The sequence below is a fragment of the Talpa europaea genome, assembly GCF_964194135.1.
Source record: "Talpa europaea genome assembly, chromosome: 12".
Taxonomy (NCBI): domain Eukaryota; kingdom Metazoa; phylum Chordata; class Mammalia; order Eulipotyphla; family Talpidae; genus Talpa; species Talpa europaea.
Genome location: NC_140079.1, coordinates 85,656,731 through 85,774,100, shown reverse-complemented (window position 1 = coordinate 85,774,100; position 117,370 = coordinate 85,656,731). Strand labels below are relative to the sequence as shown.

Genomic DNA, 117,370 nt, shown 5'->3' with positions numbered 1-117,370 from the left:
GTTGGCCCACCCAGGCAACTCCATGGGCTCTGGAGGGCAGTATGCAGGCGCCTAGAAGGTGGAGCTATTGACAGGTGCAAGGGTCCATTCAGACCCACGGTCCCTGCTCTATAGAGATGTCTTGTGGGCTGTTCGTTGTTAAGAATAAATACCCATCTGTCAGCCTCTGGTTTGGGTAGCCCTGCTTCCTGCCCAAAGTGTGGTTCTGGGTTTTTGCTGCCTCACAACCCAGCCCTTCCCTGTTGGAAATGCTTGTGCACTAGGGAGATGCCCTCCGGGCCACCCCCAACACACCTAAGTTATGCTTCGGCTGCTGGGGATTCAGGACTAGGCCGCGGAAGTAGCTATCTGTAGGGCTAAAGTGTGCTGCTTAGCCCGGTGAAGCCGCAGGACGTCCAGCGCCCACAAGAATGGCTGACCCTCCTGCAACCCACCGCCCTGCTGCCGGCTCGTCCTGCCCCCGGCAGCCATTGGCCGCTGGGAAGCTGAGCTGCATTTTGGGAAATGTGGTCCCTTCTTCCACCTGGTGCCCAAGTCCTCCGGGGAGGAGAGAACCAATTTCCTGGTTGTGCTGCCCAAAGGCGGCCTGGACCCAGTGCTGCAGCTCCCCCCAGCACACACACCCTTTCTCCAGCGGCTCCACGCGGCCCTCCCCGCCGGACCCACAGATTGGGACACTTCAGCGGGTGACTCCTTCATTGCAACTCGCGCTGGCAGCCGGCGTGTCCACAGGAGCCTTGTGCCGTGCGTCGCGCGGCCCCGCGGGTCAGCGCGCCGTCGGGTCCTCGGGCGCGGCCATCACTGGGGCTGTGCTGGCACTCGCGATGGGGCCGGCGCTGACCTGGGCTGGCGCTGGGGTCGGGGCCGTGGCCACTGCGGGGGCCGCGGGCTTGTCGGCCGTCTCTCCAACGCGCTGCTCGGCCGCCTTGTCGGTCGTCACACCTTCGCGTGGGCTCGCGGCTTTGTCCGCCTTCGGGCCCCACCTGGCCCCCAGGGTTTCGGTGGGGCCGCCGGGGCCGGGCCAGGTCGGACTGGAGACGGAGGCGCGGGCGGCCGTGACTTCCGCCGCGGGACTGGCGGCCGTGGGCGCGCTCGCAGAGGCCCGGGCCGCGGTGGGGGACGGCATCTGGCGGCAGAGGAAGTGCCCGCCCCGGCGCTGGGCTGGGCGGGGAGTGCGCGGCACGGCACGTTGCATCACAGAGCCTCTGCCGGCTCTGAGCAGCGCCGCGCCAGGGAGCAGGTCGAGGTCAGCCAATCCTCAAGCCTCCACCCTTCCCAGGAGTCACCTCCACGTGGGCTCTGAGTAAATGCAAGTGACTACACCTCACCTCCCCAGATCTCTCCCCGGCCTGTGGCCAATAAAGTAGGCATAAAGCCAGTTTCTCAAGTTGGAGTCCCTGGGACTGGGACACAGATCCCAGGATTTCCAGGAGCGAGCACTGATGGCTGTGGGAGAACAGTCTCCAGAAAGGTAGAACCTTTATGCTGAACCTGCCCAGGGCTTGGAGATCTGCCTCAGGAGCTGCTCTGCCCCCTTACTAGCCTGGTAGCCCCAGTGCCTCAGTACCCTGCACCCAAAACTCCCCCTTCCCCCATGGCAAAGCTGCTGGACCACAAGACCCTCGCTAGCCTCTTGGGTGTGAACATGAGCAGATGCTGCCCTCAGTGGCAAAGAATCTGTTGCAGTAGAGCGAGCGTCACTACGAGACTAGCCACGGGGCCCAGTGGAACATTTGGCAGCCACCACTGTCCGAAACCTCCTTTGGGTGCTGTGGTGCTACACTTTGCTGGTTCCCGGACTCACTGTCTGCTGGTCCTCCTCCTCCACCCCTAACGAGACCTTTCTGCTCTGCCACTCCCCTTGGGTGTGTTTATCCAGGGCCATGGCTCCTGCCAAGGTCAAACTCCTTATCAGTCCAGTTCTCTTTCCTGAGCCCCAGACCTGGAAAATCACCACCATTCATGGGAGGGCAGGGGTAAGGTCATGTCACACTCCTTAGAAATTCCCCAGTGGTGCCTCTCTCCAAGTTCCTTGAACAAAATGCTCCTCAGTCTGGCCCTGCTCCCTACCTTCTCTTCATCCTCACCCCTCTAAGCATTAATCCCACGCCTCTCTGTTATGCACATCTGTCCCCCACCCCCCAGGGCCCCTAAACACTATTTGCTGTTCCTGCAATCCAGGTCACTTCTCCAGCCAGCTTCCTGACCTCTGCTGTGGCAGGCACCATGTCAGTCCACAAACCCCTCTGCTGAGCATCTGAACCAATTGCTGTGCTCCAGTGCCTGTTTTTCCTGCAGGCCCTCACTTTGCAAGAGGACTTTTCCCGCGCTGGGACAAGTTTTGACGTACCTCAGTACTCCCAGGGCTGGAACACGGGGCATGTGGAACAGAATTCATTACTCATCTGTCTGTGAAAGGCAAGTCCCTCCACCCTACCGCTGACCTCATCCCTTGCTTCCCAGATGGCGAGGGGAGGGAGAGGCAGGGACACCACCTTGGGAGTCTGGGTCAGAGGCCCAGGGAAGGTGGGGAGACAACTTCCCGGCTGAAGCAGGGGATCCCCCAGCCAACTGGGGCAGAGGCAGCTTACAGGTCAGAGCAAGTGTTGACCTCAGGTGACCACTCAAGGGCTATGGCCCAGGAGCTAGCACAGAGGCAAGCCTGGCATTAAAGATTCATGGGAGCAGCCCCGCCAGGCCCAGACAATGTAGAGCCCAGGCCAGGCCTGGGCAGGCCCAGCGATGGGGGAGGAGAGGTTTGGTTGGGTGCAGAGCCTGCTCCTAGCCATTCTGGTTCCTTCACTGCCTTGCTGTGGAACATGGACAAGTGGTTGTCCTCTGAGCTGCAGCCTCTCCCCACCGTGAGAGCTCATGGCTGTTCCTGAGAGCAAGGTGACAAGCCAGGTCTCCACCCATCTCTCCTCAGGGTCTAGAAGCATCCAGTTCAGGGGCAGAGGCCGGGCAGCTTCTAGAACTAGATCTTAGACACTTGTGACAGTCTGGGGAACATGCAGGTGTGATCAGAGGGGCCTCCCTGGTGCTGCCCTGCAGGGCCTGAGCCGGCCAGAAAGAGCTGCTTGGCTCTGTCACCATCTCAGTACATTTCTACCCCTTCTCCCAAGGGTGTGGATTTTTAAAAATCCATAAACCCTCAGGCTCCCACCTGCAAGCACTGCATGGGGATTTTAGGACTTCTGAGAAAGGGCTCATGGGTGACCTGGGGCTGTACTGAGCTTTTGAGGTTACACATGGGTCCCTGGGTCTGAGAGCGGACAGGCTCTCTCAGCTACTCAGGGCTTGAAAGAGAAGAAAGAAAACACCTGGGAAATCTTATTCCCTTTATTCTCTTCAACTAATCAACATGACCACCGGTGACACAACACTGTTATCGATACACAACACTCAAAAGTGGGGCCTCTCTTCACTCCAGCGGGACAAGTCAGGTGAGTGGGGCTTCCCTAATGGAGGCAAAGGAGCCTGGGAGCTGCTCACCTCAGGGACAGGTATCCTGGAACCCTACCTCGCAGTTGTGATGGTTTCAGGTTCCCCCCCATTCAGGCTTCATGCCCAGTTCTTGTGAGTTCTGATCTGACCTCCATATCCACAGCAGTGTCAAGCTTCACCCTTTGCTCAGATCAGTCCTGCTCTCCCCTCTGCTTTCACCAATGACTCTGTGACCCTGTATATTGGGTGCCTCCACCGGGCACTTCTGGAGTCTGGGGCTTGCCTGGAGTTGGACAAGAGAATTTGGCTACACTACACTTCAAGACTCAGTTTGGGTAGGCAAGTGCCGTGACCCCAGGACCTTTGCCTGAGCATTATCAAAGGGATTCTGGGTACTGCCATCTCTCCGAGCCAGCTCCTTGCTAGATTCCCTCCCCTACACATGCACAGATACAGCTCCCTCTGGGGAGGAAGCATCTAGCTAAGAAAGTTCAGGGTAGTGGCCACAGAGAACAGGTCACACCCCAAAGCCAGGTCATACCCCAAAGCTCTTCAAATCTACCCCTTTCTTGTCATGAAACTCCAGACCCCAACTAAATTGTGTCCACATCATCCATTCAGTACCAGAGCCCACAGCCCTGGTGCTCACGCATCCCTACAACATGCGAGCATCCATCTACGTACGCTACACCTAGTCCTCAAGAGGCCTACACCCGGCCTTCGACCACGCCAATAACCCCTCCACAGGCCTGAGCCCCAGGAATCTTTTGGAAACAGATTCCTCAGGCCTGTTTCTGAGGGGACCTGCTTCTAGCTTTACAAGGGGTTTGTCTCTACAACTGAAATTTCTTCTGCTACCATCTTAGTGGGAAAAAAATCTGCTTTGACTTGGAGGACTGTCTCTTCCTCAGTCTCATCGGGACTCCCCTTTATTGACGCTTCTGCCAGTCGGAATGCGGCCGGCAGGTTCCCACTCCCCTCAGCAGTGCTTTCAGACCGGGCCCTTTGTTGGGGTGGGGCAGGGCTTCATGTAGATGTTAACAAGGGTCTCCCCACAATCCTCTGAGGCCTGCCTTTTCTCCCAGGCAGGCCTCCATTTTCCCCCCCTACAGTGTTCTGGATTTTGATCCTTTGAATTTAAGGGTCATACCTCTGGGGCAGAATAGATGAAGGACTTTCATCTTTTGAACCTTCAGGCAATGGAATCAGAGGTCCCTTTCCACAGCTTTGTAGGAATCCGGGTCAGTCCAGGGAAGCAACTCCTGAAGGACCACCTCGCCGGGCATCTCAGTTCTCTTACCCCAGCATGGGGTCACTTCCTTTTGGACCCAGCCCTGGACGGAGTCCTCTCCTTCCTTAAGGGTCTCCGGGGTTAAGGGATGGAGTTCTTGTTACAGCTGTTTCGAGAGTTTTCTCTCTCCAATCATTTTATAGGGCAAGTCTCTTTCCCCCACCACAGGCACCCAGTCATGTTAGCAGGTTTGACTGGGTTAATGAAAATGTGTAACGGTGTGTGTGGTGCATGAGGACAGGAGATGGGCCTGGCAGGGGAGTGTGCTTCTCATCCTCCAGTTTCCCTCTGAAGAGGGAGAGCTGCTGAGGAGAGCAGCCAGTGGGTAGAATCTCTCCCCAGACCATGACCAGGTTGGGTCATCACCTCAGAGGGCCCAAGCACCCAGGTAAGGAAGTGGTCAGGCCTCGATGCACTCTTCTGGGACCCACGGTCCAGTCTGCAGGGCATTCGGACACCCACCCTACATGCAGGCCGCACATCCGGCAGCAGCCTTGCTAAAAAGGTGCTCAGTGAGTGAGGCATAAGAGAGGTTGTTGCTAATTGGAACTGTCCGCCTGCGGCCTCGTTGCCAGGGAATCCACACGTGGCTTTCGTCGACTGGAGGAGTCTTGGGAGGCACTACTGACACGCAGGCCTTGAGTCTCTGAAGGGCTTTATTCTTTGGAGGTTGACTAGCAGCGGTTTTCTCCTTCCATGGAGGACAGAAGTCGAGGAAACAGGCTGCCATTGCAGCAAGGCTGGTGGCAGTTAGATTTCAGGAGAAACCTCCTGACAGTGAGACCTGAGAACATGGCTGGGGGGACCCTCCATCCCAAGAGGCCTCTGAGTTGAAGTGTCCGGCTGGGCTGGAGAAGGGTCGCCCTGCCTAGCTGGGGTGGGGGTTGGGGGGGCAGGGGGTGGGGGAACCCTGGTGGCCTGAGCCGGGTCTGCTTGCACTCGCAGTTTAAGAAGCTCCTGAAAACAGGGAAGACTGGGCAACCCCAGGGTTTGCTGGGTCCCATCTGAACAGTCTGTTCACCTTGGTTTGCTTCCCTCAAAGCACTCTAGCAGAAGTCCTCCCACGCTTCCCCCGAATTTTTTGTAGTGGCTTCCCAGTGTTCTTACACTTGAAGCTTTTATGCACCTCAAATTTCAGTCTTTAAAAAGCCTGGATGTCATTTTTTTCCTTCCCCATGTTTGGGTTCTTCCTGGTACAGAATTCCATACACAATTTAAGATGGGCCCCGTACCCCACGGAACCCCCAGCTCAATGAGCTGGACTTGCTCTTCCCAGTTCCTGGGTTGTTTGTGGGTCTGAGGACTCTTCGCCACTGATTTTTCTCCTTTGTTTTCTTTTCCAGTCCAACCAGCAACCACCCTACCCCCTAGCTGAGCCTTTTCCTCAGCGTAATTGTCCAAGGTTTCCAGGAGAGACATGCCCCCCCCCAACTCCAGCAGGAGAGGACACCGTGGAACCAGTTCACGAGCGGTCTGCTCCCCCTTCTGAGGGCTGCCCCTCCCAGGTCAACGCCATCGCCGTACGCCCCGCACTCCCTGACTCGACTGCTTCACAAGGACTCTGAGAGGGTTTTAGAGGGCTGTCTAGAGACATATTGGGACCTCTTCCTACAATTAATAGGGCTTTTATCCACTATGGTTTATAGGGTTTTTCGGCTACAGACTTAAAGGACTTTTTTTCCTACATATTTATAGGGTTTCTAACCCAACAGTTTTTCTCTACTGCCTTGCAAGTGGTTCCCACCAACAATTTTATAGGATTTTTCATCACGGATGTAAAAGCACTATGTTTTACCCCAGGGTTTTTATCCTCCACTTCTCTACAATCTCATAGGGTTTTTCTCCTTTCCCCACGTAACTTCTGGGGTGATCCAGTGTTCCTCTCAGGAGAGAGAGGCCCCTGCTCTGCAGACCCGTTTCACAGGGAGACCCCGGGGTGGCAGCTCCTGTGGAGGAGAAGGGCCGCGACCTCTGCGAAGCCATCGCCACACTCAGGGCACAAATAGGGCTTTTCTTCCAACAGGGTTTTGGGGGGTTCCCCTTCCCCCTGGCTGCTGCTCCCTGTGGAGGTGGGGGCTTCTCCCTCTTCTTCCTGGCTTGTGGACTGGGTGGCTGGCTCTGGAGGGGGGTCCTCGGGTCTGGGGGACTTTTCTTGCGCGTGGGTCTCCTGATGCCGGAGGAGGGCCACGCGATCGGGGAAGGAGGCCCCACAATCTGAGCAGCTGTAGGGTCGGGCCCCCAGCGGGCTCCTGAGGTGCTCCAGGAGGACAGAAGAGCTCTTCCCCAGCTCCGCGCCCTTCTGGCCTTTCCCGCCTGCATGGACTTTCTGGTGCAGCAGCAGCTCCGAGCTGAGGCCAAAGCTCTTTTTGCATTCAGGGCATTTAAAGGGCTTTCCACTTAGGAAGGGACTGGGCCCGGCCCCTTCCCCAGTCCTGTGGTCAGGGAAGAGAAAGGGCTTCTCGCTGCCGTGGGTGAGCTGATGTTGGAGGAGCACAGCGCGATCCTGGAAGCTTTCTCCACAGTGCGAACAAATGTAGGACTTGGAAGAGAGCAGCCCCAGCCTCTGGCTGAAGCTCTCCTGCCCATCGGGCATTTTTAAGGGCTGCCCTGGGGGGTCAGCTTTGCCCTCTGAAGCACCTGGATGGGAATTCCCTCCAAAAGGGAGCCTGGGGGAGCGGAACTGAGGTGGTTTGGGGGCCGGGTGTGCAATGAGGCCATCTGCGTTTTTGTAAGGGTTTTCTCCGATGTGGATCCTCTGGTGCTGCATGAAGATGCCCTCATCGTTGAACCCCTTTCCGCAGACCAGACACTTGTGTGGTTTGGCTCCGGGGGGCGGGGTCATCAGGGCGGGGTCCCCGAGCCCCAGCAGGGTGTCACCCTGAGCCCTTCGGGCGGGGGTCTTCCCCCGTTCATGGATCACCCTATGCTGCTCCAGCTCGTGGGCCTCCAGGAAGGCCTTCCCGCAGTCGGAGCACACGAAGAGGTTCTCGTCCATGTGGGTGCGCACGTGGGTGATGAGGTTGGAGCTCTGGCTGAAGCTCTTGCCGCACTCGGGGCACTTGTACGGCTTCTCGCCCGTGTGCGTGCGCCGGTGCTGGATGAGGTGCGAGCTGCGGATGAAGCTCTTGCCGCAGTCCGAGCACTTGTAGGGCTTCTCGCCCGTGTGGATGCGCTGGTGGCGGATGAGGGTGGAGCTCATGATGAAGCTCTTGCCGCAGTCGGCGCAGATGTACGGCCGCTCCCCGCGGTGGATGCGCTGGTGGTTGATGAGGTTGGAGCTGACGCTGAAGCTCTTGCCGCACTCGGGGCACTTGTAGGGCCGCTCGCCCGTGTGTGTGCGCTGGTGCCGCAGCAGCGTGGCGCTCAGCGTGAAGGTCTTGCCGCACACCGGGCACTTGAAGGGGTCCTCGCGCAAGTGAGTCCGCTGGTGCTTGATGAGGGTGGAGCTGTGGCCGAAGCTCTTGCCGCACTCCAGGCACTCGTAGGGCTTCTCGCCCGTGTGCGTGCGCTGGTGCTGGGTCAGCTCCGAGCTCTGGATGAAACTCTTGCCGCACTCGGTGCAGCGGTAGGGCTTCTCGCCCGCGTGGATCTTCTGGTGCTTGAGAAGGTTGTGGTTCTGGCCGAAGCGCTTGCCGCACTCGGGGCACTTGTAGGGCTTCTCGCCCGTGTGCGTGGCCTGGTGCTGGATGAGGTCGGAGCTGCGGTAGAAGGCCCGCCGGCACTCGCCGCACTTGTAGGGCTTCTCGCCGGTGTGCGAGCGCTGGTGCTTGATGAGGTTGGTGCTCTGGGTGAAGGCCTTCTCGCACTCGGTGCACTTGTAGGGCTTCTCGCCCGTGTGCGTGCGCTGGTGCTGCACCAGGTTGGAGCTCCAGCTGAAGCACTTGCCGCAGTCGGGGCACTTGTAGGGCTTCTCGCCGGTGTGCGTGCGCTGGTGCTGCACCAGGTGCGAACTCTGCGTGAAGCTCTTGCCGCACTCGGAGCAGGTGTTGGGCCGCTCGCCCGTGTGGATGCGCTGGTGCCGCAGCAGCTTGGACCACTGGCTGAAGCTCTTCCCGCACTCGTTGCAGATGTAGGGCTTCTCCGCCCCCGAAGGGCGACCTTGCACCAGCTCGCGCAGGCTGGGCTCGCTGGCGGGGACCACAGCGGGGCTGTTCCACGTGGTCAGGGTCCCCCACTGCCAGTTGGCCGCACAGGCCTTGGTCCAGTCAGATGGGGTAGGGACTGCCTCCGGGTTTGGGGGTTCCAAGGAGTCACTGGGGTGACCCACTGGGGCTGGAGCGTCCTGGGAGACGGAGGGATCCTGGGAGGGTCTCTCCAGGGGCATCTCTGGTGTGTCCTTGAATTCTGGACTCTGAGCTGGATCTCCCAAGATGACCTCCTCCCCTGAACTTTCCTGCTGAGGGCTCTCCTCTTCGTTCCCACTCTCGGCACCTACAGAGAGAAAGGGAGTCTCCAGCCCCCATCGCCTTTAGAATATGGGGTCGGGTCTCTTCCCTCCCATGGGTTTCCCCCAGAGTCTGGGCCCCTCCCTGAACTGTGGCCACTGTCTTGTCAGGCCCGCAGGCCCTTCTTGTGCCCCTCACCTGTGTGAGCAGCATTTGGGCTCTCTTCAGGACCCTGCAGATCTGGGCCCCACAGGGCGGTCTCGGGCTCCATCCCAGAGCTCAGGACTGTCAGTTCCAGGGACCCTGAGAAGAGAGATGAGCACACAATGGGAGCCCCTCTCCCACCAGCCTGGGCTCCGGGGAGACCCCTCCCGCGTGGCCACTCCCAGTCCCCACTCCTGTGAGCCTCCGGTTCCCTGTTTTAGGCTTGGGTTCTCACCATCGCCCCCCTGCAGGCCTGATTCCTGCTCCAGATCTTAAGATCACAAGGAAGCAAGTAGGTGAATTTAAGAATGTAATTAAAAGCTCGTCAGTCATAACCCTTTGAACCCAGACTGGGGGCTGGAGAGGTACCTGACACCCACAGGGGAAGGAGCTCTCACCCCACACCTCTGATGCCCAGAGGCTGGGAAACCTGTTATTTTCCTAATCAGAGGAAGCTCATTAAGACTCTAATTTTCCTCCTTAATGGGGCTGCTAATTGGGACCAATAAACTTTCCTTATGAGCCCCACAGAGAACTGAGACTGCCTGGTACACTTAAAGAGTTAAAAAAAAAAAAATGGGAAAACAACCACCCCAATTTCCCTGAGGGGACAGGGGCCCTCTCCGTTATCCAAGCACAGAAAGTTCAGGCGGGAGGGGGGAGGGGTGGTTTAAAGCTAACAGGGGTTTCTGCAGAAGTTCCCTGGAGAGGTAACTGGAAAGGAACAGAGAGAAGGGATACAGGGCCTGCTGTGATGTCATCATGAGCTCACCCAGTCCTGCCCACAGTCTGGGGAGCAGACCCAGAAATCATGTTGTCCGTTTTACAGATCAGGAAGTCAGTGCCCAGGGAGATTTCTCCAAGGTCATGATCTGGGAAGTGGTAGAGCAAAGCCCAGAAATGCCAAGCTCTGTGTCTGGCTGGCCCCTGCCTCTCAGAGAGGGCGATGACCTTGGGACTTGCATGAAGCTCGTAAATGCAGGCTGCTGGCAACTGACAGGTGAGGAGGAAAGCTCAAGCGGCCGGTGGTCACGAGGAAGGGATGGGGAAATTCCTGGGAGCGAGAGGTCTCCTGAGCTGTAAAAGGAGGGGTGGGACCCAGTGACTCGGCCCGGCAATCTGTGTCCGGGAACCCACGAGCGCCTTCCACCACCGGCCCATCCTGGCCCTTTCTTCTACTCCATTTGTTGTTTCGTTGCTGCTGTATCCCGTGCTGAGGACAGAGCCTCACACATGCCAGGTGCTCAATAAATTTTGCTGAGTGATCAAAAGATGAAGGCATGAGATGCTCCCTGCTCCTGGAAGACCGCTCTGATCCAGTGCCTTTAAAGGTCTGGTTGCAAGGGGGTGGCAGCAAAGAAACAGGCGCTAGAGCAGCCTCCTGGTCAAACCCGGCCAGCGGTCACTCCCTGGTCTGATTCCAGAATGAGGCAATAGGGCCACAGAGCTCAGGGCTAGGAGGGGAACTTCCCACAGTGGTTGGAAGCCCGAGGGGCCCTGGGCTTGGGTGGGACGGGCACTGTGTGTATGGGGACACTGGTGCAAGGAGACATGCCAAGCGCTGTGCGGAGGCAGCAGAGGTGAGGCCGCTGGAGCAGGCGCTAGCTGAACCTGCCGAACAGCAGGAGAGGGGAGTTAGCTTTTAGGAAGTAGATTAATTTCATCTCTGCGGCTCCTCTGACTTGAGAACCCCCCTCCCCCACCTCTGTCCAGGGGACGGTGGAAGCAGGGGCCTCCCCTAAGCTGGGGTGGGCTTGACTGCTCCCCGCGGGCCTGGGAGGGCGCCTGGCTGGCTGCTGAGGACAGGTACGCGCTCAAGCACCTTGGTTGTCTGGAGAAAGTCACGCCCAGCGGCCCAGAGAAGGGAAGGGGTTAATGAGAGGCCGACATGGGGTATGAAAGTGGGGAGACCAGCGAGGCAAGAAGTGTTTGGAGCTGACCCCGGCCCAAGCCCCTGAACCGCGGCCTCGGCCCTCGCGCCAGCCCCCCGCGGAGGGAGGGCGGGGAGAGGCGAGGTGCGAGCGCGCCCAGGGTGACCCTGACGCGGCGGCGGCGCGGGCGGGCGGCCACCCGCCCCGGCCCCCCCACGCCGCGCCGGCCGAGACCCCGGGCGAGAGCTGCAGCCGCTCCCCGCGACCCTCTCCTCGGCTCCCCCCGCAGACCCCGGCATCCTCGCCCTCATCCGCCCCCGGGGCACCCCGGATTCCCGGCCCTCCCGCGGCCCCCCGGGCCCCCCGGCCCGCCGGGCCGAATTCCCTCTTCCCAGAATGCCCACGCCGCCCCTCCCCCACAGCCAGACCCTCGCGCGCTTCCCAGAATCCTCGGCCCCCGCGGCCCCGGCCCGGCCCCCACCCGGCCCGGCCGGCCCGCGGGGAGGGGGCGCAGGCCCGGGCCCGGCCCCCGCCGCCTGCGCCCCATTGTTCCCCCGCGGCCGTCCCGGGCCCTCCAGGCCACCCCCCTGGAACCCAGGCGTCCCCAACTCACGGCTCTGGGGTCTGGGAAAAGCCGGAAGGCAGAATCCAGCCCCAGGGGACTTAACCCCTTCAACGCCCTGCCTCGGGGGGCGGGCTGGAGGCCGAGGACTCCGGGGTCCTTCTCCAGGGGTGATCCCAGGCTGAGGACCCGGGGACCAGTTCAGGGTGACTGGGACGGAGCAGGAAGTGACCCCAGCTTCCCGGGCCCCTCTAGCCTGGAGTCAGAGCATCAGCTCTATGGGATTTAACCCTTTGCCTCCCACAGCCTGGGAAAAAAAGAGGGCGGGGGAGCAGGGAGGTGGCAGAGACGACACCCCTCGGCCTGTCTCCGGCGGGAGCCGGTTCTTAGGGGAGCCCAGATGCCAGCGAGGGTCTCCGGATTTCTGGCTACTCTCCACCTCACCCGGTCGCCCGCAGCAGCTCCAGGAATGCCCTGTCTCCGGTTTGGTGGCTGCTGGTCCCCCGCGGCCTGCCTTTGTTGGGGCTCTGACTGGGTTGTGGGGCGGAGAAGGGGCTGGCAGGGCAGGTAGACAGACGGCTTTAACGAAATAATAAATTGTGGCAAGGGGAGTTTGGACTGAGGGAAAAACCCAGCTGAGCAGGATTTGTGGGATCCTATGTTCTGGGCCCCGACTTCCCCGGGGCTGTGTGTGCTGGCCCCTCTTTCCCTGATAACTCCCCTCAGAAAAAAGGAAACTGAGGCCCAGGAGAGAAGTCAGTGGGGCTCCCTGACAGAGAAGGGCAAGAGCCTCTCCCAGTAGCTCACGGGACACCCGGCTCCGAGCAGGAGAAAACTTTAAAAACCCAGAGACGTGAGTGGCCTCCTGCAGCCCAACTTATCTGGGCCTCCAGTTCTCGCCGCCCTTTACTTTGTTTGTAAAGGGCAGGTTTATTAGGAAAAAGAGAGGCCTGCATAGACACAGGAGGGCACTCTTAGGGCAGGATCTACCCAGTTCTCACAGCCTTTATCTCATTTCCTCCTTACCACAGTCTCCTAAGGCGGGACCTGTATATTAGGCCCATCTTCCAGGAGAAGAAACCAAGTTGTGAGAAATGAGGTTACGTGCTTAAGGCCACATCGTTATTTCAATTGAACACTTTTATATAGTGAAGTTGTGGTTCCTGGGCGTGTGGGGACACTCAGCATTCAATTGGACTTTTTGCTCTCAAGAAGTTTGGTGTGGGGGTGACAGACACAAATTACAGGACAACGTGAAAGGGCTGTCCAGAAATGTGAGGGAGTGTGGGGAGGAACAAATCACACATCAGAAATTGCTAAAGAAGATGCAGTTCCCTGGGTCCACATCGAGGTTCAGTGTGGGCCCCAGAGAAAGAAAGCCCCTGGACCTGCTCACTTCTCAGCACTGTCCCCTTTTACTGCCTTCCTATTTCGGCACATCTCCATCTTACCCCTGATTCCCCTCTCTCTCACCTTTGACCCCTCACTCTTACCCCAACTCTAACCTTTTGCCCCAACTCTAACCATCCTGAGGGAATATCTTCCTGATCACACTTATCCCTGCCCAGCTCTCCAGTGCACACACGTTCCATCAACTCCACCAGGGAGGGGCTTGGTCTCTTGTTCTCACTGCTGTTTCCCCAGTGTCTAGAACAATAACAGGCACATAGTAGGTGCTCAATTTGCACAGTGCATGGATGTAGGCCTGATCCTGCCTCATCCATCTCTTTCTGGAACAATTCCCAGACTGGACAGATGGGGCCCAGTTAGGTAGCGCTTCCACTGCTGGGCTGCACGGTCACGTGTTCAGATACCTCTACTCTCCCAACCCTAATGGAAGGAGAAAATTGTAGAAGAGGGATTGGAGAGGCTTGGGGGCCAGAACCAACCCTTGCTATCCTCTCCTCCTGGGGCTGCAAAAGTCTGCCCAGACCCAGGGCCAGGAGTCTCCAGCAAAGCTGCACCCTTGAGGCTCAGCACACAAGCTTGATTTTTTTTTTAGATGAATCAGTTAACACATTAAAAAATCAGTATGTTTCACACAAAAATCCAAATTTCCTGCTTCTTTAGAAAATCCAAAGATGTGGCAACATGACCCAAGTTTTCACGTGCCAACAACTGGCGGGGCAGTACCCTCCTTCTTGAGGAGCACAGACTTTGCAGTTTGTCAGCAGGCCCTGGCACTCCTCGTGCCCAGCCATGAGGCTGGGAGGTAGTCTCGGGATATCAGTGATCCCTCACTGTCAACATTGAACTGCAAGTACTGAAGCTACGCCCGTTAGTCCATGTTCCCCAGGTTCAGACAGTAAATACAAGGATGGCATCTTCAGACAGTTACATTTTCCTTTCTTTTTTTTTTTTTTAAGATTTATTTATGCAGAGCCTCCCTGGAGGCACAGCGGTTGAGCACTGGGTTGCAAAGCTGCCCGCAGTTTCTGTAGCGCCTGTTCGATCCCCGGCTGCTCCCCGGCCACCGGAGGAGGGTCCCACATGGCGCACAGACCTCTCCTGCCGCCCGCTACTCCCCTCAGCAGTGTACTTTGGTCTTCTGCCTGCTCTGCTCCCCACTCTGGCTCTGGTGAATTCTCTCAACCTCCCGCGCTTCTGACTGTACCCAGTGCTTGTATAAATAAATGAATAAATCTTAAAAAAAAAATAAAAAGACTAAATTCCATTTAAAAAAAAGATTTATTTATGCATGCAAGAACTGGGGTACAAGCCAGAGGTGTGGAGGGTGAGAGGATTCACCAGAGACAGAGTGGGGAACAGAACAGGCTGATTGACTGAAATACACTGCTGAGAGGAGTAGTGGACGAGTCAGGAGAGGTCTGCTGCGCCATGTGGGTATTTCCCTGGCCGGGGCTCGAACTCATGCTGCTGTGGCTGCAGATAGCTTCATAAGTTGCATCTTAACCCCTTGTATCAACAGGAAGACCCCGACCGTTACCTTTTCTATTCTCCATGTGCAGGCTCCAGAGGTCTGCACATAGCAACTACGTGACCCCACGGCACATGCCATCGGTATTAGCATTATCGGCAGGACAGAGAAAGTCACTCAGACACAGCTTAGGAGTGACGCTGGGTTCAAACCCAGGCAGGCTGACTTGGGAGCCACGATGGCCATGACACTAGGCCTGACTCAAGCGTTTCTGGTTCCAAGGGTAAGTCGGCCTCTCAGGCCTCAGCAGGACCAGTTTGCATATCCGGCTGTTAGGGAGGCAGAGGGTGTGGTCCTGTTGCCTGCAGTCAACTGGCACAGGGGTCTGAAGGAAACCCTCTTGGCAGGGGAATTCCTGGGAGGATGAGGATGACTACCCCATGCCTTTCATGGTACAACCCACCGCCATGCTCTTCCAGGCCCCAAGTGGCCCTGTGATAAGGCCCTTGTGCCCCGAGGCTCAGGTTGCTGAGAGAAAAGTGAGGTCCCGGAGGTGGACGCTGGTCCAAATCCAGCTTCATCCTCATCGCCAGAGTGATCTTGGGCAACTCACTCCATCTCTTGAAGATTATTCGGCTTCCTCTTCTTTGAAAAGGGAATGAGCCTTGGATCTCAAGGGAGAAGAGGGTTTTTGTTTTTGTTTTTTGTTTTTAAGATTTATTTATTTATACAAGAACTGGGGTACAGGCCTGAGGTGCGGGAGGGTGAGAGGATTCCCCAGAGACAGAGTGGGGAACAGAACAGGCAGACTGACGGAAATACACTGCTAAAGAGAGCAGCAGGCAAGGCAGGAGAGGTCTGCTTTGCCATGTGGGATTCTCGCTGGCCGGCTGGGGTCAAACCCACTCTGCAGAGGCTGCAGACAGCTTCACAGTGCTGCACTCAACTGCCTGCGCCACCAGGGAGGCCCCGGAGGATTAAGTGAGATAATTCAAGAACTTTGGGGGGAAATGTTTGGAGCTGAGGGCACACAACCCTCAGCCTGGTGTCAGAAGTGAGGAGACCCGAGACCCAGGGAGTGTGACATTCGGGAGGGCTTCCTGTGGCCACACTCCAGTTCTCTGCAAAGGCCAGGAAGGTGAAGCCAAGGAAGTCTGCACGCCTCACCACCGGAGGCACTTTCCTGTCAGCACAGCCGACTAATCACAGGCAGGGAGGTTGCCAGAAAAGGATGGGCCTGCTTTCCTGGAGCGGTGCACCACCACAGTGTGTCTGGGGGCTGCTTCTTGGGAATTGGGTCCTCAAATGTGAGACAAGAGCTACTGATCAATCTGAGGACCTGTTAGGTCTCTTCTGCCTCAGAGCACCTGGGTCCCAGGACCAGGCACTGCTTTGCTCACAGGAGCTTCCAGAGGCCCGGTCAAGTTCAACTCTCCTGCTGCCTTCTAACTGCCACCTTCCCTAAAGTCAGAACCAAGTCCTACCTTTGCTTTCTCCCTCAAAACCTCCAGCTCCATGTGGTCAATTCCAAAATCCTCTGTGCCCAGCCTTGCCCCTCACCTGAGCCCTTGTTCTTTCTCCTCATTTGCCTAACAGGCTTTTCACTCATAGTCATTGAGTTCACAGGCTCCACTTGCCTAAGGGATACCTAGTCATCCTGCTCCTCAAGGCTAGGTTGCCCTTCTGTGCTCCCCCTTAGCCAGTAGGTCCTTAAGTCTATGGCACCCCAGCTGAGCCTGCCCACCTCTCTGATTTTCATTGCTGAATTGCCTCCAGGGCCCTCATTACCAACATAGAGGTTTTTTTTGTTTTGTTTTGTTTTTTTTTAATAATATTGGGGGGTGGTGGAAATATAGAACTTTTACTTTTAAAAAGTCAAAATAACGGCCTCCCTGGTGGCACAGGGGTTAAGTCTCAGCTCCATGAAGCTATCGGCAGCCACTGCAGCATGAGTTCAATCCCCAGCCAGGTAGGTGAACCACGTGGTGCAGCAGATCTCTCCTGTCTCACCCACTGCTCCCCTCAGCAGTGTGTTTCAGTCAATCCGCCTGTTCTGTTCCCCACTCTGTCTCTGGTGAATCCTCTCACCCCACCCCACCCCCTCACACACACACCTCTGGCCTACACCCCAGCTCTTGTATGCATAAAAAAAATTTCAAAAAGTAAAAATAACTTTGCTCTAACTGTAGAAAATTACATAAGCTGGGATAAGTAAAACAAATGTTTATATTATGTAAATGTATAAATGTATATATGTTAAAATGAATAGAAACAAAGTATGTGTATATTGTTGGTAATGTATATTTGCATCAAGGTATGATCTGAGATAACCCCAGTCACTAACCTTTCTAGGCCTCAATTTCCTTATCTGCAAAATGAGAGCTATGGGATGCTCTCCCCTGTCAGGGTCTGACTGTTGCAGATGTCTTCACTATCTTGGGGAGGCTGCTTCAGTGCCTGGAAACAATAATTGCCTCTGGGGAGGGCTGAGGGTCTGGGATAAATGAAAGACTTAATTTCTTTTTTTTTTTTATAGAGGCATGCTTTATTTATTTGTTTGCTGGTTTGTTTGTTTTGTTTATACAAGCACTGGGTACAGTCAGAAGTGCGGGAGGGTGAGAGAATTCACCAGAGCCAGAGCGGGGAGCAGAGCAGGCAGAAGGACCGAAGTACACTGCTGAGGGGAGCAGCGGGCGGCAGGAGAGGTCTGCACGCCATGTGGGACCCTCCTCCCGTGGCCGGGGAGCAGCCGGGGATCGAACCGGCGCCGCAGAGGCCGCGGGCAGCTTCGCAACCCAGCGCTCAACCGCTGCGCCACCGGGGAGGCCCGAAAGACTTAATTTCATTAACCTTCCACTTGATGATTTCCAATTTAAAAAAAAACACTTTTTAGATGGTAAATATTGACAGCATAAGGCTGGGAATGGAGGTTGTGGGATTAAAACAACACATTCATTTCCTTTTTAGGTGCGTACTAGTCCAAATCCCATTAAGTCAAATTCAACTGATTTCCTACCCATATGGAACACTCCTGGAGCCATCCCCAAAGCCCCTGGGAACTGATGCTCTGCTGCAATGTAAGGACTGGAAGGGAGGCTGAATGGAGGAGAGGATTATACTGTCACATGCACTAAAATGCTTTAAAAATCAGTAAACTCTCAAAACCCTGAAGCCTGATTCCCCCACTGGCACCCCAGGGACAGGACGGTGAAATCTGATTCCCAGAGGGCCTGGCCCATCTGAAACCAGCCACCTGGCCTCCCTGCATAGTGCTGTCCTGGGTGAGCCCCAGGCTTACAGCCTCACACCCCTTCCTCTCTCCCTCCATTCCCCTCCCCCCACACGAAGTAGGGTGTGTCTTACTTCTGGGCCTTTCACTGAACTGTGCCTCCTGCCACCTCCTCTCAAAGGCCCCCTCTCCACTTAGGGCCAGTCTTGCCTGTCTCCATGATGTTATGGTCATCATAGGAAAGACCAGACATAACACATAACTCTAGAAACCAGAGCTAACTCCAGAGAGAACCCTGGAGAAAATGCGATCCTTGCACACTGTAGAGGATTTGGGCATCGTAACTTGGTACAGCCACCGAAGAAACAGTATGGAGCTTCCTCAAAAAAATAAAAATAGAACTACCATAGCAATGCCACTTCTGGGACCCTATCCAAAGGAAACGAAAGCACTAATTCCAAAAGATATCTGCACCCCCATGTGCATGGTGGTGTTAATGACAATAGCTAAGATGTGGAAACAATCTAAGTGCCCACTGGTGTATGAATGGAAAGATTGTGGAATATAATGGAATTCCATTATATTCCAATCATATGATGGAACATGATTTGTCCACAAAAATGAGGAAATCCTACCACTTGCCGTAACATATGTGGACCTGGAAGGCATTATGCTAAGTGAAATGTGGAAAAGACAAATTTTGTATGATCTCGCTTATCATGGAATCTGAAAAAAAAAAAGTCAAAACTAAGAAACTCATAGAAAAGGAGAGTAAACTTGGGCCTCCCTGGTGGCATAAGAGTTAAATCTCAGCACTATGAAGCTATCCACAGCACCTGCAGCATGAGTTTGATCCCTGGCCAGGGAGTTGAACTACATGGCGCAGCAGATCTCTCCTGTCTCACCTGCTCCCCTCAGCAGTGTATCTCAGTCAATCTGCCTGTTCTGCTCCCTATTCTGTCTCTGGTGAATCCTCTCACCACCCCCCACACACCTCTGGCCTCTACCCCAGTTCTTGTATGCATAAATAAATAAATTTTTTAAAAATCTTAAAGAATTAAACATAGAATTACCACACAACACAGCAATTCCAGATACGTGGTGAAGAGAAATGGAAACATCCATTCACCCAAACACTTGTGCACAAATGCTCATAGCAGTTCTGTTCATGGTATTCCAAGGTGGAAACAACCAGAATGTCCATCAGCTAATGAGTGGATACACAAAAGGTGGGCTATCGATACAATGGGATATAAGTGAGCTATAAAAAGTAATGATGTATTGACTCATGCCCATGGGTGAAGCTTGCCAACATGATGCTAAGTGGAAGAAGCCAGACACAAAGCCCACATTTTATGATCCCATTTAGATGAAGTGTCCAGAATGGGTGAGTGGTGGAGACAGCAAGCTGGAGGGGAGGCCTGGGAATGACTAAGAGGTACCTTTCCTTTGGGGTGATGAAAATGTTGTGGAGCTCTTCAGGAGTGATAGCTGTGCGACACTATAATCATACTAGATGCCCTGAAGTGTGTACTTTTTGTTGAGATTTTGAATGTTATGTACATTTCATCTCCATTAAAAAAAAGCAGTCATATTTAATTATGTTGATAAACACCACCTGCATGTTGTTGGCTAATTAAGGTTAAGGTCCTGGGTCTAAGGCGCTGGTTTGTGTGTATGTGTGAGAATGAGGAGTGACAGAGACATAGAGAGTGGAGAGGTGAGAAGGACCTAGCACCTGTCAGGCTTGCTCCAGGGCCTAGTCAAATAGCCTGAGGGAGGAGGAGGAGGGCTGCCTCCAGCCTGGAATTCTCCCAGGGCTCTGGACCAGGTCACCTGGCCTGGCTGGTCCCCGCACAAAGGTGACAGATTCCGTTGCATTTCAACCCAGCTTACTCCAAATGCCAAAGGCTGTGGTGCAGGGTCTGCTTCTGCCCAGAGGCGGGTCTTTCTGTATTTCTCTGCCTGAGGAGACCCTTTCTGTAAATGAGTGTCCTAGCAGGGGCCACCTTCACCTCCATTTTGGGGAACCTGGTAGTGTACACTAGCAGGTGTGCCCAAAAAAGCCAATAAAACTTTGTCTTCATTTTCATTTCCACCACATCCCAGCTCTGAGGGCTTGTCTAGAGCTGGGCCTTTCGTAAGTCTCCGTTTCCTCATCTGTCAAGGGGGAAAACAACTACTCCCCTCTGAGCAGATGGAAGGAGGGGTGTGCACACACTGACTAGTTTTCTTCCATCCTTTCCCTGTTTCTGTCACTAGTTAACATTATCTATTGTCTTTTTAAAAAAGATTTATTTATTTATACATACAAGAACTGGAATGCAGGCCACAGATGCATGGGTGGGGGTGAGAGGATTCACCAGAGGCAGGGTGGGGAGCAGAACAGGCAGATCTACTGAAATGCACTGCTGAGGGGAGCAGTGGGCGAGCCAGGAGGGCTGTGCCGTGTGGGAAGCTCCCTGGCTGGCCAGGGATTGCACTCATGCTGCAGTGGCTGGCAATAGCTTGATAGCGCTGTGTCTTTAACCCCTGCGCCACCAGGGAGGACCCTAGCTTTTGTCTTTAGCTTAAATACATTTTTGGCACTAGAAACATAATATAACCCTACTAAAGAAAATATGATAAAAATGACTCTTGTTCACCATTTTTTTTTTTGTACTTCATTGTATTTCCTTCCTGTAATTTACTCGAAGTTTAAAAAATAGTCATGAGTTTTTGGTGTTTTACAGGCTGTATGTACAGCTCCCTTCACATTTACCGTGTTTGGATGCTTAATTTCCCTGTTGGATGTTTATGCTCCCTCCGTTTTTTAGCTATTATACACAAAACGTTGATGAACATTCCTGAAAATATGTCTTCTAATGTTGACTATCTTCTTAAAATACAGTCCCGGATGGAGTCGAATCTATGAACATTTCTCTGGCTTTGCTGGTGTATAATCTTGTAATTCATCGCAACTAAATGCAGAATATTGGGTTTTCCTTTGTCCATCTTGTCTAAAGGATATAAGGAAAGATTTCATTCCATTCCTTGCTGAAACGCATGTACCATTCTACAAAGTGTTTTTGAATCAAGAAACCTTATAACCACAGAAAATACCTTCTACTTCATAGGGTAGAAGTAATGATTAAATGCATAAATGCATGACTGCCCCAGATTGGTGCCCCACACGAATATACACTAGGCCACTGTCAATCCTGTTCTTGTTTTCACTGTAGAAGTGACCCGAGATTGATCTGGCACTGCAGTTCTTCGTGGGCTCCTAGTGATCATGGTTTTCCTCAGAGGGGTGTTAGGAGTTGAGTTTTGCAAGGTTATTATCACTTGGCAGATGGCTTCTCACTGTCAAGAGGCTCTTGTTTTGCTTTGTAGCTTTATTTTCAAATACAGGTTCATGAGAAGAATGATGAAGTCAAAGATGTACAGCCTTTCTCTGTATTTTTTGGTTTTCTTTGAATGATTTTTATTGAGGTAATGTTGGGTTATAACACTGTGTATGTTTTCTATTTCTGGGTCCACATCTCTTCAAATGTGTTACCACACCACACCCACCGCCAAAGCCCCAGTGGTTTCTCTGATATTTATGGTTTCAGATATTAAAAAAAAAAAAAACACAGCTTTAAGTGGGCACCGGCGGGGAGATGAGGAGGGCTGGCAGCTCTATGTGTTTATTTATTTCTACTTGGCTTGGTTTCAAAAAGGACTTGAGGCCTCTATGGAGCCACAGGCTGTACCACAGGTGCCTGCCATCTTGTAAAACTCACAGGCACCAAATAGTAGCGGTCATACTGAGTAGCCACTGCAATAGACAGCATGAGCAAGATAAAAAGATAAAATGGCCAAGGGAAAAAATAAGGGAGAAACTTAGAATATGAATCCAGGGCTGATATGGCAAACATGGTATAAAATTCTATCTATACGGTTCTAAAAGCAGGTTACAGCTAAGGTTACAGCTCAGTTTTGCTAAGCTTTCTGGAGGCCCAAGCAAAAGTTAGTGACATGATTCATGTGACACTTGGGAGCAAATTTTCCTGGAATCCTCCTCAAGATAATATTTTGTGATGCAGAAGCATCATCTCCAACCCCAGGTCCTAGTTCTGGATCCAGCCCAACACAGACAGATGGCAGACAGCCCCAGAGACACAGAGCTTGGCTGCAGGCTCAGTCAGGCATGCTTCTGAAGCCACGGGGGCAAATCACAAGGCAGCGCCACCCACAGCCCTCTGGGGGGCCTGCCACAGCAAGTATTTGTGTGATGGTAGAGAGATACAGTGTCCCCTTCTCAGGCTACAGGCCTCTTCACTGAAAATGAAATGTGGGGGCCCTAGGAACACTCAGCAGGTGAGAAGATAATTTTGTTTCACTCTGCAAGTCTCAAGAGTATTTGTAGGTTTTGTTGTTTGTCTGGTTTTTCACCCTTGCGATCTTATCTCTAGGCCTGGACCAGGCCCGCCTTTCACAGAGGCTGCCAGGCTGTGGCTCCAGCTATCTAGCTCAGCTCATCTGTCCGGCTTCTTTCCTTTGTACTCAGAGGTCCAGGGCCTGCAGCTCCAGGGCACTTGGATTTGACCTTCTCCTTTCCATTTTATAATTTATTTATTTTATTTATTTTTGTAAGATTTATTTATGCATACAAGAGCTGGGGTACAGGCTAGAGGTGCGGGGGGTGAAGGGATTCACCAGAGACAGAGTGGGGAGCAGAACAGGCAGACTGACTGAAATACACTGCTGAGGGGAGCAGCGGGAGAGTCAGGAGAGGTCTGCTGTGCGATGTGGGTCACCTCCCTGGCCAGGGATTGAACTCATGCGGCAGCGGCTGCAGACAGCTTCATAGGTTGCTTAACCCCTTGCTCCACCAGGGAGGCCCCGCTCCTTTCCATTTTAACTAACATCTTTAATGCCCAACATTTCACACCAGTCATTTTTGCTTTCACCATCACTCTGGCCCGTGACTATTGCTGCCCCTGTTTTCTGCTGAAGAAATAGAAATCCAGAGATTTATGTAGAGATTCATGGTGCTGGGTCATCCTGCTAATAAGAACTTTGCTGAATATAATCCTAAGGGGCTGAAGGCCCTTCCTCTTTTTTTCCTATACCATGTCATCTTACAAATCATCCATTTGATGACCTAACTTAGAATTCCAATTGAATCGAAGACACCAAGTTTCCTGGCCTTCCGTTTGTGTTATTGTTATTGTTATTACTATTATTATCTTTTCCCTTTTTTGAAAATTGGGACTTGATTTGTTAATTGCCAGCATTTTTTATTCTTTTTTTTTTTAAGATTTTATTTATTTATTTATTTATTTATTTATTTATTTATTTATTTATTTATACGCGGGAGGGTGAGAGAATTCACCAGAGCCAGAGTGGGAAGCAGAATAGGCAGAAGGACCGAAGTACACTGCTGAGGGGAGCAGCGAGCGCGGCAGGAGAGGTCTGCGTGCCATGTGGGGCCCTCCCCTGCCCGGCGGGCGCAGATCGAACTGGCGCTGCCCAGGCTGCGGGCAGCTTGGCAACCCAGCGCTCAACCACTGCGCCACCAGGGAGGCCCCATTTTTTATTCTTTCTCCAAGGAGTCAGGTAGATGGGGCCCTCACTGTCAAAAGTTCTCCTTTGACTTGTCCAAATCAGATGAGGAGATGTGAATTAATTCAAAGCAGTACAAAGCTTTCTTAAATTCTCACACCTCCAGTGTCAGGTTTCATTGTTCTGTCTCCAATGTTTATTATAAAACATGCCTCATAATGCAAATAAAACCATCAAATACCATTTTTAATTTAAGTGGTTACCAAATATAAAAGATTTGATTGCATACCATTTGGAGAAATAAGCACTTTTATTTTATTTTATTTTTAAGATTTATTTATTCATACATACAAGAACCGGGATACAGGTCAGACGCTCAGAAGGGTGAGAGGATTCAGCAGAGACAGAGTGGGGAACAGAACAGGCAGACTAAGTGAAACACACTGCTGAGGGGAGCAGCGGGGGAGACAGGAGAGGTCTGCCACGCCATGTGGGATCCTCACTGGCTGGCCAGAATTGAACCCATGCTGCAGAGGCTGCGGACAGCTTCATAGCACGATGCTCAACCGCCTGCGCCACCAGGGGAGACCCCAAAATAAGCACTTTTAAACATCAGTTTTAAGGACCTATATCTGCACTGGCTCTTTGAAGGAAGGAAAATTTGGCCTCATTGAACAAAATCAAAATGCTCACACCCTGGGCCTCCTTGGTGGCGCAAGGGTTAAAGACACAGTGCTATCAGGCTATCACCAACCGCTGCAGGATGGTTCAATCCCCAGCCAGGGAGCTGACCCACATGGCACAGCAGACCTCTCCTGTCTCGCCTGCTGCTCCCCTCAGCAGTGTATTCCAGTAGATCTGCCTATTCTGCTCCCCACTCTGTCCCTGGTGAATCCTCTCACACACCCACCCCCCACAATTTTGGCCTACACCCCAGTGCTTGTATGCATAAAAATAAATCTTTAAAAAAAAAATGCCCACACCGTTCAACCAGAGGATCATTTGGGCATGGAGGTACATACCCACAATCTGTGCACATGGCGACAGTCACAGAAATGATGTTTCTATAGTGAAAGAAAGGCAATAACCCACGTGTCCACCAGTAGGGGAGTTATTAAACATGATGGCACATCCATATAATGGAATACTCAGTAGCTATGAAAATAAATGAAGCAGTTATATATAAACTGACATTAAGCATTTTCAAAGAACATGCTATTCTGTGAAAAAATGGACAAAAGCTAGCATTTATAGCATGCTCTCATTTTTGTGTTTTTCTAAAACTTGCATAAACATATACTGTCTCTAGAAAGCGCCACAAGAAGCAGTAATATTGCACCTGCCTTGGGCGTAGTAATAGGGGAAAGGGCTTTTTCACTCTTATCTTTTCATATCATTTGCATTTTTTAACTTTGTGAGTTTGTTTTCAAAATATAAAAATAAGTGAAAAAGAACAATCTTACCAGAAAACATATACTCTGTTGGAAGGCTAGGATTTCCCTTGCTGGAAAAAGTGTGCATGGCCTGGGGACCAGGCTGCAGCCTCATTCTGTGCCCTTTGGGGTAAGCCAAGTCTATTCTGACTATAAACAGCTCTGACTGAACCACTGACTTGCAGAGTGATCCTGGGAAAACCCCTTCTCTTCTCCACATCGGGGAGCAGAAATGACAGGCTGAACAAAGACCTCTCTCTCAAAAGTGCAACCAGGAAGAGGGAGCAGCCTGGCCAAGGGCACAGAGGTGCCCCCAGCTAGGGTCCTTCATCCCCCTTTGCCCCTCAATCCTTTCTCTCAAACTGTCCATGCCCACCCTCTCCTGGGCTGCTCTCCTGCATGACTGTTTAGTTGCTAAATTCCTAGGAAGACAGGACAGTCTGACGATGTTCTTCTGGCCACCACAAACTCTAAGGACCTTTAGTGCTAAATGCCTGGAGTTAGTGGAAACTGCCCAGAGGCGCTCTGAGGAGTGGAAGCAAGAAGAAATGGCCAGTTGGACTGACCTTCCAGTTTAACACAGGTTGTGCGAAAGTTTGGGCTAGAAGGTGATCACTTTTTCAGGTAACAGCATCCTTAAACATATACTCATTGTCTGCTTCTACTTGGATGTCTGCAACTGGTTTCTTAAGATCACAAGATCCTTTTCTTTTTGCAAGGATTGGTGTGAGTTCTGGGACAGCAGAACCATTCATGATTGACTTTTCTGTTGTGGCAGTGAGGTGGTTTTGTACAGTCTCTGTAGCTCTGCACCAAAGAGACATCTGTGTCTGTACCAGGATTTCCTTTGGAATTCCCAGAAAAAACTTCCCCAATTTAGAGATATAGCCTGCAGGAGAGGAAAAGGCATGCACCTTGGAATAGAGAGCATGGAGGTCCTATCAGACTCTGACACACTCGTTATCCAGCCGTTTCATCATGCATAAAATGACTCCCTTGACAGAACTGGCCTCAGGCCATAGAGAGAAGGCATGCAAGGAACCCAGCACAAAGAAGGCCCTCTACGAATCCCAGCTCTTACGATGGGTCTACCATGCCACTTCCCCATCGCAAAGCGGTCCATTTTTGTAAAGACAGCAGCAAAAGCAGTCATAATGAAAACTAGTGTTTATTGAGCACCTACTATGTGGCAGGCACTCTTCTAAGTGCTTCACAGGTACTAATTCAGAGTCCCGACAGCAAGCGTGAAAGTTAGACAGGTTATTTTACAGATAAGAAAACGGAGGCTCAGAGACGTGCAACCAGTCCGAGGTGGCTCAACACCTTGGCCGAGTGGGCTAGGAGCCCCGACCTAGGAGCCCCGCAGCCGGGCCCTGGGAGGCGTGAACCCGCTCCTCCAGCTGGAGACCTGGCCTCCTGGAGCCGAAGGGGTTATTCCCACTGAGACGCCGCGCCCCGGGCTCCTAGAGCGGCGGCCTCGGGGCGGGAGGAGCTGCGCTTCCGGCCGCGGCGGGGACTCCGGGATTCCGCGGGCGCGCACGGGCTCCGCGCCCCGGCCGCCTGCGCTGGGGCCTCCCCCGGCGCCGCGCAGCGGGTGGGGGCGGGAGGTTCCCCCCCAAGCAGGCCTGCGCCCCGAGTTGCAGAAAGGGAGGCCTGCGCGCAGGGAGGGGAGGCCGGCGGCGCCGAGCGAGGGCGCCCGGGAAGCGGCGCCCTGGCCTGGCCCTGGGCCTGCTCAGGCCGCGGCGCGCCCCCCGCGGGAAGGGCGGCAGCCGGGACCCCGCGCGGCCCCCGCCCGGCCTCCCTCCCTGGGACCGAGCCCGCGGGAGCCCCGGTAAGAAAGCGCCCGCCCCTTCCCGCCGCCGCCGGCCCCGCGCCCGCCCGCGGGAGTCGGTGTCATGACCCCGTTTTTCTTGGCGGCGCTTTCCTGAACGGGCGTGCGAGGCGCCCCCCGCCCGCCCGGGAGGCGCGTTTGTCCTCGCGCCTGGGGGGTGACTCGGTCACGGGGCGGGCTCCGTGTCCACACGGGCGGGCCGGGGGCCCCGGCGGGACGGCTCCTTCTTAGCCCTAAGGGGCATCAGTTCTCTTTCCTCCCTTGCTCCGCTCCTCGTCCCTCCTGGGCTTCTTGCCATTTTTCAGTCTTCGTCTGTTTTTGTCCAGCCTGTATTTTCAGTCTCTTGCCAACATCTTTCCACCAAATTGTGACAACCAGATTATCACGAGCCCGTGTTCTCGCAGTAGCCTGCGGCCTCGCCAGTCCACTGTCCGGCCGTCACGGGAGAAAACCCGCAGGACTCAAGGCGTCTGTCAGCTCCGCCAGCGCCCGGTAGCGCCGGAAAACCCCAGGCCTGCTTGGCTTCAGCCGTGTTTCTACCCTGACCCCTCTTAGTTCTCAGTAGAAGTTACAATTAGAAAATATGTTTCAAATGGACAGAATTTCCTTTTAATATTCGAATAGATTTTTATTGTACAACTTGGAGGCTTCATTTTAAAAGACTAGATTTCCAGCTGCTTTCAACACAGCAGTAGAACTGGAAATAGTTGACCCAAATTCTTGCTTTCAATAGCTGGTTTGAACTCAGTTGCTTCCCCTTTAGAAGGCACTGTCCCCCCAGCTCACCCCAGTCCCTTCTGCCCCCAAGTATTGTCTAACCCTGAGCCAGAGGATGGGCTCCTGCTCTCCTGCCTGAACTAATGTTTCTCATCTATCGGAGAAGTAGATTTTGATTCCTGGGTCCATCAAAAGTACACAAATGCAAAGTAGATTAAGACACTGTAAGGACAGAACAAACACCCACCTCCTCTCAGTTCCTTTTCTTCCCTGGACCCCACATCCTTTTGAGTTTTCCATTGAGGCCCTACAGGAGCCCTCGCAGACAGCCAGATGAATACTCCACAGCCTCTCAAGTAAATGCGAGAACCATATTCTTCTCCCTTTGCCTCATCTTCTCCCTTGAGTAAATTGTTTCAGGAAGGTCCACGGCTAGTTGCACTCCGTGCAGTCTTCCTGATAACCAGCCATCCAGCGATCTCCATCCACCTAACCAGCATTTCTGAAGGTGGGGTCCTGGGTTACCCAGCGTTCCCTCCTCTGGATTTCTATGGCTGTGCCTGAATCAGTGTCTTAACAACCTTGCATATGGTAGGTAAATACTTAACTGGATAAATGGCAGGATCACAGGTGTTTTAGCCCTGTAGTAGATTGTAAGATTTTGAGGGGTGGGGCCCAAGTTTTAGCTATCTTTGCACTGCTCTAGCAACTAGCACAGTGCCTGGCGTACAGCAGACAATCTGTGACCCCCAAGGGAACATGTACCGTAAGGAAGTGCCCCAGACAAGCAACAGATACCAAATTTCAGTCCCATTTTGTGCTGGGAGCACCCCTCCCCTCCCCTCTCCAAACATTCACGATGCAGAGGCATGGCCAGGCGGCCCCAGAGAACAGAGCACAGAGGCCTTACCCCATCCTGGAAGCCGGGAGAACGTCACAGACTCCTTGACTTGGAAGCTCTGCTTAGGATCCAGCCCAGCTACAACCAGGACCCTGCTGTATCTAGGTGACCTTGTGAGGGAAACCCAGCCTGATTCTGATTCTGAATTCCAAGTGTAGAATAGCAACGATGTTAACACATACTGAGGCACTCTGAGCCAAGCACTGCCAAGAGCTTCATGCCTATGGCCTTCTTCCAAACTCACAGCACCATAGAGTCAATACTGTGTCTCCTCTTTGCAGATGAGAAGGCTGAGGCTCCAGTGCCTGACTAACAGGCAGAGCCAAGAGTTCAAGTACATGTGGGCTGATTCCAGGACCCCTGCATTTAGCCCTCTGCTCCTTCCAAACATTTCATGGAACTGCACACTAAAAATGGCTAAGATGGTAAATTTTGTGTCTATTTTAAATTTAAAAAAAAATAGGAAAAATCTGAGGCCGAACAGGAACATTTGGTACCACCCAGAGACTCAGCCATCAGCTTACTGGATTTCCTGGTGATACGGCCCACAGTAGACCTCAAGCAAGTGCCAACCCCCTACTCCTTTTCAGGAATTTTCTATCACAGCCTCCTTTAACTTCCTAAAGGAATAAAATACATCTATCTCTTCAGAGCCGATGAACTCTTTAAAAAGTCCAAGATTCTGATTTTTAAAAGTCAAGCTGGCAATGTAGCTTCAAACTCTGAGTAATAAGTGTGTTTTCACAGGAGGGAGAGGCGGCTTCCCAAAGGAAGGACAAGGGAAGCGATAATTACCTGAACACCTAATGGTGCTGGGAACTGGCAGTTTCATGTATGATCTCACTGACTCCCTTACAAATAGGAAGGTATTATCCTATTTTGCGCAAGGGGCAAGTGAAGATGTAAAATATGTCATTTTACAAAAGTTAAATGGATCTGAGGGCCAGAAGCCAATCTTCAGCAGAAAGATGTCTGGCGTGCATCCTCTCCTGTGCTGATGCAGAATGGGCCGAAGACACTGAGTATTTGAGTTCGGGGCCCATTGCTGTAGTCCCTCCCTCACTGCCCAAATGTCATTCTAGACTTTTGTCTCCTTGTACTCCAGAGATTTTTGATATGGGGCCAAATGAAAAAAAAAAATCTTCCTTGCCTCCTAGCTACAAACCCATTGGGCTTTAAGATTTTATTATGAAAGTGCCCTGCACATAGTAGGTTTGTGCACTGATGCTTTTCATACAATGATGAATGCTTTTCATTCTCTGTTCAGTCATCATTCATTCATTCATTGAACAAATATTATCAAGTGCTGTAGTCATGGTTGTGAACAAAACAGATAAAAACTGAAACAAAAATAATCCCTGCCTGTACAGAGATTAAGGTATAAGAACAAAATCAACAAAATAAAAAATAAAGCGAGGAAGGGGGCTAGGAAGTGTGCAATCAGGGAAGGTGCTGGAGTTTTGGACAGGGAGGCCGGGGAGACGTGGCTAAGAAGGTGAACTGTTAGTACAGACATAAAGAAGTTGATGTGTAACAACTGACTTCGTGATGCCGCCTCCAAGAACTCCAGAAAGAAAACAACCTAGACCTCAAGGAGAGTGATTCACACACTGCCTGCCATCCTTGAATTAGTCCAGCATGGAAAAAACATCACAGAAGACTAAAGTTGATTCCCTTTATGTTCTTTCTCATTTTGCCCTAGGAAATGTATAGGGGTATGTATGTACACACACACACACACACACACACACATACACACGCGCGCGCGCGCGCAGTCTGGACATTTCTGGACATTTCGTATAAATGGCACATGTTGATTTTGGCTTTAAAATTTTTCTTTGGGGCCTCTCTAGTGGCGCAGGCTCTTGAGCGCAGCCCTGTGAAGCTGTCGTTAGCCTCTTCAGTGCTGGTTTGATCCCCACTAGCCTCAGAGTAACCCACATGGGAGCAGACCTCTCCTGTCTCGCCTGCTGCTCCCCTCAGCAGTGTATTTCATTAGGCTGCCTGTTCTGTTCCTCTCTCTGTCTCTGGTGAATCCTCTTACCCTCCTGGGCATCTGGCCTATACCCCGGTTCTTATATAAATAAAAAAAGTAAATCTTAAAAAAAAAAATAATAAAATCTTTCTTTGGAAGGGGGTGGTGGGTCACCACTGAAGAACATTACAAAAATGGGTTTGGAACATTCTAAGTGGTTCTAGAAGCCCTTCTGGGGGGAGATAAGAGTGACAGAAAGGGTGGGCTTCCCTGGTAGAGCAAGGGGTTAAGTCTCAGCAGTATAAAGGTATCTGCAGTCACAGCAACACATCCCCGGCCAGGGAGCTACCCACATGGCGCAGCAGACCTCTCCTGTCTCACCCTCTGCTCCCCTCAGCAGTGTATTTCAGTCAATCTGCCTGTTCTGCTCCCCACTCTGGTGAATCCTCTCACACCCCACCTCTGGCCTAAACCCCAGCTCTTTTATTCATAAATAAATCTTTAAAAAAGGGTGACAGGAACAGTAGAAGAGGGAAAATAACTTGTACTTTTTTATTGCTCTGTTTTTGCTTTGTCACCCCAAATGTAGGCAGGATAGAGATCCTATGTAAAGAAAGTGGGAAGTGCTACAAATTAAATTGTCTGCTTTTATTTCTGTGGATGAATTTTTGCCTATGTATGTCTTCTGTTTGCTAACACTGTGAAAAGGGACTGATCATAGAGTCAGCTCAGAAAAACTGGCTTCTTCCTCTAATGTCAGCAGCCTGACTTAGCTGCTCTCTGAGTTTTCTGTAAAAGGAGCTAGCTAAAAATGGAGGATTGTTCCACTCTCCTCTCTGGCACCATCTCCTGGGTAGGAGGTGTTCAGCTTTTTCAGGTGTCTGTTGGCAGTCCTTATTTTATTTTTAGGTGCCCTTCCAAAAGGGTCTCCCCCATCCTGGAACTTCTGGGAACAGAAAGCAAAAGAGGATGAGAAAATAGCAATGTGGGCTGCTTACAATTTGTACGTGTCATACATTTATTTTGAGGCTTCACACAAGTTATCCCGACTGTCTCGTGCTTAGAAGGGACGCTGGGGGACATCGACGCCAATCCCTTCACTATGAGAGGAAGAAGGAAGACTAGAAATAGGCTGTGACTTGCCTTAGGCCGCACAGCAAGGGGGTGCCAGAGTCCGGGTGATTTCGGGGCTCCCCTTATCATTTACACTTGAAGTCAAAGACCAGAAACCCAGGGTTTCCACGAAGATGAGGGAGTGTCAGAGTGGGCCATCTGAGGGAGGACGGGGCTCAATCCTCTTTCAACAGTGCCTTAGAGGAAGTGCTGGCCCCGAGTCGAGGTTTCTCCACATTTGCTGGAACTGGGTCCAGACCTCCGGGCTCGCCCCGCAGCCTGAATGACTCGCCCGGGGGGGCTGTGGGCGCAGGTTCCCCGGGGCAGGGGCCGCTCTCCCGGCGCGGCGTCAGGGCGTCTTCTCCGGCCGGGGCTCGGGTGTCTGGACCCCTGATGTCGTTCGCTGGCGAAGGCGCCCGCAGATCCTCCCAGACACCGAGCGGGGGGCGGTCCGCTGCGGTGGGCGCAGCGAGCCCGTTGGGGCGCGTCTCGGTGGCCCCGAGCCAGTCCCGGGGCGCGGGGACCCCGCGGACCGCGCTCCTGCGGCGCCTCAGCCCCGCGAGAGGCTCCAGCCCTGCAGGAGGAGCCAGCGGGGCGGCTGGAGGCGTCAGGTGCCGTCGCCGCCGGGACGCGCGCCAGGGCCGTCCTCAGCCGCGGGCCTGTCCAGGGCTGCTGGGGGCAGGTGTTGGGAAAAGGGAAGGTTCGGTGTTTCCCACGCTGAGTCGCTGCGCTCCGGGGCGCGGGAGGGGACGGAGTCCGGGAACCGGGTCCCCCCTGCGGTGCCAGCGGGCGCCCTCGGCAGCCGTCGCGCGAGGGCGCAGGTGCCCGGGGCGGGGGAGCCTCTGCGAGGTGGCCGGTGGGCTCGGGGGGACCCGGCCGTCCCGGGAGGACGCGCGCTGGGCAGCCCTGTAGAGCGGCGGGTCCTGGGGACGAACGGGGCGAGCGCAGCCCGGATGCTCGCGCCGGGAACCGGGCGGCCGGGGCGGCGCGAGGCCGAAGAGCCGAGGGGGAAGGTGGCTGCGCCGCGGGCTCTGGGGGCGCGTTCCCCGGGAGGGGGCGGCTGGCTGGCGTCGCCGAGAACAGCGACAGAGTGGGGCTGACGCCTTAGGGTGGGGAGTAGTAGGGAATGATTTGGGGGTGGGGTGGGGTGGGGGGTGCCGCGCAGAGCTTGTGTGCCTGGCTTTTCAGTCTGCGCTGGAAGCCTTTGCAGGATTCTGACAGGAGGGGCTCCGTCTAGCACGTGCGCGCGCCTACGGAGGTGGCGCCCTTGGCACACCTGCCGGCCTGTGGGTGTAGGTTCATGCCTCTTTAGATTTATTGGCCGTGCACACCCACCTCCAAAGCACCCACATTCCTCCGCCGTCGTCCATTCACCTTCACCCCCACCTGCCCCCTCCCGTAGCCTCAAAATTTCAGTCAGATTTCTAGGATTTTTTTTTGGGGGGGGGGTTCAGTTTTATCTCTGACTTATATATATATTTTATTTTAAAGATCTATTTTATTTATTTATGCACACAAGAACTGGGGTGTAGGTCAGAGATGGGGGGTATCGAGGTATGTGGTGGTGAGAGGATTCACAGAGACAGAGTGGGGAGCAGAACAGGCAGATCTGCCGAAATACTCTGCTGAGGGGAGCAGCGGGTGAGACAGGAGGGGTCTGCTGCGCCATGTGGGTCAGCGACTTGGCCAGGGATCGAAATCGAGCTGCAGTGGCTGGTGATAGCTTGCTAGCGCTGTGTCTTTAACCCCTGCGACACCCGGGGGGCCTGTGATATTATTTGTAAGGAGTCTATAAAATAGTTACTAGAACTGATATAATTGATCTTTATAGATTCACCTTGTATCCTTGACAGAACTAAATTCATTTATTACTTCTAGTATATAGTTCTACATACTGAATTTTTACAAAGATGCTAAAGCAATTCTATGGTGCTTTTTCAGCAAATAGTGCTGAAGCAATCGGACCCTTTATAAAAATGAACTCAAAATAAATATTAGAAGTAAATGTGAAACTGGGCCTCCCCGGTGGCGCAGCGGTTGAGCGCTGGGTTGTGAAGCTGCCCGCAGCCCCCTGCAGCGCCGGTTCGATCCCGGCTGCTCCCCGGCCACCAGAGGAGGGTCCCACATGGTGCGCAGACCTCTCCTACCGCCCGCTGCTCCCCTCAGCAGTGTACTTCGGTCCTCCTGCCTGCTCTGCTCCCCGCTCTGGCTCTGGTGAATTCTCTCACCCTCCCGCGCTTCTGACTGTACCCAGTGCTTGTATAAATAAATAAAAATAAATCTTAAAAAAAAAGAAGTAAATGTGAAACTATATAACTTTTTTTTACAAAGGATAGGAGAAAATCTTCAAGGATCTAGGGATAGACACAGAATTCTTAAACTTGACACCAACAGCATGATTCAGAAAAGGAATAAAAATATTATTGTTGAACTATTTCTCCCTTCAAATATATGAATATTTGCTTCTGTTATTGTCTTCTAATTTTGCTCTACTGTTGTAAAAATTAAACTATGTCCTTACCAATTTTCTGCCTGCTGGATCTATCCATTACTAATAGAGGAATATTGAACTTTCCAACTCTAATAGTAGAGTCATCTCTTCCTCTTTGCATTTCTATCAGTTTTTGCCTCTCATCTTCATTTTTGAAAGGTGTTTTTGCCTGTTTTTTTTCTTTTAGTAGTTTTAAGATATTAATGTGATGAGAACTTTCAGCTCTATTGTCTTAGCAACTTTCAAATATACAATATTTTTTTTAAAAAGTTCACAATCTGATAGTATTTATTGTGGAATTTGTCATACAGCATTCCCCAAAAGAAAAAAAAATATGTAACATAAGCTTAACATCCTAACAACGTATGTCATTAGTGAGATATAAGCTAACTCCCTATCTCATCCTCCCTTAAAGCAAATTTAATTATATTTATATTTTTTATTTTTATATTCCCCATACAATTGCAACCCCCTTATTTTGACCCCAATCTCTCCTTTCCCCGCCCCCCCCCATAGTGTATCTCTGGTTCATAGTTGTTTGTTGATTTTTTCTTTCTTATATTCTTTTTCCTGGTCCCTTATTTAGGTTTTCTAGATTCTTGCTATGAGTGAGACCATCCGGTATTTTTCTTTTTCTTTCTGGCTTATTTCGCTGAGCATGATCCCTTCCAGAGTCATCCATGTTGCTGCAAATTGCATGTGTTTATCTTTTTTGATTGCTGAATAATATTCCATTGTGTTTAGGTACCACATCTTCTTGATCCAGTCATCTATTTTTGGGCATTTGGGTTGTTTCCAAAGCTTAGCTATTGTAAATAGTGCTGCTATAGATAGCCATAGGGGAGCAGGTGCCCTTTGGAATTAATGTTTCTGTGTCCTTTGGGTAAATACCTAGGAGTGGAATTGCTGGATCATATGGAGGCTCTATCTTTAGTAGGTTGAGGAATCTCCACACAGCTCTCCATAGTGGGTGGGCCAGTTTGCACTCCCACCAGCAGTGCAGGAGAGTTCCTTTTTCTCCACGTCCTCGCCAACATTTGTTGTTGCTAGTTTTTTTAATATGTGCCATTCTCACTGGTATAACATGGTATGTCATTGTAGTTTTGATTTGCATTTACCTGATACAATACATTACTATTAACTGTATACAATTTCATCTCCTTTTAAGGCTGAATAACATACCATTGTATGTAGCACATTCTGTTTCTTTATCTGCTGAATATCTTGGTTGTTTCCACCTTTGGCTGTTGTAAATAGTGCTGCTGTGAATATGGGTGTGCACATAAGTCATACCTTTTTGAGTTCACTATTCACCAAAAGAACCATCTAGGCTTTTTTTTTCCTTTGGCCCAGCAACCCCTCTTCATTCTGGTTACAACCCCTTCTTCACTGGGAATAGAAGAGATTTATGGGGAATAATCAGTAATTGCTCCAATTGTGCTATCTTAATCCTTAGCTCCAGTAATGGCTATTGGTCCTAACCTGGGTAAAGCAGGATTGAGCTGAGTAAAGTGAGGTAGAGATAGTTTTTGCTGCTTTGTTTCCAGCAATTTGAAATACTACTCTCGGGAACAAGGCAGACATGAGTAAAGCATAAAGAAAGTTGGGGAGAAAATGCCCAGCTTCTGTTTAAGGTCCTGATTCCAGATGCCTCTGTAGCCAGGTATACTCTTTCTTGTACCCTTCTATCCCCTCTTTCTTACCTAAGTTAGTGCCTTTTGGATTTTTGCCCCTTGCAGTCAAAATAGTCCCTACTATCACACTCTCTATATTGGAATTCTTCCTGCAGGAGGACGCAAAGCAGTTTGCCATAGGTGGGATTCTCTCAGAAGCTTACCCTGGGCCCAGACTAAAGTGCACATGACTTATTAAAGATGTGCTCCCAGGAAAAATTAGTAAGAGAGCAAAGTAGGTATGTGCAAATGTGCAAAGTGTGAGAGCAACTTGGAGTGTAAATAACACCTTAAGATTTGTGCTGCTTTGAAGAATGGAGCTGGGCTTTGGGATTTAGACCCCAATCATGAGCTCTAAGCCCCCCTAGTGGAAGGAGGGGTGGGGACATAAATGTTCCTGTGGGTAAAGTGGCTCTAATGTCCGAGGCCAGACCTCTGAAGGCTGCAGGTGTAAGCCACTGTCAGGAAACGCACAGCTTCCAGGCTCGTGGCACTGATACAAGGAATCTGCAGATCTGCAGGGGCTGGGAGGTGGCACAGCATTTGATATGACATCTAGGAAAGCTTGGACCTCCCCCTCTCCCTCCCATTCTACCTGCCTGCCCCCCTGCCAAGTGGGGTGTGCCACTAACACAGGCTGCTGCATGTGCTGACCCAGTGACTCCACCATGGGAAATGTATGTGTCACTGTGTGTTCTGCATGAAAAACTGTCAGGGTTTTTTTTCTTCTTGTTTTTCACATTGAATTCTTATATTCTGCAGGGAGCATTCTGTATACAAATGTGCACTCGATGGAGAAAAAGAAAGATATCTTCAAAGACCTTTTTTCCCTCTTCAGCAGAGGTCTCACATGCCAGTAATGTTCAGCCAGGCAACAGAAAATGACCAACGCTAGATTTTTTTTCAAGCATTTCCCATGTGCAAACCAGCATCCTAAATGCTTTTACATTCATTATCCCTTTATACAAGGGAGACAGTATTATATCCAATTTATGATCAGGAATCTAAGCTAATAAATGTGGAGCTGGGACTTGAATTTGGGCAGTCTGGATCCTCAGTCTGAGCTCTGACCCTCACCCTCTAAAAGGTGTAGCTAACAGTGAAGGTGTTAAATAACAGCAAAGATTCATGAAGTAAAATAATTAGTAAGAGAAGGAGAAACATGAGAAACAGTTTTATTAAACATTCTAACACATTTTCTTAACAAGTAATCAAAAAATAAATAAGGACATTGAGGATATGAACATATATTTTTTTTTACCCTGAAAACAAATAGTATGCTTTCTTTTCAAGTTTCATAGACAGTGACAAAATTCAATCGATTCCAAGGTACAGAGAATAGTTTGGTAAATTTTTGAAAAGTAGAAATTCTACAAGCCAGTCTCTGACCAAAATGCAATACAATTAACAATAATATAAAACACACCACTCAGAAATTGAAAAACATAAATAGCATCTTAAATGACTCTCAAGACAAGAAATAAATCAAGAATAAAAGCCAAACAATTTAGGAAATAGCAAAAAAAAAAATACAGTCAAAGCTATCTGCAGAGGTGAAGTGTCAAAAGGAGAAAAATAAAACCAATGAATTAAGCATGCAAGCTGGGATTTTGGAAAAGAGTACAAAACAGCTCCCCCAAAATGGGAGAAAGGAAATTTTGAAATTGCAAACGGAACCAACATCCGGAAGCCAGAGAGCAGGAGCATGTGCCTTCCCGCCCATGACCTTGGTCCCCTGACGTCCTGCTCAGTTCTCCCGCGTCGCACGGCCCAGTCTCTGCCTGGTGGCCGCATCTACCAAGGCTCCAGCTGCCTCTGGCTCTTTCCTCCCGATCACCACATCCGGGCCTGCCGCGCCTCTGCTGTGGCACTCTGCATGTTGCTCTACGGGAAATTCTCGCCACTTGCCGCTCCCTTTTATGAGACTTGAAGTTTGCAGGAGGAACCAAGTCCTCGCCGTATGCTCAGGGCCTGGGAGGTGCTGGGACTCGGTGGATGTCAGCTGAGTGGAAGGAGCGGACGCTCCGCACTGATTCCTGAGTTGCATCTAGGGGGTGTCACGAGGCCTGGAATGAATGACCCTAACAACAAGAGGGCTAACAAGGATGCGCCTGGTGGGGTGTTATGCCAGCAATAATGATCATGTTGATGTTTATAAAATCTGAGGAAGATGTTTCTCTCATGAAATGGAAAATAGTCCTGTCTACCCCTGAAGGCCTGGTTCAAACAATGTATTTTTTTTAAAGATTTATTTTATTTATTTGTACAAGCACTGGGTACAGTCAGAAGCGTGGGAGGGTGAGAGAATTCACTGAGCCAGAGCGGGGAGCAGAGCAGGCAGAAGGACCGAAGTACACTGCTGAGGGGAGCAGCGGGCGGCAGGAGAGGTCTGCGCGCCATGTGGGACCCTCCTCCGGTGGCCGGGGAGCAGCCGGGGATCGAACCGGTGCTGCAGAGGCTGCAGGCAGCTTCCCAGCCCAGCGTTCAACCGCTGCACCACCGGGGAGGCCCCAAATAATGTATTTTCCTCATTTCTCTAGTTGGAGAAATTCTTTCTCTTGGGCTTCCAGAGCATCTGCTCTTTGCCTGGTCTTTTAACGTGTCCGCCTCGGGTTATCGTCTCCACAAGGCTGTGCCGCCTCGAGGCAGATTGCCGGCCTCGGACCTTCCTCCAGACTAAACCTGTCTTCCCAACACAGGGCAAGGAAAGGACGACCTACAGATTTGGAAGGGTCATTGCCTGGGTGACAGAGACCACACCCAACACAAAGCACCCAGGGCAGAGGATCAAGATTCCCAAACCTCAGGGAACTCACACCTGCATTACCTGGGCTGAGACGTGCGGGTGTTTTGACCATGTTTGTGCCCAGGTGAACGAGGAGAGGGCATTCCAGGCACAGAGAGCCCTGGTGACAATTCCCAGTGGCCAGAAGCAAGTAGATTTACTTCAGAATCACAGAATTAGTACCAACTTGACCCTTCGAACCATCTTTACTCGGCTGTCAGAATAACCTTTCTCAAACTCGAGTCAAGCTCTGTCACTCAGTCCCTTCCTCAAACCCGTCCACGTTCCCCGAGCCCTTGGCATCGGGCCTGACAGTCCAGGCTCCATGTGAGCAGCTCCCCACTGAGCTCTCCATTGTCATCTCTGGTCACACCCCTAGAAGGGGACTTGCTCAGGATTCTCAGCCTGGACCCCATCTCTCCTCATTATATATTGTGTCCTGACAGCAATTCATCCAGGATCATGGGTCCAAAAGTCATCTACGTGTGGCAACTCCTGTATATCCTTCTAGTCTGGACTTCTCTTGTCAGTTCCCGACAAAGACATCCAATTTTATCCAAGGTTTCTACTCAACAGCTTCACTTGGATGTCAGAGACATCACAAACACAGCTCTCTGAGATGCCCATCCCACCCAGCCCCCTTCCTCTGCTTGTCCCCCGCATCAGCAAACCTTTGTATCTGCCCCACCACCCCAGTCACTCCTGACTTCTCCCTCTCTGACCACTCACACAGACACTCCCCGCTAAGTTCTGCTGATTCTACCACCAAAGCTTCTCAAACGTCCCTCCGGTTTCTCTAGCCTATATGTCAGCGCCTCAGTCTAAGCCACATGGGCCACACAAGAGCCTCCTGCCTGGTCTCCTGCCTCATCCATGCCCCTCAGTGCATTCTCAGAGCTCGGGGTGGGCTTAAATGCAAACTGAATCACGCCACTGCACTAAAGTTGGGGTAAAATCCAGGCTTCTAGTTTCAAGGGACTCCCACTGACCGAATGTGGGACAATTTGAGCCCCAAAATAAACAACAAAAGTATTGGAAAATAATAGAAATCCAAGAGTCCCTACTAACAAGTACATAAATAAACGGGCAGGAAAGTGTGCCGTGAGGGAGTGCTGAGGTCGAAGCTAACCTCATGGTAAAGCTCGATTCAATGCAGTCAAGTCACAAGTAGACATTAAATCTCATATTTCATACTCTCTGGATAGGATACGTGCCCGACAGCGATGTATTTCCCTGACTGTTTATCGGGGAGGTCTGGGAAACAGTAAGAGCAGATGGGGGAAGCCAGACAAAATTAAATCAGGAGCAGACAGACCTCGTGGGCCTCTCGTCACACTGAGGACAGGATATCGCTGTTCCGTCTTCCAGCCAGGAACACGTGACCCGTATTTAGTAACGAAGAAACAGCAGGGCCTCCCCGGTGGCGGTGGCGCAGCGGTTGAGCGCTGGGCTGCGAAGCTGCCCGCGGCCTCTGCGACGCCGGTTCGATCCCCGGCTGCTCCCCGGCCACGGAGGAGGGTCCCACATGGCGCGTGGACCATCTCCTGCCGCCCGCTGCTCCCCTCAGCAGTGTCCTTCGGTCCTTCTGCCTGCTCTGCTCCCCGCTCTGGCTCTGGTGAATTCTCTCCCCCTCCCGCGCTTCTGACTGTGCCCAGTGCTTGTATAAATAAATAAATCTTAAAAAAAAAAAAAAAAGAAACAGCAGACGAACCAAATGAGGAACATTCTATTAAAGGGAAGCCCGCATTCTCCCACCGCTTCCGTGCGGTAGACGACAAAGAGAGGCTCAGGAGGCCAGAGGAGCGGAGACCACAAGGACGGGACAATAATGCGACACCACTTCTCCGCTGGCTCCTGGACTGGAGGGAACCACGACGGAAAGCAGATGCCGAGACAACGGAGCAGGCCTGGGCGGGTGGCTCCCGGGGTGTGGACAGCGGCTCGAGGCGGGAAACACACACCCCGAGTCTGTGGGGGGAGCCACATAATGCGTGTGACTCGTTTCCAGCGAGGGCAGCGTGAGCGCGGGGAGCACACACCGCAGAGGGAATGCGAGTCATTTCAACAAGTGGATTTGGGGTAAAGGACAGACCCGTGTCCTGTGGGCTGGTCTCGCAGCTCTTCTCTAGCTTGGAACTCATTCAGCAAACAGAAAGGAAAATTCAGGCTCCTGCCCAGGACACAGGCAGCCGCCACCACCCGGGCCAGCCTCGAGCGCGCCCCCAGCACCCCGGGCTCCGTGGGCTCCGCCAGCACAGGCCGCCTGCTGCTTCCCGCCGCCCCGCGCTCTTTCCCGCCGCCGGGCCTCGCGCGCCTGCTGCCGCCTCCGTGCAGGCCTTCGGGATACACTCACTGTGTCCGTCGGAGTCACTGTCTCAGAATGGCCCAACCCAAGACCTAGTTCGTCCTTTCACAGCATGAGCTCTTCCTCCGCGATACGGTTTGTCAGCTCGAGTTCGGGGAAGGTGGCTTCGTGGCCGCCTCCTCTGCGCCACCCTGCACGCTTCTGGCTCAAAGGTCCCTCTGGCCGAGCTCGGCCAGCACGCTGCTGAACACTTCGCAGGCAGCTGATTTGGGGTGACTTCTGCTCTCCAAGCTGCTGGCAGCTCTCAGAGAACACAAGCGCAGTCTGTCTTGCCCCAAGGACAGGTTTAAGAGTGAAGTCTATGAAGGCTGCGTGGAGTCCCTGCTGCTGTCCCAGTATTTGAAACTCAGAGGCTGGGGGGAGAGGGGGAGCGCCCTAGAAGGACAGGCATGTTAAGGGAGAGACAAGGAATTCAGTGGGGAGACTGGGCCCTCGGAGAGGGGCATGTCAGTTGGCTGGTGCTGGTGCTCAGAGCAGCGTCTGGGTGAGAACGAGAACCGGTCACCAAGGCTGTGGGCACAGGAAAACTCGCTCACAGGCCTGTGTGAAAGGGGAGGGGCTGCAGGATGCAGACTTGAGGGTTAGAGGGAAAAATATCCCTGGAAGCAAAGAAACAGTGTCCAGAAAAGCAGCAGTAACAGGCCACTTGGCTGCTAAAACCCATCCATTTGTGTTTTCATTGTCCTGTTCAAGCTCAGCAATCCAGCACTTGGCTAATTGAGGCAGCCTGGTGGAGGTTAAGGGCTTTGAATCCTGACCCCACATCATGTCTGTGTGACCTTGGGCGGCAGACTTGACTTTCCCAGGCCGCAAGCCCTCATCTGCAGAACAGTCGTGCTGTAGTTATGTGGCTGCTGGCAGGATGACATGAGCTCATCTTGGGAAAGCCCTTTGATCCTTGTTTGGTCTACAGGACCAGGAATGAATGAGCAGAGAATGTACGAGCACAGCAGGAGCAGGAAGCACTGGTTCCTGCTAAGAAGTTTCCTAAAATCAGCCAACAACAGAACTTGAGACAAGCGTCAAAGAGCCGCCTCCACCTTCTATTACATGTCTCCTTCCCTGTCCCGGCCCCTATTTAAAAAGCATACGGTGTGCAGGTTCCATTGAACACTGTCCTTTCTCCAGAGCTTCCTCCTGAAAACTGACTTTCTTCCTGCACCCCAAGTGTGCCCCCAAGTCAGAGGATGCTGGATTTGCCTGCTTGATTGCAAATAAACCCTGTTTTCCAGGAAACCTGGGAGACATCTCAACACAGCTCTGCTCTGTGAATCTAAGGACGAAGCCTCAGGCGACTTGCGCAGAGATACCACTACTATCTGACCATCCCCTCTCTGATGAAAAGAGAGGTGTGTGGATGCCATTTCCCGGCTGCAGAAAGCGCTTCCACAACACAGTCTCCCTCTCATCCTCTCAAATGCCCTGGGAGGTAGATACAGCAGATAACAACACTGGTCCGCATTTATCAAGCATTTACAACTGCCACGCTCTGTAGGAAGTATTTTCATATGTGAGCTCACTTAAACTCACAACATCCTATGAAATGGGCTCAGCTTTTCCATTTTATAGAAGAGATAATGGGGCTCAAAGGAGTTAGAACTTGCCCCAAATCAAAGAGGTAGTAAGTAATGGATCTGAACCTTCATCTGACCCAAAAGTCATACTTTTAACCCTCTATAATACTGCCTCACAAAGCAAGTATGTTACTTGTCAGGCCTCATTCTACCCATTAAATTGAAGCTCAGAGAGGTAAAGTGACTTGTCTAAGGTCTCACAGCCAGGAACTGGCAGAGCTTGGATCCATACCTGGTCCTCCTGGCTCATGAACCTTCAGTGGCTGGGCTGGATGATGTGCTAAGCAGCCATTTCTGCAGTCTACTTGCCTGGCTGGTCCTGCTCAGCCCAGAAAACTAAATCTATATAGGAAGTCCTTCCCTGACACTTTTGGGGCATTCGTTTTTCTGAATCTCAAGAATAATCAGTCAAGAAATTGGGAAAATGGGGAAAGTCTCCTGAGAGACGTATTGCTTAACAATCAAACAGGAGCCATCCTGGGTTGAAGGAATCAAGTAGCATAAAGTAGAAAGCGGGAGAAGGAAATGCTGACACAGGGGACCTAAGGTTAAGGCAGACATTCTGGAACTTGGGATGGGAGTGCAGAGGAGTGATTCACTGCGGTGACAGTGAATCACTTTCACAAATACACTACTAATCGGTCTATGAATGATGTTCTATGAATATTCTATGAATGATGTTCCAAGAAATTATAAGTTTTGGAAACAAATCCTTAAATTGTCATTTTCAGCCCATGATTACATATCGTGCAGTTACTCTTGTTGAATTAGGAGACCTGATTCCAGAGGAACTGGATGAACTTCCCAAGCAACCCAGTGAAGTCACTTCAGGAGTCCATGGGCTGAGCCTGAAGGATTGGCCTTAGCATGAAATTTCTGAGTCAAGTTTCATCTCATTCACTGGTGCAAATATTAATTTTCATTCAGGGAGAATCCGCTCACTTTAGTATAAAAACTGTTTTATATAATCATGACTGAGGAAAGTGGCCACTCCACAAAGGATGCCTGTCCTGGGTGCACCCTGACTTGTGTGCCGTGGGAGAAGCGGTGCAGTAGGGCGGGTTGGGGAGTCAAGCAGGGAGATGTGGGCCTGAATGCTGGTTCTGCCACAAAGACCAGCTGTGTGACTTTGGGCAGGTCCCTTCACCTCTCTGAGACTTAGTTTCTCCATCTGTAAAAACGTTGATAATGAGAGCATCAATGTCATAGGGATGTTGTGAGGACTAAATGAGATAATTTTCATAAATCACAATGCCTGGCACAGAGTGAGCCCCCGGTAAATGGAAGACTATTTCTTCCTAGTATGACCACCAAGAGCAGTGGAAGCCAAGAGCTTTGTGAGAGCCCTTGGATCGCTTCAAAGGGTAGGTTGGCCTTTGGCCTCCTCCTGGTGGGGATTTTCCAGGACTGTGGGAGCCAGCTCAGGGCTGCACCAGAAGCTCCTGGGCCTCCCCACTGCTCAAGCTGCCCTCCCCACTCCGACAGGGCTCTTGGCTGGAAGGCCTGTTATTCATGTGGGTTCCCAGGGGACTGGCAAGTTGGGCACCCAGCTCAAGTAAGCCCTTATAGCCAATGGCGCTGGGGTAACCCCAGGGTGAGGAGGAAGTGGAGGGTGAGGGGGAAGGTAGGGTGGTGCTTTGGCGCCCAGCGGCCCTTCAGGCGCATCCTGGTGCCATGGGAGGCTGGAGGTGGGAAGCCAGGTGGATGCCCTGGAGGGCCAGGCTCTGGGATAGAAGGCGCAGGAGGTAGGCACGCCTGGGGCCGCTGGCAGGAGAGCAAGGCTGGTGCCTGGTGCCGGAAGAGGTGGGCACATTGCCCACTCCTCACTCCAGGAGGGCCTCTGGCATTGAAGCGTCCTCAGGCGCTGGAAGTGGGCCGAGTTGTGTCTGAAGCCTGTCCCACATTTAGGGTGCCAGTGGGCCTGTTGGCTGTGCGGGAGTTGGCAGGATGGGTGCCGTGGTCTTCAGTACAGTGCAGGCTTGCCCTCGAAGTTCCCAGGTAGGTGAGCCAGGAAGCCCGTTCCACCCTTCGGGCTCAGGTGTGAATCTGGATCGTGGTGTGGCCAAGGGGGACCTAAGGGCCCCACCTTGCCTGGGGAGCCAGCTCACCTCCCCTTCCCCTGGGGGATCGTTCTGGGTGCCCTTGGGGTCTTGCTCCCTCCCCCGGGTGCTCTGGTATCTGGGAGCATCGTGGGTCGGGAATTTGTCCGGAGGCCCCTCCTGGGAAGGAGCCTCCTGAGGGGCTCTGTCTTCAGGCCTTTGTCGTGGAGGGCTCTCCTTGTCATTCTCACTCCTGAATCCTGCAGGGAGAAAAGATTCTGGGTAGTGTTTTCTCATCTCCTCACCTTACCCAAGACCATGCCTGGGGAATCCTAAAAATAGCACCACTTGGTGGCCAAGTCGTTGCACAGGACCGAGTTCTGCATTTCTGACAGCAGGCCAGGTTGAGGTGGGGCCTGTGGGAAGCCAAGAGGCCTGCCTTTCTGAAATCTGAGAGACCAGGGCAGCTCTCACACTTACTTGCACTGTGATTTCACACAAATTACGTAACTTCTGCTGTCTCAGCTTGTTCAGCTGTTAGTGGGAGTCAGGATAAAAAAGCCTCAGAGGACTGTGGGTTTGCCCAGGGGATCCTCCCACCATCAGGATGGAAGGACACAGCAGTGATATATTGGATAGTCCATGTCAACCTGGACCTTAAAGAAAAAACCCTTCAACGCTGTCACTACCTAGTGAGTTCCAGCCCCCGCTACTGGGGGTACAGGCCAGAGGTGCGGGGGGCAAGGGGGGAGGTTTGAGCGGTGAGAGGATTCACCAGAGACAGAGTGGGGAGCAGAACAGGCAGATCTACTGAAATACACTGCTTTTCACCTCCATATACTTTTAGTGTGTGTTTGAAATTCTCCATAAGAAAAACTTTCCTTTAAAGTCTGGGGGGTGGGGTGGTAACCAACCCGCAAGGAATAAGAAAAGCTTAACCATGAGCAGGTGCTAAGGCTAATGATCACAGCTCAGTTTTGGATCTTTAGAACTAGGCAACCTGATCCAAGGTCTCTGGCAAGAACCTCCAACCTCAGCTTATTCTGAGACAGTTTCTTTTTCTTTTGGGTCTATTAGGGTTACAAAAATTCTAGGAAGGTATAAAAATAAAAACTGGTAGAATTACTGAAACCCTAGAAAAGTGTAAAAATTGGAACCACAGGAAGGTGCTGGAATAAGGATAAGAAAAAAAACTAAATCCATGGTTTTTGCACATTTATAACCAGTTTTGATGGCGAGGTTTTAATAAGTTCTGTAACTGCCTTCTTTGTGTATGCTTCAAGTGTGTGACGTCGTCAAAAGAATCAGTCGTGTTGAATATGTATTTGCAGTTTACATTATTCAAGATAATTTAATTGCTTAGATTCCTAATGAAAGCCTAAGTCCCCTATGTAAAGGGGACTTTCAAGTTTTATCATTTTTGTTCAACAGAGTTGTGGGGTAAATGAAGTTAAAAATCGGGCTTTTTCCCCCGTCCCACCTGCCACTAGCATGGATGCCTGGGCCAAGGGGTGTGGGCATGGGTGCGGGGCATGCGCACCTTTAATTGTGACCACCTGGGCCCAAAAGAGCACGGTGTGCCCATGTGTAAACACTCAGTTTGTTCCTGGAGGGGCAGGATAAAGGCAGCCCCAGCAGCACGGCCAGAGGACCACTCTGAGGCGAGACCACGAGACTGAGAACACCAAAGAGAGCCCAGAGAAAGTGAAGATTTCTGGAGGCCTGGGGGTGCTCGGTTGCCTTACCTGTCAGCTTCCCTGCCCAGCCCATGCCTGCCTCCCTGCATACCAAGCTCCTTGCCTGCTGTGCCTGTGTACCTGGTTCCCTGAGAGCATTATAGGCCTGTAAAAATCCATGTAGGCCTCCAAGATTCCTTTTTCCGTCTATCCGAATCCACAGTGAACCTGCCCTGTGCATGCTTGCACTAGAAGAGTCTAATAAATGGAACATTAAATAGTTCAGAAGGTGGTGAACACTCATTTCTAGTCCATAAGCCTCTCACATATATATAATAGTCTTCCAGGGACTTCTGACTTCACTTTAAATGAGAGACAGGTAACACATGGCCGAGGCCTGCACCACAGCTTTTCAGAGTGGTTCAGACGAGCTCAGGTACTGGCCGGGGAAGAGGTGGTGGCAGGAGCAGACATCAGGAAGGCAGAGCTGAGCAAGGAGCGCCCATGGCTTGCACAGCCTGACTGACCGGGTAAGCCATCAATCATGGAACAACAGGGACACCAGGCCCTGGAGACACCACAGCAAATAAACCAGGGCCTGCCGTGTTCTTCCTTCCAACCCCCACAGGTCACCCTTCTTCTTCAGCCACAAACAACTTCCTGCCACACTTTCCTCTTCACGCCATTCCCATGAATGACATTCCAGGCCTGACCTCTTTCCTGTCCCATGCTGGATCATTGGTCTCACCACAGAGAAGCCCTGGCTTCCACTCAAGAGGCACAAGGCAAAGATCCCGATCCAGGGCATAGGCACACAGCTAATCTGCACAAAAGTGGTTAGGGGTGTGGGCTTTGGATGAAATGGCCTAGATTTGAATCCTTCCTTTTATCCGTGACCCTGGGCAAGTAATATAACATCATCTGGTCTCACTTTTCTTGTCTACCTAAGAAGAATAAAAATCCCTATTTGACAGTGTTCCTGTGAGAATTAAATGAGATGTCTACCTGCACAGGTAACGTCCATGTATATAAATAAAGGTACTGAGTAACATTAGTGGCTGCTACTGTTACCCTAATATTGCTGTTACTTAGGGTTTGCTTTCTAGAGGCCTTGGATATTTGCTTATGGATATAACCACATATATGAGATCAGACCAATGTTTTTTTCTAAGTATTAACTCACCCTCCTTTTCAAGCCAAGAGACGGTCATTTTTAGTTCACATTTCCTCCAAATCAACAACAGGTAAAAATAAACCAATGAAAATGTCAGAAGAGATCTGGGAAGAAACGTCTCCATTGACAGCAGCTAGTGTGGGCAAGTAGCTGGAATGCAGAGGGTGTATCTGATCCCAGTGGGCTCAGGGTCACTGCTCACAGTCGTGCAAGGAGAGCACCAAAGACTCTCCGGGAACAGAGCGCTATGTTGTTGTTACAACAAACTTCCAGCAGGTGGCAGCAAATTGCTTTAAGGAAAGGGCACTTTTTCTAGTTCACACAAGTTGCTGACGATTTGTGAATGGGCTGAGGAGTTGACTGTGGTCTTTCCAGAGAGCAGGTACCATGCTTTCTTATTTTTTGTGCCCTGAAGATTCCCGTCCCCTGGTTATTCAGGCAAACAATATCTAGGTACAGATGTGAAGGGATTTTGCAGATGTGATTCAAGTGCCAAGTCAGTTGGTGTTAAGAGATTATCACCCAATCAGGTAGCAGAGTTTTCTCCAGGTGATAGCAGAAGTCAGAGATTTGAAGGACAAAAGCAATTGGAAGCCCATTGCTGACTTGAAACCGAAAGGAGTCACGTGATGTGGAACTTGCTGGCCTCTGAAGTGCCCCCAGCTGACAGCCAGTGAGGAAAGGAGAGGCAGGCCTATACTGCAAGGAGCAGTTTGGCCAACAATCTGACCTCACTTGGAAGTGGATTCTTTCCCAGAGCCTCTAGATAGGATCCCAGCCCAGCCAACACTTTGACTTTGGCTTCGTGAGACTGCACTGAGGACCCGGCCAAATCCATGGAATCTGACCTACAGAACTGTGAAATAATAAGCGGGTATTGTTTTAAGCTGCTGCATCTGTGGTCATTTGTTATGCAGCAATAGAAAACGAATACACTTGGCTTTATGAAAGAGCTCAGCTGGAGAGAATGTGAGCATCCCGTCAGGAATGTTGATTTTCTTTGGAAAGATAATGAAATCTGGGACCACAGCAGCAACTGGAATCATCACCTGAGGAAGTTCCAATGGTCCACAGCTATTCTCCAAGATCCATCTGATTTCTGTGCAGGCCAGACTGGTGAGTTGAATGGGGAGTGATCGATCTCACTACTCCAGTTTTTTCATCTCTGACTCTGGCCTGAATGCGTTGTCGCCAAGGGATGTAGTACTTTTACTGGTTTGTTTTCTTTGTAGGGAGGGTAAGTTCTGGAGGCTCACTTAACCCTGCCTACAGGTCAGCCTATGAGTCAGAGAACTCATTGCCTATGGGTGACCTCCAACCTATGGGTAAGAGAACTATTTGGGGAACCACTGCTCATTTTTAATTTATTGCCTCTCAGCTCCAAATTCACCCTCTGTGTCTGCTCTGAAATGCAGATCTCCTTGTACGGAGCGTGATATTAAGCTTTGTCAGTAGAGGACGCTAGAAGGCCACTGAATAAGGAAGTGACCACTCGTCCTGGTTCAAAGGTCCTGTTCAGGTTTCATTTTTCTTGCTCTTGCTTCAGTTTTGCAGGGACACATGACTGTGGGTCCTGTGTCTTAGCTGTGTGTCCAGAATGAGGAGTCCGTTGGGCAGATCACAGCCCCCAGCATGCAACCACTTTGCTGCACCCCTTCTCTGTTGTGACAACATAATTTCCAGACCATACAATGTCTTTGCAGTGAGTGGACTCCTGAATGTCCTTTGCACACTCAACCACCAGTCTTGACCCTCGCATGGCTTTTATTAGCACTGAACTCCTGTCCAGTGAGCTCGCTCCAGCACTGGATTTCGGTAGCTGCCTGGTTTGTGCTCTTGCCAAGTGCACTTTCTGTTTGACTTCTCCAACGGCACGGCTTGCTGCAGCACTTGACCCCTGTATTGGTGCAGCTTTCTCCATCACCATTCACTGAACACACGTACTTCAGTGCTTGATTCCTGCACTGGCAGGGCTTTCCCGGGCAGCATTTGATCCCTCACTGGTAATTTGATCCCTCACAGCCACCAGCACCCAGCTCCTACAGAGTACCCTTGCTACCATTCTTGGCTTCAGGAGTGCTCAGTGATTAGCAGCTTCACCTGACATCCCAGAGGGTGCATTTCCAGGAAACCCCCTGGCTGTGGTTGTTAGTGACCACTCTATCACGTCCATTCAAATGAGGGCCCTCAGCCCTGGTGGGACAGGACTCTTTCTGGGGCACTCTGTTTCATGCCCCAGTAGGTGCTGGTAGTTGATCTCAGTATCTACTACTTCTATAGTCTTTAGCTTCCCATTAGCCAGTTCCTATTATTCCAATCCCCTACTAAATATCTCTTTATTGTTACACTTTCCCATTGTGGCTTCTCCTGATTGGACCTTGACTGACGTGGCAATTGTTATAGGGAGTAATCCCAGAAGAGAGCCACAAAGACGGGGTTTTGCAATTGATTTGGTCATACCCTTGGGCTTGAGCACAATGCCGAACTCCTTGCCAATGGGAAATGGTGTGATGGTCATCCACGCAGCAGGGTCACATTTACTCAGGCTGTCACCTGTGGCTGACTGTGATGACGTGCCGACCGAAGCACGTGCCTCGGGAGCCCAAATGGCTGTTGTCCTGAACTGCTCCACAGTCATAGTTTCTAAGAACTGTAGTGTAGGATGAATCCTTCTTCAGTGCACTTGAGTGCTTACAGAGAGAAAATGACAGGCTCGGGTCTGTTAAGTCTCAGCCTAAATCATAGTCTGAGAACCAGAATGTTTATGTGACAATCTTAAAACATCTTACTTATCCAGGGCCGATACTACTAAAAGTCAAACATAAAATTTAATTGTGAACAGAATGACAATTGAATTCACAGTCTTCTTAAATTTGTCATGGAGAAACTTGGTCATTGATCAAGAAAGGACAGGATTCAGAAATTCTGAATGGGAGACAGTAGTGAACTCCCACGTCATCCTAAGTTTCCATTGCCAGTAAAATGATCTTGCCCTCCTGTGTCTGAAAAAACTAGTTTTCCTGTATCTGAAAACTCTGTGATAACCTCACCTGAGGCAAATACCTTAAAAGAGGATGATCATTCCTTTGAAAATCCACCACAACCAGCATGTTGTCATTAAACCTCTAACTAGGGTCAAATCTCAGCATGTTCCAGAAGGAAACAGCAATTGCAATATTGTTAATGTGTTGGCAAAACCCTAGGAGTGTGTGAGAATGGATTTTAAGGGTGTTAGACAAATGAAAATTGAATATAACACTAGACAGAGTCAAACTCACTGATAGGGGTGCACATACTAGAGATTCCAGAAAACCTGAAGTTTTTGACTCTAAGAAGTTACTTGACTGAAATTTGGACTTGGTGGTCCAAAATTAATGGTCCTAAAGGTAGTGAAGCTGAGATACCCAGAGTTTCACTGGCATCACATAAAAGAAGGAATCCCAAGACTCAGGGTGATAGACTGGATTTATCATATGTTACCTGTCAACTGAATTTTGTGAGAGGATCCACAAGACACTTCCTTTATTAAGGAAAGCAGCACCTCCTTTTCTGAAAAGCTCTCCATTTACTCTCCTTTGTAGGTCAGGTATAACTGTAGGGAATACCACCATTGGGATGGGCTCCCTGATCTCAGTGGGTAAGCTAGGATCCAGGTAAGCTGGATACATTAACGGTAAAAGACATGAGGGACCACGAGGAAATCTGATTTCTTGGTTCATAGAGATTTTTAGCAATGTGTAATTGATCAGTGTTTGAGGAATGAAATAAATGGAAAACCTATTCCAATATTGTTTGATCTAATAGCTTGTTGATCTTCTCTCTAGTTGTTCTAGCCGCTATTGAAAGTAGCGTGTTGAAGTCTTCAACTTTCGTTGAATTGTCTACTTCTCTCTGTAGCTCTGTCAGTTTTGTTTTGTTTTGTTTAAAGATTTATTTTTTTTAAGATTTATTTATTTATACAAGAACCAGGGTATAGGCCAGATGTGCGGGAGGTTGAGAGAATTCACCAGAAACAGAGCAGGGAGCAGAACAGGCCTATGCCATGAGGGAGGCCATAAAGATTTATTTATACATACAAGAACTGGGGTATAGGCCAGAGGGTGGGGGGGTGAGAGGTATAGACCAGAGATAGAATGAGGAACAGAACAGGCAGACTGACTGAAATACACTGCTGAGGGGAGCAGCGAGTGAGACAGGAGAGGTCTGCTGCATCATATGGGTAGCTCCCTGGCCGGCTGTGGATTGAACTCATGCTGCAGAGGTGGCAGATAGCGTCACAGTGCCCTTGCACTGCACCACCAGGAAGGCCCTCTCTCAGTTTTTGTTTCATTTATTTTGGGGGTTCTATTGTTAGGTACATATATGTCTATAATTATAATAATTATAATATCTTCTTGGGCCTCCCCAGTGGCGCAGCGGCTGAGCGCTGGGTTGCAAAGCTGCCCGCAGCCTCTGCAGCGCTGGTTCGATCCCCAGCTGCTCCCTGGCCAGCGGAGGAGGGTCCCACATGGCACGCAGACCTCTCCTGCCGCCCGCTGCTCCCCTCAGCAGTGTACTTCGGTCCTTCTGCCTGCTCTGCTCCCCGCTCTGGCTCTGGTGAATTCTCTCACCCTCCCGCGCTTCTGACTGTACCCAGTGCATGTATAAACAAAACAAACAAATAAATAAATAAAACATGCCTCTATAAAAAAATAATTATAATATCTTCTTGATGAATCAAATGTTTTGATCATTGTAAAATGTCTTCTGTCTCTAGCAATAAATTGTGTCTTAAATTCTATTTTGTCTGATATTAGAATAGCCACTCCAAACCTCTTAAGGTTAGTTTTTTTTACTTTTGTATAGGATAGCTTACTCTATTCTTTTACATCTAGTTGTGTCTTTGATTATAAAGACAACATATGGTTGTAGCCTTAAAAATTTTTTTAATATACATTCTTTTAACTCTGCTTTTTCACTGGCATATTTGGTCCATTTACATTTAATGTACTTAATAAGACAGAACTTATATTTTCATTTTGCTATTATCTATATGCCTGATATCTTAAATATTATAATGTGGTAACTCTGAAAACCAGATTCCACTCCTCTCCAGGTTTTGTTGTTGTTGTTTGTTTGTTTGTTTGTTGTTCCTAGACTAATTCTGTAAAGACTGTTATTCTTTGCTGTGTGGCCACTAAAGTCTCAGTTCAATTAGCTTTGCGGTCAGCTAATGACTGGACAGAGATTTCTTTAAATGTCCTCAACCAATAATGTCTCCTGGCCTTTTCTGAGGGGCTTTGTGTGTATGTAGGCTCCCAACACTACTTTAACCTTCACTTCCCGCTTGGATAAAGCCTCAAGGTCAGCCAGAGTGAGAACTTTGGGTCTTCTCAAGTCTTTTCTGGGCAAGCACATAGTCCTATATATCCTTGTAACCTTCTAGGAATTCCCAGGAATATGTCAGAACTTTTCAATGTCATTCCCTACTTCTTTTTTCCTTTAAAGCTTTTTTTTTTTTTTAAAGCTTTATTTTATTTATTTATTTATACAAGCACTGGGTACAGTCAGAAGCGCGGGAGGGTGAGAGAATTCACCAGAGCCAGAGCAGGGAGCAGAGCAGGCAGAAGGACCCAAGTACACTGCTGAGGGGAGCAGCGGGCGGCAGGAGAGATCTGCGCGCCATGTGGGACCCTCCTCTGGAGGCTGAGGAGCAGCCGGGGATCGAACTGGCACTGCAGAGGCTGCGGGCAGCTTCGCAACCCAGCGCTCAACCGCTGCGCCACCGGGAAGGCCCTAAAGCTTTTTTTCCTTGTCTTTCTTTCCTTTTTTTGGGTCAGTTTCTTGTTATCCCCAACTTGTGCTATGCCTCCTTGGACAGCTGTAGGGTTAAACAATCACCACTGATTATTTCAACAAATGCCTTAGGGCTATGGCTGTTAGCACAGGGAGAGTTCTGAGCCAGGTCAGATAAATACAAACCCAAGTACAGAACTATTCAGAGATCTACCAGACAAGACAAATAGTGACACTTCTCCCGGGTGCCTCAAACCTGTCATGCCCCCTCCAGTGGCTGCTAGGCAATTGTTTTTCACAGTTCCCTCAGTTATGTGGCTTTTAATTGCTGTGAACCTGGGAAGAGTAAGTTAAAACTGCAAAGTTCATTGCTCTACCTAAGATTAAGAAAGATTTTATTAAATACTTCTAGCCTTTTGGTTAGTTTCCATAGTTCTGAAAAAGTTGATTTTGGGCCTCCCTGCTGGCGTAGCTGTTGAGTGCTGGGTTGCGAAGCTGCCCGCTGCGCCTCTACAGCGCCGGTTCCATCCCCGGCCACCGGGCGAGGGTCCCACATGGCGTGCAGACCTCTCCTGCTGCCTGCTGTACTCCCCTCAGCAGTGTCCTTCGGTCCTTCTGCCTGCTCTGCTCCCCGCTCTGGCTCTGGTGAATTCTCTCGCCCTCCCGCGCTTCTGACTGTACCCAGTGCTTGTATAAATAAATAAATAAATATTTAAAAAAAAAAAAAAGCTGATTTTGACAACTTTTGCCAGATTTCTCATTGTTTTTATGGAGGAGTGGAAGGTTTTTACTCCTTCACTCTCCTGCTTGAGCTATAAAACAGGAGAAACCCTAAACCTGGTAGCCAAAATCCTGACTTCTGTCGCCACTTTGGAGAGTCACAGCTTCTCACCAGTTCCTGTACCTAGCTCAGTCATAGACACAGAGCACTCTGATTGAAGTTGATACTGAGTCTCCTCAAGGAAAGCCCAGGTAACAATGCTGCAAATACTCATCGTAAATCTTCCTCAGAGCCATCCCAAAGGGACCTGTGGCCATTTAATAGGTTGTCTGTACATTGGGGAAAAGGATGATATCCAAACCGTTCTGAGATTACCAGACATTATTCTTGGGCTCCATTAAAGTAGAGGCTCACAGCCATCAACTGGTAGATGGAGTCTTAAACTCCAGGTCAATTCGGCAGGCCCAGTTGGCCCATGACCATGATTATTTCCTCAATATCTGAATTTATAATTAGAATAGACGCTTGGTAATTAGTATAGTCATTAATAAGGGACTCAAATATACTGAAAGAAATCTTATAACACACCAAAAATATGCTATGAAAGAAATCAAGCCACTTAATGTAAATTTAAAGGACAAATCCAGAAGACCTTAAATGAAAATAGCAGGGACCCCAAAAGAATAGTAATAGAGAAATTTGAATCTGAAAGTGAAAAAAGTCTTGCATGAATAAAGATAGGCATCTGGGCATATATTGACAAAATTCCTGAATTCAGAAATAGAAAGAATATAAGCTTCCAGATAGAAAGACAAGGTTATTTATAAAGGAATGAAAATAAGACTAGTTTAATACCATCCATCTTCAATACCAAAATACTAAGACTAAATTCTCTAAGCAGTAGAACACAGACAGCTAGAGAAAAGGAACATTACCCAAGAATAAAAACCAGCATCATGTCACTTCCCAACCAAGGCAAAACGAGGTCATCCTCAGCCACACGAGGCGCACACCTATGCCACGCCTTGCCTCACCTGTGGGAAGTGTCCAAAGGTCCTCAATATATAGTGACTGAGAGTGTGAGAATGAAAGACAAAGAGGGGAGGCAGCAGAGGTGAGCACTGACCCTTGCAATACATAATGTAGTTTATTTTCATTTTTTAAATTATTTTTATTTATTTATGCATACAAGAACTGGGTGTAGGCCAGAGGTGCTGGGAGGTGAGAGGATTCACCAGAGACAGAGTGGGGAGCAGAACAAGCAGATCTGCTGAAATATACTGCGGAGGGGAGTAGCATAGTATAGTTTATTTTTTTTTATTTTAAAATTTATTTATTTATGCATAGAAGAACTTGGGTACAGACCAGAGGTGGGGAGGGGGTGAGAGGATTCACCAGAGACAGGGTGGGGAACAGAACAGGCAGATTGACCGAAATACATTACTGAGGGGAGCAGCAGGAGAGACCGGAGAGGTCTGCTGCACCATGTGGGTAGTGCACCTGGCTGGTCGCGGGATTGAACTCCTGTGGCAGGGGCTGTGGATAGCTTCTCTGGCTGCGTCTTAACCCCTTGCACCACCAGGAAGGCCCAGCATAGTGTAGTTTAAATGGAAGAAGACTGCCTGCATTTTAAGTGTTAAGGATTCCTTTGCAGAGATGATTAATGGAAACCCAAATAATAGACTAGAACAACAACAACAACAAAGTGTAAGTGGGGGATGGGGAGGGGTGAAGTTAAAAGCATTTGAAAAGTATCATCTTTCATGAGGAGGAGGAGTGAGCAAGTAAAATTTGGGGTGAAGGAGTGGGATTATTACTAGTGCCACCTTGTGTCCCTACAATTTAGGAACAATTGCCATTGGAAAGAGAAGATAAACACCAGCAGGTTAACAAAGGAGGAAAAAAAGGGAGAATAAGTAGGAACTTGACCAAGCCCACAAAAGCAAACAGGAAAACATTACTGAAAAATAAATAGTAAATGTAAAGTAAGGTGAAAGAGGAAAAGCATAATCATAATAAATGTCACAGGCTAAATTACCCTATTATAAGACAGAGCCTATCAGACTAAATTACTATTGAAATCTAGCTATAAGCTGTTTAGAGGAAATGCACATAAAATGACAAAAGACATTTCAAGTAAATTGATGGGCAAAAAATATTCAGGCAAATGCAAACAAAAAACATGATGGAGGGAGTAGGTTTTGTGGAGATTCTGGTTTTCTGGGCAGTGGTTATGACAGTATTTTGCTATATATATATACACATATATATTTTAGGATAACTCTTTTTTTAAAAAAAAATTATTCATCCATGCATACAAGAGTTGGGGTACAGGCCAGAGATGCGGGTGGTGAGAGGATTCACCAGAGACAGAGTGGGGAACAGAACAGATTGACCAAAAAGCACACTGCTGAGGGGAGCAGCGGCTGAGTCAGGAGAGGTCTGCTGTGCCATGTGGGCTGCTTCCTGGCCAGCCCGAGATCAAACTTGTGCTGTGGATTGCTTCATAGTGCGGTGCTTAACCCCTTGCGCCACCAGGGAGGCCCCCTTTATATTTTGTAAACTACTTTTCTGTGACTGTTCATGCATGTGGATATTTTATAATTGTGATAAGAAGGGCCCTTGCTCTAATGTCCTCAAATGTCCATATGCTAATCCCCAGAATGTGTGAGTAGCCACTGCATGGCAGGAGGGAGCTTGCAGGTGTGATTAAGTTAAAGACCTTGGGATGGGGAGATTATCCCGGATTATCCAGTGCGTTCAGTGTAATCACCAAAGAACCTGTTCTGGGTCTGGTCAGAGGAGATGTGACTAGGAAAAGGGTCAGAGAGGCAACGCTGCTGCTCCAAAGATGGGGGGTTGGAGAGCTTCCGGGAGCTGAAAAGGGCAAGGAAAGGGATTTTCTCCTACTCACACCTTGGTTTTAACCCAGTGAGTCCCATTTAGACTTCTAATCACAGAACTGTAAGATAAGGAGTCTGTGTTGTTTTAAACCACTGCATTTGAAATAATTTGTTGCAACAGTGTAATGTTGTTACAACAAAAAGGATTTTTAAAGCTGCCTTATGACTGCTGGCTTCACTTTCTCCCTCTTTTCTCAGTTTCACTTTTAAACTAATCTAGTTTTCTCATTGGCCATAATTTGTGGGTCAAAGGTCATGGGGAGAACCTACCTGGAAAGAGCACTAAACTTGAAGATAAGGGACCAAGCTTGTAATTCTAGTTTTACAATAACTTGCTGTGTGACTCTGAGCCTATTGCTGTCCCTGTCTTAGCCTATAACATCAATGATTTTAACTGACAATTATAAATTGAACAAAATAGTGGGTGTTGTTCAGAGGGCTGGTCCTTCCCCAATCAGCCTGCTTAAATACACAGATTTACCTCTTTCTGTTTAAACTTCAGTTCACTGAGAGAATATTCAATCTGGAAATATAAAATATATTCCAAATATACAAATTTCAAGTCATTCCTTGTTACCTGAAACTGTAAAATTAAAAAGGCAGCAATTAGAGGGCATGAGACTTGTCCCAAAACAACCCATCAAGAGAATGAATCCTAAACCATCTCAAGAGAACAAGGGAGTTACGTAGACTACCCAGTCATAGAGGAAGTCGTTTTATATTATTTTAAATGTCACTTATTCCCTAGTCAATGATGGTGAGCAAGAGGAAAACACTGAATTTTATAATTTTTCATAGGTTTATAGATATGGCCAAGCTGCCAAGTCCGTGGTGGAACCTCATGGCAGAACACCAGGATCCTGTTGTGCCCTCTGAGTCCCAGGGCATTGTGGGTCTCTGAGGTGGTGTACTCACTCCCAGCATGACCCCACCAGCCATGGGCTCACGTAATCCCTGCTGTTTCAGTTCACTTTTATTGGGTCTGGTTTCCAAATTCCCAGGTGAGATCTAATGCGAGGGAGGTGCGATCCAATTGGGCAGCATTTCCAGGCCCAGGGATCAGAGGCCCTCAGGCCAGTCTGGAGGAGTCCTCTGGCATTCTGGGTAGGACAGGGGTTATGTGGGCTGCCTGGTGAATTACAGGATGAGCAGCATCCCCTGGCCCTGTGAACCATGTGCCGGTAGCATCCTCAGATGATGACCAACAAATCTGCCTCCAGAGCTTCCTGAATGCTCAGACCCAGTACTCCCCAGGAGGGTCACTGCTATGGAAAGGCGGGTCCAGATGCAGACCCCCTGAGCCACCTGGGGATATGGGAGGAGGAAAGTGGGTTATGGTATCACTGGACCCTACATTCAGAAGGGACAGCAAATGTGGCTGCCACACTAATTTGGGGGACAGCTCTCTAGGCCAAGGTCTTGATTTCATTAACTGGAAGTGCCTTCACTATGGAGAATTCTGGGTTAAGTTATTTAAATTGTGAGAAAGTATTGTACAAGTAAAGGCATAGTTATGGAAGGGAATTGATTTTATTTTGTCATAAAAGCAGTAATGTACATTGGAGAAAGTTAAAAAATACAGATAAGGGCCTCCCCTGGTGGCGCAACGGTTGAGCGCTGGGCTGCGAGGCTGACCGCAGCCTCTGCAGCACCGGTTCATTCCCCGGCTGCCGGCGAGGGGCCCACAAAAAAAAAAAAAAAAAAAAGAAAGAAATACAGATAAGCAAAAATAAGACTAACACTATATTCCTCCCACCTAGGGATTCCTGTTGCTAGCACCTGAATCAATTTTTTCTGTCTCTTCTAAGAGCTTGGCATAGGGCTGTGGCACTGAACATTGTCTCCCTGATTTGAAGGAATGGACAGAAATGACTCCTTGCCTCTAAATTAGGAGGATGGATGAAGAAAACTTCCCTCTAAAAATAGTCAGGCAGGGCCTCCCTGGTGGCGCAAGGGGTTAAGCACCGCACTATGAAGCAATCCATATCCTTTGCAGCATGAATTCAATCCCCTGCTGTCCAGGGAGCAACCTACATGGTGCAGCAGACCTCTCCTGACTCTCCCACTGCTCCCCTCAGCAATGTACTTCAGTCAGTCTGCCTGTTCTGTTCCCCACTCTGTCTCTGGTGAATCCTCTCACCACCCCTTCCCCCCGAATCTCTGGCCTGTACCCCAGTTCTTGTATGCATAAATAAATAAATCTTTTAAAAAAATAAATAAAAATAGTCAGGCAGTGGATAAAAGCACAGCCTCTGGCATGCGTGTGTGTGTGTGTGTGCGTGTGCATGCACGTGTACCCACACGAGTTCTTTAGAGCCAAATATATATAGTCTTTAGCCCAGGGCCAAGCATGTTATATACACCCTATAAGTGGGAGACTTTGTTATCATATCCTGTCCTTGTTCCCCAAGTGGTTCAGAATCCACATCTCAGGCCTCCCTGGTGACTCAGGGGTTAAAGACACAGCACTATCAAGCTATCAGCAGTCACTGCAACATGAGTTCGAGCCCCGGTCAGGGAGCTGACCCACATGGTGCAGCAGACCTCTCCTCTCTTGCCTGCTGCTCCCTTCAGGAGTGTATTTCAGTAGATCTGCCTATTCTGCTCCCCACTCTGTCTCTGGTGAATCCTCTCACCCCCAGACCTCTGGACTATACCCAGTTCTTGTATGCATAAATAAATCTTTAAAAAAAGAATCCACATCTCCTTTCCCCCAAATTCCAAATCCCTTAGTCCAGTTGTTGTTCTTGAAGTCTAGGCAGAAAGTGCCTCCTTTGAACAGACCAAAAAAGTAGTGAGATTCCTTTCTCTGGAAGAACACCCTTTTCAAAGTGGTCTTTGAGTTCAATTTTGAAATTGCCAAAAGAAAAGAAAAAACAAAACCATCAAATCCACAAACCCGATTTCATTAGAAAGTTGGGAGGGGGCCCCCCTGGTGGCTTAGGGGTTAAGTCTCAGTACTATCACCAGGCAGGGAGCTAACCCACTTATGGAGCAGCAGACCCCTCCTGTCTCACCTGCTGCTCCCCTTAGCAGTGTATCTCAGTAAAAATCTGCCTGTGCTGCTCCCCACTCCATCTCTGGTAAATCCTCTCACTCCCCACACCTCTGGCCTGCACCCCAATTCTTCTACACAAAAATAAATAAAATCTTAAAAAAAAAAAAGTTGGGAAGAAAAAGAGATCTTGAAGATAAGGAAATGGAGCCAGAGAAGGTAAGAGACACATTTTGGTAGCACAGTCAGTCATCACCCCATGTGGCTTTCAACTCTGGAAGGCCACTAATGAGCTAACAGAGCAGGGGTCCCAGGGATGGGCGTTGGTTCCGCCCTTGCTGCTCCACGCACTAGCTGTGTGACCCTCAGCAAGTCACTTTACCTCAATCTGCTTGTCTGTGAAGCAGGGATAACTTCTTGCTGGATAGGAGCAAGGAACAGAGAGATTGTAAATTTACTTAGTCAAGTGCTGACACATAGCAGTGACTCAGGCTGGCAATTTTGGATCAGGGGACCTGCTGTTAGTCATTATATGCCCAGAGAGGAAGGAGCTTGGGACAGGGAAAGGTGTCCTAAACAGGAGATCCATCTTGGGGTGCTCTAGTCTCCATTTTGGGAAGGAGAGTCTTCAATTCTATTTCCCAAGTGGCTACAAACTGCTTCAGGAGGGTGCCCAAAACAGGGACCACTAAAATATTGCTGTAAATGATAGAGGAAATTTTGCATCTGAACTGTATTTGAGAGCACACACTCTGGAGTCACACAGTGGATTCAAATCTGCTTCTACTACTAACTGTGGGCCCCTGACATGTGATGTAACTTCTCCATGTCTGTCCTCCCACCTGTAAACTGGACATAACAATAGTACTTACCTCCAACTGTTGACATGATTCTGTGAGATTATGCATGTAGAGCTCTTAGAAAACCACCTGGCTCAATGTTAGCTACTTTGTTCATATGGCCCAAACTCAAGCTGAGATCTAAATTGTTGAGAGTTAGGGCTGAGATTCTCCCCACTTTGAGTAACACCAGAGGGACCCTAATTGCCTTTGAGGGAGGACAGTTGTGGCTAGCTTCACTTTTGGGTCCAAGCTGAACTGCACAACTATGAGAGGAGAGGGCCAAGGTGTTGAACAACAGTATAGCCATTGAAAACGGTTTTGTTTATTTGTCTTCTGAGGTTTAAAAGTAAGCTTTTATTGGAAACGGGCCCTGAGTTTAATGCGCTATGAAAGTCTACAGTGAAAAAAGTGGAATAAGAAAGATCTGACTGGGTGGCAGAGCGTCTTGGCGAAGGTCCCCTGGTCAGGGAGGGGTGGGGGGTTCTGCTCATGCCCCAAGACTGGACCCAAGTCAAAGGCAGCCTGAGAGCAGGCACCTGACTGATATTCCAGGACCCATGGGACTGTGCAGCACACAGCAGAAGCCACCGAGAAAGCCCCAGCAGTGACTGAGATGGGATTTTTGTTTAGAGTCCCAAATCGTCTTACATTTGAGTATGTGCGTGAAGGGGTACCCAAAACAACTTAACCAGTCTGGTACCTACAGGTTTTGGACCAGAGATAGAGTCTTCTCTGAAGCCTACTCGTCCATTTCCTACTCGTATACGTCCAGATTTGGCAAGTCTTTGGAATTCAGCCTTAGGTTAAGTAGAGATTCTGTCACTAGTTGCATGACCCTGGACAGATTACTGTACTTAATTTCTTTGTACCTGTTTCTTCATCAGTAAAATAATGTGCTTCCTCACTGCAGTTGTTAGGAGAGTAAAGTGGAATAATAGGGTGATTTTCAAACATGTCCTGGAGAACCTCAAGTAAAAAAATGTAGTGTTTCCCGAACTTCACTCATAGCACCTCTTCCCAACACTGGCACATATTTGCACTACCTCTACTACTAGTTACTGAATATTATACACGAACTCAGTTTTTTATGGAAGTGAATTTATTTAAAGAGGAAACTTTATATCACTACCATAAACAGGAAATACCTATCATGTACCCTAGAGTGGTAAAAATAAATACAATAAAATCACAACAATGCTATTCAATTCTAGCTGGCTATGGTTACAGGCCAAAGCTCTGAGCTCAGGACCTGGACTTTGTTAAAAAGGGAGATTATCTCAGCCACAAAAGGCCACATATGGCCTTATAGCAAGGGTCCAGGGCAGGAAAATCTAGGGAGACAGAAAATAGATTAGTGATTTTCTAGGGCTCTGGGAGTTGTTGGGGGTGGGAGATATGGGAGTGACCATGAACGGGTCTGGTTTCTTTTGAGGTGATGAAAATGTTCAAAAAATTAACTATGGTGACTGTTGCACAGCTCTGAATATGGTAAACACTATAGATCTGTACACAAACTATACAATTGTGAATTGTATGGTTTGTGAATTACATCTCAATAAAGCTGTTACTACAAAGAGAGAGAAAGGTGTTAAATCTGATTCTCCCTGAGGTCAAAGAAGGGATGCAGAGACAGCAGGACCACTGCTAATTGACTTAGCCAGGAGAAAGAGAGAGAGAGAGAGAGACACACACACACACACACACACACACACACAGTGTAAGCTCTTGCCCTGTGTGAAACAATTCAGCAATAAGCATCCAATATTAGCTACTTCTCTCAAAAACAGATCTACCAGTTAGGTCATCCAACCCTAAATTCAGACTCCTCCCTACTCAGCCACTGACCTGCATCGTGACCCTGGAGAAACCGTCCTGAGCCCCACTTTTCTTACTTGTAAAATATGGACAACAGCACCTGCCCGGCGGGGCTGCAGGACAGGAGGTCCGAGCCTCCCGCTCCTCACACTGCCAGCTCCCCAGGGCGGGTCCTTCCAGAATGTCCTGAGGCTTCCAGAGCCGCTGCGCCGGGAATCGCCCCTGCCCTGACCAGGCAGGCGGCGGCCCGAGCCACAACGACTTCTTTTCTCTGGGTCTAAGTTTCCTCACCTACATAACGGGGTGCAGTGGATTCCAAGGTGCAAGAGATCTGAAGCCACCCTCTGTCCCCGGCAGGAGCCGCCCGCCGCGGTCCAGCCGGGAACGCAGGCCCAGAGCGGCCACGCGGAGGCCCGCGGGCCGAGGCGCTAGTCCCGGCCTCGGGACGCGGAGAAGCAGCAGAGGGCAGCGGCCTGGCCCGCGGGCCCGACCCGACCCGGCCCGGCCCGGCCCGGCCCGGCCCCCGGAAGTCCGCCCGCGCCTCTCTAGGAGGCGCCGCGCTCAGTGGCCTTAACCCGTCCGCGGCCGCCGCCCGCCCTCCCCGCGCGCCTTGCGCTCCCCGACACGCTGACCTCCTTTGTCTGCTCCGAGCTCCACAAATCCACAAAAGGCGGAGGGAACAGGACCGCGGGTCCCACCTCGCCGGTGAGGAGCGAAGCCACACAGCCCCCTGGGCGCCCCGAGGCGCGCCGGGAGGGGGGGCAGTGGTCGCGCTCCCCACCGCCCGCTCTTAAACTATGTACATTAAACCTCTGCTGGGGTTAACCCAGATAACCACGGAATTTTCCTTTCTTTCCTTAGGCTTTGCATCTCCTAGATTTCCTACAGTGCATGCAATTCTGCCAATGATTGTAAAAATGAAAGGGAGAACATTTTACAAAAACGCGGTTGACGCGCAGCCTGTCAGATGCCTGCTCTCTGCACTTGGTTCACGCCGTTCCTGGCATGGCTTAAAGGTGGGTGGTGCCACAGATGAGGAAGAGATTATTGGCCCGGAGTCTCGGAAGAGGCACTGAAGGCCTAGACGGGGGAATTGACTTGCCCAACGTCACACGGTTAGAGTAAATCAGTTTGAACCGGGAATGCCTCATTCCTGTCCTGCGCCTGACCTTTCACGGCAGCTGCCTCCCAGAACTGACTGGGGGAAGAAAGGAGGAGCCAGAAAAGCCAAGGGGCAATCAATAGTAGACAAATGTACGGGAATGGGGAGTAAGTTACTGTGCTCTGCCCTTGCGCTTGCCTGGTGAGGGGCCCTGGATCACCTGTCAGCAATGCAGAGACAGGGCTTCTGCCGGTTCCTAGTTTGCCTACCCCAGTGATACTGCATTTGGAATGAGCCTGGGTTTGGGGACCTAGCGAGCCCACTGTGAGATGGGCCTGAGCTAAACTCTATGGATCATTTGACCTCAATGAGGTTTTGAGTTTCCAGGAGAATAGATTTGAACACTATCGCAGAAATGCAAGCAGAAAAAGAGTAGGATTTTGCCAGTAGAATAGGGAGATGTGCTTGTTTCTGTTCTTTCATTCAGCCATCGCGAATAAACACCTACTGTTTACCAGGCGCTCCACAAGGAGGACAGAGCTGAAGATGCGGCTGTATTTTAATAGGGGAAGTGGTATATCAAACATAGCAGAAGTACAGTGACTAACCAGAGACCTGCCCTAGTTTGAGGATCAGGGGCCCTTCCTGAAAGAGGTGAGATCTAAGCCAAGGCCTGAAAAATAAGTAAGCGTTAGCCAGGAAGAAATAGGAAGGAAGGAGGGGAAGAATTTCCCAGGCAGAGGCAGCAGCAAGAGGGGTAAAGTAGCCTGCTCAGCTATGTTCAAAATTCTGGGTGTTAGAAGGCAGAGCGCTCAGGGGAGAGGGGTGAGAGAGGCGGGTAGGGGCGAAACTGAGCAGGGCTTGTGTGCCAGAACAAGGAGCTTGGTGGGAGAACTGTGTGGGCAAAGGCAGGTGTAAAAGGACACCATGATGGGCCTCCCCTGGTGGCGCAGCGGTTGAATGCTGGGTTGAGAGGCTGCCCGCAGCCTCTGCAGCGCCAGTTCGATCCCTGGCCGCCAGGCGAGGGTCCCACATGGCGCGCAGACCTCTCCCGCCATGCCCGCTGCTCCCCTCAGCAGTGTATTTCGTCAGTCTGCCTGTTCTGTTCCCCCCTCTGGCTCTGGTGAATTCTCTCACCCTCCCGCACTTCTGACTGTACCCAGTGCTTGTATAAATAAATAAATAAATCTTTAAAAAAAAAAAAAAAAAAAGGACACCATGAAGTCCCATATGGCTGGAAGGTAGAAAGTGAAAGTACAGTGAAACAGTAAGAGACTGCGAAGGTCAGCAGGGGGCAGCACCTGAAGGCCTGGAGGCTGGTTGAAGAACTGAGACATTAGCCTGGAGACCAGGCAAATGAACATAAATGAGAAGAGTAAGACACTAAGGAATGGTGGGGATTGTGGTGGCCGTGGCAAGCACATGTTCCGTCTCCAGGGGAAACTGGGGCCCCACATGCCCTGGTGATTACCATGCTTGGAGGCAGACTCAGTATCTCAGACCTTCTACTTGTTGAAGATAGACAGGGGTCCAGATTTTTATATTAAGTCACTTGATTCTAAATGTTGACAACATGTTCAACACCATATTAGACAAGCAGATCATATCCATAGGCAAGTAGTTCCCAGACTTTGTAGCATATTAGTTTCACCTGTGGAGCTTTTAAAACTCAAAATGTCTAACTTGAATCCTGTACCATTTAAAAAGTCTGGGGGTAGGACCTCCCCTGTGGCACAGCGGTTGAGCACTGGGTTGAATCCCCAGCTGCTCCCTGGCCACCGGAGGAGGGTCCCACATGGCGCGCAGACCTCTCCTGCCGCCCGCTGCTCCCCTCAGCAGTGTACTTCGGTCCTTCTGCCTGCTCTACTCCCCACCCTGGCTCTGGTGAATTCTCTCACCCTCCCGTGCTTCTGACTGTACCCAGTGCTTACATAAATAAATAAAAATAAATCTTAAAAAAAAATAAAAATAAAAAGTCTGGGGGTAGAATCCAAACATTCGAACTCCCCAGCTGGTTCCAATGTGCAACAGAGTTTGTGAACCACTGTGGTAGGCTGAGTTCAAAATTTGAGAACAGTTCAAAATTTGAGAACAAAATTTAAGAACAACCTATCCTTAGGCAGGAGTGTAGTTGGGTGAGAAAGGGCCTGGAAGCCCTAGGGGCAGTGGTGGGATCGGTCCCCGTTTGCTCACACTGAAGGGTGTCCTAGGAATGGAACTTGAAGTGCTGGAAGTCTTGGGCAAACTGGGATGCTAGGTCACCCTAGATCCTGCCCCTGATATAGTTCTGTCCCCCCCTGTTTTTGGGAAATTGGTACTACAGACTCTGCATTCTAGAAAGATCCCTTGGATTAATGGCTGTCCATCTGTCTGGGGGGATTCATCCAGGGCTCTGAACCCCAGGCTTGACATGCTTGTGTAGGGAGCAAGAATGAGGGAAAGGATAGGGACCCCTCTGTTCTCCCAGCAGAGTAATCCTGGTCAAAGCCAGTAGCATGGGATACAAGCTGGCAAGAGAAAGGGCAGACTGGTTGGGAGACAGCACTGCACGGGTGAGGAGCACGTACTGACCAACTCCTGTGCACAGACCTCGCCGCAGGTTAACCTAATCAAAACCCAAATTGGAACAGTGCTTACCTCTGGGGACCTGGGATAGGAACAGGGCAGCAGGAACCTTCTGGAGGATAGAGATGTCTTTGATAAGGGCTTGATCAGGCAGATGTGTGGTAGATTAGGCCAAGTTTTGTTGAAACTCACTGAATCATAGGTTAACACCTGTGCATCTCACTAGATATACATAACACCTATTTTGCCTCCAGGGGAAAAAAGAACCTGGGAAACAGTACTGGACTCTATTTAACGATGTGCATGCTGGAGTGTTTAGAGGCAAGTATAGCGTTATCTTATTTTGAAATATAGTCTAAAAATTGGATAGATGGATAGATGGGTGGATACAAACATGTGATCAAGTAAATGCAGTCAAATGTTACAGAATCTAGATGGTGGGTATATATGGGGGTCACCTGTACAATTTTTCCAACTTTTTTGTATGTTTAAAACTTTTTATAATGCAATGTAATAAAATGAGGAAAGGAATGGAGACATCAGTGGGGGAAGGGGAGCAGGGGAAGTAGGCTGATCCTGTCACTCCTCTGCTCAGCCCCCTTCAATAGCTCTTCAACTCCCCCTGGTTAAAGCCAGGCCTGATACTGTCTTCAAAGCAGGATGAGCACGTTTTGGTCACCCCAGGTCTCACTGTTATCTGGGCATAATTATTAGCACATCCTCTTCCTTTCCCAGATGGGATGGAGGACTCCTGAGGTCCTCCCTTGACCTACCTGACCTCACTTTCCACTGCTGACTTCCTCCCCTGTGTTCCAGCCAAGGGGGGACCTCCTGTGTTCCAGCCAAGGGGGGACCTCCTGGCCAGGTCCTGTCGCCTGGGGCCTCTGCACTGATTCTTCCCTCTGCCTGGACTGCTCTTCCCCAAGACCTGCAAGCCTCTGGCCCTCACCCAGAAGCTTTTCTTCAAAAGTCTCCTGGGTGATAAGGCCTCCTCTGACCTCCCTATTTAAAATTGCAAAGCACTCTTTCCCTAGCTCCCCTATTGTGGTGGTGTTTTTTTTTTCCCAAAATATTGCTGATGTCCTCCATGAGGGCTGGGATTTTTTTCTGTTTGGTTCCTGCTGTATTGCAGGGCCTAGAGAGGTGCTCAGTAAACAGCACAGCGAACAGAAACAGTACACGATACCCACAGCTATGAATAAAGGAGCCCCTGGCACCCTGAAGGAACACAGGTCACCACCGTGCTCTGGAAAAGGCAGAGGAGGGACAGGGAGCATGAAGAAAGGAGAGGAGACACCAGCAGGAAGCAGAGGTTTGAGAAACAAGAAGACATGTGCCAGAATGAAGGGGGGTGAGAGGGTCGCTCTGGCAGAGCAAAGTAAGAATCTAGGGATTCTGGCACCTTGAGCAGCCCCTGGGGGACTCGGGTAGGGGGAAGGGTTGGAGTGGCAGTGTGGGAACTGCAGGGCTGAGCCTGGGGCGGCACCATGGGCCGGCTTGAGTTTCTGAGACTGTGGGCTGCAGGGAGAATGTATTGGGGGGCAGGGGTGAGAGTGAAATAGGGAAACCCTATTGTGGGGTTCTCAAGGAAGGGTCATCCAGGACAAAGTTAACAAGACATGGTGGCCAATGGGACAATGATTACAGGGTGTGCCCATCTTGGCCAACTGTTGGGATTGGGAGGCAAATTCTGGGCACCAGGTGGTGGTGGCAATAGAGGTTGAAGCTGAGGGTTTGTGGGGCACCCCAGTGGAGATGTCATGCTGCATCTGGCTCTTTCAGTCTGGAGTCAGGGGGCAGAACTTGGAGGCAGAGACTTGGGAGCCACTCACTCAAGGATCAGGTGGGACTAGCAGGGAGTGTTCCTGGTGGGAAGGGCTAGGCCAGGGCAAGAGATATTTAAGGGATAGGAGGAGAAGCGATGAAGGAGAGAGAATGGGGGACCACTCGGGGTCAGGGCCCAAGAGTCAGGGGTGGAAGAATTTTCAAATAGAGAGGGTGGGCTTTGGAGGAGAGGAAAGTATCCAGCAAGGTGATGACTGGATGGAAGAGATGGGTTTGAAGTCAGGTCACAGAATGGACCACTGGGGGAGGAGGGGAGGCAAGGAGATGAGGGTGGTGGTGCTAGGGGACCGATGCCTGGGGTGTGGGGCCAGAAGAGGGAAAGAAATGGGTCTCAACCTTTCAAGGCTACTCAGAAATGGATCCCCCTCCCCAGTCTCACTAACAGGCGAGTCTCTGGCCTTTATCCCTATACCCCAGCTCCTCACCTGCAAATGGAGTGACAGGAAAACAGCTGCTATTTACTGAACACTGACGGCACGCCAAGGCAAGGACTCTCTCCATCTATTCCTTAGTTAATTCTCACAATTGCCTCACTAGGTTGGTGTTATTATCCCCATTTTACAGACGAGAAAACAGGCACAGGGAGGTTTTAAATCACTTGCTCAAGAGCACACTGTAAATGAGTGGAGATGGTGAGATTCAAACCCAGAGCCTGAATTCTGGCCGTAACACTGTCGTAGCCCATTTGGGGTACTTGTACTTCACTGCTTAGAGCACACTCTCATCACCTCATGGGGTGCTGGAGAGGAATAAGGAGATGACCCCACACCCACACCCAGAAAATGACTGAGATTACCACCATGTGGTGAGGCCAAATAACAGCCCTCCAGCGATGCCCACGCCCTAATCTCCAGGCCTTGTGAATGTTACTTTACAAACAGGATTTTACAGGTGTGATTAAGGCTGTCAATATGGATGTGCCTGGATCATCCCAGTGGGCCCAATCTAGTCACAAGAGTCCTTGTAAGATGGAGGCAGGAGGATCAGAGATGTGGCGATGGAAGCAGAGAGAGTTCGAAAGATGTTACGCTGCTAGATCTGAAGATGGAGGAAGGTGCCACAAGCCAAGGGCTGCAGGTGGCCTGCAGAAGCTGGATAAGGCGGGAAAACAGTTCCCTATGGCTTCTGAAAGGAACAGCCCTGATGACACCATCTTTAGCCCTGTGAGAACAATTTTGAATTTCTGACCTCCAGCATGCTAAGATAGTAAGTTTGTGTTGTAGCCACTATGGCTGTGGTCATTTGTTGCAGCGGCAACAGGAAGACCACAGGACACTGCACACTTGGCTCCCTGGCCAGGCTTCAACTATCACTACAGCAGCTGTGGTCAGGAAACACTATTACATTTTTAAACAATTCTTTAAGTTCCAATTTGGTTCTCTCTAAACCTCAGTCTCTTCCTTTGTTAAAAATAGGGTTAATACACCTGATTCTGACTCTCTTGTGGGCACAGAAGGAAAGTACCTTATATTATCTTGAAGGTTCCCACAAACCACTGAAGCCAATAAGGCTTAGTTAGTGTTCCCATTGCTCAGATGATCCAACTAAGGCTCAGAGAGGGGTCATGGCCTGTGCAGAGCCAAACAGCCAGTGAGTAACAGAGCCAGGACTTAAACCAGGACTTCTGACTTCAGATCCACCACATTGAGGTTCATAACTCAGAGCCCAGTTCACATGCCATCTCCTCAGAGAAGTCTTCCTGGATAGCCTCAGCCAATCCATTTACTCATTCATTCAAACGGCTGCTGTGACTGCTCGATGCCTAGTGTGGTGCTAGGCAAGGCTGAGGACTAGGTTGAGCGCTAGTGGACAAGACAGACACACAGACTAACCATCCCAAACAGCCTGATAAATGCCAAGACAACAGGGGGGTGTGGAAGCCCAACAGAGGGGAAACTGAACATGGTGTCAGGAAAGGCACCTGGAGGAGTTGACTGAGCTGGAAACAAGTTATGTCCCAACCAAAAGAGTGGGTAGGGGTTCTACTGGGGGGAATGGCTAAGCAAGGCAGGGAGGTGAGCTGCTGTAGCTTCCTTATCCCAAGCCCCAAAGTCTCTCTGGGCCACTATGTTTCTGTGCATGAATGGGAATCATGGGCCCAGCTGCCCAGAGCTTTGGTAATTGCTGGGCGCAGGCGAGGACTGAGCAGAAAAAAGAGGGGTCCTGAGATTCCCAGCGAATGAGGGCTGAAGGCCACGAGGGGACAAGGAGACAAAGGGAAGAGGACAGGGCAGGGTGGAGGGAGAGTTGGGGAGACAGGGTCCTGGCTCAAGTCCCCGGTCTGGGTCTGACACGTGGTATGACTGCAGGAAGGTCCTCTCTGAGCCTCAGTGGCCCCAGCTGAGAAATGGAGCATGAGACAAAACTGTCTCCAAAGACCCTCCCCAGCCCTCATGGGCAAATGACATGACACAGAATTACAAAAGGGTCTTTATTTGTAAAAAGCCAAAGGGGTCCCTGGGGCGAAAGGACAGGCGGGTCGGCTTCTCAGGGGTCAGGGGCATTTGGGCAGATGCGCTTGAGTGGGGGGGCGCCCTCCGAGTCCTCTGTGTCACCCTGGGCTGCCTCAGGGACAGGTGGCACTGGCTCAAAGACGGGGTAAGCTTCGGGGGCCTGGAGAGGAAGGGTGGACAGGCGTGAGCTTCACCTAAACCCAGGAGTGCAGTCTCCCAGTCTCTGCCTTCTCCAAAGCCTGCAGTCCACTCCCCTCCCGGACCCAGGAGTCTAGCCCAGGGCCAGGTACCTGGGTGCAGAGTAAGTGGGGCACCAGAAACAACACTGTCTGGGGGAAAGCAGTTGATATTTGATATTTCTGAAAAATGCAGTCCTTGTGGGAAAGTCAGAAGTCTGGGGAACGGGGATTTTCTTACACTCATTTTACAGTTTATAAAAATACTTGGAGGACCACCATGGTCTTTTTAGGCTTTTAATGGTCTTAAATCAGCCCCAATTAGGACTTTGCCTTTAAAATACCCCCTGCTTTTTCAGTGCCAAGACCCCAGCCTCCAAGTCTGTAGCCAAGGCCTAGGTCTACATTTCTGTTTGAACCTGAGGAGTGCAGCCTCAGAGCCCCCATTCCTTCAGAGACCCCAGAGTCAGCCTTCCGGCCTCTCTCACCTCAGCCTCCAGCAATTCTGGAACAGGCTCCTCCTTGGTCAGCATAGGGGGTTCATCAGTGCCACCTGCTGTTATGCTTCCGGGATCTGAAAGGTCAAGTATATAGACACTCTCTGAGCAGCTGCTCTGTGCTCCAGCACCAACCAAGAGGGAAACGAACACCAGTCCCATAAGCCTGACGGCTGAGAGAGTACTAAGGAGGGAGCCTAGCACCTGGCTGTGACCCAGGAAGGACATTCAGGCGGGATCTTGTCAGGTGAGAGGATTTGATTGGGCAGACAAAGGGGAGGTGGGGCACATCTTAGGCGAAGGCAACGAAGGTTTGGCCCATGAAGATTTCTGGCTTAGACTCCTGGGTTGAAATTCTGATCGTGGGCAAGAGACTTAATTTCTCTGGGCCTGAGTTTCCCCATCTGTAAAACGAGGATAATAAAAATAGTTACCCCATGCGACTCTTATGAGGATGAAGTAACACAGATAAAGCCCTTAATCGTGTCTAGCACACAGTAGGCGCTCAATAAATTTCACAATGGGTTCCATATTAGTAAAGATACACAGTGTGCAAGCGCCATATGGACAGATAGGCCCAAGTGATGGTGTTTCTGGAAGGGAGCGATGAGGTCAGCAGGGGACAGTTCACCAAAGGTCTAGAGTGCCAGGCTGGGAAGTCAAAGCTCATGGCCCACTGTGAACTCTGAGGGAGGAAAAAGACCCCCTCAAACTTGTGCTTTAAAAAAGGTGCCCTGGCAGCTGTGTGGAGGTGATTGGAGGAGAGGAGACCAGAGCCAGGTATGGGGGAGATGCCAGCTGGGGAGGGAAAGAAAGGAAGTCAGATATACACTGGAGATGGCGCTGGCCAGACTGACTATATGGAAGGAAGAGGAGGAGGAGCCTTGCCCAAGATGCTGGCTCACGGCTCTAGTGAGGATGAAATGGAGGAAACGTGTGAGGTGTTTAGGAGGGTGCCTGGCGCCCAGTAAGAGCTCAACAAGTGTTAGCTGTCATTATCGCTTCTCATTCATCACTCTTGGGACTATCACGACTCTTTATTCCTCAACCAATGTTTATCGAACATCTACTATGCATCCCAGTATCCTATTATTTCTGAGGAAATAAGAGTAAACAAGATCAACATGGGCCCAACATTCAGGAAGCTGACATGAGGTGGGAGGGGAGGGGAGAGGCATTTAAGCAGTCAAATGTTAAATGCATGAAAATCTCAGACCATGAAGAAGCCAGGGGAAGGAGACAACTAGAGGGAGGGCAGTAACACTGCAGGAGTCAGGGAAGGCCTCCCTGAGGAGGCAACATAGGATGGGGAGCAGGCATGCGGTCAGCCCCTGGCTTCAGCTTTGAAGGGACAAGACTCAGAGGAGAGGGCTCCTGGGAGTCACTGGTCCTACCTCTCTCCTGGCCCAGTCGTGGAGGCTGAGTGTCCTCTGGGACTCCTTCTGGTGGCCCGGCAGGTGACACAGGGCGGCTGGGCTGGGGGGTGCCCCCAGGGCTAGGCTCTGTGCCCTTTTGTAGGGAGCCTTCTGAATGGAAACTCTGGTTACTGTTCTCATCTGTAGGAGTAAAAGCCGAGAGAGTTGGGCCTGAGTCCCCGGTACTCTCCCTCAATCCCTACCACCCCCAAATCTCAGGATCCCTACATACCATTGAGATCAAGCAGGATGAGAGGGCCACCCCCTCTGGGGCTGGCACCTCTGCCCCGCCGCTCTCGGCCTCGGGCTCTCTCTGCCCCGCCACCTGCCCTCCGTCGCTCCTGGGAGTTAGGGGGGTAAGTAAGGGTCAGAGTTAGGGTTCTAGTTAGTGCTAGCAAAGCCCACACTGTACAAATAAGGAAACTGAGGCACAGAGAAGCAAAAGGCCCTACAGGAAATGACAAAGGTTGTGCACACTGGGTTAGGTCTTGAACTTGGGGGGTCTGCAGCAGGAAAAAGGGAGGGAGAAGGGGCGGAGTGTTAATAATTGTTAACATCTGTCTGGGCTGCTATATTTTCGGTCTTCAGAGTGGGGCTGGAAGTAGAGGTGGAGGCCAAGGTTGGGTGGGGCTTGCCTGAGGTTGCACACATCCAGGGCCTAGTGTGGGGAAGCTTGCTCACCTCCTCCTGGGGGTCCACCACTGGCACCCACTTGAAGATGCGAAGGGAAGTGTCTCCCACAGTCACCCAGCGCTTCTCCCTGTGGGAAGAGGGGGACTGGGTCAGAGAGGCCTGAGGAGAGCCCCCCACTGCCCCTTGGGAGCTAAGCACATCAGGGCATACTTGCAGAGGTGAGGGTGTGCTAGAGGGGAGTGGCAGATTTGCCAATGGGGCATGGTTACAGGGAGAAAGAGTCCTGCGGAGGCCAGGGCACCGGCGGGGTGCCTCCACGGAGAGGGTATGTCTTGGGGCCATGGCTCTGCAGGCCCCTGGAGTATACGCGGGAAGCACCTCTACGGGCCTGCGAAGGGACTATAGTAATGAAGATTCCGGGGCGCACTTGCGGGAGGAGTGTCAAAGCTTTAGGGGGCGGGGCTGTGTTCTGGGAGGGCGCAGCTAGGGAACGCGCTTTGTGGACCCCAGGGTGTCGCCAGACGGAGGGCAGAGCCCTGTTGATCCCAGGTGCAGCTGCAGGGCACACCCAACACCTGGAGCCCACAGTGGGCGAAGGGAGGGTGGACGCGTTTGAGGGAGGAGGGGCCTGCCATGTCCCGTCCTTGGCCGCGGGGCAGCGCTCACCATCTCCGGACCTTCTCGATGGTCGCCATCACCTTCTTGATGTCATCCTTGGCCCGGCTCCGGGTCTCGGCCCGCACGGTCCGGCCCGCCATGCTGGCGGGGCTGGGGCCGCGGCCGAGCCCGCGGCTGGGCTGCCTCCCGTCCGGAGGGCTCAGGCTCGGCGCCAGGCCGGGACGCCGCTCTCCGGGCCTGCCGTCCCTCCGGGAGTTGGCCGCGCCCTCCCTCGCTCCCCAACGCCTCCGCGAGTCCCCGCCCGGCTTCCTGCCGCCGCGCCCCGCCCCGGCCCGTCCCCGGAGCGGCCGGGCGGCGCGGGCGGCCAGAGCCCAGGCCTGGAAGCCCGCCGGCCCCGCCCCGCCCGGGCCCGCCCCCTCGGGGCGCCCGGACGCGCAGCGCCCCCTGCCGGCGGCCGAGAGGGGAGTTGGGGCAGCTCGGGGGCTGGACGCGCGCGGCTGGGCGGAGGCGGTGCGTTCAGACCACGTGGGCGCCCAGCGCGCGGGGTCCGGGTCCCCGTGGGCGTCCCCTGTGCGCGGGCGGCCCTGCCGCTAGAGGTGTGTGTGTCCGTCCCCCCCAGACTGCCTGGTTCTACCTTGTCCAACTTTTCCCTTCATCTGTTCATTCAACAATTTAATACGTGCCAGGCCCTGCAAGATGAGGAGGTCTTCACCCTCCAGAATGACTAAAATGAAAACGACAGAGTTTACCAAGCGTGGACAAAGAAGTAGAGCAACTGGACCTCTCGTATTTCTGGGGGAGAGTAAAACTGGCAGTTTTCTAATGAAGCCGAACATTCACCCACCATATGATCCAGCACTTCTCTTCCGTCCACACCCAGCGGCCGATAAGAGCATCAAGAGCCGTTACTGGAATGTTGAGAGCACGATGCTTAAGAGCGGCAAACTGGAAATCACCCATCATCAGCGGAGCGGGAAATTGTCACAACAAGGAGAGTGATGTCCTGGTTCACCCAACAATGGGGCAAGTTTCATGAAAGAATACTGTGTGACAGTCTGCTCTATGATTCATCTTAAGTTTCAAAAGCAGAAGTCAGGATGGTAGTCACCCTTGAGACTGGGAGGGACGAAGAGGGGCTCTGGGAACTGGTTATGCTGTTTCTTAATCTGAGTTCTGGTTCCCTGGACATATTCACTTTGAAAATCCATCCAGCTGTCACTGAGGATGTGTTTACTTTTCCCTAGGGGTATTATACTTAGATTACGTTTACTTAAGATGAGTTTGTCTTGTTTGATTTTATTTAAGGCTGGTTGCCAGCATATATTTCATGTCTAAATTTATGTTGCTAAGTGTGTGTGTTTTAAGGGTGTGACTATTGTGTCTGTGTTTTGGTGTGACTATGTCCAGAGGGGTTGAGGTATAGAAAGGTGGTTATGACAGCATTTCTCCAGCCAAAATGCTGAGGAAAAATCCCAACTCTGCTTGTTAAAATGACCTTGGACGAATCACTTCTATCTCCTCAACTTGGAAGTGAGCTAATATGCACATAATGTATATGCCCATTCTGCATAGCTCTTAGAACATTGCCTTGCCCATAGTAAATACCCAATAAATATTCACTATCACTAGGTGTGTGAGTGTGATTCCCACCAGGGTCTGGATTCGGTTGCACCTGCCCCCTGCCAGTTGATTCCTTTGTCCCTTTACTGTGGCAGTTGTCTGCTCATGGCAATATCCTCACAAATATTGAGGATATCACAGAGCCTTCCCAGTGTCTGTCGCAAACCCCATTCATTACCTGCTGGGGCCCATGACTGCCCCATCCTCCATCAGACTGAGCTCCATGGGGGCCCAGAGAACAAATACAGATTTTCTCCGAGTCTGAGAACCCAGGACAGAGTGTGTGCTTGGAGACCGTTTGTGAGGATAACTAAACGTCTACGGAGTTTTTGTATTCGTCTGCACCAGGTTAGTGGAGTTAAGTGTGGGGAGGACCCCCTGTCCTTGCCTCTGGTTTGTTCCAGTGTGAGAATGAAGGCTCTGTGTGCATTAACCCTTCGGTGGATCTGTGTGCCTCATACGAGCCCTGGTTAGGTGAGATGAGACTGTTGTAACAGGAGAGTGAGAGCAAAAAGAACTTAAAATAGGCCAAGAGGTGTATGTCTGGGCAGGTGTACTACAAGCCTGAGCACCCCCAAAGGGGTCTCTCTCCAACCACCTCCTTCCCAAGAGGGAGGATCAGTACATTCCTGGCTTATCAGCTCCACCCTCTCCCAGCCCCTTAGCTTTCTCCCCAAAGCTGCCAGGGCACCAAGCCTTGCACTAGGTGAGAGGCTGAACCTCCTCCTCTGAGAGGGTCTCAGGGTTGCTGCCCAGTCCCTGACACCCCCAGCCTCAGGGTCCTAGTCCACCATGCAAACAACCTGCTGCTCCTTTCAGGCCCCTTCCCGTGCTAGGCAGTGCAGGCAAGGAGCTGAGCTCAGGGCCAAGGAATCCTGCCTGGGGCGGGGGTGAGGGGGAAAATTGTTTGGGGTCTGGCCCCTGATTGGCTGCGCTCGGGCCACGCCCCTACCCCTTTCCCCCTTCTCCCCCCCCCCTCGGAAGGGGGGCGTGGAGGCCAGCGGGAGCAGCCAGGGGCCAGCATGAGCCGGAGGGAGGGAAACCTGGGTAAGGGGCTGAAGGGTTGGATGACGAGTGCCCGAGGGGAGCAGGGGTCAGGACGGCTGGAAGCTGGGGTTCTGGGTCCCCGCTATCCCCGGTCCGGGAGGGGAGCGGCCTGAGCGGGGGAAAGCAGGACCCGGGTATCAGGTAACGAGCGGGTGAACTGTGGGAAGGAGCAAGCGTCAGAGTGTAGAAGCCTGGGGCTGTGTGTCTTCAGGGACTTGGGCTCAGGGTTTAGATCACCGGGTACACCCTGTTCCAGTACACCCTGGGGGAGGACTGTGAGACTGGCCCGGCAGGACGTCTGGATTCTGAGTATGGAGGAAGAACCAGAGCTGGGGGCCAGTGGGAAAGGTAGTGTAAGGGGAGGAAGCCTTTGGGCCACAGGAGCCAGTGAGTTACAACAGGAGACGAAAGTCGAGGCTGCTACGAATAGGGACTAGCAGTGGCAACTCAGGCGGGGGGGCGGGGCGGGAGCTGTCGCGCCAGGACTACATTCCCCAGCATGCCCTGGGCGCGCGCGTTGGGAAGCTCGGGAAATGTAGTCCTTCGGAGCGCCACCTTCTAGCTTGTGCTACGGTGGGTGCGAGTCTGATTTCGTTGACGCAGCGGGAATGGGGCATCAGTCTCCGCTCTGGAGTTCTGTGCTCCAGTGATGTTGAATTCTACCAACAATCACTGAGGTACAGAGATATGTGAGCCCTTCCCTCAAAGGGCCCCTAGACTGAGGTCGAGTCACACAGCTAAAAGGGCCATCAAATGAACTACTTTGGAAGTGTGAACAAATGACCTTAAATATAAAGAAGTTAATTTGACAGGTGAACCAGGCGACTGCACTGCGGAGTCGTTATTTTAATTTGGCTTAACAGAATTTCAACAGTGATTTGGGGACAGGTAACATTTCAGGTAAAACAATCATTTGGCAAACATCCCATTTTCTCTCAGCTGGAAATGGGATAGAATCTGCCTGACTTAAGAGTTGGAGAATTCAGAACAGAACTTTGGAGCTCAGGAAGGAAGATCCAGCCTTCCTGGAAGAAGTGGTCAAGGAGCATGGTTTGGGGCTGTCCTCATTCCTTCCCCCTTTTCCCACCAGAAGCCCTCCAGGCTGACTCCTCAATTTCACCCCTTCCCCACCTGGAGGCCAAGATTCGTCAGACACACAGTCTTGCCCGCCTCCTCACCAAATATGCTGAGCAGCTGCTCCAGGAATATGTGAGTGGGGATGGGGTTGGGGGTGCAGAGGCCTGGGGAATGGGGATGTACAGATCGCAGAGGTCCACCATTTTCTCAGCTTCATTTCCCAGCTGTGAAAATCAGTGTTTCTGAGAAAGATCAGTAACATCCCTTCCAGCAAGTTGGAAGAGGACCTTCTTCATGCCCCAGCGGTCTCCCAGCCCAACATCGGCCTCAGTTTGGAGGCTTTAAGACAGGGGCAATCTGAATGGATAAAAACTCTAACCTGAGACTCAGGAGACCTAGACTCTAGGCTCTGCGTGGTCTTGTTCCCCACCCCCCCCAACTCCATGGGCCTTCGTCTCCTCAGCTGTGAAAGGAGGGAGATGAACAAATGAGCTGTGAACTCTTCTACTTGTGTTACACAGAGCAGCCAAGAAGGAATTTCAATCTGGGGCAAAAATTCCTACCCAAAAGGGGACTTTTATAGTGTGTGTGTGTGTGGGGGGGGGGGGGTTCTCCCAACATCTTTGGCTAGACAAAAGACCCTGCTGAAGGAAAAGAGGTATTTCCCCACATGACTGGTGTAGTGGAGAGGGACAATCAAAAGTTTTGACAGTGGACAGTGGGAAACAGAACTAGCTTTGCAGTCCTGCAAACTTTGGTTCAAATTCCAGTTTGGCCCCTTCCTAGATGGATGACCTGGGGCAAGACACGGTACCTCTTCAGCCCCAGTATCCTCTTTTACTAAATCACCATCTTCGTCATCACACTCATTACTGGGAAAATAGGAATAGTGTGGTAAAGCAGCGAGTACAGTGCCTGCACCAGAGCAAGGTGTTATTGGTATAAATGATATTGTTATAGCACTTTTACAAACTACACATCACCTTTATTTTTCATTTGCTTTGAGCATATCTTTCAAATATGCTTTGAACTCCAGCTGTGTGCCAGGCGGCGGTGGGGCAGGTGATGGGAACCAAGTCTGGTCTCTGGTCCCTGTGCTGTGCCATCCTGTATGGCGCCCAGGAGACCTGGTGGGAAGCAGTACAGGGAACGCAGCTAGTAAGCTGTCGAGGCAGGATTCGAACCCTGGTCTGTAAGATCTGGTTAATACAAGAGCTAACATTTATTGGCCTTTCAACGGACCTGCCTTAGGCATTTTAACACTCTTAATTACCCTTATCAGAGATGAGGAATCAAAGGCACGGGTCTAAAGCCTGGGCTGTTTTGCATTCTCTCAAACTGCAGTTCTGTTAGGTGGGACCATCTTCGAGAAGGCAGCTGAGGTCCCGGGAGAGGGTGACGGGCTCAGGCCGAGTGAAGGGTTCCCCACTGACCGCGGTGTTTCCGCAGGTGCAGCACCAGGGAGACCCCTTCGGGCTGCCCGGCTTCTCGCCGCCGCGGCTGCCGGTGGCCGGCCTGAGCGCCCCGGCCCCGGGCCACGCGGGGCTGCCGGTGCCCGAGCGGCTGCGGCTGGACGCGGCGGCGCTGGACGCGCTGGCGCCGCTGCTCGACGTGGTGCGCCGCCGCCAGGCCGAGCTGAACCCGCGCGCCCCGCGGCTGCTGCGGCACCTGGAGGACGCGGCGCGCCAGGCCCGGGCCCTGGGCGCCGCGGTGGAGGCCGTGCTGGCCGCGCTGGGCGCCGAGCCCGGCGGACCCCGGCCCGAGCCCGCCGCCCTCGCCGCCGCCGCCGGCGCCGCGGCCGCGGGCGTCTTCTCGGCCAAGGTGCTGGGGCTCCGCGTGTGCGGCCTGTACGGCGAGTGGGCGAGCCGCGCCGAGGCCGACCTGCGCCCGCTGGTGCCCGGGGGCCCGACCTGAGCGCAGGGACGCCGCCCGTGGTCACCTCCGCCTCCTGGTCTCTCCGCCCCTCCGCCCCGCTCCACCTTCGGCCGCGTCTGCGTCCTGTGTCCCCATCTCTGTCCCTGTCACGCCCTCGGGCTCTCTCGGGACCTCCTTGTCTTGTGTGTCTTGTCTTGTCTTGCACCCACCCCCTTTCTCCATCTCCTGGCCTGTCTCAGGCTCTCTTGGGCACCCCTTTGGCCCACCACCCGGAGCCTCTTTGTCTCCCCTGGGTCCCACGTGAGCAAGCGTCCACCTCAGCCTCATCTCCGGGAGGACGGGGCACCTGGCCGCGCTGCTTCCCTCTGTCCCTTTCTGTTCTCCCCTGGCCAGAGGCTGTGCCCGCTGCCCCGTGGTGGGAGGGCTGCTCAGACAAATGTCAGCCACCTTCCCCCAGGATCAGTCCACCTGTTGCCTCCTCCCCCAGCCCTCTCCTTTGAGGTCCTAACCCCCACCCTCCCCTTCCCCCAAGTCAGGTCTGTGGAGAGAAAAAAAAAAATCATCTTAAAAGAGTTTTATTTCTGAGAATAAATTAATTTTTTTGTAAATAAAATGTTAAAAAATGCTAAAGGCACCGGTATGTTGAACATGGGGAGACATTTTTGAAGAGAATAGGATCCTTCCAGTGTAGCCTGGTCCCCCAGGCAGACCCAAAGCCACCATAAAAATAGGTGATTCCTGAGAGCCCCAGGCCAAAGGTGCCATCTGTCAGCCTAGACCAGGAAGTAGCTGTGTCCTGAGCAGGAAACAGGTGTGATGTGAGTCCTTGGTGTTTCAGAAAGCAGACTTCCATCGATGAGGCAGTAAAGCCCCTCAAGATGGAAAGTTGGAACAGTGGTCACCGTCAGAGAGGTAGACTAGGGGAGAAAATAAACTCCAGCAAGTTGGGAAACTTGTCTGCTCAGAAAGTCCATATCTTCACATGTGAAGTGAGGTAGACACTGTCAGGAAGGCAACCCCTGGACCTGCCCTAAATTATAGGAAGATGGTCTCAGAAAGAGCCCAGGAATGAGACCACCTGTCCGCTCCCCACGGAGCAGGAAGTAAAACCTCTTCAGAGAGGCATATCTTTCCTCCCAGGAAGTGGGCAGCCAGTACCACTGGCTTGGTGATGCGCGGTGATAACCAGAGTCCCACCACATCTGTAAGTGAGGCCTTCAGACCTAGGCAGGAAGCCCAGGACTGGTTCTCAGGAAATATTCCCAAATATGTGGCACACAAGCTTTGTCTGCTAGACAAGATGTGCCTCCTTTCTAGCCAAGAAGCAAGGCAGAGAAGTGTCCATTGTGAAAAGGGAAGTGTTACATCCTCTGACAGGAAGTCCCATCTCCTCTATCCAGGGTATTTGGCCTTGAGTAGAGCCAAGTCCCTCACAGCTCTGTCCGTCCAGTGGCCATATTCCCGGGTCACTATGTAGCCTCGACATTTCCTCTCGAAGGCTGAGGCCCCAAATGGGACAAACCCGAGAGTATCTTCTTCTGGTGGAATGGGCAGGCCCAGGGCAGTCATGATGGCGGCCATGTTTCCCAGCAAACCTTGTGCCCTGAGTCTTGCAGCCCCAAGCTGAGCCAGCAGGATAGGACTGCCAGGGTTCAGGTCGTTCTGGTCATCCCCCACGAGCTGGAGGTGCTGGGTCAAGGCCAGGAAGGCCCCCTGGGCACGGCCCAACCGCTCCCCATCATCTAGGGCATGCCAGGTCTTGAAGGAGACGGCGGCAGGAGGCAGGCTGCTAAGCTGGAGCTCAGGGGCTGAGAAGCCAGGGTCACTAAAGGGGCTGCCCTGGTACTGGAGCTGCATGAGAGACAGAGACATACAGGAGTGAGAGGACCAAAGGGATGTCCTGGGGCTCCCCCTGACTTCATATCTGCCCTCTAAGAGACTGGTATCTTTTTAGGGGGAGTCGCCATTTACTACCCCTCAGGGAATCGGTGGAATATCCTAACAGAGCCTGGGCTCTGTTAGGTTCCAATTCAGCTTCCTCCATGTACAAGTTGTGCAACTTTGAGTCACAGCTTCAATAATTCCCACGTGGCAGTGTTATCGTGAAGATGGCAAGAAGTAATAAACATAAGGCACTTAGCACCACACCTGGCATACAACAAGGGCATGATAAGCCACTGTTAATAATATATTTATATTATGAACACTGTGATGCCATTCATTATTTAATATTTTCAATTTAAACATATTGACAATGTGGTTACAGCCCTATATATTTCTTTTTTATTTACAGCATTTAGTTCGTTGGGTTTATTCTTTTTTTAAAAAAAGATTTATGGGCTTCCCTGGTGGCACAAGGGGTTAAGCACTGCACTATGAAGCAATCCACAGCTTCTGCAGCACGGGTTCGATCCCCAGCCAGCCAGGGAGAAACCCACATGTCGAGGCAGACCTCTCTTGTCTTGCCCGCTGCTCCCCTCAGCAGTATATTTCAGTCAGTCTGCCTGTTCTGCTCCCCACTCTGTCTCTGGTGGATCCTCTCACCCTCCCCCACACCATACCAGCTCTTGTATGCATAAATAAATAAAAAATTATTTTTAAAAATAATTTAAAATAATTTATTAAAAAATGTATTTATTTATGCATACAAGAGCTGGGGTACAGGCCAGAGGTGTGGGGGTGGTGGGAGAGGATTCACCAGAGACAGAGTGGGGAGCAGGAGCAGAACAGGCAGATCTACTGAAATATACTGTTGAGGGGAGCATGGGGCAAGGCAGGGGAGATCTGCTGCACCATGTGGGTAGCTCCTTTGCCAGGGATTGAACTCGCACTGCAGTGGCTGCGGATAGCTTCATCGTGCTGAGACTTAATCCCTTGTGCCACCAGGGAGGCCCCTGTTGGGTTTATTCTAATTGCTAAATAATTGTTAATATTATTGCATTTAATTGAATGTCTTCTCCATCAAAGTTTTCACCTCCACAAACCTAGACTCACAGAATCTTGGTATACACAGGTGACTGTCCTATTTGGTAGATCACCTAGTCCTACACCCCCACTTTATAGGTAGAGAAACTGATGCTCAGGGTGCCCAAGGCTACCCAGGGATTGGAGGCAGTTGTGGGACTAGAAACTAGGCCTAGTAACTTCATAGGGGTCTGGGATAGAGTCCAGTGGAAGGATCCCAAACTCCAGGGCCTTCTGAGACCAGGAAGATCAGATAACTTGGGGACAGAAGCAGGATTGATAGGAGGGTAGAAGGCAGGAACTTTGAACGACAGGATCCCTGTGACTGTTTCAGACAGGTATTTATATTCCAAATTTGAATGCAGTGCATGGTGCAAACAGAATACACCTGTGGGTCAGACCCAGGCAGCAGAACTTTTGGAACAGTGGGAAGGGTCAAGGATAGGGATGAGCATCTAACGCCACACCTGGTTTTAAATCCTGGCACTACCAGCGATTGTGTGACCTCGGGCAAATTATTCACCCTCTCTAAGACTCGTTTTCCTTATCTGTAAAATGGATTCAAACTCCACCTCTCCAAACTGTTTGAGAACTAAGTGAGATAATGGGGATAGAGTGCCCAGCATGGCATAAGGCTCAGGTGTGTGCCCAGCACAAGGTGGTTGTAGAAATCATCTTGACTTTATAAAGCCCTTCCCTCTACCTGCTTCCTTTGAATCCTGTCACAGGCCTGAGAGGTCAGCAAAGGCAGGATCACCATCCCATGTTGCAAATGAGGAAGCTGAGAGTGAGAGAGAAGGAATGATTGCCCAAGATCACCCAGTTGTCAGTGACAGCCTTTGGTGGGTGTGTCTGGTCAACAGCACCCCTGCACCCTCGGACCCATGGAGGAGACTTGACCCCTTTTCCCGGGCTTGCTCTGCGTCCTCTTCCCAAGGGGCCTGTGTCCCATTCCCCTTCGCCCATTTGTCCCGTTCTCCTGCCCATGCTCGGTGGACTCACGTAGGTCTGGAGCAATGTTGATGTATTTCTCTGCATGTAGAGGGCCAGGCTATAGGCTTGACTGATGGGCTCAGCTGGGGAAATGGCGGCCCCCAGACTGAGTGGTGACAGCAGCAGGGTCAGCAGACAGAGGGGGGCTGGTAGAAGAAATCAGAGGTCAGCACCAAGTCCCTGAGCCCCCACCTCCAGTTCATTCCTTTGTTATAACAACTCCTCAAACATGTCCTACCTTGTGGCCGACAACCAGCTTGTATCCGAGCCAGGGCACAGTCACCCTGGGAATAGATTATTTCCAACCCAGAAAGTTCCCCTGCATGCCAAGGCCCATGTATTCAACTTCCTGCCTGACATTTTCCCTTGGATATTTTTTTTTTAATTTTTTATTTATTTATACAAGCACTGGGTACAGTCAGAAGGCGGGAGGCTGAGAGAATTCACCAGAGCCAGAGCGGGGAGCAGAGCAGGCAGAAGGACCGAGGTACACTGCTGAGGGGAGCAGCGGGCGGCAGGAGAGGTCTGCGCGCCATGTGGGACCCTCCTCCAGTGGCCGGGGAGCAGCCGGGGATGGAAACTGCGCTGCAGAGGCTGCGGGCAGCTTTGCAACCCAGCGCTCAACAGCTGCGCCACCGGGGAGGCCCTTCCCTTGGATATTAACCAGCATCTCAAACTCAAAATATCCAATACCCCCCTTCAAGCTCCCCTTTCCAGTCTTCCTGCGCTCAGATGAGGCTCTTCCGCTTTTCTAGTCACTCAGCTCAAAATCCTGGGTCCTCCCCAAGTCTCCTTTTCTCTTGCTCGCCACATTCAGTTCCACAGTAAATCCCGTTGGCTCTGTCCTCAGAGGCAGCCAGCCCAGGTCTGGGTTTCTGGTTCTCTGTGCTCATGACACAGGTATGTTCACCTTGGGCAAAGGCCTTGAGCTGGGCGCTGGTGACTTGGGCCTCGTTCTGTGTACTTGGATTTGCTATACAAAATGTGAAGAGATGTGTCCAGAACCTAACCAGCCTCCTTCCACTGCCGCCACCTGAGCCAAGCCACCGGCACCTCTCTGGTATGACTCCTATAGTTGCCTCCCCACTGGTCTCTGTGTCCCAACTTTCCCAAGATCCTCAGGGTGGTGAGAGGCCTATCCCTACTACCCTGGTCCAGTTTGTGTTCTGCAGCATCGCCCCTTCAGGATCACCCTCTTCCCCCAAGGCCGCGGCCTCCTGTTCAGGCATCAGCTGAGAGAGCTGTCCCCACCTTGTAGCAAACGCCCCTCCCTCTCCTGGTTATAGTCTTCGAGGCCTTTGCTGTTTTGCGCCTCCCTCATTTATTTATTTGGCTACTTGCTGGTTGCTGTCTCTGCCCTAGAATCCTGGCTCCAGGAAAGAGGAAACCTCACCCGGTTCATTCACTGCTGGTTCCCCGGCACCTAGCACAGAGCTTGATAAATATTTGCTGAGTGCATGAATGTTGCCATGAACGTCCTTCTGCCAGCTCCTTTGGGCACCTCTGAAAGTGGAAATATGTGCTGTGCTTATTTTTAATTTGAGTTGATGCTGCCAAATGGTTTTCTTAAAGGTGGGTGCAGTTATGCTCCTCAAGAAAGAAGCTCCCTAAGGTCACCAGCAGGAAGTCATGGAGACAGAGGCAAGCCAGGCAGCCTCCATCCTCCCCTATCTACTGTCCTGAGTTCCCAAGGGAAGGTCTTTCATTCATTCATTCATTCATTCATTCATTCATTCATTCACTCATTCATCTCTCCCTTCCTTCCCCCCTTCCTTCCACTCACCTCTGTCACACTGACACTACGATTTACTTAGCGCATGTGTCATCCACAGAATGAGGTCTCCACGAGACCACACTTTTTGCCTGTTCACCGCTGTGTCCCCAAATGCTTAGAATACTCCCTACCACCTAAGAGGCGCTCAGTAAATATTTCTTGAAGAATGAGGATGAACAGAACCTCCTGTGTAAAAATTTGGAGGTTCCTCGCAGATGCAAAGCCTGCCAGGCACACATGAGCCAGATGGGCCCAAGGCCTTCCAGGAGGGTGGCTTGGCTCAGGTGGCGGCCATGGAAGCAGGGTGGTTAGATTCTGGACACATCTCTTCACATTTTGTATAGCAAATACAAGTACACAGACCCTCCCCTGCTGGTCTCCGGGCGCTGGCACCTCTGCCCCTCACTCACCCAGCAGACAGCTCATGCTCTCTCCTTGGCTCCTTCCTCTCTGCAGTCTCTGGATCGTTCTGGGACACCTGTCCTCCAGTCCCTCAGGTGGCTTTATAGCTGGGGCTGAGCCCTGGGGCCGCCCAGGAGAGAAGGAAGGAGTCACACCCTGGGGGATGGGGGGCAGGCACAGAAGCTCCAGAGGCAGGGGACAGCCAGGGAGGGGGACACTGAGGTGACACCCTAGTCCTCTACAGCCCCCAAACTCAACCTAAAAGCCTGATTGCTGAGAGGGAGGGGGCAAGGGTGTGGAGGGGATTATCAGGGGACAAAGAGGCCGCCCTGCTCCCTGCTGCTCCGCACGTCCTGGGATCCAGTTTCCCCGTGAGGAGGCGGGCCCCCTGCTCCGCCCCACTGGGACCCAGGCTTTGGGCCTTGGCTCCGGGGAGTTTGGGAAAGGGACAGGAGGGGTGTGTGAGAGCAGCATCACCCACACCCAGGTGCACCCTCAGACACAGGAGCATGCTCACGTCTACGCACAGCTGTGTGCACGGGCTTCTCCGTGTTTCCTCACTCGGGTCCATAGTGACATCTACTACATGCTGGTCCTTTTTGGGCACTGGCAATGGAACAAGTCACACAGAAATCCTACCCTTGTGGACCTGACCTTCTGGTGGACACGCCGACACACACGTTGTAGGAACACACCGTGCAGCCCACACACGTTACTCAGAGTCAGCCAGGCCAGCGCACGGGCGTGCACACAGATGCGCACACATGTGAACACACAGACACACACATACGTGGGTGTCCACGTACCACATAGGTGCACATAGGTGCAGCTCTCCCCTGGGCCATTGGGGACCCGTGGCTGTGTCTCCCCAGACACAGTACACAGGGACACACCTGAGGTCTCCGTCTCCCCCCACCCCCCAGCATGTGGCTGAGGGTACAGGCAGGGAAGCGGACTAGCAGTGGCTTCCCGGGCCCTCTCCAGAGCTTCCCACTCTCTCCATTAGGGAGTGGAGGATCAGTCCGCTGAGCAGAGTGGGCAGTCAGGCCCCCACTCTGCTTCCGGTGGAGACTGCAATAACACTCACTCTCCTCCCTGGGTGGAGTTAGTTTGGAGGGAGAGGGCCCACACCGCTCGCCATAGCAGGAGGAGCACCGTGCTCTCATCGCCTCTGTCTGCTTCCAACCGGCACATACCCTTGGAGCCCTGACATGAGCTGCCACCTAGGTGAGTGATAAGCAGGCCGGGTTCCTGACCGCGGGCACAGTCCACAGGGGAAGGACCCACAGTGAGCTTATGAAATGAGAAGAAACAAAATCTCCTGCAGTGATAAGGTGCTGAGAAGTCAAAACAGGTTGATGTGATTAACAGGTGGTTGAGGAAACTCAAGTAAGGAGCCTGAGACCCAGAGAGGGACAGCTACTTACCAGGAGTCACACAGCAAGGCCAGACAGATCCTAGATTCCTGACCCCCAGCTTGGGATTGAATCTGGGGTGTACCTGATCTGAATTGTGAGCTGAAGGAAGAGAGGAGAGTGAGGCGTGGTTCTGGGCTGGGGGATCCTAAATAGGGCCTTTAAGGCCGGGGGCTGCCAGGGCTGCCAGGCAGGCCCTGTGCTGTGCAGGAGGTGATGTCAGGGGATTAGACTAGGCCCATTGAGTGGGTGCACTGAGGCGTGGGCCAGCCTGGGTAGTGGAGGAGGAGGAACAGAATGAGGAGGAGGGCAAGAGAGGAGGAAGGGAGGAGGGGAGAGGGAGGTAGACACTCGATCTGGAACTATTCACACAGGTGGATGGTGAACGTGGGGCCAGGCCTCACCTGAGGGGATAGTCTCACCCTCACCTAACCCCACCACCTCCTCTCGAGAGCTTGACTTTCCCTCCCTGGACTCCCAGATGCCCTTCACAGCTGGAGGAATTGGCCCCCATCCCAGGCCCAGCTCCATTTGTCATAATGTCTGGGGCAGACATCATTAGCTCTGGCCCAGTCTTGCCCCACCTCGCAGTTCACCCATTTCCATTTCTGTTTTGATCTCCCCAGATGCCTGGGTAATCCCAGCAACTTAGGAGTCAGCAGACTTGGCTACTGGTCCTGCCTTTGTCCATCCCTAGCTTGGGCAAGTTCGTTAACCCCTCTGAGCGAGTTTGTTTCTTCCTCTGAAAACCAGATAATTTCCACCTCCCAGGCCTTTGCTGACTCTACCCACTAAGTGTCTTGGCCCTTGTTATGAGGCCCTTCTAGGGTTCCCCAATGGTATGTAATGCCATCCATCAATGGCAAGAGCCCCAATGTCCTCTGACCCCAGGCTTGGAACCCAGACCCCACCCCAACTATACATGAGCCCCCAAGAGATCTGATGCCTCTTCATCTCCAGGACACTGGCATCCAATAGGTCCCCTAGTGAGGCCCATTCAGAAAAAATAAACATGGGGCCTCCCTGGTGGTGCAGCGTTTGAGCGCTGGCTTGCGACGCTGCCTGCAGCCTCTGCAGCGCCAGTTCAATCCCCGGTTCGATACCCTGGCCGCTGGGCGAGGGTCCCACATGGCACACAGACCTCTCCTGCCACCCGCTGCTCCCCTCAGCTGTGTACTTCGTCAGTCTGCCTGCTCTGCTCTGCGCTCTAACTCTGGTGAATTCTCTCACCCTCCCGCGCTTCTGACTGTACCCAGTGCTTGTATAAATAAATAAATAAATAAATAAATAAATAAATAAATTCTAAAAAAAAAAAAAAAAAAATTAAAAAAAAAAAAGAAAAAAGAAACATGAACCCCAAGCCAGATCCTTACCCTGACCCCAACCATGAAACCCAACCTCATTTCTTCCTCTGACTGCAAATTTTCACCCTTACCTTTCCAGGCCGCAGACAGCCTCACAGCGCTGCGCTCAACCCACTGCGCCACTGGGGAGGCCCACAAACTATATGTTAAAGCCAATGTTACCTCAATACAATTTAAAAAAAAAAAGAAATACCAATTCCTGGTCCCCCCTCAGGGGTTCAATAGGTCCTGAGGAGCCAAGGCATCTGCATTTTTAGCGTGGAGGCCACCCCCACCCCATCTCCTAGGAGATTCTGGGTCCCACTTTGAGGGACACTGAATAATATGCACAACTCTGTTATCCATACAGAACCAGACCCAGCAAGGAGAAAGCAAAAGAGGTCAGGGAGCAGTTGTTAGAGTTCAGGAGACCAAACAACACGACTAGTTATTTATTGCTGTGCAACAAGTTACCCCAAAACCTTGTGGTTGAAAATAATAATACTAAAAAGTAATAATAGTAAAGATCCTTCCCATTAAAAAAAAAAAGTAATAATAGTATTAATGGTTCGTCTTCTGTGGGTTAGGAGTCAGCTGCGAGACTCTCACAGGCTGCGGGCAAGGTCAGTCTCAATGGGAAGGAGAAACTGCTTCCAGGGTCACGCCTGTGGCTTGCGCAGGACTCGTGCCGCGGGGCTGTGGTCTAGTCTTGGTCCTTCTCTGGCTGTTTGCTGGAGGCAGCTGTTCACCCTTTGCCTGGCTCACAGCATGACATCTTGCTTCGCCAGAGAAGCCAAGAGCCAGAGCGAGTACTAAGAAGGTGGATAGGGTTTTGACAGCTTTATCTTGAAGTGACATCCATGACCTTTGCTGATTCTGTTTATTATAGAAACAAGTCACTTGCCCAGCCTACACCAAGAGGGGAATACCAGGAGGCAGGGTTCATTTGGAGCCTACATCAACAACCGAAAGGAATGTGTGGACCTGGTTTGGCTTTCCATTTGTTTATTTTTTTTCTTTTTTTGCGAAGAAGAACTGGGGTGTAGGCCAGAGGTGCGAGGTTGAGAGGATGCAGAGTGGGGAGCAGAACAGACAGGTTGACTAAAACATACTGCTAAGGGGAGCAGTGGGCGAAATAGGCGGTCTGCTGTACCACATAGGGGTTGACTCTTTGTCTGGGGATGGAACTTAGCCCAAGGTGATAAGGCCATAGCAGTGATAGTGCTGAGACTTGACCCTTAGGCCACCAGTGAGGCCCTTGGCTTTACATTTCAATAAGCCAGCCATAGGGACCTTAGGAAATCATCCAGGGAATTTGAATATGGGCTGTGCATTAGTTGATGCAAAGAATTACGATTATTTATTAGGTGTCTGTGGCTATGCTTTTTAAAATTTCCTTGTATCTTAAAGATAAATCCTAAAGCATATTAGAATTGAAATGTTACGATGTCTGGGATTTGCTTTGCAATAATCCAGTTGGGGTGGGGGCTGGGGTGTAGGGGAAATTGGGTTAGTCATGTTGATAAATGTTGAAGTGAATGGTTGTATGGATGTGGGGCGTTCATTATGGTGTCCTACTTTTCTATGTGCTTCACATTTTCCAGAAGAGTGAAAAATCAAAGTGAACATGAAGTTAAAAGCATACACTGAAAGCTGAAAGAATATACAAAGACTAAAGCTAACACATTTTAAATATTTTTAAAGAAAAGACAATAAGAGAATAAATATTTCAGGTGGGGAAAGATAATTATAAATATTAAAAGAACAAAGAAAAAGGAAAAAAGAAAAGAAATAGGAAGGATAGAATCAGGTTTGGTAGGTAGCTCTGAGCCCAGAGAGAGCTTTGGACAGAGTAAATCTAAGCCTTCAGGCGTACGTAGTGTCTGTGAAGGCCTGGTTGGAATTTAGGGGCTGCTCTGGGCCTAGAGGGTTGGGGAGACTGAGCCCATTTCAGAACCTCAATTGTTCTAGAGAATGTTCTGAGTCCACGGCATACTTTAACTATATTGGTAGAACACATATAGAAGATATTTCAGACATCCGGGCTAAACTGGAAAACTGGTTGCAATTATGCTCTTCCTCTCCTTAGTTAATAATTGCTGTTTATTGTGGCAAAATATTTATCACATAAACTCACCACTTGACCCATTCTCAGTGTACATTTCAATGGCATAAGCGTATTCACACTGTTACACAACCATACCACTATCCACCTCCAGAACATTTTTTTTTTCCTAATTCTGTAGGAAGAAGTTCTACCCACCAAATAATAAATCCTTGTTCCCCTCTCCCCAGTGCCCGTCACCCAATACCGCTTTCTGTAGGTAGGTCCTATCAGTGGGCTCATACAGTATTTGTCCTTTTGTGTCTGGCCTGATCCCCTCCGTGTAGTGTTTCCAAGGTGCATCCATATGGCATATGTCAGAAATTCCTTCCTTTCTAAAGCAGAACGATACCCTATGGCGTGGCTATATCACGTTTGGTTTATCCAGGCACCTGTGCTTATGGACATGTGAGTTGCTCTCATCTTTTGGTTATTGTGAATAGTGCTGCTATGGATAGGGGAAATCTCTGGAGTCCCCACTTTCAGTTCTTTTGGGTATATACCCAGAAGTGGGATTACTAGATCATATAGAATCCTATGTTTACTTACTGAAATCAATGTTAATTAATTAAACATTAATGTTTACTTTTTGAGACCCCCCTGTACTGTTTTCCACAGTGGCTGCACGAGTCTACAAGCCCAGCAGCAATGCACAGGGGTTTAATTTCTCCACATCCTCACCAACACTTGTTTATTTGTGTTTGCTTGTGAATAATATTCATCCTGGTCCTCCCTGGTGGCACAAGGGGTTAAGCACCGCACTATGAAGCAATCCGCAGCCTCTGCAGCACGAGTTCGATCTCCAGCCTGACAGAGAGCAACCCACATGGCACAGCAGACCTCTCCTGTCTTGCCTGCTGCTCCTCTCAGCAGTGTATTTCAGTAGATCTGCCTATTCTGCTCCCCACTCTGTCTCTGGTGAATCCTCTCACCCCTCACACCTCTGGCTTGTACCCCAGTTCTTGTATGCATAAATAAATAACAATATTCACCCTAAGCCTTGGGAATGTTATCTTGTTGTGGTTATGTTTTGCATTTCTCTAATGATTAATGATGTTGAGCATCTTTTCATGTGCACATTGGACATTTGCATATATTCATGCAGAAATACCAATTTATGTTTGTAATACATTCTTTTTTTTTTCTTTTAAAGATTTATTTTATTTATACAAGTACTGGGTACAGTCAGAAGAGCGGGAGGGTGAGAAAATTCACAAGAGCCCGAGCGAGGAACAGAACAGGCAAGACTGACGAAATACACTGCTGAGGAGAGGTCAAGGGAGGTCAAGGGAGGTCAAGGGAGGTCAAGGGAGGTCTATGGCGCCATGTAGGGCCCTCGCCAGTGGCCAGGGGATCGAACCGGTGCTGCAGAGGCTGCTGGCAGCTTCGCAGGCCAGCGCTCAACCGCTGCGCCACCAGGGGAAGCCCTGTAATACATTCTTAAAAATTTACACTCAAGGGCCTCCCCTGGTGGCGCAGTGGTTGAGCGCAGGTGCGAGATTTGATCCACGGCAGCCTGCGAGGGTCCCACATGGCCGCTGCTCCCCTCAGCAGTGTACTTCATCGGTCTGCCTGTTCTGCTCCCCACTCTGGCTCTGGTCAATTCTCTCACCCTCCCGCGCCTCTGACTGTACCCGTGCTTGTATAAATAAATAAATCTTAAAATATATATATATATATATATATATATATACACTTAAAAGACTAATGACTAACTCGATGGAAAAAAAAACTTAATAAGATGTACTTAAAACTTCAAGTCTTATCTAAATAACATATAAAATGTTTCCCTATTTTGCATATCTGTTAAAAGATACTTATCCATTATAAAATTTCAAGCAAATCAGGAAAGAACGAAGAAGGAGGCCACCCAATCTCACTAATAACCATTACTGCCTTGACACTTGGTGATCATCATTTAAACACTGCACTGGGTAACAGAAAATATGTAGAATTAATTAAGATTATATAATCTATTTTGAACTACAAACATTATATTTAACTTTATTTTTTTAAAGATTTATTTATGCATACAAGAACTGGGATACAGGCCAGAGGTGTGGGGGGTGAGAGGATTTACCAGAGACAGAGTGGGGAAAGAACAGGCAGATTGACTGAAATACACTGCCCACTGCTGAGGAGAGGTCTGCTCGCCTTGTGGGTATCTCCCTGACTGGGGATCAAATTTGTGCTGCAGTGGCTTTGGATAGCTTCATAGGTTGCGTCTCAACCCCTTGTGCCACCAGGGAGGCCCCTAATTTTATTTTTTTTTTAAGATTTATTTATTTATGCATACAAGAACTGGAGTACAGACCAGAAGTGCGGGAGGTGAGAGGATTCACCAGAGACAGAGTGGGGAGCAGAACAGGCAGACTGATTGAAATACGCTACTGAGGGGAGCAGCGAGTGAGAAAGGAGAGGTCTGCTGCACCATGTGGGTAGCTCTATGGCTGGCTGGGAATAGAACTCGTGTGGCAGAGACTTTGGATAGCTTCACAGTGCTGTGTTTAACCCCTTATGGCACCAGGGAGGCCCCACATTTAACTTTTTTTTTTTTAAAGATTTTTTTATTTATACAAGCACTGGGTACAGTCAGAAGCACGGGAGGGTGAGAGAATTCACCAGAGCCAGGGTGGGGAGCAGAGCAGGCAGAAGGACCGAAGTACACTGCTGAGGGGAGCAGCGGGTGGCAGGAGAGGTCTGCGCGCCATGTGGGGCCCTCCTCCGGTGGCCGGGGAGCAGCCGGGGATCGAACCGGTGCTGCAAAGGCTGCGGGCAGCTTCACAAGCCAGCGCTCAACCACTGCGCCACCAGGGGAGGCCCCCCACATTTAACTTTAACAGACAAAACAGAAGTGAAACTAAAAGAATGGTGGAACTTCAGGTAAATGTTTCTTCAGGACAAATGATGTTATTTCCTGTAAGATTCCACTAAGGTTAAGAAAAAAAGGTTTTCAAAAACAGGAAGGGTGGACTCATAATTTTTACAGTTTTATAACTCTATTTAATTACTGGTGGTTAGTTCTCATCCACATTGTGTATTTTTTTTTAAAGATTTATTTATTTATGCATACAAGAACTGGGATACAGGCCAGAGGTGTGGCGGAGGTGAGAGGATCCACCAGAGACAGAGCAGGGAACAGAACAGGCAGACGGACTGAAAATACACTGCTGAGGGGAGTAGCGGGTGAGGCAGGAGAGGTCTGCCTCACCATGTGGGTCTCTCCCTGGCTGGCAGGAGATTGAACTCGTGCTGCAGAGGCTGTGGTCTGCTTCATAGTGTGGTGCTTAATGCCTTGCGCCACCAGGGAGGCCACATTGTATATTTTTGAAAGTGGTGACAGGTACACAGGTAACCAACATATACAGCTTGTTTGATGACTCTTCATCATCAGGTTTTCTGGACTCAAGTACCATATGGGGCTGTTCTTATTCCTTTGGCCCAGACAGCGTGGCGTCAGTGTGCACATCTGGAGTGGCCATTTCCTTCATCGCAAATTTCTGGATCTCTTTAAGTGCTTGAGGGACAGCTTCTTGAAGCCCACTCCATGGAGGCACTTGTAAATGTTAGTGTCACTGCCTTCAAGATGGCAGGCTGGCCCTTCTTCTGGCCACCCTTCTTTTTGGGAGTCATTTGCTGGGGCCCAAATGGGAAAGAAAGAATGTGAGATATTGTGGGAGGGAAAGCCTGGACTCATTGTTATTTATCAATAACACATTTTTTATTTATTCATACAAGAATTGGGGTACAGGCCAGAGGTGTGGGGGGTGTGAGGACTCACCAGAGACTGAGGGGGGAGTAGAACAGGCAGGCTGACTGAAATACACTGCTGAGGGGAGCAGTGGGTGAGGCAGGAAAGGTCTGCTGAGCCATGAGGGTTGCTCCCTGGCCGGGGATTGAACTTGTGATGCAGTGGCTGTGGATTGCTTCATAGGTTGCATCTTAACCCCTTGCGCCACTAGGGAGGCCCCAATCACACATTTTTAAAAAAAGATTATTTATTTATGCATATGAGAACTGGGGTGCAGGGGGTGAGAGGATTCACCAGAGACAGAGTGGGGAACAGAACAGGCAGACTGACTGAAATACACTGCTGAGGGAAGCAGTGGGCGAGACAGAAGAGGTCTGCTGTGCCATGTGGGTTGCTCCCTGGTTGGCCAGGATTGTGCTGCAGAGGCTGTGGATAGCTTCACAGCGCTGTGCTTAACCGCTTGTGCACCAGGGAGGCCCTCAATCACACATTCTAAAAGTAGACACCGTTCCTTGATTTCCTGCCACATTAGCCACTCCTGGTGAATTCCTAATATTTCTCTCACTCTCTTCCCCTACATCCAGATTTTTGTGGTTATATCACTTTTTTGGCTTACTAATATTTATAACATTTAGAGTATATAAAAGCAGTATAAATATAAATAGTATATTTTATGCTGCAACCCTGATTTCTTTGTTTAGTCTCAGACATTTAGATATAACAACAATCTTTTATTTTGGCTCCTCTCTTGGTTGGCTAGATTTTATCTTCCAATAGCTCTTTCAAGAAAGGACCATGCCGGGCCTCCCCAGTGGCGCAGCGGTTGAGCGCTGGGTTGCGAAGCTGCCCGCGGCCTCTGCGGCGCCGGTTCGATCCCCGGCTGCTCCCTGGCCACCAGAGGAGGGTCCCACATGGCGCGCAGACCTCTCCTGCCGCCCGCTGCTCCCCTCAGCAGCGTACTTCGGTCCTTCTGCCTGCTCTGCTCCCCGCTCTGGCTCTGGTGAATTCTCTCACCCTCCCGCACTTCTGACTGTACCCAGTACATGTATAAACAAAAACAAAACAAACAAACCAGCAAACAAATAAAAATAAAGCATGCCTCTATTAAAAAAAAATATATAAAAATAATAAAAAAAAAAAAAGAAAGGACCATGCCCTTTCTATTTTACCTGGAGAAGAGTACATTTTGTATTATTCCTAGTTCCTATGGCAACTTAAGGGGGGGCTTTTAAAAATAATTTTAAGTTTTAATTGTGGTTAAAAAAAACATTATATTCATCATCTTGAAAAGGGAAACATTTACAATCTCTTGCTTCAGGAACCCACTTAGAGCACTGATCCTGGTCCCCAAAAGAAGTGTACATCTACAAAAAGAAACGTGATGATAGCTACATAATAAAGCTACACCCATTTCACTTTTGGAATCTTCACTGAGTAGATCCATGCAGTTTTGGGGGAGCCTTGTCTTTTTAAGATCACTGATCCCAGGACAGATGATGAATGTCTCACTGAGGTATTTTCTGTTCACTCACCCACCCCAGCTTGGTGTGAGCAAGACTCCTCTCCATTTTCTGTGGCTGTTGCCATCCCATGTGACAATAAGAAAGCTCACTCAGTGGGTATTTCTAGTGGGAGCTTGTCCAGAAAATCCTCTATATGGTGGCACTAGCTTCCCTAGACCTATAGGAAGCCATGCTTGTTCTCCTTCCAGGAATGTGGAAAGAGGACTCTTTGCCCCTTGGAGGTCATGTAAGACTATGGACTGGTCAAATGTGTCACTTCTAGGCAGAAGCTAACCCTAGCGCCCACGTGTTTCACCAATTCTCCTATCCCTGTCCACCCACGGTTAGAAGGTGGTCATGAAAGCTGATGTGGACATGGAGCTTCTTCCCTTGGCCTTATTCCCTGAGTGACTACAATGAACCTGATGGATAGAAAGCCTCACAAGGACAAACATCAGAAGTAGGGGGTAGGGTAATTAATGAATCTTAAACTAAACTGGCTATGGAAGTTTCCAGGAATCTGAGGTGGGTCAGGAAAGATTATCAGGCAGAGATGGGGGCAGAGAGGATTATCAATCATGGAAGACCAAACCAATCTGACCCCAATGTGATAACTGCCACAATAATTCCATCTAACGACATTTAAAAGAACACCCTTGCTCTGGAAAATGCAGTTCTTGTCTTTTAAGACGGCAGGCATTTCTTTTTCTCTTTTCCTTTATAAACTTTCTGTGTGCTGATGAATGGGAAGATCTGCTAAATTCTTTCTCAGAGGGACCCAAGAACCCCACACCAGCAAATTGACCACTACTGTCCAAAATCTGGATCTGCAGCATAACCTAACCTACCTTGGCTGATATACAAACTATGAACTTCTACAGAGATTCAGAAGTGCTTGAGAAGAAAGTGCAATTACTGTTTAATAGTAACTAAAGGATAAATGGGCTGCTCTAGCTCTTAAATTTATTGTATTTATTTCAAGGATACAGATGGTTGTGAAAGCAGGCTCACAACATCACTTCTTTTCTGCAGTGCCCCACTGAACACTGAATGGTCTGAACTATTTCTGAAACCAGTCTGCAGCCCTATAGTCCAGGCCCTCAGTTAAGAAACCACTACCACTGAATGCTCTTAAGTTATCCACCCAAAGGTTCTGAAACAGAGAAAACAAGTGTCCTTTTGAATATATGAAAAAGGGCTTATGGGTGTTATATTTCCTAAGCACACACAATATCATTTCACATTTGAGAAAGTCTGTTTTTATATGATGTCAACATGGCTGGATTATATTCAGCTCATGTTTGAAATACATTGAGTATCAGCTCTTGATAAAAATTTTAGGCTGTTCAGTTAAATTATACAGTGAAAAGTATCTTGATGTGTGATTTCACTCTGCCATCTCCCTACCCACCCTGTGGATGCAGGCACAGTGCCTGGCACTGAGGTGCTCTACATAGTGTTAAGATATGGTTTTGACTCTCAACAGGCTTATTATGACTGTCTCATAATACTCTTACTGGAGTGTAGCCAATAACACTAATATTAAGACTGAAGCAAGCTGGGCAGGGACTGTGTTCAACAGGTGAGTAAATGTCTTATTCAAAAAAGGCAGTCACTGCTCAGCTTCAGCTGTTTCTTCTTCAGGGGACACAGACTTAAGTATTGAAGATTTCATGGAAATTTATTTTTGCCTGAAAAACTTGTTGCTATCCCAAACTTAGCACACACATGGCCTCGATCTAATCAGTCAGTGCATGCCACAGTAGTTCTGAGGACTGCTCTGGAGTGGGGTTTAAATATTATGAGGATCAAAAGAGATGCTGAAAGTATTCAATCAGGTGTGAAGTGGACTCCACATAAAGCTTACAAACAACTGAGAGTCAACAAATGAATTTCACCTGGGAAGTACAGGAACGCTTCATTAGGACTGTGGCCTTTAAATAGAGATTTGATGGAGGAATAGTTAATTAGGTGTAGAAGTGGGAGGAGTGAATCGGAAGGGCACAACAGGTAGGGGAACACTGTGAAAAAGCCCTGAAGAAACCATGCAAGCTAAGCTAAGTCATCGAGGACACTGAGGTCAAACTCTTCTGGAAGCCAAAGACCCTGAGTGATAAAAGTGTGAGCAGGAAGGAGACTCAGCCCAGCCTGAGGCCAGTCCCTGCATATTTAGAACTTGACAGCACTGTCCCACATTAGCTTCCACGGCAGAAAACAACACATAAGGACTTCTGCAGGGTCTCAAAAGGTCTTTCTCAAACACAAAAGGGAGAAGGGGGGACAAGGGCTGCCAATAGTGAGTCAATAGTGAGTCGTTTTTCAAGGCAGGAGAGGAAGACCAAGAAGGCAGGTAAGAAGGCGCAGAAGGGAGAAGCCGTCCTAATTATTATTTTTTAAATTATTTGACCAGCTTGAGTGTCAAAGGGGCTGCCTCCAAGGCTACCCTGGCGATGCGCTGGCCAGGAAGCAGAGCTTACAGCTTCAGGTTGAGGAATCTGGCCAGTATGCAAGACCTCAGTAAAATGAAGAATGGGCGCCCCCTGGGAGTGGTGCTCGGTAGTGGACGCTTGAAGACCCAGATGAGGAGGCGGGAGAAGGGGGTGCGGCTCAAGACTGGAGTAGCCTGCCCGCCAGTTTTCTCACAGGAGCTAACTTCATCCGGCATCATGGAGTCCTGGGATCCCTGAACAACTAGGCTGGAAGGGACCTCAAAAGAGAAAATATCAACACGTGGCCCGTGTCAGGCCCTGAGCTGGGCACTTTCATGAACATTGTCTTGTTTATCATTCCTTACTCTGCTCCGAGGTAGGTATCCTTATCCCCATTTTTCGGATGAGAAAATCGAGGTTTAGCAATTTCCCAAGGAGGGGCGGGGATCTTGTATGACTCCCGAGCCTTTTCCTGGAACCCTCACAACTTGGAAGATACTGATTTTCTAAGGTTCGGGGAAACAAGCACCGGGTGTGAGGAGCCCAACCTTTCCAAGGGACAGACGGTCCTTTTCGGCGAGGAACTAGCCTCCCTTGTCGCGACAGTACAAACAGACTTCCCCCTGTTGTAGAGCAACCCCGATACAAAACGGGGTGCCTGACTGTGGGTCCTCGCCACATAGGGAGGTGGACATTAGAGATTCCTGGGTCGCCCGTACGTCTTTCTCCCTCACCCGCACTCATCTTCACTGGTGACATAAACTCTCCCCTTCCACTAGCAAGGACTACATTTCCCGGCGGGTGGATCATTAGGGGGTGGCGGGTGAGGAAGCAAAAGACTCTCGGTTTCCGTCGCCTCGCAATGTGGAGTGTCCGCGGTGATGCACATTTCAACAGCCCACGTCCTTTCTCTGTAACCCTAAGGAAGGGACTACGTCCCCCAGAAAGCATTGGCGCAAAGGTCGAATGGTAGTCCGCCATTTTTAATGTAGTCCTTTCCCGCATTTCCACAGGGAGTAGCCTTAGTAAGTGGACTACAAATCCCAGGTCGCCGTCTCCCCTTCCTTTGGCCGCCATCTTTGCTGGTAGTCCCCGCCCCTTTCCCCTTCCATTGTCTCGACCGAAGAGAATAGAGGGGAGCCGGGAAAACTGCAACTCCCGTCAGGCTCTGCGCCTCAGGGAAGGAGAAGGGGGTTATGCTATTACAGACCGGCGAGGTGCCCAAGGTGGTAGAATGAGGCGACCGGGAGAACATAGGTAGCCTGCCATCTTTATGGTAGTCTCCTTATCCTCCTGGTCCCGTCATTCATAACGAACACTACAAGGCTAGAAAACTACTGTTCCCATCGCACCTCATAGGATCGACTACTAGTCAGGTGTACGTCCCTCTTCCGCCATCTTGCTTGTAGTCCTCGTTCCTTTTCACCTTTCCATTGTTCCTGACGAGTAGAAATGGCAGCGGGAAGGCAGCAGATGGACTGCGACTCCCGTCAGGTACCACACACGCGGAGGGTTGTGGACAGGAGGGCGTGTGAGTGCCTGGGAAGGAGGTCGGGTCGAGGGAGAAGGCCATCTTGTTTGTAGTCATCGTTCCCACTTCTCTATGTTCTGCAACGGGGAGCCTCGGGGCAACGGGACTATAACTCCCGGCATCCTCGGCTCCCGATTTGGCACGCCCTCCGCCATCTTGTTTGTAGTCCCTGCCAGCCCCTGCGTCCCATTGTTCTTGCGGCAGCACCGGCGTCTGCAGGACTACTACATCCGTCGTACCCTGCGCGCCTAGGTCCTGGAAAGAGGAGGTGGTGGGGGAGAGGAGGAGGCAGGGGGCGGGGTTCCTCTGGGAGAAGGAGGGAGTAAAGAGGAGGAGGAGGGAAGGAGGAGGGAGGGGAGGGGGAAGAGAGGAGGAAGGAGGAAGGAGCTCAGGAGGGATGAGAGAGGCGGTCAGGGCCCCGGGCCGAAGCAGCGCGGGGCCGGGGGACCAGGGGGGCTGAGGCACCCCAATTGCCCCCTCCCCCTTTCCCTGCCCCCTTCCATCCTTTCCTTCCACCCTCCTGCTTGAGGAAGGGGGTTTATTCAAATTTTATTTAAATCCCTATCTCCGGAGGGTCGCGCGCTGGGGGGAGGGGGAGAGGGCGGGGGCGCGCGCAGGCTGGGGGGGCGGGGCCGGAGCTGCTTCCTTCACCCCCTCCACTCGCCCCGTAGGCGTAGGGCAGGGGGCCGCAGTCCAGGGGCGGGCCCAGGGGAGGGGGGCAGGTTACAGGGACCCCCCCCTCCCCGGGAACCGGCGGTGGGCGGGGCTTGAACCCCGGAAACGGTGGGGGGCCTGGGCCGGGCCCTGGACCCCTGGGCAGTGGGGGCCGAGAAGGGGCCAGTTAAAGGTCCGGGGGCGCTGGGGAGAGGCGGGGCGGGGTGGGGGGAGGGGACCTGGGACTCGGACCCGGGACTGAGTGGGGCCCGGGCAGAAGCTGAGCACCCTGCGCCCGAGGAGCCCCCGTTGGCCTGGGGGGGCTGAGGGACTGAGCCCCCCAGAACAGGACCTCCCCCTGGAAGGGCCGCGCCGCAGCCCGTGGGAGGGCCTCGCCCCCGGCGCCCCCCATCTCCACTCGCCGCCGTCCCGGCCTCCGCCGGAGGGAGGGGCCGAGCGCCCTCGGGGGGCCGTGGACCCCGGCGTTCTGAGCGTTCCGCGCCCCGCGCCGCCCGGCCCCCCCGCTGCCGATGGCCGCCGACCCGCCGGGAGCTGCCGTGAAGGGAGAGATGGCTCCCGGGACACGTGTGAGGTGGGTTCATGCGGCTCCTCCTCACCCCCAGACCTGGGCAGCTTCCACTCCCATTCATCCTCAGCCCGGCCTCTCTCCACCTTCCCCGCCCCCAGCCTCACCCTCTCTTTGCTCCAAACTCCTCATCTCCAGCCCTCCTTCCTGTTACCTCTCAACCCTGGGGAACTGGCCTTCCTTCCTAGACCCTGCTTCCCCTTGCAGACCCCCATCCCTGCCTGCAGTCGCCGCCCTCCAGGCCCCTCCCCTGGAGTGCTGGAGGGCCCTTCTCCCCCCACCCCCTAGTAGGTCTAGAAGTCCCTGGAAAGGGGTAAGCTGGGGTAAGATTCTGGTCGTGAAGAGACCCTCCAGGCCTGCTGAGTCCGTTTGGGATCTTAGAGGATCTGGTTTCCATGGGAAGGGGAGCCCAAGGGATTCTAGACAATTAGGGATGGAAAGCAGCCCGGGAAGTTGGGGGTGGGGGGAACCCACAAGTAGAACTGAGCCCATCCTGAGTTCTGTGGAGATGTCAGGCTAGATTCTAGAATTCCTCCCAGGGAATCTAGGAGGTTGCTCAGGTTCACCTGAGGAGGATGTCTGGGAGCAGAGGGAGCTCTGTGGGGTGCAGAGAAGGGACTCCAAAGCAGCGTCTCAGGGAGGGTCTCAGAGCCCTTGAAAATTGGGCAGCGGGGTGAATCTTAAGGAACTGGACTACAGGGTGGGGGCAGGATCCCATTAGATCTGGGGAGGAAATCTAGGTTTGGGGGGAAGAGAGGTTGGAGTAAGAAAGGTCTGGAGGTCCCACCCAGGAATCTCTTGATATCTGGGCGGTAAATCTGGCGGGGTTTGGGTGGGGAAAAGCAGGGGGTGCAACACATTGGAATAATGGGGGTAGTTGGGACCTCTCTAACTCCGCAGCCTGGCTTTCCAGGGACTTTGATGTGGGAATGTCAGTGGAGAGGGTTCTGTCTCTCTTAGTTCAGTCTGGGCTAGGGAAGGGGGTGTTGAGCAACTGTTAGAGGAGGAATGGGTCAGGAAGCCAGTTCTGGGGCTCCCAGAGGAGCCAACTTAACTGCTTTGGACTGAGAGGTCTTGAGTAGAGGGAATGGCTCTCTCCCCCTCCCCCACCCACAAGTGACCTCCTTGTTCCTTGTAGCCTGGGATAGAAGGGCAAGTTCTAGCTGCCTGGGAATGGGGCAGCTGCCAGGATTCTCCCAGGCCAAGGCCCCAGTGGCCCACCTGACCTTGCCATCCTTCACCCACAGCCCTCGGCGTTGCTGACGCCCCCAATGTCGTCGAGCAGCCGGGGGCCGGGGGCCGGAGCGCGCCGACGCCGAACCCGCTGCCGCCGCTGCCGGGCCTGTGTGCGAACTGAGTGCGGGGACTGCCACTTCTGCCGAGACATGAAGAAGTTCGGGGGGCCCGGGCGCATGAAGCAGTCGTGCCTGCTCCGGCAGTGCACTGCCGTGAGTTCTGTCCCCACCGCATTGGGCACCCTTGGGGCTCAGGACATCCTTCCCCAGTTGGCCCATGTGTCTTTCTAGGGTGGCAGGTGCCTGCTTTCTAGCATACCCTGGAGTTGCTCTTTGTTCACACGCTCATTCACTGGTCTGTTGAAATGTGCACCAGGCCCACTTCTGACCCCAGCACCAACACAGGGGCAGTTAGGCACACAGAAGACTCCAGCCCAGTTCCTATCTTCATACTTGTCCAACTTTCAGAGGCACAGCCCATACAGTGCTCAGCCCCCTTCATGTCCCTCCCAGAGGCATATGTGCGCAAGGGACTCCCTTCTCCCCAGAGCTGCCCCTGTGGATTGGTCTGACCCTTCTTTGGCCTTGTTCTTACCCATCAGAATAGGCTTGGATTTGAGGCCAGGTTTAACCTTTGTGTGACCTTGAACAAGTCACTTTGAAGTTTGAGGCACCTTGTCTGTAAAACCTTTCCTTCATTGAGTTGTAAAGATGAAAAAGTAGGGTGGATGTGAATGTTCTGCTGACAAAGCCCAGCACACAGTAGGTATCCAAGAAATGTGGGTTTCTTCCTGGTCTTTCTCCTGCTTTGAGCTTAGGAGGGCTTTAGGGCACAATCCTTCCCTGGCATCCATGTGTCTCCCTCCCTATACCACCACCTCCCTTTTTTTTAGCAGCCATACTTTCCTGGTCAGTCTCTTCATCCCAAAGCCCCTTTTTTCTCTTCCTTTGTCCCCCAACCCTTGCCTCACTTTACTGCTCCTTCTTCCCTACCTGCTACTTCCTTGAGCATGTTTCACAACCTCGGCATCCCTGGCATGACTCAGTATTGCCACTGTCCTCTCCAAAGTCGCATTGTCCAAAGGCTGTGCCTGTTGTTCTTAGGAGCAGCAAGCTGCCCTGAGTGTTCTCAGGGTTCTTGCCCACACGGGCTTCATTGTGGGGTCCAGAGCAATCCTTGGGCTGCCCATTGAGCAAACTCAGAGTTGCCCCAAGCTGCTGCCGTGTCCCTCCAGCCTTCTCTGATTATTATTGTCATATTTGCCTGTGTTCTCCCTCCCTTCCCGAAGCTAGCTACAATTTCAGGGTCAAGCAGGCTCTCTAGCCAGCTGTAGCTATCACATCAGTGCTAACTATGTATCCATGGCCTCTTTTGCATTCTCATTCTTTGACAGATGGAGAAATAACTATAAGGAGGTTCAATCAGTCACTCAAGGTCATACTGTCATAAAAGAGCAAATTCAGGTTTGACACACCTTGGCCCATAGGTTTGGGCCTCATCTAGCAGCCAGCCGGTGTCACCAGAAGGAAAGGTCTTTCCTCATTGCTTACTTTTGGGGTCCCTAACACTTCCTTTTCCCCAACAGCCCGTGCTCCCACACACAGCTGTGTGCCTCTTATGTGGGGAGGCTGGGAAGGAGGACACGGTGGAGGGAGAGGAAGAGAAGTTTGGTTTGAGCCTCATGGAGTGTACAATCTGCAACGAGATCGTCCACCCTGGCTGCCTAAAGGTGATGGCCTTTGGGTACTCTGGAGTCTGGGGTGGGGCAGATTGTCGGGGTAGTGATACAGCCTTTGGGTTTAATGGCACCCTAGACCCACTCCCTGTCTTCTGCCTACAGATGGGGAAGGCTGAGGGTGTCATCAACGCAGAGATCCCCAATTGCTGGGAATGCCCTCGCTGTACCCAGGAAGGCCGGACGAGCAAGGTAGGGGAAGGGGTTGAGCTAAGTGCTGGGCACTGGGTTGGCGGTGAGTTGGGGAGCTGTGCAGGACCTCACCCCCAGCTTCCATCTCCCCAGGATTCAGGTGAGGGACCAGGCCGCCGCAGGGCTGACAACGGCGAGGAGGGCGCCAGCCTGGGGAGTGGATGGAAGCTGACGGAGGAGCCGCCGCTTCCTCCACCCCCACCCAGGCGCAAGGGCCCTCTACCTGCTGGTCCCCCCCCAGAGGATGTGCCTGGGCCCCCCAAAAGAAAGGAGAGGGAGGCAGGGAATGAGCCCCCTACCCCAAGGAAAAAGGTGAGCCAGGGAGCATGCACACTAGTTACAGCTAAGGGATTCTGGGAACTGTAGTCCTGTTTTTTATGGGGAGGGTGGGCCTGGAATGCAGTGCTCTGTGGGTTCCCCCAGGGGTTGTTGGGAGATCGAGTTCAGGAGTTATTGGGAGGAGGATGGAGCATGCTCAGTGTGGAAGAGAGGTGCAGGTGAGGGGCAACCCAGTGCTGGGCAGGGAAGCTTTGGGAGCCCTGGGTGCTGTAGGAAGGAAGGAGAGAGCATGCTCAAATTAGCTGCTACAGAGGAGGAAGGAGGGGCTGGAAAGGGCCTGAGGGGGACTAAAGAGGAGATGAGAGCATGCTCAGTGAGCCAAGACACTGGTTGCAAGGTGAGCATGCTCAGAGTGCTCTCTGAGATGGGGGCTTCTGGGATATGTAGTCTAAGAGGAGGGCATGGATCTTAGTTTTGTGGACAATGAGGGGCTAATGGGGTCTCTCCCCAAATCTCCCTCTTGCCCTGGTAGGTGAAAGGAGGCCGTGAGAGGCACCTGAAGAAGGTGGGTGGAGACGCCTGCCTCCTCCGAGGATCGGACCCAGGCGGCCCAGGCCTTCTGCCCCCCAGGGTTCTGAATCCGAGCCAGGCTTTCTCGTCCTGCCACCCTGGGCTCCCTCCCGAGAACTGGGAGGTGTGCCGGGGACCTCCTCCCTCCCCTTCCCACCTTTCCTGGCCCCACCCTCCATTCTGGAGACAGAGATCTGTACCTTCCTGCTCATCTTGTCCTGCCCCAGGCCCACTTAGCCATAATGAGCATCTGGACCCCTGGGAAGAGTAGAGGGAACAGTGGGTTTGGGGCCAGAACCCTTGGGGTATCATCTGACCCATTGCCTCATCTTTCCAAAGCTAAGAGGAGAAAAAACCAAGTTCAAATCCTTGCCCAATTGCTGACTCCCAACGTGGTATTGGCAACTTAGCTGCTGTGAGCCTCATTATCCTCGTTTGTGAAATGGTTATACTATTTATCCACCTATTCCACAGAAATATTTAAATCTAATGAAAGTCAATAAGTTTTGAAACTATAAAGCCTACCTAGATTTAAGATTTATCTAGGCCCAGAGAGGGTAGAAGACTTGCCAAAGTCACACAGCAAGCTGGAATTCACATGTCACTATGCGCTAACACGCTAATGGCAAGGGTCCACCTGACTGTTCAAATTTTGCATCTGCCATTTGTCAGTTTGTAACCTTGGGCAGGTCTTGTAATCTCTGAGTCTCAGATACCTCAGATCTGAAAAGAGTGCCCCAGTTGCAGTCCACTTGAGCACTGTGAGGGTGTAATGAGGCACCAAGTATGTGATGCTTGCCTGGAGCCACACAAGCAGTTATTCTCACAAGGTCATGGCCAGTCTCCCTAGAATTATCTAGTACAGTTTCCATGTCATATATGGTGAGGTGGGAACTTCCCACAGAATGTTTATAGTTGAGCTAGTGTTCAGAAAAGTAGATCTTTTAACTTCTCTCTACTTCACTGCTTGTGGAAAGTCCTAAGCTGTTGAAACCTGTCAGGCTTTTTGTCCTTTGAATCAGCACCTCCACGTGACAGATAAGGAAACTGAAGTTTTCTTTAGGTCCAAAGAGGGACACGACATGACCAAGGCCTCACTCTGCTCAGGAGCAGAGCCAGAGCTAGAACTCAGGACTGTCCCCTGGGCTGTTTACCCTTGTGATTCCTCAGGTGCAGGAGGGTGGGAAGGCATGTGCCTGGCCCTAGAACAGCTTCCCCTGTCTCTCTGCAGAAACCAAAGCCGCCTTTGGCCTCTGCTGAGGGCCCGGCAGTGCCGTCTCCATCACCACAGAGGGAGAAGCTAGAGCGTTTCAAGCGGATGTGCCAGCTGTTGGAGCGGGTGCCTGACACTTCCTCATCCTCCTCTGACTCCGACTCCGACTCTGATTCGTCAGGCACATCGCTGAGTGAGGACGAGGCCCCTGGGGAGGCCCGGAATGGGCGACGGCCAGCCCGGGGCAGCTCAGGCGAGAAGGAGAACCGTGGGGGGCGGCGGGCTGTGCGCCCTGGCAGTGGGGGGCCCCTCCTCAGCTGGCCCCTGGGCCCTGCCCCGCCGCCCAGGCCTCCACAGCTGGAGCGGCATGTGGTACGGCCCCCACCTCGAAGCCCTGAGCCCGACACGCTGCCTTTGGCTGCTGGATCCGACCACCCCTTGCCCCGCGCCGCCTGGCTTCGTGTCTTCCAGCACCTAGGCCCCCGAGAGCTGTGCATTTGTATGCGAGTCTGCCGGACTTGGAGCCGCTGGTGAGTGGCCCGAGCAGGGCTGGGTTCTGTTGCTACACTCTCCTCATTTGCTGTGTGACCAGCGACAGGTTTCTGATCCTCTCTGGGCCTTGTTTTTGTGTTGAAAACCCTCATGTAGTACATATCTGGTGTGATACTTGCACAATTTCTATGCAGACTGCTTTCCATTTATGAGTACATTTAACCCTCGTGACAACCCTGTGAGAAAGTACTGTTATCCCTTTTTCAGATGAAACTGAGGTCAAGGTCATGTGAAGAGGAAGCAATAGAACCAGAAATTTGAACCCAGGCCCTCTGGCTCCAAGATCTTTCCTCTTAGTAACTGTCATTAACGAGTTTAGTATGTGCCAAGCAGAGCACTCTACCCTGTAGTTGTCGTCTCGCCTGCCATCCCTTTTTCGGGCACTGGCCTACTGCTGGTCTACTTCCACATAAGAAGCCTTTTGCTGAGGTGGCCCCTGCCCTCTTAGAGACAGCCGTACCTGGGTCTCCTGACTGATGGCAACTTCCTTATGCCACCAACACCCTCTCCCTGCTGCTTCTTGAACCGTGCTTGTTCAGAAATGTTGGTCATCCTTGGAGGCTCCTGCTCTTCTTCCTTGATCCTGCCCCTGACCAGTCCTCCCCCAGCAGCTCCTTAACACTGTGTTCCCCTCCCTGAGCGCGAGGAGGCCTTCTGCGTGCTGAGGAGCCTTCATTTACCCATTCTCATGTTCCTGTCACTTGCCGGTGTGGGGCAGTTACTGCATCTGTTTTATCTTCGTGTTTCCAGCATAGAACAAGGGACAGTGTAGGTGCTTAAGAAATACTTCATTACAAAAGTCAGTTCAGATTCTTTCCCAGGCTCTTACCGGACTACTAAGTGGTCCACAGTTAGCTGATTTTTTTCCCTCATAGTGGCAGCCCTGGCAGGAGATGAGGGGCACCCGAAGTCACAGGGCAAGTTCGTGGCTTAGCCCAAACTCTAGTCCTCCTTCTTTGGAACAAGGTCTGGGGCTCCAGTTCGCCCCTTCTCTGTGGAAGCTGTTGCACTAGGAGGAGGGGAGTGCATTCTCTGGAGACAAGTTGCTAGTGGTTGACTCTTCCCCTTTCTCTGAGCTGTATGCCGTCAGGTCAGGTTTTTAACATCGCTGCACCTCGCTTCATCTGTCAATCTGGGATAACCAAAGCACTTGGTAGTGTTTTTATTTTTATTTTTTTTAAGATTTATTTATTTATGCATACAAGAGCTGGGGTGTAGGCCAGAGGTGTGGAGTGAGAGGATTCACCAGACACAGAGTGGGGAACAGAACAGGCAGATTGACTGAAATACACTGCTGAGGGAAGCAGCGGGCGAGTCAGGAGAGGTCTGCGGCGCCATGTGGATCAGTTCCCTGGCTGGGGATCAAACTCATGTTGCAGTGGGTGCTGACAGCTTCATAGTGCTGAGACTTAACCCCTTGCACCACCAGGAAGGCCCTGACTTGATGGTGTTTTTTGTGAGCTCATGTATATAAAGAAGTGAAGATGATACCTGGGTAATAGAAACTACTCAGTACCTTAACTGTAATCGTTACTATTCACTCAGTAGCAAATACTTATTGAAAGCACAGACTTGTACATCATCAGGACATAGATCTGTGCCCTTGAAGACCTCCTAGTCAACCCACAAAATGGGGGGCCCTTGCCCCATATTAACTGAGAAAATGCTTGGAGGTCTCTTCCTCGACACCAGCCCTGTGCTTGGAGTGTAGGATCAGAATTAAAGAGGACCTGATTTCTGCCTCTAGGGGACACTTGTGACCAGAAATGGATGAAGCAGAGAGGCTGGACTTCAGTGGTTTCCAGCTTGGGCCCTGAGTCAGGTGCCCATGGGTTCCATCAGCTGTGACTTGCTCGCTCTGGCCATGAGTGGATAGCTGTTCCTCTCAACACCCAGTCTTCTCTGTAGCTTGGGGCTCAAATTAATACTTACCTTGTGGGCTTCCCTAGTGGCGCATGGGGTTAAGCACTGCACTATGAAGCAGTCCACAGCCTCTGTAGCGCGAGTTTGATCCCCGGCCGGCCGGCCAGGGAGCAACCCACATGGCACAGCAGACCTCTCCTGTCTCGCCCGTTGCTCCCCTCAGCAGTGTGTTTCAGTCAGTCTGCCTGTTCTGCTCCCCATTCTGGTGAATCCTCTCACCGCCCCCCACCCCACATCTCTGGCCTGTACCCCAGCTCTTTATGAATAAATAAATAAATTAAAAAAAATACCTTGTGAGGAGTAAATAAAGTGTTTCTTGCAAAGCACTTAGCACAGTACCTGATGGGTGTTAAACATCATATAAAATGGTGGCTTTTGCTGAGAATGATGAGGGGAGGACCTAGCAGGCACTTGTGAGGGGCACAGTGGGACCTGGGCCCAGAAGCCGGGGCAGTAGGGATGGAGAGCAGGGACTCAGGTTGAGAACTTTTCAAGAAGCAGAATGATGGGAGTTAGTGACTAAATAGTTACGGGGGCAGCAGGATGACTCAACTGTGTTTCTGGTCCGCGGGCTCTGCTGGGCCACAGTGCTGTTCTCCGAGCTCAGAGAGGCTGGAGGAGGATCAGTTTCAGAGGGAAGCGAAGCACTCAGATTGGCCGCGTGATGTCTGAAAGGCATGGAGACCGGCCTGGATGAGCTTGCTGAAGAGCAGCTGTGTGGTCAGGTCTCATGCTCAAAAGAAAGGTACAAGTTTAGGAATTTTCAACCTAGAGGTACCAGCTTCAGGAGAGCGGGCCAAAAACAGAATGCCAGTATTTGTGAGTTAGAGGAAGAGCTGCTAGAGACTTGGAGGAGACTGAGGGTAGAGGGGTGCTTAAAAGAGAGATTGGGGCCTCCCTGGTGGTGCAAGGAGTTAAGATGCAGCCTATGAAGCTATCCACAGCCACTGCACACGAGTTTGATCCCCAGCCAGGGAGCTACCCACATGGCACAGCAGACCTCTCCTGTCTCGCCCGCTGCTCCCCTCAGCAGTGTACTTCAGTCATTCCACCTGTTCTGTTCCCCACTCTGTATCTGGTGAATCTGCTCACCTCCTGCACCTCTGGCCTGTACCCCAGTTCTTGTATGCATAAATAAATAAATCTTTAAAAAAAAAAGAGAGATTGGGGTAGGAGTGAATGGTGGATCATGCTGGATGTTGATGAAAGGTCACGGGAGAGCAAGGACCTGTGGTGGCAGTTAGATTTTGCTACAAGGATGCCTTGGTGTTCTTGGCTGTGCTACTGGGGAGGGTGTGCAAAACCAGGATGTCAGCTCCAAGGCAGGGAGCTGGTCTGTCGGCTGCTGTGTCCCTAGTTTCTGCCTGGCATGCAGTAGCACTGAAGAAATGTTTGTTGAATGAAGGAAAGTAAGGATATCTGAATGAGTGTGGGAAGATGTTGTGAGGGTGGAACTGGAGAGAAATTGTGGTGGGGGTGCAGGAAGGTGCAGGCTTTCCTGTCTGGTGGCTTCCATCTTCTCTTGGAACTGAGAGGTAAAGTGACTAACTGGGATTGAGGGGAGAGAGGTGGACGGAGGAGTAGTGAAGGAGTCACAGGGAAGAGGGTTAGCACTTTGGAGGACATAGCAGAGGGCAGTAAGACACTGGAACACAGCGTCAGGGCCTATCAAGGCTAGGAGTAAGGCTTGGAGATGGACAGATGGGGGACAGTGGTGGCATCAGGGAGCCCAGAGAGCTGAGAGGGAAGAAGTAGCTTTGGTTGGAGCCCAGGAGGCTAGGAGCTCCTTGCAGGTAACAGTTGGGGTTGGCCCATCTCTGTGTGCCCAGACGACCCCTGCAAGTGGGACGTTTAAGACAAGAATTTTGTATTTTGGAGGTGGACTTAGTAGGGTAATGATTTGATTAGGGGTGACTGGAGTTAGGAGAGAGTAAATGGGTTAGTGAACTTGAACATCATGCCCTGGGTGATGGCAGCCTGGCCTTAAGAGTTATTCCCGCCTCTTCCTGTAGTCATTCCCCAGCTTAGACGGAAACATAGACATGTCTACCACTCCGTTCCCCTCCCCAGAAGCCCCAACAGTCATAGTAAACTGCTGGGCAGGGCCGGCACCCCCATGATGGCACTAAACACAAGCCTCTGAAGTAAGTGCTGTCTTTACCCCATTTTGTGGTGTGGAATATGGAAGCCCAGAGAGGACCAGTGACGTGCTGAGGTTACTCATAGCATGAAGGTGGCAGAGCTTTGTCTGAGATCTTCACAGTTTACCCTCCTCTCTCTGGGTCTCCACAGTCCAGCCTCCCTGACATGGCACCCCTACCCTCTGCTGCTGCCACTTCCTGCTCAAAGTTCAGCTCTTGATCCGGAACAGCTTGGTTTAAACCTGCCTCTGCTACCATTTAATAGCTGTGGCTCCTTGAATAAGTTTCTTAACTTCTCTGGGCCTCATTTCCCTTAAGTTTAAAACAGAGATAATGATAACAGTATTTACCTCCTGGGCTACTGTGAGGCTAAATACTTAATACATTTACCAGTACCTGGCACATGGAAAACCTTCGATAAACAGTACTTTTTAGTGCTATTGTATTTATCATCCTCTCATGACAATGATGTGCCGAAATGTCCTTTGTTTCTGCTGCCTAAGTTCCCAGAGCTCTCTGATTTTCCTCTGTCCTAGGCCTGGATATTGGTTCCTCCCCATCTGGAACATATACCTTCTTACTCCCGTTCCCTTGCTGGAATAACTAAGATCTTCCTTAAAAGTCTCAGATCAGGCATTGTCTCCCTGAGAGGCTCCCCTATCCCAGTCTTCTCATAGGTAGTTATGTCCCTCTTTGCCTCAGTTACTGTGGACTGTGTTGTCCCTGTGCCCCATGGAGCCTGGACCCTTAGCATCAGAAGGGTGCTTAGTAACCGTTGGCTGCCATGCTAGGGTTTAAACCCAGTATCATAGACACACAAGGACAAAGGGACCAATTAGCTCCAGCCAAGAAAAGTCCTGGGAGACTTCCTGGAAGAGGAGTCACTGGAGTTGAGCTTTCAAAACTTGAGTTGGTTAATACCAGACAGCATTGTATGTCCATGGGCAGGCAGGTGGAGTGTGATACAAAAACATAATTGGGGGCCCCTGTGTGCCCCCAAGGAGAAGGGTTTCCTTCTAGCCATGGAAGATCCAGGAGGGCTTCAAGATGGGGGTGGCAACTAGTACTCAAGACTGGATCAGAGTGAACAGAGAGATTCTGGACGGAGCAGTATTTCACTGAATGGAAATAGAAAGGGGCAGGACTTGGGGCAGAAGCTAGGTTGAGTGTATTTTTTTTTTTTAATCCCTCTTTTTAGAACTGGAGAGATCTGCAAATGTTTATTGGTTGATTGGACAGAACCAGGAGAGGGAGAGCCTGGAATGTCAGAAGAGGGAGAAATGGTGGTGGTGGCAGGTAGAAAGAACAGGGGTGAAGTTGTTTGGATTTAAGTACCTGTGACTCAGCAGTCCCTAAAATGTCGCACAGGGCCTCTGAGGTATGCCTGGCAGCTTTAACTGATTTCATCCTTCTGTTTTCAAGACAGTCTCTCCACTGAGTGCTATTGTATCTTTTTTTTTTCCTTAAAGATTTATTTATTTATGCGGAAGAATTGGGGTGTAAGCCAGAGGTGGCGAGAGGATTCACTAGAGACAGAACACTTAATTTGTGTTCCTGTTTAACAAGTCATTTTAGGAGGTAGCCTAAAGTTACAGTAACCCCTGTTTGGATGGACTGTCAAAAGCAGTGAGGAGGTTGTGGGGTCCCAGAGGTCGTTCTCTTACTTTCCTCCCATGCCCCATTTTGAAGGAGCCCTCGGCCTGAGAAGTGATTCCCAAACTCCAGGCATTTGCCACCCACTTACTGCAAGACATGAATTTACCTTTAAATTTATCCTCTCTTTGCACTTAAAATCAGTTTGGTTTCACGTAAATGTTAACCTTAGAAATAAATATAAACAAACCAACCAGTATATTAACTCTTAGCCAGGTGTTGTCAATACCTGGGGCCTGCTGGGCCTCTCGAAAACACATGATCAAGTCAGTGAACGAACAACTGCGTGAAGTCTGTTGTGGGACTCTTGGTGGGAGCGTCAGGAAGCTGGCAACGGCCTGGTGGCTGTCACTTACTCGGATGTGCACAGAAGGTCTGGCATGCATCTAGCATGGTGCTGGGTCCTGGGGATCTGCCCTGGTGGAGCCTACATTCTAGTAAGGATATAATAATCAACAAGAGCAAATAGCAGGGCTAGAGGTCAAACACCTTGGACAGTTGAACATCAAGATGGTGCAGATGTGGATCAAGGATGGGGATTAATAGAGAAACTGAAAATTGCCCATGAGGGGCCTCCCTGGTGGCGCAAGGGGTTGTGAAGCTATCTGCAGCCTCTGCAGCACGAGTTCAATCACCAGCTGGCCAGGGAGCTAACCCACATGGCACAGCAGACCTCTCCTGTCTTGTCCACTGCTCCCCTCAGCAGTGTATTTCAGTAGATCAGCCCGTTCTGCTCCCCACTCTGTCTCTGGTGAATCCTCTCATCCCCATACCTCTGGCCTGCCCCCAGTTCTTGCATGTATAAATAAATAAATCTTTTAAAAAAATAAAATTGCCCATGAACCACCATAACTTAGCCGAGGATAACTTGAAAAGCCCAAGGTTGGGGATGAGGGCTGCTGACAGATCCCTTGGTGTTAACATCAAATGCAGTGTGTAGGGTGTTTATGTGTCTTTGGCAAAATTCCTTATAAGCTGTAAGTCCCACAAACTAATGACCTCATTTGATCTTACAGCAGCTCATTATCTTCATTTTATAACTGAGGCCTCTTGAGGCTTGGTGGGAGGAATGGACTTGCCCAGGGTCTTGCATCCAGTTAGTGATGAATTGACCCCCAAACCCAGTGCTCTTGGTCTGGGCCAGTAATATCCTGTCACATACACACTCGAACCCTGTCTGGGAGCAAGGTAATGCTGGGAGGAACGCTAGAGTGTGGGGCGGATTGTGGGCTCCTTGAGAATTGAGGACTGAGGTCTCTGTCCCCTCCTTGTGGCTGGCAGGTGCTATGACAAGCGTCTGTGGCCTAGAATGGACCTGAGCCGGCGGAAGTCACTGACCCCGCCTATGCTCAGCGGTGTGGTTCGTCGCCAACCCCGGGCCCTAGACCTCAGCTGGACAGGTGTCTCCAAGAAGCAGCTCATGTGGCTTCTGAACAGACTGCAAGGTAGGGAGGGGTGAGGCGACAGGGACAGGGTGAAGATGGGGACAGACTTGGGACAGGAGTCCTCCTAGAACCAGCTTTCTGACCCCTCCCCCACCCCAGGCCTGCAGGAGCTGGTGCTCTCCGGCTGCTCCTGGCTCTCTGTCTCTGCCCTGGGCTCAGCCCCACTGCCGGCCCTGCGGCTCCTGGACCTCCGCTGGATCGAGGATGTTAAAGACTCCCAGCTCCGTGAGCTGCTGCTGCCTCCGCCAGACACCAAACCAGGTGTGGCCTCTTTTGGCTCATTTGCCAAATGGGTTGGGCAAGGTGGGGGCGTGAAGCTTCCAGCGACTCTTCTGACTCATGTTGAGTGCTAAAGGGTTTGAAGAAAGGGCAGAACACATAAGTGTGAACAGGAAGGCCCTGCTTGGCTATTGTTCATTTAGTCACTTACCTGCTGTGCGCTGGGCCCAGTGATCAGAACTGAGGGCACAGGGACAGATAGGTAGCCCCTGCCATCCAAGGGAGAGATCCTTAATGTGGTGAAACACAACCTAGGACAGGAGGATGATGGGAATTCTGGGAGAAGCCAAGGGCTATGAGGAAATCATGGGGTGGTGGCATGATTGGAGAGCCTTCTCCAAACGGAGCAGTGGCGATTGCCGTGAAATGCAGGCCCACTGTGGCCATTGTAACTAGCCCTTCTGGGGCTGCAGAAGCTTCTCTAGTTTGAGAGCTGCTGACCTAGAGACAGGCAGTCACTTAGCTAGTGCCGGGCCACAGTGAGAGTTCAGTTAATGACTTGGTACACCTTAGCACTTAGTTAAGGAAAAAAAAAAATATGCAGGAATGTGGTAGATGCAAATAAAAGAAGAATATACCATGAGTGTATTGATGAAGGGCACGAGCTCTTCTACCCCAGAGGTAAGGGAAAAGGAATCCTCTGTACTCAGACCTCAAGGCCAAGACCAGGCAGAGAATTAAGCATTGGTGAGACAAAATTAAGCATGGCAGTCACTCAGGGCAAACACTCACTTGTTTCATCAGTGTTTTCGAGGAAGGGTGAAGAGTTAGAAGCAGAAACAGGGATGAGACCTTATAGAAACCAGAAATGTTCAGTCGAGATTCGACTTTTTTGAGGTGTCCTTAGGAGTTTTTAGTAGCAAAGGTATGTCCCATTTGAGAATAGCTCTTGCTGGACAGCAGAAGGAAGTGGTGAGAGGGGGGTGAGTGAGGGTATTAAGGTAAGTTCAGGCAGCAGTGGGAAAAGGATCCGGGTGGTGACGGTCCCAGCCAAGGAGTGGGATGTGGGGGAGAAGCCTAGAACAGCAGTCCCTGTAGGGATGCCATTGGTTGGGTGAATGATTGTTGAACTCCTGTGTCCCAATTGCTGGTGATAGAGTAAGAACACTTCATTCTAGTAGAAGAGAAGAATATGTTAAATGGTGAGAAAAGAGGGGAAAAGTAATGCAGGAAGGAATAGAAGTGTGTGGGCTGTTACTTCAAGTGCAGTAATCAGGGAAGGCTTCACTGAGGAGGCAGGGTCCTCCTCAGTGGGGTGGGTCCAGTTGTGTGGGTGTGTGGAAGAACAAGGCACAAAGAAGGGGCAAGTTGAGGCCTCCCTTACAATGAGAGCAGGTTTAGGGGGCGGTGAGGAATATGAGTGTGAGGACTGGGCTGGTCTAGACAGGAGTGGCCAGGAGCACTAACTTCTTACCTGCCTGCCCAGGGCAAACGGAGAGCCGCGGGCGGCTGCAGGGGGTAGCAGAGCTGCGCCTGGCAGGCCTGGAGCTGACAGATGCCTCCCTGCGGCTCCTGCTGCGCCATGCACCTCAGCTGAGCGCACTGGACCTGAGCCACTGCGCCCATGTCGGGGATCCCAGTGTCCACCTCCTCACAGCCCCCACCTCTCCACTGCGTGAGACCCTGGTACACCTCAATCTTGCTGGTAAGCATGGTCCCCGTCCATCCTGCTAGCCTGCAGTTCCCCCCTGATCATTACCTATACCCTACTTGACCTTCCTGGTCTCAGCCACCACTGTTGCATCCCCAGGTTGCCACCGCCTCACGGACCACTGCCTCCCGCTGTTCCGCCGATGCCCACGCCTACGCCGCCTGGACCTGCGCTCCTGCCGTCAGCTCTCACCTGAAGCTTGTGCCCGACTGGCAGCCGCCGGGCCCCCTGGCCCCTTCCGCTGCCCAGAGGAGAAGCTACTTCTCAAGGACAGCTAGTTGGGTGCCCCCCACCCTTCCCCAGGACTCATCAGGAGCCTGGACCTCGGGTCTTCATTTCACCCCTGCCAGGAGGCCAGGTTACCCACCTCATGACTTGGGATTTCTGAGTTTTATGACTTGGGATTTCCGCCCAGGGACTCGAGCCAGCCTCCCCCCTCTTTGCCCCCTGCACTGATATCTCTGGGGGTGTCTCCTTCCCATTTCCTCCCCCTTCTACCTGCTTCATTGTCCATCCCCTGGGGGGAGTGGGTCAGAGGTACTGGGGGGTGCTGAGCCAAAGGGATGGTGGGAGGGGGGTAAGGTGCAAGTTTGAGGGAGGGAGAATGGGGAAAGGGTATCTGCACACAGGATACTGGGAGCCAGGGGATTGGGGGAGGTAAAGGATGGGCTGGGGGAGGGGGCAGAAAGCAGAACACCAAGGGTTCAGGGAACAAAAGACCAGATTCTTGGAGTTGGGGGTGGGTGGGTTGGGGGGCCAAAAAGGGAAAAGAGAGGAGCAATTTGGGGATCCAGGTGTCAGAGGTAGGGGACTTGGGGAGCCAGGGGAAAGCCAGGGCTGAGTGAAGGTGGGGGGCAAGAGCAGGTGTGGGGGCAGTAGTACCCCTCAGGGGGTCACCCCTTCTCCTTACTCCCTCCCCAGATTTCAGTTCCTTCCCCCCAACCCTGACTCCTTGAACGTCACTGACAATGGCAGCTATTGCTAGGAGTGGGGGCCGTGGGCCTACCTGCTGTTCAGAGCGGCCCAGGGGAGTGGTGAGGGGTACCCCAGCCCCCTACCTGCCTCCCTGCACAATACTTGAACATTCATCTGTACTGAAGTGTTACTTGAACCGGGGGAACCTCGGACCTGGGGGAGCTGGATTGTGAGGGGCCGGGACCAGCTTGAACTGAGACTGGACCAGTGGACACCCAGTTTGGACTGTGCCACCCCAGGCTCTGTGTTGCTTTACTGTATTGAGCAGCTGCACCCCTCCTGACTTGGGGGTGTGGGATGCCAGCCCAATGATGGGGAAGAGGGTACTCCTCCAGCTTGGCTCTTCCTACTCTTTCATCGTCATGGAAACTTGTATCCCATTTGCCCAGGGAACTGCCACTCCTGGTTGCCATGGAAATAGCAGCCAATGGACACCTCCCAAAGCCAGTGCTAAGGCTGGAGAAGGCCCCTCTTAGTTACCATGGGAACGTAGTAACAGACTCTTGGTCCTCCCCTGCCCTTCCTCCAGGGCGGAGGCGGGGTTTGGGGAGTCAGGGGGAGGGGTTGGGGCCAGGCCCCGCCCCTTAGCCCAGGGCTCCCAGGGGAGTCGGGTTGTACCATGTAGGGGAGGGGGGGATCTATCCACATACCTCAGGTAACAGGGAGGTGCGCGGGTGGGGGGAGGGACTGGGCGGACCAAAGGCCAGAGGGGAGGGGGTCTTGGGGATCGCGAGAGGGTTGAGGATGGGACCGCTTCGGGGAGGGGGAAGAGACAGCCCGGCGGGGGACTAGTGGGGGACCCAGCCGGGCTGGGCCCCTGGGCCCCGGGTCTGTACAATACGGTTTGCTATAAAAGTCAAAATCTTCCAGCCGGGGCCGCCGAGTTCGTGTGTGTGTCTTCGGCGTGGGGGACTTGGGGGTAGGGCGGGGCTGACCAGAGTCTCAGCCCTCGTCGGGGAAG

At 51.2% G+C, this 117,370-nt stretch overlaps 5 protein-coding genes across 10 annotated transcripts; 2 read left to right on the top strand and 3 right to left on the bottom strand.

The window, feature by feature from the left end:
• Positions 1 to 6,653: 6,653 nt before the first annotated feature.
• ZNF629 (zinc finger protein 629) lies at positions 6,654 to 38,388 on the bottom strand (the record flags this gene model as incomplete). The annotated part of the gene is made up of 4 exons (XM_084250194.1): positions 6,654 to 9,166; positions 9,319 to 9,423; positions 31,626 to 31,940; positions 38,358 to 38,388. 4 exons carry the CDS (start codon positions 38,386 to 38,388, stop codon positions 6,654 to 6,656), a joined length of 2,964 nt encoding a protein of 987 aa, XP_084106320.1.
• Positions 38,389 to 44,358: 5,970 nt separating this feature from the next.
• On the bottom strand, positions 44,359 to 73,791 carry BCL7C (BAF chromatin remodeling complex subunit BCL7C; the record flags this gene model as incomplete). Of its 2 annotated transcripts, none has more annotated exons than XM_084249360.1 (6): positions 73,547 to 73,791; positions 72,929 to 73,007; positions 72,480 to 72,588; positions 72,227 to 72,388; positions 70,824 to 70,909; positions 44,359 to 44,553 (listed from the first exon to the last, which is right to left on the bottom strand). In XM_084249360.1, the coding sequence occupies exons 1-6, from the start codon at positions 73,636 to 73,638 to the stop codon at positions 44,359 to 44,361; spliced, it is 723 nt and encodes a 240-aa protein (XP_084105486.1). In that variant the 5' UTR covers positions 73,639 to 73,791. The 2 variants fall into 2 exon arrangements, with proteins under 2 accessions (XP_084105486.1, XP_084105487.1); XM_084249361.1 differs by lacking the exon at positions 44,359 to 44,553 and adding an exon at positions 70,130 to 70,319.
• A 2,349-nt stretch (positions 73,792 to 76,140) lies between these two features.
• On the top strand, positions 76,141 to 79,156 carry LOC311181758 (cardiotrophin-1-like; the record flags this gene model as incomplete). The annotated part of the gene is made up of 3 exons (XM_084250193.1): positions 76,141 to 76,165; positions 77,256 to 77,374; positions 78,692 to 79,156. The coding sequence occupies 3 exons, from the start codon at positions 76,141 to 76,143 to the stop codon at positions 79,154 to 79,156; spliced, it is 609 nt and encodes a 202-aa protein (XP_084106319.1).
• Positions 79,157 to 80,509: 1,353 nt separating this feature from the next.
• On the bottom strand, positions 80,510 to 83,212 carry LOC311181757 (cardiotrophin-2; the record flags this gene model as incomplete). Its single annotated transcript, XM_084250192.1, has 2 exons — positions 83,084 to 83,212; positions 80,510 to 80,968 (listed from the first exon to the last, which is right to left on the bottom strand). The coding sequence occupies exons 1-2, from the start codon at positions 83,117 to 83,119 to the stop codon at positions 80,510 to 80,512; spliced, it is 495 nt and encodes a 164-aa protein (XP_084106318.1). The 5' UTR covers positions 83,120 to 83,212.
• A 16,034-nt stretch (positions 83,213 to 99,246) lies between these two features.
• Positions 99,247 to 115,712, top strand: FBXL19 (F-box and leucine rich repeat protein 19; the record flags this gene model as incomplete). 5 transcript variants are annotated; one of them, XM_084251547.1, is made up of 11 exons in its annotated part: positions 99,247 to 99,288; positions 101,813 to 102,013; positions 103,387 to 103,530; positions 103,642 to 103,728; positions 103,822 to 104,040; positions 104,540 to 104,572; positions 105,809 to 106,320; positions 113,341 to 113,504; positions 113,604 to 113,765; positions 115,210 to 115,428; positions 115,534 to 115,712. In XM_084251547.1, the coding sequence occupies 11 exons, from the start codon at positions 99,247 to 99,249 to the stop codon at positions 115,710 to 115,712; spliced, it is 1,962 nt and encodes a 653-aa protein (XP_084107673.1). The 5 variants fall into 5 exon arrangements, with proteins under 5 accessions (XP_084107673.1, XP_084107671.1, XP_084107672.1 ...); XM_084251545.1 differs by having other exon boundaries at positions 104,540 to 104,701; XM_084251546.1 differs by lacking the exon at positions 99,247 to 99,288 and having other exon boundaries at positions 101,837 to 102,013; positions 103,807 to 104,040; positions 104,540 to 104,701.
• Between the last annotated feature and the right edge of the window lie 1,658 nt (positions 115,713 to 117,370).